We start from the raw sequence: 112638 nt of genomic DNA on the forward strand, positions 1-112638 counted from the left end.
CTTTTACAGGTGCCGCCTGATCGATGGCAATGCTTCACAATTGGGGGCGGCGGGGGGGGGGGGGGGTCAGATTTCAACATCACAGCAGCTGATGGAGATACGTGTGTGAGATTGTCAGGCCACACTGCTGTGATCTCAGTAGAGCAAAGGATCCCATTGCATTGCATCTTCTATCCTCGAGCAGCTGTTAGTTACCTGTGGGAAAGATTAAGCTTTGTCACAGGTGGAAGCAATCTTGGCGGGCTTTACCCTTGGGGCACCCCATGAATACCTTGTGACAGACTGTTTGGAGCCTTCCTGGGCTTGGAATTCAGGAAGCCTACCTGGGAACCCCACCGTGGCTATTGTTCTCCTAATTGACCCTCGAAGGGAGAAGGAGACCGCCCTTTGCATGTGACTGGGAGGTGGGGGGAAGACAAAACAACAGGTTGAGGCGAGGAGAGCATGAGGAGAGAGCAACCGGACCAGACCAGCTCGCGGGACAGAGAGACACCTAAGGACCCATCCGGTGAAACGGATACCGGAAGGTTCACTCTTCTGTCCCTTTAACCTTTCTTTCCTTCTTGTGTGTGCTAGTTGGGTTGTATAATAAAGTTTAATTGTTAAGAAACAGAGCCAAGAGTTACCTGTAGAGAGCAAAGGAGAATGCCTTCCGTGGTGAAGGAAGCTTCACAGCAAATGAGTTCTGGAGAGCAGACCACTGCTCCCAGACCTCTGACTGCTTGCACGTACCTTCCAAGGTCTCCCGCTCTATGCAATGGCTGCCTTCTCGGGCACTTCTGCTCACTGCCCCTGCGGTACCTATATTCATTGCATGCATCACGTAACACCCTGCATACAGATCTCTTTTATATGTTTTCAGTGATTAAACACAGTTTCTACCCTACAAGGAAATCTAACTTCTTCTATGGCAACCGAGGGAAACCAGTGATGTTGTTTGCTTCTCCAGAGACATGGTCTTACTCCATAGGCCCGGCTGCCAATGAATCCTCGTACCTCAGACTCCTGAGTGCTTGATTTCCTTGTATGAGCCACCAGGGATAGATTGGGGGTGTCTTTCTTAAAGTTCTAAGGACACTAGTTTGAAAGTAACCCCATTACATGAAGGCCAGTGTATAAACAAACAGCACTGAAACCTCATCATAGTGATCTCGTAGTTGGCTCCTTTAGTGTTCCCTTCCAAGGGGCCTCCTACCACTCTCCCTGTTAGAGTCCAAGATGGCTCTCTTCATTGACTGACCACCCAACGTCCTAATGGTCCATACCATACACCTAGAGATGGTGTTCAATGTTCCAGATGTTTCCCACATGACACACAATCTGCCTCACTTTCCCCTTTTCCCTCCATCCTCTTGGTCTCCCACACTGACCTTCCATCTTCTGCCAGGCTGTGTCTCCCCACTATAGGCCATGGCTTCATCACATCACGGGGACAGAAGGAGAACCCCCGAGCTTTCTTACTGAGGTCCAGCAAGCTTCTGGCCTGCAGATTCACTCCACCACACAGTGGCTTCGGCATGAACTCGGGGCCTCCATGACCCAACTGTCCCCGGTAACAAAGCCTTTTCCCTGGGGGATGACATACACTTAGCAAACTTCAGTGTGTGCATTTAAATCAAGCTCCTGTGTGCATCCGTGAAGGCAACTCAGAGCAGGAAAGAACAGAAATCTGAAAAGGAAAATGAGCTGACAGCTAAGAAATACAAATCAAAGCAAAGAGGCCTTGGCAATCTGTCCTACCTCCTTGAAGATTAAATAGTCCCAGGACTCAGAAAAAGGAAAGGAAAGGAAAATGGACTCTGTTGTCGGCCATAATGTAGATTTTTCTAGCCTCCTTCTGAAAATATCTCAGTGGACCCAGGCCATAGAGGAATAAGATTTGGAGCAAACTCACTGAAGTCAAGAACCCCAAAGGACCTAATGGTGCCAGAGCCCAAAAAGCTTGCTGGGTGGTTATAAACCAGTAGCCACCTTGCTTGTCCCTGCTATAGACACCCTTGGCTCTGTGACACAGCTTTCTGGTGGCCTCGATGATCCTGCCACCAAACATGCAGCCCAACCCACTTGATCTGAGCCCAGAAATGCCTCAAGAAAAACAAACCTCCGCCCCAGAAAGTAACCACATAGCTTTGCACTCATCCTTGCGCTATTGAACTGCTAGCCAAGACCACTTTAATAGAGCCACAGACAGTGTCACCAGGAAGCCTTTGCTCTTGAGGCCAGAGTCATATACCCCAACCCTGCAATGCCTAGGGAGAGACTGGCTAGAAGAATTCCCTGTGTGGCTACTCCAAACCATATACAGGCACTGTAAGAAGTGTCTCTAGAGCCGGGCATGGTGGCGCATGCCTGTAATCCCAGCACTCGAGAGGCAGAGGCAGGCGGATCGCTGTGAGTTCAAGGCCAGCCTGGTCTACAGAGTGAGTCCAGGACAGCCAAGGCTAACACAGAGAGACCTTGTCTCAAAAAACAAAAAAAAAAACAAAAACAAAAACAAACAAACAAACAAAAAAGAAGTGTCTCTAGGAACGGTTTGCTCAGTACTCCAAAATGTGCTTTTCCTGGGTCTTATCTATAAGTACCATGCAGGTGTGGGAGAGATTCCTGGAATTAAAAGACTAGTTTGAACCTGTTCTTCCAGATCTGTGGAGTTTTAAGGCAGCATTTATCTTCCCTATTCCCAGCACTTGGACAGATCCAAGCCCGTTTTCGCAGCCCCTCCATGGCCTTCTATGGCTAAGTGAAAAAGACAAATCTGTCCATCCAGCTTTCAAAAATCACATTCATGTCTAAAGCCATGGCCAGAAGCTCTTCAGGACTTCGAAGTAACACACACAGCAAGGAAAAGCCCTGCCTAAACGGTTGCTGTTGTTCTTCCCTCGGTCAGCCGTATACACTACTGGTATTATATAAAGCAGGGCTTTCAGTCCCAAATGTATCAAATGAGGGCACAACTGCTCCAAGGCATGGCTGAGGGGAAGATTTTTATTGTAGATGTGAGGGAGAACACAGCCAGAGGCAGCTGAAAGGCTCCAGAGCAGGGAGAGAAAATGGTAGACTAAACATAGCCAGTACACTGAACAGGACCGTGAGAGGACAGAGGGTGAGAGAGGAGAACCAAGAGAAAGGGGCAAGAAATAGGGACAAGGGCGGGGAGGAGGGGGGAACCAAGAGGACCTGGCTAAAATGGCAGGACTATAAAGGAACCCAAAGCCAGGGGAAGGGAAGCCCATGAACTACAGAAATTTAGGGGAGGGGGAGGGGCAAGGAGAGCTGAGAGAGCTGCTGGTACTGAGTGAGCCTGAAAGCCGATGGCACCACACTTAGCCATCTGTCCCAAGTTTCCTTTGGGCCTGACAGGCATCTGGGAAGTTCAAGTCTCCCTGCGCTGGTTAGTTTTCTGTCAACTTGACACAAGCTAGCGTCATCTCGGAAGAGGAAATCCCAACCAGAAAAAAAAAAAAAATACCTCCATAAGATTTCTAGTAGGATATTTCTTAATTATATAAGAAATTAATTCCTTTGTTTGTTTTTCAAGACAGTGTTTCTCTGTGTAGCCTTGGCTGTCCTGGACTCACCTTGTAGACCAGGCTGGCCTCGAACTCATAGCCCGTTCACTCCGGGCCAGGTGGTCCTGGGTGGTATAAGAAGGCAAGTTAAGCAAGCCAGCAAGCAGCTCACTCCACGGCTTCTGCCTCGGTTCCCATCTCAAGTTCCTGCCCTGTTCTTCATGACAAACCCTTTTCTTCCCCAAGTTGCTTTTGGTCACAGTGTTTACCACAGCAATAAAAAACAAACTAGGACCCTCCCTTTGCTCCATCCATAATTTCCATGAAGAACTTATGCTGGTCTCATTAGGAAAAGCTTTGGAGACATTACCCTTGCAGAAAGGTTAAAATCAAGGTTTCTAAAACCAGCAATATGATATGTTGCTAGGCAGCAGGGGCTGCGTGCAGGCTGGCCATTTGTCTGCAGAGACCTTGGCTGGGGTCATCTGTGGATCCGTTATTGTTAGGAAGTCCGTGAATCAAAGGGAGGGCTTTCTAAGAGCAATAGCAGACCCAGTACCTCCTAACTGGAAATGTGTGACATGCCTGGGTCTGGTCTCCCCTGATTTCCCTCTTGCCAACCCTCTAAAATGAGAGCTTGGATATGGGGGAGCTCAGGGTGCTGAGCATTGTAATAGAAAAAGACCAAGCTAGCTACAGTGAGGGAACTTGACATCAGTGAACCCAGGCAGAGCCATAAGAACTTAAAATAGAAACCATCTCTCCAAGCCAAAGAAACCTCCTCATCAGGACCACCCCGCCTTCCCAGGAGCGAGTGTGAATATTAAAAAGCATGAATTTAAACACCACATCTGGGGTAGGGGGAGCATGGAGGCTGGGAAGACTTCATGCAGACACACTTTCCTTTTCCCTAGAGGGAAGCTGAGATTCAGCTGTGAACCCGCCTGCAAGGTGGAACTGGTGCCCAGGTCTGTTTCCCTTGACCCTGGGACTCAAAGCCCATAAATACCTTGTTCAGGGCTACACAAGAACCCCAGGATCATTCGGTTAAGGGCAAAAGCCTATGGCCTTCGAGAACTGCAACCAACTGAAGTTTTTCCCAGTAACTCATGAACAGTGCCTGGAGCTCGAACCATCATTTCTCCTTTGGTTGTTGAATTGTAAACATGTTTGGCTTTATTCTGTCTCTTCCTACCCACTGGATATGGCTCCTCTGTCAGAAAGGCATTCAATCAATCCTCACCGTATAAAAAGAATAAATCCAGGTTTCCACGTCTCTACCCACCCCATTCACAGCCATTTGCTTGATGCTGCAACTCTTTGCAAAGGGGAACAGAGAGACCATTGCACTTTTTGTTTGTTTCTGTTGTTGCTTTTGTCTTGTTTTTTGTTGTTGTTGTTGTTTTGTTTTGTTTTTCCCAAGACAGGGTTTCTCTGTGTAGCCCTGGCTACCCTAGACTTGCTTTGTAGACTAGGCTGGCCTCAAACTCACAGAGATCTGCCTGCCTCTGCCTCCTGAGAGCTTGGACAAAAGGTATGTGCTACCACCACCCACCACTGCGCATTTGTAAACATTTATTTATTATACGTTATTCATATTACATGCCAATTGTTATCCCCTCACTTGCATCTTCCCATTCCCACCTTCCTCCCTCCCCTGCCCTATGCCCCTCCCCTGCCCTATGCCCCTCCCCTAGCCCTATGCCCCTCCCCTAGCCCTATGCCCCTCCCCCAGCCCTCTGACAGGGAGAACCCTCTTCCCCCACCTCCCACCACTGCGCATGTTTAATCTTCTTTATTCTCACCATCGCTGAAGCCACCTTTCAAGGCAGTCACGGATTTGGCTACTCTTCCTTCTTCCTGGCCTTCTGTTGTTCTACTGGCCACAACTTCCCTGAACTGTCTTCTCTCTGTTTCCTACAGCCTCCATTTTTTTTTCCTGATTTATCTGTACTGCTCCGGTTCATTCTGCTTTGTGGCCTGTGCATCACACTGGTCTCTCACTTAAAATCTATCCTCTCCTGGACCAAAGGCATCACCACAGTACCCATCCCTCAGATGGATGAAGGAAACTTCCACACCTATTTCTGGGCCTCCCTCTCCGTATTCATTTTACAAAGTTTTACAAATTCTGCCTGAGAAGAAGAAGAAGAAGCTGAGGCAGGAGAATTGCTGTGAATTCAAGATCAGCCTGGAACACATAGTGAATTCTATGCTGCTGAATAATGAATTCTAGGCCCTGCTCTTAAAAATCCAAAAATAGCCAGGGGGTGGTGCATGCCTGTAATCCCAGCACTTAGGAGGCAGAGGCAGGCAGCTCTCTGTGAGTTCGAGGCCAGCCTGGTCTACAGAGCCAGGTCCAGGACAGTCGAGGTTACACAGAGGAAGCCTATCTTGAGAAATCAAAAAGTAAATAAAATAAAACTGCCAATATAGCCATGTTAAGACAAAAGTAAAACATGTAAGTCATCCTGGGAAGGTGGTTTCAGGGCTCCTCCTGGGACACCATCATCCTCTGGTGCTTATTTCTTATATAAAATGATATTCCCATATAACACGCACATACCCTCCTGTATTATTTAAACCATCTCTAGATTATTGTGATGATTTATGTGGAACTCAACACAGGCCAGAGTTGCTGAGGAGACAAGCCTCTGGGCATGTAGGTGAGAGTTTCTAAATAAGGTTAGTTGAGGTGGGAACACCCTCCCTCAAGGCGCACAGCCTGTGACCCCAGGCTGCATACCACGCAGGAAGCTAGCCGAGCAGCAGTGTTCATCTCTCTCTCTCTGCTTTCTGATGGCAGATGTAATATGACAAGCTGCCTCAAGCGCCTACCACGTGAAGGACTGTCCCCTCAAACTGAGACCAAGTAAACCCCCGCTCCTTTACTTTGCTTTTGACACAGATTCTGTCACAGCAACAGAGAGGTTACAACATAAACTTTGTGAGAGCAGTTGTTATACTGTGTTGCTTAGAGAAAATGGCAAGGAGGAAAAAAATCTACCCGTCCCGTACAGATACAAACGTCACAGGCTTTGACTCCACGGCACTGTCCACTATCAGTTGAGGGGATGCACAGACTACAGGCATGGAGGGCCAACTGCAGGCCCGACTGGCTGTGAATTTAGGCCTGAACTTCCTGGGTTAGGTTCAAGCCTCTTTAGAAAGGAAATATGCTGCTTCCAACTTCTAAGGGCACTTTAGGCCCATGCAGTGGCCTGGCACCCCACTTCACCCCCACTGTCTTTGCTCTTTAACTCTGTTTCATGAGAGTCATAGAGAAGTTATCTAAACTTCGCGGTCAAATATCCCCTCTAGCCAGGTGTCTCAGTGCCACCGGCACCTTCCTCTCTGACCAACCACTGGTCTTAGCTTGGAATGTCAGGGGCTGATAATGTGTGCACATGTGTGCGGAGGCCACAAGACAACCTTGGTGCTCTCTGCCTTGGTTTTTTTTTTTTTTTTGGTTGGTTGTTTGTTTGTTTGTTTTGGGACAGGGTCTCTCACTGGCCAAGCAGGCTCAGCTAGCTGGCAAGCAAGCCCCAGGGCTCCTCCTGCCTGTCTCTGCGTCTCCAGTGGTGGGATTACAAACACACACACACACATCAACATACCTGGCAATTTTACATGGGTTCTGAGGATCCATCACAAACCTGCGAGCTCTCTGTTGACAGGGCTGTCTCCTCAGCTACAGTCTTTGTTTTTCTAGCATGGTAACCGATACCCCATACGAGCTCCACAAAAGGTAATGACGAACACGGAAATAACGTTTGGGTTAGTGAGTGTAAATTGCTGTTTCTAGGACTTTCTGGAAGGAAAGAAGGTGAGAAATGGGAGGAGGCTCAAGCAGAGAAGATGATAAGATTCTTAGATTAGGGAATCGTGCACTGAGTTTAAGTGACAGGATCTGGCAAAACACTGGCTTGATGTGGCCGTCTGCCTTGGGTGTTCCAGAGAGGTTAGAAATTATAGCAGGCAAACCACAGAGCCTGTGACAACCTCTACTTCTAAACTAAAAGGTAACAGATGATTGATCAAAACAACAACCACTTCAGGCCCTTTGCCAAGTAACAGTTTCACGGAGTTGATGGATTTAGGGTTGTGAGGAAAGGAGCAAAAATCCCTGAAGATGAGAAAGCTTTTTCCATGTCAGATTCATCAGTGTGCTGAGAGCGCCATCTAGTGGCAGTATACAGCATGAGCAAGGACTCTAATGACTGTCACCCCAGCCTCCTTCCAAAGCAACAAGAGCAAAAATAACAACAACAACAACAACAACAACAACAACAACAACAACAACCCCTTCCCAAAAGAAAACCCGAAACAACCCTGAGTAATAAAAAATACTAAGGGGGATTTTACTCTCCGCAATTTCAAGTTGTACTACCAAGCTATAGTAATAAAAACAGCGTTGTAAGGACACAAAAGCAGACATGCTGATCCATGGGATCAAATTTAAGACCCAAACATAAATCCACACATCTCCACATGGGGAAAAAAAACCCCACAGCATCTTTAGCAAACGGTGCTGGCCACACTTTATGACTGCATGTAGAAGAATGCAAATAGATTCATACTTTTCACCTTGCGCAAAACTCAACTTCAAATGAATCAAAGACCTCAACATACAGCCAGATACACTGGACCTGTCAGGAGAAGAAGTAGAGGATAGCCTTGAACTCCTTGGATAAATAAACTGTGATACATGATGGCGCTTAGCTGTTTTTAAAAAAAAAAAAACATGAAATTTTCAGGTAAGTGGATGCACAACCCCATCCCAAACCCAGAAGCTATCTCTAATTTATGACCACTTACAAATAAAAATAAAAACTTAGTTTCCTCCAAGGGAGACTCACTGGCAAAATAAACCTCTCTTAAGGGTAGGCTATGTGGCTGGCAGTAGACAGATGATACAAAGCAACTCAAAGGCACCTTTGGGTATTCCTTGTCCCATTATGTTCTGCTTAGGGCTTTTCCTCTTTTTTGTTTTTGTTTTTGCTTTTTATTTTATCTTAGTTTAGTTTATTCTCTCTCTCTCTCTCTCTCTCTCTCTCTCTCTCTCTCTCTCTCTCTCCTTTGCATACATATTATGTCTTCCTGATTAATGGAATTTGTTGTTGTTGTTTTGTTTTAAGACAGGGTTTCTGTGTGCAGCTCTGGCTGGCCTGGAACTCATGTAGACCAGGCTGGCCTCGAACTCAGAGATCCGCTTGTCTTTGCCTCCCCAGTGCTGGGATTAACGGCTTTTGCCACCACAGCTGGCCAGTTTAGTGCGTTTATGAGACTCCTGAGTGTGCAAACAAGTAGTGGATCTGTTTCTTGTTCCATTTCTTGGGCTCTTTTCCTTTTATTTGTTTGTCCTGTCCTATTCTGATGCATTAGTTTTTGTTTTATCTTATTATATTTTATTATTATCCCTTAAAAGCCTCATTGTTTTCTAATGAGCAACAGAAAGGGAGTAGATCCAGCTGGGACTGGAAGGAATAGAGGCAGAGAAAGCCATAACCAGGACATAATATGTGGGAAAATAATCTATAAAATAATCAATAAAAGGAAAATAATCAACAAAAGAGAAAAAGAATAAAATAATTAATTAAGACAAAAAGTAAAATGTTATACTTCTCTGATATTTCTTAAGCTTTTATCCTCTACATGTGTGTGTGCATGTATGTGTGCATGTGTGTGTGTGTGTTTCTTTTTCTGTTGCTACTATAATAAATTCTACAAACTTAATGTTTGTGTGTGTGTGTATATATATATATATTAAGATTCAAAATAAATGTCACTGGGCTAAAATCCAAGAGACAGCAGGAGGCAAATGAGAGTTCTGGGGAATCTGTGTCGGTACTTTTTCCAGTTCCCTGAGACCTCCGCGCTCCACAGCTCACAGCCCCTGCCACCTTCAGAATCCTTCTGAGCTTTCTCTGGCCATACTTCAGACGCTCACTTCAGCAGGGATAGGCTGTCTTCTGTCAAAGATTTCATTGATTAGATAGAATCCATCCCAAAAAATCCGCAGCAATAGTCCCATGCCAAGGCTCACAATCACATCTGCAAAATCTCCTTAACCACAAAAAAAAAAAAAAAAAAAAAAAAAAAAAAAAAAGTCTCAGGCTCCAGGGGTTTTGATCTTGTTGAGACTCAGGCAAAGATACCACGGGATGATGCTTTGATACACTGTCAGGCCTGAGAAGTTGCTCAGAATCCAGGTTCCTCTGGCCTTGTCCGGTTTCTCCCCTGAGCACAGGGACAGACTCACTCAGGCAATCACTTATCGGGGACCAAGAGAAGCGCAACGGTCTTAAAACCCCTCCCAGCAAACCTCATCAGATAACCAGGGAAACTTAACTACTGGGCTAAGAGGCTAGCATCTCCACGCCTCCTGCCCAGACAGCTTTTCCAGTGTTCCGGCTGGCAGCACGTGACACACTGCCCCACTGAGCTGCTCCTGCGGGCTCCCCACCCCCTTGACTTTCCATCTGTTCTTCCGAGGGCAACCTCTGGAGATTGCTTAAGAGCTTTTATCTACCCACCCCCGCCAACCTTTGTTCCTCTGCGCATTCCTTTCCCAACAGCTTACTGACTACACCCTCCAGGGGATTCCAAGCGTCTTCCTACCCAGGTCTCCTTTCTTCTCTATAGCAGGGGAGTCAGGGAAGCCGCCACCACCAGAGACTTGAGGGGAGACCAATCCTTTGTTCTGGTTTTGCCCAATATGTACAGTCCCTTACCTGCTCCTTGCAGAAACTCTGGGTAGCCTGCGTAGGGTTGACCACGAAAAGGCATCTGCTTGGCCTCTTCCAGGACAGAGGGCCTGGTTCCTAGTCCCCAGCTCATTATGTGTATCTTCATCATCTCCTAAAAGGAATGTGCCAGAAACAATCGCTTTGTTACCCAGAGAAGTGACCCCACCCTGAGAACAGGCTCTCTGAAAGCCCAAAGGCAGGTTAACTCAAAACACCTGGATCCACCATGGTCATCCAGTGGTCACCAAACAACCTATGACTTCATTATAATTTAATTTCCATACTAAGTGACATCCAGCGGACGTCTGTTTGAAGAGAACAGACAATGTTTGCTGTTATTATTTCCTACTTTACTATGTTTCTCTTAAAAATTCTTTAGATATGTCAGGGGGGTGGTGGCACGTGCCTTTAAGGCAGAGGCAGGCCAGCCTGGTCTACAGAGTGAGTTTTCAGGACAGCCAAAGCTACACAAAGAAACCCTCTGACCATCATGAGCCAGTTGTACACCAAGAGCTATGGCTGTCAAATACCCAGGCACATCATTTTGAGAATTGTCCTAGGGTGAAGACAGAATCTGTGGAAATCAAAATCCCCGCCTCCCCACATTTGCTTTGACAGCTGGGAGGAGGGCAGGGACTGTTGGCCCTGGCTTCAGCAGAAAGAAAGGTCTGGACAAGGTAGGGGCAAAGGATGCTTACAGGAAATTTAGCTCTAAAGCAGGGATCTGGCTTCTGGCTCTAATCCCAGCATTCAGGAACAGAAGTAAGAAGTCTGAAACTTTGAGGCTGTCCTGGGCTACACAGAGAGCTCCAGACCAGCCTGATCTACATGACAAACTATCACCATGACCCCCAAAATTACTTTTCACTTAAAACTTATAAGTATACAACAATTTAGCAGGTGTAAACGCCCCAGTAATTAATAAGTAATAAACCTTCCTTAAAAGAGCTACATCAAGTTTACCTGGAGGATTTGCTTGGCTTCCTTACTGGATGCCTCTTTAATTTAATGTGGAGTCTGCTGCCCTCTTCTGGACAGAATAGAAATGCAACCTTACCTGTGGTTGTGCACATGGACATCTGAGGCCAGTGTGAAAGGGAGATAGAATGGTCAGGCGGCTCCAGAGGAAGGAGAAACAGGATGCAGACAGAGAAACGTTGCAGCTCTGTGGCTTATTCCTCAAAGTATGAAGAACAGTTTCTTTTTTTTTCTTTTTGACTTTGTTTTTTTTTTCATAATGAGTGAGTTCACCAAGAAGCAAAGAGTCAAATGGTATATACTCACTTATATCGAGACACTAGTCCAAGGGGTACGTCCCCATGAAAAACGTTACCTACCAGGAAAGTAGGTCAGAGGGGAGGACATCCTATCGAGACTTTAAGTGTGAGAAGCCTGGGAGAATGAGGAAATAGAAGGATCCAGAGGGTCCAGGAAAACTACAGGCGGGTCTGGGCCCTGAGGTCCTCCTCAAAACTATGGCACCAGCCAAGGAAAATATAGGCAGTAAACTTCGAACCCCTACCCAGTCTAGCCGATGGACAGGACATTCTCCACCGTTAAGTGGAGAAGGAGATCTGACTTTCACACAAACTCTGGTGCCCCATATTGGACCATGTCTCTTGGATGGGGAGGCCTGGTGGCACTCAGAGAAAGGATAATAGGTCACCAAGAAGAGACTCGATACCCTATGAGCATATACAGGGGGAGGAGGTCCCCTCAGTCACAGACATAGGGGAAGGGAGTAGGGGAGTAAGCGGGAGGGAGGGAGGAATGGGAGGATACAAGGGATGGGCTAACAATTGAGATGTAATATGAATACATTAATAAAAAAATTTTTAATTTAAAAAAATTAAAAAAAAATTTATTAATTTATTCAGGCTACAACTCAAATTGCCATCCCATCACTTGTATCCTCGCATTCCTCCCTCCCTCCCATTTTCACCCTATTCTCCTCCCCTAGGTCTATGACCTCCTCCCCCACTATCAAGTCTCATCTTGGTAGCCTGCTTATTCTTTCTCTGAGTGCCATCAGGCCTCCCCACTAAGGGGAGGTGGTCAAATATGGGGCACCAGAGTTCACATCAGAGTCAGTCCCCGCTCTCCATATAACTGTGGAGAATGTCCTGTCCATTGGGTAGATCAGAGTAGGGGTTCGATGTTTACTATTGTATTGTCCTTGGTTAGTGCAATAGTTTGAGCCGAGCCCCCCTGGGCCCCGATCCACCCATCATGATGTTCTTCTTGTAAGTTTCTAGGACCCTCTGGGTCTTTCTATTTCCCCATCTCCTATATTTCTTGAAGAACAGTTTCTATGGCCCATTTAAACTTGCATAACAAGTCATTTAAAATATGGAAGTGGGTGATGACTTGGTCCATAAAGTGCTAGATGTACAAGCACGAGGACCCAAGTCCAGATGTCCAGATCCCACACAAAAGCTGGTGTGGCTGCATGCCTCTCATCACTATGCTGGGCAGGCACAAGCAGATGGACTCCTAGGGTTGCTGGCCAGGGAGTCCACCCAATCAGTGTGCTCCAGGTTCAGCGCCTCCAAAAATAAGGTGGTGAGCAATCAAAAGAGGGGCACCTAAGTGTGAACTTCCAGCCTCCACATACACGTGCACACACAGGCACAAGAAACTTTACATATGTACATATGAAAAAAACTCTACTGGACATTATTCACGAGCAGACAGCGTTTACAAGGATGCTGGCTTCACAGGAAAGGTGTTCAGACTTGGGAGCCGTGTTGGCCTGAGTCCGTGCAGTCCCTGACTGTCTGAAGTCAAACTGATCATGGAACATCTCAGACTCAGTCTCTCATCTGCAAAATGGTACCATTGTGCCAAAACCAGTGGGGTAAAGTGAGAGGCCCTTTAAGGGTTCCACATATCATAAATTTCCTTTTGAGGAATATGGTTAAGGAAAAAAATGTAAAGCCCCCAGGGGGAAAGAATGAAAAGTTGAGAAATGCATAAAAGTAAGCACAGCTAATTGGTGGAGACAGAATTAAGATATTAAGATGCTCATAGGAGTGGGTAACTGGAAAGAAACGTGAGGAAACTGTCGCTTAGATGTGTGTCTTTTCATTCTTCAGAATGTGTGTGTGAGAGTGTGTGTGTGTGTGTGTGTGTGTGTGTGTGTGTGTGTGTGTGTGTTCTCCAAATTTATCAAGTACAGATTTAAAATTTATGCATGTTGGATGTGTCACATTCCAGTTAAAAACGAGTGGGAAGAGGACATGAGAGGGAGAAAAGAAAAAAAAAGGAAAACACTTAGGAAACTGGGGTGGGGTGGAGTGAGGAACGCTTGGCTGAGTATCAAGCCAATGATCTCAGCTATTTAACCCCGCCCCGCCACACCCTTTCTAGGTGTCCTTGCATCACCTGTGGGTTCTGGAGCCTAAGGGAGAGAGAGCCTCCTGCAGAAGCTGTGAGGACATTTCTGCTGGTGCAGACATGAGCAGGCAGAGTGAAAGCAGACGAGCCTGTGGCTTGACCCAGAGAAAGGTAAAGTTGGTGAAAATGCATGGAGCCCCTTAAAGAAACAGAGAAGTTTCAGAGAAACAAAATATGATAGGAAAAAAAATGGAATCAGATCCCAGCCCCAGTTTAGCAGTGGGCACTAATCATACAGTTAAGTATCATTATTTTAGAAAGACATGAGAAAACTATATTTGGAAGTTGAAGAGCAGGGAAAGAAACCCAGATGAATAATGTCCATCTACCATTAAAGAGAGACAGTAGATTATATCAAATTGTTGTCAAGACAAATCAGGCAACTTGTAGAATATTATAATTCTTCAGTAATATTAAAACAATGGTAATAATAATAGTAGAAAATGTGAAAATTGAGGATGGGATCCACTAGCCATAAAGAGTGGCTCAAAAACAGTTGAATTTCTGATATATTTTTAAATTTTTTATTTATGTATATGCATGCGCATCTATATATGCTACAGGTGTTCCTGCAGGTGTCCATGGAGGTTGGAAGCAGGTGCTAGATCTCCTGAAAGTGAAGTTGCTGACGGCAGGTTGTGAGCTGCCCGTCATAGGCTCTGGGAACGGAACCTGGGTCCTTTGGAAGAGCAGCAAGCACTCTGTAAATGCTGAGCTATGTCTCCAGCCCCAAACTGTTGCAACGCAAGTTTACTACGTGCCTATTGGTGGAATCGTGGCACATCTGTTCCAGGGGGAACTGCTCTCTCCTTGAGTTTGAGGCCTGCTCCACAAGACAGAGTCCATGTCTGGCATTGTAAACTCAGTCAAAAGCCAATGACTGAAGAGGTCTTAGACCCTAAGTGAGAACCTACTACCACGGCATAGTGAAACTGACACAGCATCAAACTGCCTTCTAGATATGTTTATATTATAAACAATGGGAATTCTCAGCCTTAATCAAAGAAAACTTCTCTCTGCAGTAAGCAGAGATGAACATGGAGACCCATGGGTTCCACAAGATGCTACGACCAATAGGCCGTTGAGGTCCCAGCCCTAAACAACACATCTATACCACCTTCTTAAAGCTTAGTGGTCATTGTGGAAGAGGAAGCAGAAAGAATCTAAGATCTGAAAGGCAGAGAGAAGAGCTATGAAATGTCATCTTCTAAGTATGACATGGCCGTGGCAATCATGAATGCACAGCAGCCATATGTACAGGCCCCAGGCCTACACAAGACTGTCCTGGCCAACAGTCAGCTACGGATGGGGGAAGGCCTCTTGGCATTATGCCATTTACTGTTAAACTACAGGTGACTAACAGGTTCTAGAGGGTGGAGGGGGAGACATAATATCTAACGTCATACCAACTGGTGAGCCCACCAGCATTCAAGCCCACGGTCACACAGATGGCCATAGTTACATTCAGTCACAAACAAAACAAAACAAAGCCAAAACACATGGATAGAACAGTGAGATTTGTAAGAAAGTGGCATTTGCAGGTGTGGCAGTGAGATAAGAGAATGTGCGGGGAAGTGAACAGAATATACTATATAGCATATTTGAAATTGTCAAGAAACAAGTTATTAATACAAATCTGTTGCATTTTTCATATAGGAGGCACAGTCTTAACCACGGCAATGCATTATTTAAGAATTACAGTCTATCAATCCATTAGGAAGAAAGGGCCTGTGGAGAGCCACAGATAGCAGCGCCCCCTGCTGATTCCCCGGCGCAATGCGCCCCTTTTTGCGCATGCGCAGTGTGCCCCCTTTGTGCATGCGCAGTGAATAAACCTTATGCACATGCGCAGTGAGCAAGCCCCTTATGCGCATGCCTGAAGGCATGGCGTGAGGTGGCATGATTCAAACAAGGCATAGCATGAGGTGGCGTGATCTGAACAAGGCATAGCGTGAGGTGGCGTGATCTGAACGCACCAACCAAGAGCGACAACGTGGCAGTCTCTGATAGGACCAGGCACACTATAAAGGTTCTGTGGGAGCTTTTCCCGGGGTCACTCCAGTAGTCCAGGATCCTGAATAAAACTGCGGCAAGAAGAGTTCCCAGTGCTGGTGTCTTTCCTGCTGGTCGGGGGCGGCATCGACAAGGGCCATTAGCCATTTTCCTGGCTATGTGAGCATGGGCTCAGATAGAGCCTAGCCTGGTGGTACAGGCCTGTCACCCTAGCTACACACGACAGAAGCAGGAGGATCATAAGTTCAAGGGGTGTGTGGGATACAGAATAAGTTCAAGACCATCCGGGGCAACTGGAACAAACAAAAAGTAAAAAGCAATGGCTCAGGGTACAGCTGAGTACAACAGCACTGCCCGGCTTACAAATCCTGGCGGTGGGAGCCAGCAGCTGCCTAGGTTACATGGCACAGCCTTCTCTGTTCCCACGCCACAAGCCCGCAGAGCTCATTTCTGTGACTGAATACTAGAGTCAAGCATAGAGTGATTCAGGTAACTCCAAAAGGGGTTAAGCATTTGAGTATCTAAATATATCCAAAAGAAAAGGTACAATGACAGCACTTATGAAAACCGCAATGGCACACCTATATGGGGCGCTTCCCTTCCTGGAGCCCACAGGACTAGAAGCTTCCCTGGAGTCAGGGACTGGGTGGGGCAGGAACGCAGAAGATGTCACCCTTCACTGCTTACGACTTTATGAGCACTGCACACGTGGGCCGTGCTACATTTATTCTAAAATTATTTTTAATAATATACAAATTTTGGCTACTCTAACATTTTTATTTTTTAAAAGCTTCTAATTTTTCAAGTTGTTTGTTTGTCTGTTTTTATAATTATGTCAAATAATACTTGGCTGAAAAAGAAATGCATTATACAATAGTACAAAAAATTTTTTTTTCTCCGTGAACATAGTCATGCATGGAGGATTGCTGTGAGTTCAAGATAAGGCTAGGATACCATAACATGCATCAAACAAACAAAAATAAGTGCACTAAAATGTTTTGTCTTTATACATTATGTAAACTTGTTGCTATTTTAATTTTAATTTTTAAACTTTATAAAATTAAAAATTAGCCAGGCCTGTACAAGGTCAGGATTATTGTCCTCTCCCTTTTTCTCACTGGAATGTCCCTGGAGGTAAAAGCTTGTGTGGAGCTGTCGTCACCCCTACAATAACAATGCCTGGATTCTTCTGAACTCATCCTAAAGGACCTACCTAGAGCTGTTTTCAATATATTAAGTAGGGTCTGCAGATGGAATTCAACTGTTAGAGTACCTGCCTGGCATGTGCAAAGCTAGCGGTCCCATACCCAGCACCAGCACACGCAGAGTATGATGGCACGTGCCTGTAACGCCAGCACTCACTCTGCAGACGAGGGGGATCAGAAATGCAAGGGCATCCTCTATTATATAGTAGGTTCAAGGCCAGCCTGGCTACATGAGACCCTGCCTCAAACGTGTGTGTGTGTGTGTGTGTGTGTGTGTGTGTGTGTGTGTGTGTGTGTCTGTGTGTGTGTCTGTGTCTGTGTGTGTGTGTCTGTGTCTGTGTGTGTGTGTGGTTGTGTGTGGTTGTGTGTGTCTGTGTGTGTGTGGTTGTGTGTGTCTGTGTGTGTGTGTGGTTGTGTGTGTGTGTCTGCGTGTGTGTGTGTGTGTGTATGTGCGTGTGGTTGTGTGTGTGTGTGGTTGTGTGTGTGTGTATGTGTCTGTGTGTGTGTGTGTGGTTGTGTCTGTGTGTGTCTGTGTCTGTGTGTATATGTGTGTGTGTGTCTGTGTGTGTGTCTGTGTGTATGTGTGTGTGTGTCTGTGTGTGTGTATGTGTGTGTGTGTGTGATGTGTCTGTGTGTGTGTGTGTGTGTGTGTGGTTGTGTGTCTGTGTAAGCATTATGAAAAGTATATCACAGGGGCTGGAGAGGTGGCTCAGTGTTTAGGAGCCACTCACAGGACCTGAGTTCTATTCTCAGCAGCTACAAGATGGTTCTTCAACCTTCCGGAACTCCAGTTTCAGGGGATCTGATGTCCACTTCTGACCTCCCAGGCCATCACACGCGCGCGCACACACACACACACACACACACACACACACACACACACAGTACACAGACATACATGCAGGCAAAACATGCATACACAAAAAATTTAATAAATCTTTTAAAGTTGAATGTGGTAGGTACATAAGTCTACAAACATGGCATTGTTGTCATCATTAAGTATCACGCGCATACTTGTGGTTGGCTATGCCATGACTGGCACGCAGGTTTATGTGCAGTAGTATCTTCCCAGAGAAGTTAGGGTTGGGTTATGATCTGGCATCAAGACAGATAAATATCACCGGGAGATGGAAATATTTGAGTTCAATTATAATCTCATGGGGACCACCATCATATATTCAATCCATTATTTAGTATAACATCTTTTTGTTTGTTTTTGTTTTTGTTTTTGTTTTTGAGTGAGGGTTTCTATATGTGTAGCCTTAGCTGTCCTTGACTGACTTTGTAAGCCAGGCTAGGCTCACAGAGATCCACCTGCCTCTGCTTCCCAAGTGCTATGATTAAAGGTGAGCACCACTGTGCCTGGCTGACTGTAACATCTTTATGCAGGAAACTATACAGTGACTCAGTCTGGAGGGCAAATCTAAACAGACCTTGCTCATTCTCCTGCCTCTGCTACCCCTGTGGTTTTTATTCTCTAGAAGAATAAAAGGAGAAGGAAAGCAGGCAGAACCAAAGAGAAGGAGGGCAGGGAAGAGGAGAGGGGGAAGGAAAAGGAGACGTACAGAGGAAGGAGGGGAGAGAGGGAAACAGGCAGAGGGAAGTCACACTTGTGTTTCTGAGGTCCTGGCGCAAGGCTTGCTGCCTCTCAGCTTTGCTAAAGGCTTTTCACTGCAGGCCTGTGCCTGGTTCTCTGAAAGCTACACCAAAATATCATGCAAGCAGAGGAGCCACAGAAAGCCATGTCTGCAGAAGCTGGTGCTGTGGCCCAGGTGTGAACAGACGTGTGCAGGTCAGGCAGGACAGGAAGCTGTGTGTGAGTTAGTCAGCTTCTTCACCAACTGTGACCAATGCCTGCAAGGGCAGAGGAAGGCTCCTGGTTTTAGAGGGCTCCAGCCCGTGCCTAGTGGCCCTACATATCTGGGCAGAATGTCAGGATGGCCTACAGCAGAGGTCCTCACTCATCTAATGGTGGGCATGAGGCAGAGGATCAGTGAGGAGCCACTACAAGGCTGTCCCTTAAAAAGACCCCCAGCCCTGAGCTGAGACGCACTTCTTCCAACCAGGCCTTACCTTGCAGTTTTCAGAACCTCCTAAAATTAACACCGTGAATTGGGGACCAAGCGTTCAGTACACAAGCCTCAAAGAGATATTTCATATTCAAGCCTAACACTTGCTTACTTCTACCCCAGTTACCTGTGGCCACTCCTCTCTTAAGGCCCTCCCAGGAGAACCGGAGAGCTGTGTGGATGTACTCCTCCCATGATCCAGACTGTTTGTCTAACACCCAAGGCTGTAAGGTGAACTCAGGAGGCCCAGGTTGTATAATCTACATGGGTCCTGGTGACAGCCCATAGGTAAAAGTGCTAAAGATCCGTACAATTTCCTGCTGCATGCCATCCGTGGGCATCTGAAGTGCCTTGGGGACAAGTCACATTGCCCTTTCTTCATGTCAACTTAAGAGGACCTGCACATGAGAGGGTGGCAGAATGCAATCTTTTTCTGACAGCTACTTCTTCAGCTCAGGCCTGGTCTTGGAGGACTGCATCCCATAAGACAGCACACTGGGAGAGAATATTCTTCAAGTCACTCCAGTCTCTGCTCACTGATGTGGGGAGACTGCGCTACTGTGGGAGCATCCTGAGGCTCTGAGGCCACCATAACAAGATCTTTCTAGAAGGTGTAAACCGTGATAATCCTAGCTTCCTGGACTTGGGTTCCTCCCTGATATGAATTTTCCTGTCTCTTCCACACCACTTTCCTTGCCATCATCTTATATTTCTGCTCGGTATTTGTGGTGTTTTGAATAGGAATAGCTCCTATAGACTTATGTATTTGAATTCTCGGCCCATAAGGAGTGGCATTATTAGGAGGTGTAGCCTTGTTGGAGTAGGTGTGGCCTTGTTGAGGTAAGTGTGGCCTTGCAGTGGGCGTGGCCTTGTTGGGGTAGGTGTGGCCTTGTTGGGTAGGTGTGGCCTTGTTGGGGTGGGTGGGGTCTTGTTGGGGGTAGGTGGGGCCTTGTTGGAGTAGGTGTGGCTTTGTTGGGGTAGGTGGGGACTTGTTGGAGGAATGTGTCATAGACTCCCTCTGCTGTCTGTGGACCAAGAATGTAGAATTCTCAGCTCCATGTCTTCCTGCATGCTGCCATGCTTCCTGTCATGATGATAATGGACTAAACCTCTCAAATGGTAAGCCAGACTGAATTAAATGTTTTCCTTTATAAGAGTTGCCATGGTCATGGTGTCTCTTCACAGCAACAGAAACCTTAACTAAAGCAGTATTTCTCCAACTCCTCCTGTACCGTCGGCCTGGCAATGGGATGTGTAAGTGCCACACTTCCGTACTGGGGAAATGAAGCCTTTTGGTTGTCTCCACCCCTGAGAATGCCCATCATTTTCCTGGCATTCTGAAGTTCTGCATTCTTTGCTCGACCATCATTGGGAGATCTTTCACTGCCTCTCTTATGAGGGGATAACAGCATCTCAGTTGCTTCCTGGGTAGATCATCTGCTGCTTTTACAGAAAAATCTTGGAGTCTCGCTCTCACTGGATTGACATTTTTCATTTGTTGCAGGTAGTCATGGCCTGTCGAATGTTTGATACTTACCATGCATTCTTTGCATGTTGCTTACAAAGCCACTAATAAAGACTAAATTTATACTTTATAACTTTTGTTAAATTCTTCCTTTGTTTTGAAATACACATTAATGGTTTCTGTAAACAGCTCAACTTTTATCGCAAACCCCACCCACATGGGTGTGTTCCCTCTCTTCCCCACTTTAAAGCTCTGGTGGCCTGCAGTCAGATTCTCTCTCCCCCTCCCTCTGTTCCTCCCTCCCTCCCTCCCTCCCTCCCCTTCCCTCCTTCATTTGGGAGCTATGGCTAGGACATTAAGGTAAGTCATTTGCTAATTTTACCTTTATGCTTCTTTAAAATGCGAGAAACATGTCATTAGCACTAAATGATACAAGTCTATCTAGTTCTGAAAAATAAGGAAGTCTAGTTTAAAGCCAAAGTCTCCACCTCAAAGCACACGCACACGCACATACACACACACACACACACACACACACACACACACACACACACATCCACTAATCAGATGTTCACTGTCCAAGTACACAGAGTCATTGAGCACCAGCCAAAATGTATTCTGGTGAGTCAGTCTTTGTCCTGAACCTATCCAACTCCCAGGGAAGAGTAATCCGGGAGTCACTTCAGGTCAAGACTGAACACCCCTGTCTGATATCGGGGTACCCTCACAGCACCCTCTCTCCACCTCCATCTCTGCTATTCTCCCCCAACTTGACCTGAGCATTCATGTGTCCATGTACACAAACAGCATATCCTAACTTGGGTAGTTTTTGGTTTTTTTGTTTCTTTGTTGTTGTCATTGTTGTTTTGGGGTTTTGTTTTGTTTTGTTTTGTTTTGTTTACATTTTACTCTGCTCAAACAAATGAGAAGCTACTTAAAAAGGGTGCCATGTCTCCCTTTTCTTTGAGACTCCGTCACCCAATAACCACTTCAAACATGCATCCAAATGTCATGTGATTTACAACATCCATTGTGTTTTCCCACACATGCTCTCCTGCCACAAAGCGGTATCTGGTTTAGCATGTCTGCAATGAATAATAACTTACTCACTGACAAGTGTAAGCAGTGAACGCCTTATTCTACTCTTAGTATTAGGAAACACGAGTTGGGAGAAATTACAGGAGTTTCTTTTCGCTTCATGCAGAGAATTCTTGAGTCTAATGCAATGTTGCTGGTTTGGGGGTTTGTTGTTTTCTGTCCTTCAACCACTTTTATTTGTAAGCGTTTAAGAGGTTTGGGAAACATATGAAAAGTTACAGTAACAGACCTGACTCAAGCCTAAGAAAGCTGCCTATTTCCTTTCAACTGGGTGGTGAAGAAAGTAGGAAGGCTCCATTTAATAAAAGTAAAGTAATTTTAGCACATACACCTACACATAAAGACACATTTTTAAAGAAATAAGCAAAACGCTATATATATATCGAAGCTCAACCGAAAAAAATAAGGAAAGCGTATCATAGGACAGAAATCAAATCTTACGACCAGCTGGGAATACGTCAGAGAAAATCAGAGAACAAAGCAAGGCCTGCCATTTGTCCCTCCAGTTTCCCCAGGCGCTGCCTGCACGAAGTGAGTCACCCCTTGCAGAACCTGTCGCAACTGAACTTTCATCAGCCTCACTTTGGTACGGCAGGAAGTAGCACCCACAGAAAGTGGGCCACCTGTGGCGTCAAAGCACAGGCAGAGAGAGGTGGGTTGCACAGGTGAGTTAGGGCAAGCCATCAATGCGAAGGGAGGAAGGGGGACACCAGAGGAAAGGAGAGTGGGCCCTGGGGAGCACGCGGTCACCGAAACCCAAGCCTGGTGGAGTCACTTGCGCAGGGACTCCGGCGTCGTCACCCTCTGTGGCTACTCCTCACTGTCAGGGTCATCGCTGCTCTCCCCCAAGGGAAACTCCTTCGTGGGCTTCTGGGCTGCATACATCTGCGTTTCCATGGCGCATTCCCGGCTCAGAATTGCCTATAGCAAGAGGCAAGTATAGATAGACATCACTGAGTATCTTTTTTTGTTTTTGTTTTGTTTGTTTGTTTTCGAGACAGGGTTTATCTGTATAATAGCCCTGGCTGTCCTGGAACTCCTTTCTAGACCAGGCTGGCCTTGAACTAACAGAGATTAGCTTTGCCTCTGTTTCCCAAGTGCTGGGATTTTAGGCGTGTACCACCACGTCTAGCTTACTGCGTATCTTTGACCATCCTGTTTCTTGTCCACACTAGCATATCCAAGCTTAGTGTTACTTAAAAAAAAAAAAACAAAAAACTCAAGATGTAAGTATAGCATCCTCTTTCTGCCTCGTGTATAAGCCCAGGCCTTCTAAGGTACCCAGGCAAATGAAGCCCAGTCAGGGAAAACATCCAATATGCTGGTGCTTGAATCGTAGCATCAATTGGTACAGGGCATAGCAAGAAGCTGGTTGAAGCAGGCACTCCGCTCTATAATCCTTCCTGCCTACTTCGTTCCTTTGAGCAGCTTCTGTATCCATCCTGGTGAGGCACCTAGCGCTGCTGGGATGTTTATGCTTCAAGAAGAGCAGAGTATCATATTAACTAAAGCACATAATGCAGAGAATCTTTTACCTGGAGACTTTTTTTTTTTAAACTTTAAAAGACATGGCCTGAGCTGAAATGGCTGGGTAGGTATAAACACTTACCCTGTAAGCATAAGGACGGAGCTGAACCCCCAGCACCTATATAAAACACTGCTCCTGGTCATATGCCTGTAATCCTACACTGGTGGGTAGAAACGACCAGCCCAGACCAAGGGGCAAGCCTCTAGTACACTGAGAGACGCTGCCTCAAGGCAGTGAGGCAAAGAATAATAAAAGAAGACAGCATTCTCCTCTTATGCACTAACTTGTATGCACCACACAACGACAAAAATAAATAAAATGAAACACATTTTTAAAAAGACAGCACCTGATACGGATAATGAAGCACTCAAATGAATGAGCTTTTGAGTGAACGGAGAACGTACCCAATGGAATATTGTTATTTACAAAAGAGAGAGCTTAGTAAACTGAGTCCTGCTATTGGCTATAGTAGCCACAGGATAGGATGCCTTTTACAGGCAATGCCCCTAACTCTCAGGAAGAGCCTCGTGTTTTCTTTTTTCCGTCTTAGTTTTGTTTGAATGTTTTGTGTGAGTAGGGTCTTATGATGGCCAGGCTGACCTTTTTAATTCGACACGTAGCTGAGGATTACCTTGAGCTTCTATACTATGCCCCCCAAATGCTGGGATTTCAGATGCATGTCACCATGCCTGCTCCCCAATTTCCTCCTTTACTTAACATCTAGATAATAGAGGAACCTGTTTGCTTAGAGAGAGAATGGGAAGTCAAGGGTACGAGGGAAGGATGAGTGTGTCAGGAAGAACAGGAAATGCTACCCAGCAGAGAGATGAGCAGCAGAGGAAATGAGCTCAAGGTGAAAGGTCAGGGGACCCTCAGGAGGAAACAGACACGGATTTCAGTCCGTGCTCAGGGTGGCCTTACAAGCTTCTCTTCCTTAGCTGGGGGGTTCTGCAGGAAGAAGCAGAGAGGGGCATAGACGATGTTGATGACGCCAATGATGACCATGAGCCAAGGGAAGCCAATGACCTGTACAACAGCACCCCCAGTAGATGGACCTGTGGGGAAAAAAATAAATAAATGAAATTCCAAGTGTTCGCTGAGTCGGTCGCCTTTGAAACACCACCGCTGGGGACAGTGAGTAACCAGAGAGGCTGTGGCAGATTCCACTGTCTCCAGATCTCTAAGAGAATAAAGCCACTGGCTCCACATCCAGGTAAGCTGCAATGGACAGGGGAGACTGGGGTCACTTGAGCCTGGGAGCTCCCATCTGCTCCACGCCCCCGCCCGCGCAACCAACCTACCAATAGCAAAGCCCATGCAAAAAGCCACATCGGCGATGGCATAGACACTCCCATACACGGAGGTGTGGCGTAAGTCCACCAGGTATCCCATGATGGGCATCAGAGAGGAATCCACCATGCCTGTGGCCAGAACAAGCAGGACGCGGTCAGTCAGCTTGCCCATAGCGGCGCCCTCCACGCTGCCTCCGTTTAGTCTACTCCCTTGGCCTGCTACGCACCGACACAGATCTAGGTAGAAGCCATGAGCCCCCTCGGCACATCTGCAGCTTCTCTCCCATCCCTGCTTTCCCACCCTCCTCTCCTGACGGGGAAATGGGAAGGGAAGGGACCTGGCCCAAAGGAAGTTTTCAAAGGCTTCTTTTTTTTTACTTTGAGGGCACTACTTACCTATGGCAAAGCCAAGGCCTGCATTGGGGCCAATGAGGCCAAAAATATTGTGAGCCAGGGGTACCTGGAACGGAAGGGAAGAAGAGATCTTCAGAGTGCCGCGGGGCTAGGAGGGGGAAGGTGCAGAGTCTTCACATGACCATGTATTTGTGACATGGGCCACATGCGTTACCTCTGATTTCTCACGCGTTCTTTTGGAGAATAATCTTCCTCTCCGCCTGGACCACATGAAAACTGCACTGGTACCACCCAAAGGTATGAAGCCAGTAAGCAGCAAGACCAAGTCTGAACCTCAGACTCAGCTCCAGCGCATCACAGCAAGGGTCCTTTTCTGTTTGTGAGCGATTCTTCCTCATCACCCGCCACTCTCTACACAACACACTGCTGTTCCCGTTCATCCCTGTACGTGGCCTTCATTGGCACCATCGAATCTGCTTGTTACTTATTTTACATTATGGCGGACTGAACCTAGGGCCCTGTGAAGACTAGGCAAATGCCTGCGCCTCTTTCTTTTATTTCGTTTTGTTATGAAGCCTCACTAAGTTTCTCGAACTAGACTTGAACTTACTTGGTAGCCCAGGCAAGCCCCGGACTTCTGATCCTCCGATCTTAGCCTCCTGGGGTAGCTGGAATTGAAGCCCCAAGGGTTTTATTTGAAACCTCAACTTGATAAGCATTGGCCGAAAGCAAAAAGGGCCAAAAGAAGAAAAAGAAAAGAGCCCAACAGTTAACAGCTCAATCAATAACTGGGGAGACCGGTGGCATCATTCGGGTGCCACAAGAGCAAGCAATGACATGCAGTCACCCCCTACTGAACTCCTGTCTTTCCCTTTTATGCAGTGTCCCTGCCCTTTCCTTGGAACTTGTCACCCAGCCCTACTACCTCATCACACAGCCCTAAATGGTTTATCATGCCATTTAGCATTAGCAGCTCCTTATAATTACAGGGCAACACCCCAAGTGGCGCTTGTAAGTATCAATGACAGGGCTGACTTACTGAGGGCGTTTCATGTGCCCTCTCCATTCTGAAGTCAAACACTCGTGAGATGCAAGGGGAATCCTTGAGTGACAACACTGAGCAGGCCCTCACAAATGGCATGGGCAAATCTGGAACAGAGCCCTGAGCTCCTGCCCACCACCAGGGGCTCTAGCTCATCCTGAGTGCAGTGCTCAGAGCTTTACAGCTCTGTTTTCTATCCTTTTAGCCTGGAGCCAAATGGACTGATGGTCTCCACTGAGGATGGGAGACAGTAACGGCATGGGGGTACAAAGGGCTCTTACAGGTGGAAATCCCTGTTTTCTTTCTTCTACCAAATTTCCTGGTTCTAGAGACAGAGCCACGTATGGATGGTACCTACTCTGATGGTTTATAGGAATTGTCACAGTAGACTGAGTAAATGCATTCATAAAACACCGTTGGCTGGCTAGCTCCAGTAATACATACCAACATGTTTCACTTCACACGCCTGTGTGCACAGCCTCACACCTCTGGTCCCTCCCACCCACTCTCCTATTCCTCTCCGTTTCCCCCTCCTTTTGTTGGCACGCCATTTCCGTTGACAGCATCTCCTTCAGAGCCAATTTATGACCATGTAGAAACAAATTTTCTAGAAACTCCTATCAAGCCAGCCCACTGCTCATTTGAAGGAAAGTGATCTTAAAATGTCTAGCGTTCTTCCTTTCCCAACTGGGTCTTGTACTTACACAGAGCAAGCTGATACCTACTGCCACCATTCCAACAAGGGAGCACAGCCACCTGGAAGGAAAGAGCCATTGTCATTGTCACACACTGTCTGCACAGAGCTGGCTACCACTTGTTACCTTGTATAATCCTGCACACCCTAATTCAAGTAACTCCATAGATTCTGGGAAGGAACTGTATCTCTACAGGACCAGGTTGAACCCCTTTCTGTCCCTGTCCTTTCCTGGACAACCTCTCCACGCTGAGCTCATAGCTCTTCTCAATCCGTGTTGGGAGTAGCACAGTGGGACGTATGCTTGTCTCCCTGAGAACTCAACTCTGTTGGTTCCAAAAGGACTCGGCTCTTGGGAGATGTTCTTGGACTTGATTATTGGTATTTGCCAATTTGGGTTGCTTCTTTTTTTTTATAGTTTCTATTAATTATTAGTGTGTGTGAGAAAAGGGAGTGTTGGGGCAGGTGATGTGAGAAGTGACACACCAGAGCATGCAAGTGGAGGTGAGAGGGCAACTTTGTGGAGTCAGGTCGCTCCTTCTGCCTCTACGTGGCTTCTAGGAACTGAACTCGAATCACTGGGCTTTTGTGGCAAGAACATTTACCCACTGAGCCATCTCTCCAGCCCAGTCCAAACTCTATCTACTCATAACATATATGGTCTTACAAATCCATCTCAAAAAAAACCACACACATGAAAATATGAAACTCTACCTACTCATAACATATATGGTCTTACAAATCCATCTCAAAAAAAACCCACACACATGAAAATATGAAACTCTACCTACTCATAACATATATGGTCTTACAAATCCATCTAAAAAAAACATGAAAATATGCAATTCCTCCTTGTCCCTAATCTCCTACAAACAATGATTTTCAAATGCATTTTTAAAAATCCTTCTGCTGAGCTACAATAATAAAATGAAAACGAAAGCCACTCCATCACGGTAGTAGGAGAAGAGAATATAGATTCATGCTCTTGCCCCTTCAAACTCAGATCCCTTGTGCACTTCTGATGCCTGGAATCCCCTAGGGTCTCATGGAATAGAGTTTGGCAACCGCTGCCCCCAGATACACACTACTTCTGTCGGCTGGAATGGATGACATTACCTCGTTAGCTGGAAAGGAAGGGCTACTACTGCTACATAAGCACTGTCTCTTCCACAGCAGCCAGCTCAGGATGATCCGTTCTTTATACTGTCCTTACCACCTACCCACCAGCCTCCTGCGTGGCAATTTCTATCACTGTGTTCCACACTATCCCAAGTACAGGGACGGGCTCAAAGGTCACTGTTAGGTGACAGTCGTTCTGCCAGTTTCCGGGCTACATACCGACCCATCTTGTTGGCCAACACGCCAAAAAGGTTCGTGCCAATGAGGTAGGCCACACTGGCAGGCAAGAAAGCCAGACCTGTGGAAGGACACAGAAACTTACTTTAGGACACGCTCAGCTTAATCTAAAGCATCTTATTATCTCCTACAGTTCAGCCAAGTACCCATGAGACGTCCAGGTCCCCAAACCACTTTGTTGTATGTTTTAGAGATCTCTATGCAACTCATGAGCAGATGTGTCAGGACCCCACATCCCTGCTTTCCTCAGGAACAAGGTTTTCTTTAGCTCCTGCTTGGACTTTCCATCAAGTGACTCGGTAAGCCAAGCAGAGAGCTCTCGGATTAAAGGTGTGTGCTAAGGGGTTTTCCAGTAAATAACACCATCTCGGGGCTCACAGTGTGATCAGATATCCTGCAGCACTCCCTGGCAAGACAGAGTAACAGCTCTGTTCTGGCCACATGTGGGAGCCAAGGCTCAGAAAGGCTAGCTACCATCTAGGACCGTGAAAAAAGCAACAAGAGGATGGATCACAAGCAAGTCAGGAATTTGAGTTGCCCGGAAGCTCATACTCCTGTGAGGATAACCATTGAGTTGCCAGGAAGCTCATACTCCTGTGAGGATAACCAAGTGACTGTTATACATGCCAATGGCTGACTAGTGAGATGATCTGTAACACTGATTTTGGATCATATAATTTAGGGTTCAGTATGTGGCTTGGCCACTTGTGAACAGCATGACCTAGACCTTTCTACCTGTTATTGCTGAGTTCTTCTTTCCTCCTAGTCCCATCTCTCTCCTCCTTTTCTTGCTTTCTCTCTGATGAGCCTTACCATATGCCAGGTATTCTTAAGGCCAGAAATTGAGCAGTAAATAAGATAAACACAAAAAAGGGCTAGAGAGATGTCTCAGTGGTAAGAGCACCGGCCGCTCTTCCGGAGGACCCAGGTTTGATTCCCAGCCCCAACATGGTGGCTCATAACTGTGTGTAACTCCAGTGTCTGGGGCACTGGGCATGCATGTGATGCATAAAACATACATACAGGCAAAACACACCATACACATAAAATATAAAGTAAAATATTTCCTACAAGATAAACAAAGAAGCAAATACAGTGCAAGTCTGTAATCCCAGTACTAGAGAGGCTATGGGAAACACAAGGAAAATGTACTGTCTTCTCTAGCAGAGCATTTAACTGCATAAGGAAGCACAGGCATAAGATTGTTATGTAATTTAAATGGTGATTTCTGTATCCACCATATCTGGTTACAGTCCTTGTCCTAAGAATCTCCTGTCTCAATGGTGTGCAAACACTGCTCCCCAACTGTCCCCTAATATGACAATAAAGCAATTTACAGCCAATCACTGAACAAGGGAGAATAGGCCTGGACTTCCTGCCAGCCTGGGGAGGAGGAGTTAGAGGAGGAAGTGGGGGACTGAGCCATGGGAGAGGCCCAGAAGACATCATGAGAGCTGGAATAGAAAAAGCTACAAAGTGCAAGTGTCTCTAGGATGTAAACGGGGAGGAAGCCAGATTAGATTAGAAGATTAAGAGTAAAGCCGGGCGGTGGTGATGCGCACGCCTTTAATCCCAGCACTTGGGAGGCAGAGGCAGGTGGATCTTTGTGAGTTTGCAGCCAGCCTGGTCTACAAATCAAGTTCAAGGACAGCCAGAGCTATTACACAGAGAAACTCTGTCTCAAAATACCAAATAGGGGGTTGGGGGGGGAAGAGTAATAAGTGCTCAGTTCTTGTGCTGTGGCCTGGTAGTGCACACCTTTAATCTCAGAACTCAGGAGGCAGAGGCAGGTGGATCTCTGTGAGTTCCAGGCCAGCCTGGTCTAAAGGAGAGTTCCAGAACAGCCAGGTCTATTACACAAAGAAACCCTGTCTCAAAAAAATAAAATAAAATAATAGAGTCTCAATTATTTGTGTGATAGCGGGGTTAAGAAAGAAACAAACATAGTTTTATAAAAAATAATCTTAACAAGGAAGAACAATTTTAATAGAAAATGCTTAAAAGAGAAATAGAAAAGCTGCAAAAATTGACGGTTTTCCCCAAAATCAAAATATATGCTCAAATGTTTTATTGGACTTATCAACTACGCCAGTGCTGACTGGTAAGCATGTGAAACCAAGTTCTAACCACTCAGAGTGAGGCACAGGACCCCTGTTAGAGGTGCTGGCTTTGTTTAGCATAGTTAGCAGATAGGCATCCTTCTACCTTTTTACCTTTGAACTGTGAGGCCATGTTATTAGACGCCCCAACGGCTTTTCTGCTAGGCTGAGTGGAGAGGATTATAAATTCAAGGCCAACATACCAAGGCACTGTCTTAAAACCGGTACTAGCAAATAAACACAAAAGATGAGCATCACTCAAAGGGAGCTCACATTCAAGGACAGACAGATAACAAAAATAAATGCTAAGACAACTAAGCGAAGAAAATAAATCTGAGAGCTGTGGAACCTCATGTATCCAAATGTCGGAGTGACTGGAAGAAAGACCAGTGTGCATTTGGGAAGCCAAGGAAATGCTGAAGGGGGGCGGGGGCTGGAAGCTGGGGGGCGGGGGCTGGAAGCTGGGGGGCGGGGGCTGGAAGCTGGGGGGCGGGGGCTGGAAGCTGGGGGGCGGGGGCTGGAAGCTGGGGAGAGGGGGGCAGGAGGGGGTAAGCTGAGACCTTGTTTACAAAAAAAAAAAGGGAAGAGAAAGAAACGCTTGGAGCACCTAACACAGGCTGACAGGCTAAAGAAGAAGCCTAAGTGTGGTGCAGGAGCAGGAAGGACGCCTGGGTGCCTAAAACCTGTGAGCAGAGAGGACCTGCGATGCTTCGGAGAGGAACAATACCGCCCAGCATGTGTTTTCCAAGGTCTCTTAGAGGGATGGGTTCACAGGATAAGAGTAAAGCCAGACACTGTTGTAAGCCCAGGAGAGTCTCAGCTTGGAAACCATAACAGACAGGGGTGACCAAAATGGAGACCTTTTTTAAGGTGGAGTTGTAGAACTTTCTGCCTTGCCAAGAACAGACACGACGGGAGCGAGAAGGGAGAGATAACAAGAACTAAAGGCTTTTTGCTTCAATCAGCTCGGTGATGAAGGCGGGGAAGATTGACTGGGTTGGGGCATGAAGGGCTTGGTACAACCGTGTGCAGAGGCCGGGCAAACACACAAGGGCCGAGCTCTAAGGAGAGATCGTAAGCACAAAAGCTCGGGACTTACTGCTTTATGCTTGGTTTTTAAAGTCACGGAAATGAGGGTTTAAGTGATAGCTCAGTGGCTGGGAGAGCTTACTGCTCTTGCAAAGCATCGAAGCTCTGTTCCTAACAACCAGGTTGAGTGGCTCACAACTGCCAATAGCTCCATCTCCAGGGGGACCTGACACCTCTGGCCTCTGCAAGTACCTGCACTCACGAGTATATACCCCCTGTCACACACAAATATTCATAATTATAAAGAGCACAATGCTCTTTTTGTTCTAATCTCAGATGTGGGTGGGGTTACCTGCAAAAACTCAGATAAAGAATCGATATTCCTAGGTTGCATACCTAGGATTCTTTTTTTTTTTTTTTTTAATAACTCTGACTGTCTTGGAAATCACTATTTGGACAAGACTGGATCTGAATTCACAGATATCCTCCTGCCTCTGTCTCCTGAGTACCAGGATCAAAGGTGTGTGCCACCACACACAGATTAAACTTTTTATTTATTTTTAGTTATTCATATCAGTGTGTGCCTGCTTGTCCATTTATCATGTCCATGAAGTATCAACAGAGGCCATGAGACAGTACCAGGCCCCCTGGGACTGGAGTTACACATGACTGTGAGACACTGTGTGTGCTGGTGATGGAGCCTTGGTCCTCTAGAAGAACAGAAAGTGCTCTTAACCACTGAGCCATCTTTCCAGCCCAACGGGGGATTCTTATCTCTGAAAAGTAGCCAAGTAAGAGAGGGGAGGAAAAGCTGATAAAGTGTAGGACACAGCTAGGAAAGCCACTGGGACCTTTCAACCATCCTCCGAGAGCACAGCAGCTAAGAGCCGAGGCACAGGGAAGCAGACAAATGGTGGCAGGAACGTAGAACCCCCTTGCCCTCCCTTCTAGGAAAAGAATGGTGAAGGTGAAGATATGGGGTCCACAGGAAGTTTGTCTGGAGAAATATAGTAGCAAAACATTCATTTTTGAAATGAAAGGGAATACACAAGTAGCAGTATATAAAAAGGCCATTAGCAAAAAAAAAAACATACTTTAGGTTTGTGGCTGTAAATATGAGGGGAGGGCTGGGCATCGTGGCATATGCTTGTAATCCCAGCTACTCAGAAAGCAGAAGCAAGAAGATCTGCAAGTTCAAAGCCAGCTTGGGAAAGTTAGTGTGGCAAATAAATGTCATATAAAAGGCTGAAAATGTATCACAGTGACAGGGTGTTTATCTAGCATATGTTAGATCTTAGATTTCTACTACTGCAAAAAACAAAGAAAATAGAGCTTGGTCTCAGTGGTAGAGCATTCGCCTAGCACTCATCAGGCCCTGAGCTTAATTCCCAGTGCTGCAAAAAATAAAACAAATTTTATTAATAAAGAGCCTGGTTGTGTGCTGCTCTACTTGATGTTCCTGCTCGGGCCTAGTACTTTGCCAGAAGATACTCTGAGAAGCAAAGCCGACTTTCAGAAGAAGAGGCATCAGTGCTAGACTCTAGAAGCCAAGCTCAGGTTTATTTTTTAAAGGGAAGGCAGGAAATGAAGAGAGATGGAGAAAGAAAAAGACCCGAGGCCGCTGGACGGCTGATCTAAGTGAGCAAAGAATGTGGGAGGTGCCAACTAGCTTGCCTGAAACTGAGAGTCCAGACGTGACAGGGTTAGTCATGATGTTAGTAGCAAGGACACACATAGGTTTGATTAAACTGAGAAGAATCAATGCATGAGAGCACACTGAGAAAGTTGGGGGCGGGGCGGCTTCGGTGTTGGCAGCCTCTTCTACTTGACAGTAACATGACTAACTCAGGAGAAAAATAGCACTGGAAACAACAAGTGAGATGATTTTCTTTTCTTTTTTCTTTTTTCTTTCTTTCTTTCTTTCTTTTTTTTTTTTTTTTTTTTTTTTTTTTTTTTTTTTTTTTTGAGACAGCAGGTAACAAAGAGGTCACTGGACGGCCGAAGAGATGCAGCAGTAAACTCTAATTGGATGGACTTCAAAGGGCTCAAGGATCTTTGAAGATGAAGAGAGAAGAAATTGTCAGGAAGAACGGAAAGAGAGCAACGCCTGTAGTTGCAGGCTGTCAACAGAGATACAGAAAAATGGCTCTCTTGGAACTGGCGCTCTTGGACGTATCCAGTTTTTCATCAAGGGCGAGATGTGCAGCGAAGAGGAAGACGGCATGTGGATGCTTGCCAAGGTCAGAGCATCCCACAGAGGCCAGGATTTGCAAGGGCCACGGCTAATTGGATCAGGCTTTAAAAATAAAGGTTCTAAATAAAGGTTTGTAAATGATTTGGCTGTGACCCCAAACTCCCAGAGACTCATGTGTTGGTCCCTAGCATGATGCTGTGGGTGGAGAAGAGACCTGTAAGAGAAAGGCCTATGACACAGACCCACAAGAGGCCCTGAGCTCTCTCCTCAGGCTGTGTAATCTGGGCGTGGCCACACATGCCGTAATTCCAGCATTCTGGAGGCAGAGGGAGCACGATCAGAAGTTCACTCTTAACCTCAGCTACATAGTGAGTTTGGAGGCAGCCTGGGCTATGTGAGACCCTGCTGAAGGTGGGGGCAGGTCCTTTGGTCCCCACAGGGAGTTGCGGAGGGACAGATTCAGGTGGCTCCCGTGGGCCCCTAGAGCTCTTCTGAGAATGCGTTGCTATAAGGTTGAGGTTGAACTCTGAATTCTATGTGCTGCCACCATCCTCCAGAGCTCCTCGTTAGAACCAGCTCTACGTTATTTGGACCCTTCACCACCAAAACTGCCTCTAAGTTTATAAAGTCAGCCCACCTTGGGTAGTTTGTTATTAAAAAAATAAAATAAAATCAACTAACACAGGGACAGGGTGGTTGTGAGTCACCAAGAAAATACCACAGAGGCTCCTCAGCCCTCATTTAAAAAAAACAAAAAAAACCCTTCATTTGCAGCAGATGGAAGCTATTACAAAGAACTGCAGCTGGTCAAAATACAGAGAATAAACCACTTTGACGTGCCCATCTCCAAATGGACAGAGTAACACAACCATACACCCAAAGCTCAGGGAACATTGTGGAAGACTGTAAGAGCCTAAAGACAAGGAGACGCGCTAAGGTGTGTTCCGGATGTGACGGGAAGTTGCACCCATGAAATCTCAATAACATGGTTGTCTGCATAAGACCACACCAGTCAGCATTCCAATGGACAGGGGGGAGTGGCTCGTAGGCTCCACCCCTAGTTGAAGAGCTACAGGCATCAGAAGGGGGGAAAAATCTGTTTTCTTCAGGAGTGAGGGAGGCCCTCTGAAAATTCTCTGTCATCAAGTAGTCAGCCCCTATACCTGTGAGCATGTGGGCAATAAAATTGGATTCAGTAGGAAGACACACATACACACACACACACACACACACACACACACACACACACACACACGCAGTAATAATTAAAGGCAAGGCCATCGATTTAAAGAGAGGATAGAGCAACATAGGAAGAGTCGGAGAGGGAAGGGAGATGGCTATAATAAAAATACATTGTTACTTTTAGGATTATTAAAATAAAAAATGTTTATAGAAAACAAACAAATAATAAAACATAAAAAATAAGAACACCGTGTATATTGAGCATTTTACACTGGCTGGGCACAGAGGAAGTGCCCTGTGAACACTCACCTTAATTATTTTCACGACCCAGGCACCTCACTACAAAGCCAGGTATTTCCCCTACCCAAGCCTGCCAGAGGGACCTGTGCCTGGCTCTGCCCTGACAGCCTGCTTGGCGCTAACAGTGTGAGTCTCTTTGGCTCTCCCTAGCCCTTCCATCTACTTCGGACCTCAAGAAAACAATGTAACCCAATAAAAAGTATTATTACTCGGATCCTAAGCCCAAAGCAAACAGCTGGCCAGGGCCTGGCCAGTGGCTTGTTTGCTTTTAATATTGTCTTCTTTGCAGCAGAAGTGAAGCACGCTCTCCTGTGTTTGCCTGCGTTATCTGCGCCGGGTGGCTATCTGCTTCAAACTGTACCTGTTCATTTGTGGCTAACTGCTTTTGAAAGCTTAGAGGTCATAACTACTGAATGGCTTGGCTGATACATAGAAAGAGGAAGTTTACTGGCCTAGCTACCTGTCTCTTCAACATCCTTGTAAATTGTGTGAAACGTCCTCAAACACACTCATGTTCCATAGCACCTGGCCCTGGCTGGTATTTCAGCAGGACTTTCTGTTCTAGGCTAATCAACTCCCACATACTGTTCACAGCCTGCCTTCAAGGGTGGATCTCATGCTGCCTTAACTGCCAAGACAAATTAATTATCAGGCTAGTAAATCCTATAGTCTGCGCACTACGCTAGCCTCCCCGAAATACAAAGACAGAAAACAACTCTGAAAGATACTTTTACAAATGTAAGAGGAAAGCCAGGCGGGGTGGTGGTGGTGCACGCCTTTAATCCCAGCACTTGGGAGGCAGACAGATTGCTGTGAGTTCGAGGCCAGCCTGGTCTACAAAATGAGTCCAGGACAGCCAAGGCTACACAGAGAAACCCTGTGTCAAAAAGAAAGAAAGAAAGAAGGAAGGAAGGAAGGAAGGAAGGAAGGAAGGAAGGAAGGAAAAAGAACAACTCCGGCCAGGTGACAGTGATGCACGCCTTTAATCCCAGCACTGAGGGAGTTGAGACAAAAGGATTGGTAAATCAAGACCAGTCTAAACTGTGCAATGAGAGCTTGTCTAAACAAATAAACATAAGAAAAAAAAGAAGTAGGGCTCTCCAACATGATAATCGGTAAATGACTGGGCATAACTTCAAAGCAGGATGTACCTGTTTCCAAAACCAGTGCTGTCTTCTGCCCTTGGTAGCGGTACCCTAGTCCAATTCAGACCATACATCAGTCTCAACGGCTTGGTTCCATTTGGTTTTTGGTTGGTTGGTTTTGTTTTGTTTTTTTGTTTTTTGACCTGTGCTCCTTCCTGCAACCTGGAGGAGTGTTCCTTACGGGCAGTGTTTTTCTAAGGGTGATTGATGACAGGTGTGAGGTATACCCTTGTGCCCTGGAAACTCAGTAGAAACATTCCTTGTCCCATGGGGTGTGTGGGCCCCATGCCTGGAAGCCTAAGGTCCTAGCACTTGGGAGACAAAAGAAAAACCATGAGGAGTTCAAGGCTAGGCTTATCTACATATCCAGGCCAAGGCCAGACCAGGCTATGTCGACCCAGTTTCAAAACAAAAACAAGATTAAAAAAAGAGAAAACCATGTACCCCAGGCTGGCCTTGGACTGGTGATCCTCCTGCCTCTGCCTCTTTCAGCAAAGCCTAACAGCATGTGCCACCAAAACCAGGAGTGGGGGTGCCTTTGACTCTCTTGTCTCCTCTTGGGACCCTTTTCTTCCTAGTGGGTTGCTTGGTCCTGCTTTGATATAAGAATTTGTCATATTGTGACTTGTTATGTGGTGCTCAGAGGATATCCCTGGGAGGCCTGCTCTTTTCTGAAGGGTTAATGGAGGAGGAGCGGATCTGGGGGAGAGGCAACTGGGAAGAGTGCAGGGTGGGGGGGGGCAGGGACGGATGGTGGGAGGGAGAATAGGAGGGAGAGGTGCAGGGAAGGAGCGAGGGTGGGAGAGAGGGAGGGAGGGAGGGAGGGAGGGAGGGAGGGAGGAGAAACTGCACTTTGGATGTATTGAACACAAACAAAAAAAGATAAATTCAAAGATGGGGGAGAGGAGGAGAGGGAACAAGGAAAAGAGGAAGGAGCAAGGTGGTGGATTTGAGCTGTTTTCGCCAACTCACTGCTGAAGCCCCAGCACCACGCATTCTCCAGACAGTGCGCCAGCATTGTCGGAGAATTACATTAGCATGTGTAGAGTTTATAGGTGCAACAGCACTCAGGAAAGTGGTATAAGATGCTGGGACGTGGTAGCCAAGTGACTTGTAACATGTGAGTGAGGCTGCCTACTGGATTGCTGGGGAAGGGCTGCTCTAGGCTAAAGCGCAGTCACTGGTCCTAGGAGCCAGCGTGGCCAGAAGCTCCTCGGAAGAGATGTTATCTGCACTGAGCACTGCCTAACTCGATTAATTGTCTTGGTCAGAGGCAGTTACAGCCCAAGCAATTCAATTTGAAGTGAAGTGTACAGCTGGGGCTTTGCTTAGAATTGGTCCCTTAAAATTAGATTTTCTCTCTCTCTCTCTCTCTCTTTTTTTTTTAATGGTACATTGAGCTATATCCGGTTCTTATCAGCTTCCCCTCTGGCACCACTATCCTCTCCTGCCTGTAGTGACTGAGCTGTTTGCACGTAGCCTCTTCTGCCCCTTGCCCTCAGGTTTCCTGGAAGAGGTCCAGGCACTCTCTCTTAGCTCACTCAAAGTCACTCATGGAGGCCCCCCAGCCCCCATGGAGAAGAGGAGGGGGGGGCTCAATTCTGGATGGAGGCTGAGCATCCGCTATAAAGTATATAAAAGACAGCAAAAAGAGGTGTGGTGACAGCATGGTTGGCTCTTATCCTGCACAGGATATGGGCACAGAACACACCTTAGGCCATTCGTCCCTGCCATGGCTCTTCAAAGTGGGTACCACCTCCATGTTCACTTTAGACACCAGTCAAGTGGCACTCCACTGTGAAACCAAGCTATATAAAATAATGTGGGGCAAAGTCATAGGGAAACTGGCCTAGGCACTGAGCTTCGGTCAGGTTTATATCGCAGGTCTTACTAAATAAGACAGCAAGGCTGACGCTGTAGCTCAGGGGTAGAATGTTTGTATGAGACCCCTGGGCTTTATCCTCAGAAATCATCGGAAATAAATAAAGAGCAAGCAGCACATGCATGGTTGCCTGTAAATGGAGCGGATACCCTCAGACTCATCTCTCTCGCTAGCTGGATGAACAAAACAAAAAATGTTACGTCATCATTATATGAATAAGAGGCTACCAGTCTTTCAAAACGATGCCTAGAAAGTACGGTGCTTCATCTTAGCAATTATTGTATCTAGACTCACTCAGGAGACACACCCGTGGGCTGTCTGTGAGGGCGTGTGACGAGACGCTTAAATGGAAAGGGAAGACCCACCCCGAATGTGGCCAGCACCCTCCCTGGGCTGGGACCTCGGACAGAGAAAAGAAGGAACTTAAAAAGAGAAGGTAGGATGAATGGGGAGCATTCCCTGCTCTCTGCTTCCTGGGCTTTCCAGAACTGAGGCAGTCCAGCAGTGCTCTGCTCTGAGAGTCTTCCCCATCAAGATAGACTCCATCCTCTCAAACCAAGAGCTGAAAGAAATCCTTCCTTTGTTATGCTGCTTTTGTTGCGTATTTTTGTCAGAACAATGAGAAAAGTAATACAGAAAGCTTAGCTTGTTTGCAGAAACTTAGATTGCCAGTGAATGCTATGGAAACAAACAAACAAGCCAACAAACAGAAAGGGCCTTTGGCTGGCAATACTGAATGATTTTACAGTAGTGCTAGGCCCGGATCTCTCTCCGTTGCCAACCATCTTTCACAGGATGATTTTCCATCCACGCATCGCAGGTGGACTCAGTTCCTGGGTGTGTGCATGGGGCTGAGTCTGTGATGAGCCTACAGAGGGAGTGTATTGTCCTTCTGAGCTGCCGAGGGCTGGACTTGATGGTTGTTGATTACCATCAAAAAGGTCCCAGCACCTGCCTGGCACCTAAGCTTTGGTGGGGACCCAGGTCACTTACCTAGTTGCCACTCAGGGGAGCACATGGTCTGCATCATCCAGATGGGCAGTGTGGGCTCTAGTATGGCGACTCCCATGTTGGCCAGGCAGATGGAACCTGAGAGAAAGTTCTGTGAGCCAGTGTGGCTGCCTAAAGCCTGAGTCATCCCACGGAGAGGGAGCTCACGGCCAGCTTACCTGCTGCTACCAGGATGTAAGGGTCTCTGAGAAGTGTTAAGAGTGGAGTCCCCATGGCACTCTGAGGAAACAAAGAACGTGAACCTTCCATTTCTACAGAGTTTACAACCCTCCTGTTTTTATAAGATCTGAGATAAGACCTTAGCCAACATTGGCTCCGGTCTAGGGAAAGGAAAGGATCTGTCTGGTGTCACAGCTGGGGACAGAGCCCATCTTGTGTACAAGTCCTGAGGCAATCAGAGCACCATTCCATGTATTGGATCTGATTCCTACCTCCAGCGACTGGAAGCAAGGCCAGGGATGTCAACAGGTGTCCAGGCCTTGCCAGGGCATTTCTCTGGAAAAATCATTTGTCCCACAGGGAACATCTGCCAACAGGCAGAGCGCTTAAACCTCAAGGAGAGCGTGTAAGTGCAATGGAAGAAAGCTCCCTGCGCTGACTTCTTCCTTCCAAACTACACTGTGCAGCTGAGGCACGTGAGCACCCGTGCTAAAATGCTGGTCCTAGTGACCAGTCTCGATAGCCCGCTCGCACGGCATTACCCTTATGCCAGCGACACCTGGATACCCTGCCTTCCTTTTGTTACCTTTACCCGACTTAGCATTCTTCTCATCTCCAGAGTTCTCCGTCTTACCTGTTCTTCAGGCTCAAGTTCAAATTCCACCTTTCCCACAGCGCTTCTGGACTCAGTAGTTGGAACGAAAGAGTATTTCCTGATCTTTGGTGTGCAGTCTACTCTATCACATATGAGATCTAATAGTCCAGATATGATAACTACAATCGATACAGATGTGTCCAAACCAAACTTATAACACTCATGTATGTATGCATGTATGTAGGTATGTATGTAGGTATGTATGTATGTATACATAGACACATAGATATCAAAGTAAAAAATGGATATAAACCATAAACATATACCCAAAGAAGTATGTAAGCATCACAGTTAAATATATGGACTGATTACCACTAGAGCTAGAGGAATAGCTCAGTGGTTGGAGTGCTTGACTAGGCTGTGCGAGGTTCTGTTTTGTTTGTTTGTTTGTTGTTTTGTTTGGGTTTTTTATTGTTTTTGTTTTGTTTGGGGGGGGTTGGTGTTTTTTTGTTTTTGTTTTGTTTTTTGTTTTGTTTTTGGAGACAGGGTTTCTCTGTGTAGCCTTGACTGATCTGGACTTGCTTTGTAGACCAGGCTAGCCTTGAACTCACAGCTATCCGCCTGCCTCTGCCTCTCGAGTGCTGGGATTGAAGGCGTGCGCCACCACACCTGGCTTTGATCCCTACTGTGATACTGCCAGAGGCAGGGAGAGAGGGCCAGAGGTAGATGGAGAAGAGAATGTTACCCCCAACATTATAAAACGCGTGTTCATGCAGTTCATGCAGTTCTTAGTTCAAGTACTATTTACTTGTGAGGGCAACATACTAAAAACCACCTAAATGCACAGACAGGATACAGAATGACACACGTTCTGCCCATAATGTGGATCATATAACTGTTGTGGAAGTTTTGGCTTATATGTAAACATGTTTTTATTTTAATCCCAGGTGTGGGGTGTGTGGTGGGGGCAGGAGGCGCTGATCCAGTTTGTCCACAGCTGATAACTGCCTCCTGAGACGGTGAGTGACACTTGTCAGCTGTGAACTACCTCATGTGGGAATGTGATCTTTGTCAGTGAGGATAAAAGCCAGCCCCAAAGAGAGACTGGGGGGCTCCGAGAAAGAAAAAGGCTGCTGGTGTTTCTCCCCTGCTGCTCCTGGTTGTTGTTAATACAGTGAAAAGAAGTCAGAGATCTCCTGAAATGAAGATTGGACTTGCCCCAAGGAACCCAACGACCAATTGTATCACAGAACCTAATTCTTTCAGGAGTTCTCTGTATCTGTGAAATGAGGCTAAAAATATCCATTTCCTGGAATTTGTAAGACAAACCACAGATTGTATTCTGGATAAAGTTCCTGATACATAAAAATCCCAGCACTTTTATACATGATTATAATACTTTTCAAACACTTTGATCTACTAAAGTAAGGTCTTTGACTCAAACTTTCCCACCTTACACATCCTCATTTTTCCTTCTGTTTGCTGCATTATTTCTTCATAATGTTTTCTTTAACAAAGTATGATGATTTTTATTTCTATCACTCTACCTCCTTCATTCTTGTAATTTTTATTTGGGTAATTCACTTTTATTTATACCACATAGATACTGTCACATGATCATGTGTGCATGCATGGATGGCTTTCTTCTCCCTCACATTTTGAAAGTCTTCCTGTATTTGCTAATGCATTTCATAATTAGTATTTAAACGGACTATCATAGCCCTGAGGCTGGTATAATAACAACTGCTTCACTGTTTTGCCTATGGGCACAAAAATTTTTTTTTATCAGCATCTTATCCCTCAGTATAAGATTGTGATAAACACCTTAGTTTTGTCAGGAAGTTTCACTGTGTAGCCCAGACTGACCTCAAACCCATGATCCTCTTGCCCCAGCCTCCTTAGTGTTGAGATTACAAGTGTGAACTATCACACTCATTCAGTTACTAGGATGTAAGTCTCCACTATCATTTGGAAAGAGGGTCGTGAAATACACTTGGTTCTGACCCTAGCACTGTTTTCTGACCCCTGGCATTGGTTTTGGTTGTTTTAGGGGAGTTGTTCTTGTTTTTGTCCATACATTTCTTAAATTTTAGCCTTTTAATTTTTCATTAATTCCAGATTTCACATTTTTCATCTTCAGGGGACATCTTTGTTTTGAGTCCTTCTTTGCCCTTTGAGTTAAAGAGGAAATTTTCAGAATCAGGCATTGTGGTGGCCCCTGTGATCCTAGAGCTCAGAAAGTGGAGGGCCAGGACTCAAGCTCATCCCCTGCTGCATAGTGAGTTAAGGGCCAGCCTGGGCTACATGAGACTGGGTCTCCAGCTCTGGTCAGTTGCCCAGTCCTTGCTTTGCTGATCATTCTTGGAGTCTGTTAGTGGAGTAAAGACACTCCCTGGATGTCTTGCCTCGCTCCTTTAGCTTTGCTGTCTACCATTTTCTTCTTACAGTCAAGGAAAACTTCTTTGTACCCTTCCCCCTGGCGCTCGGCCCCAGGACCATCATCGGCAGTGTGCTCTGACTGTCAAACATAGCAGAGGTCTCACCCCCTTGCTCTTCATATCTAGACTTTTCTCCAGCTCAAACAGATCCTTGCCCTCCCAGGGGTGTCCAGCCCTTCTCTGCTTCTGTTGTTCTAGTCCCTTCTCCTTTGACTTCAGGCAGTTCACTGAAGGGACCTGGCCCAGGAATGGTGGGCATATGCATTCCTTCTCCAACTGACACCACTGCCTCTGTCCCTGGAAAAATGCTTGCACCTCAAGTCCTTCCTTGATCGGTGCTCCCACCCTGGGCAACTCCTCACTTGATGCTGCATCCATGCCCCTACTAACACAGCTTGATCGGGATTTCTCAGAGCCATCATTGCCTTGGAGTTAGACAAGCACCAACTCTGGTCTTTCTTTCTTTCTTTCTTTCTTTCTTTCTTTCTTTCTTTTTTAAGGTTTACTTATTTATTATGTAGACAGTGTTTCACCTGAACACCAGAAGAGGGCACCAGATCTCAGTATAGATGGTTGTGAGCCACCATGTGGTTGCTGGGAATTGAACTCAGGACCTTTGGAAGAGCAGACAGTGCTCTTAACCTCTGAGCCATCTCTCCAGCAACTCTGGTATTTCTTCACTATGACTATGATGATCAACTGGGGATGCTCCTGGAGAAGGTTGTCTGGAGGTCTCTGTCACCTTCTTCACTTCTTAGAAAACATTTGATCCTTTCCACAGCCCCGCTTCCATCTTTGTCCAACACCAAGCCAGACTCCTTTGCTACCCTAAGTGTAGGCCTGCCTTTAATCCAAATCTAGGGTTCACTTTTCCTGACTCCCCGTTTCTCCTATGCCCAGCCATGCTATTTATGCCACAGTCATGGAGTTTCATGTCCACTTACCTCAGGAGTCACTTTGGAAGGCCACAGAATGCAAAGCTGGAGAGCTGAGGGGGGGAAAGGGGGACACAGGAGCATAGCGCTGTTTATTCACTGATTACCTGAGGCTCTAATGGACACATAGCTACCACCTTGACTCCCTCAGTTTCTTCCCTTTTTCCTTAAATGGGGAAGCCCTTGGCCCATCCAAAGATGTCAAGACAGACACCATGGCATAATGCACTTCCAATCTAAGCTGAGCTCTTGGAGCTATCTGGGGGCATCAACATTGACCTACCTCCATCCAGAAGTGCCAGGAAGGCCAAGATGAGGAAGGGCGAGGACTTGCCCACAAATTCATACATCACACTTCCGAAAGGCGCTCCCACTGAAAGGAAAGGCAGCACAGACCCCTGCAGTGAGATTCTTCCACACCACCTGCTCAGCCTTTACCGAAAGCCTTGAGGTGCTGAGCTCCACTGAGGCAGGGGTTCAGAGGTGGTGAAGATTTGGTCTCTGCCCTCATGAAATTCCTTTCTAGTAGGTGAAATTTAGCAGGGTAGGGGCTGGGAGGCAATTGGATAAGCAATTGAAGTGTGGCAAAAAAAAAAAAAACAGTAAATGGTCTTATGCACAAAATACTGTGTAAGTCTAGTGACATGAGTCAGAAAGACCAATGGTCACAAATGCTTTGCCAAGTCTGTTGCACTTAGGGTGACAAGTAGGAGTGACACTGAATTGTCTAATAGAGGGCACAAGTAGAGGTGGAGGTGGGTGGTAATGCAACATGAGGCTTTTGAGGGGAAGTGTGAAGATGAAAATGGATGGGGAAAGATTAATCAGGAGCTCCAGATACCAAAATGAGGCATCTCCTGGGCCTTCTTGGTTATTGAGAAACATGATAGTTTTTGGCAAAAAAGAAACAGCGCCAGTTGTAGGCCCCCAAAAGATTCCCTAGTAGTATGTACCATGAATGAAGGAGGGGGTGTGAAAGAGAACCAGTAGGAGGCTAGTGCCATATTCCAACCAATAAAGAGAGAGAAGCTGACCTTGAAGGGGCGCTAAGAGGCGTGGCATGCTCATTCTTCTGATAGTGACTGTGATGAGGGGTCTAATACAACCCACGATCTAAGGCTGGGTATCTATATGGCTACTAACAAAGAACAAGGCTTTCTTCCCTCTCTTCTCAACCATGGTGGCTGGCAGGACATAGGCCAGGGAAGAAAGAGACCTGGGCCTTCCACCTCAGAAACCTTGTAAACTCCCTGAGAGTAGAACATTGTTTCAAGCCTATAATTTCTATGGCATCTGTGCCAGCATTGTGCTTGGTGTGGACAGAGTACTCAGGCAAAGGAAGCATCTTGTTGAATTAGTCAATGTGAAGTCTAAACATCAAGGACAACATAAACATGCTGTTTGGAACTGGGGCTTCTGAGTCTAGAAAATCCGAATCCTTGTTCCTGGCCTTGGCATTACTTTGGAAACTACTAAGTCATCCTTATTCTTATCTCTACCCTGGGGACAACCATTCATCCTTCACAAGTTGGTGATGAAGACTAAAGGAGATTAATTCTATGAAATCAGCAGAGACTCTGGCAAACGATTGGCTGTCCTGTGGAAAGCACCAGCTTTGTGTGAAAGCAGAGTTGAGGGAGGCAGTGGCCACTAATGTGGGGACATTCACTCCCTCTGACAGGTTGGCCTTCAGGATTTTCCCAGACCCTCATGCATTTTGCAGCTTCTCAAGGAGAAAGAAATGTCACTTTCTCCTGGTGATCTTTCTGAAAGGGTCAACGTCATTGGGCCATGGACGCAAGGAAAATACTTACTTGTCTTCTACGACAGGAAGTACCTGCCTCCTGGAGCCATCTTTGCGGAGTTTACAGCCACCCCATCTCTTGAACTAAGGTCTCTGTCTAGGTGTTACTTACCCAGAAGCCCCAAAGCCAGGCCCCCCAAAGCAATTCCCATGGCTCTCCCTCTCTCATGGTTGTCAGTATAGACACTGGCCAGCATCCCAAGCCCTGGATAGAAAATGACAGTTAGAGTTGGCACATGGGAAGTTCCTGATTGCTTCTTTCAGCCCGGGATCCCAGCCCTATATTATCTTGAGGGAAGGTCTTTGCTGGCTATTCCGTTTGAGGTGTTTTATAAAACAACTCACAATATATTGCAAGTACTGTACTCCACAGTTGCCCCTCCCTCCTTCCCTACACGTAGTTTATTATTTTGGTGACAATATTGTTAATAGTGTTAAAAATGAGAAGCCTTAGAGGAAGAGTATATAATAATACTGTTGTCTAAATCAGTTCATGTTTCAGAGAGTTTTATCATTTCCTAACACACTGCCCTGCATGAGGAGGTCACAGAAGAGGAGGGCAGGGAAAGAAGCTCTATGAATTGACTATTGTATTCAGTATGGTGCTCAAGGAGGAACGTGAAAATACTAAGCACCTGGAAGAGAGCATGGACTGGCAACATCCTGCAAGTGGGCCATCAGGCCATATAGTTGTGTGAGTAGCATAACACAGCAGCCTCATGGAATACTGTGACATCTTTGTTTATCAATACTTTGAACACTACAATGACATTACTGAAAATAACAGATCCTACTAAATGAAAGCAATGCAAAGGAAGGGCCATGAGATGTCAGTAGATAAAAGCCTGACCTTAGGCTGATTCTTACTTGAGTTAGCTGCACCTGCATGACACTGGAAGTTAATCTAGGCCAGAAATCTATGGGTCCTGCCCACAAGTCTACAATCAGTTTATTCCTGCATCACAATTGCTATCTCCCTGGATGACATTTTGTGGTAAGTGGTGTGTGTGTGTGTGTGTGTGTGTGTGTGTGTGTGTGTGTGTGTGTGTTGCAGCGTTACCTGCAACAGATGAAAATGAAGATCCAATGCCTTGGAGGGTTCGGGCCACAAATAGCAGGGCATAGGTGCCAGAGAAAGCGAACACTGGGGAGTAAAAAGAGTCAGGGTGATCCAGGTTGCGGGAGGAGAAACATTTTCCTCAGTAAGCTGCTCATCCTCCTGTAAATCACCCCTCATCCCAATTAACCAGGAGTAATTAAGTAGCCCTAATTAAACTTGGGAAGAGGAAGAGCATCAGTGATGGGGGTGGGGGGGGAAGAGGGTGACTGGGGAGGGGAATGGACATGATCAAAAATACATAATATAATGCATGAAACTCTTAACAAAACCCATGATAAGATATTGGATTACTTAGGTTGTCACAGTTAGATTTGGCAATCAACTTGACATAGCCCAGAGTCAACTGGGAAGAGGTAACCTCAGTTGAGGAATTGCCTAGATCAGATTGGCCTGTGGCCATGTCTATGAGGCATTTTCCTAATTACTAATTGAAACAGGAGAGCCCTGCCCAACATGGATGGTCCTGGGTTGTATAAGAAAGGTAGCTAAGCAGCTATTAGAAGCAAGCTGGAAAGCATCTATTTTTTCTTTTTCATGATCTGTGGATCAGGTTCAGCCTCTGGGATTCCTGTGTTGGCTTTTCCCAACCAGGGACTATACTGTGTAAACCAAATAATCCTTTTTTTTTTTTTTTTACCAAGTTGTTTTTGGTAAAAACATCTTATCACAACAAGGGAAACCAAAATAGGACATGAAGAAAGCAACATTTTGTTGTAAAGAATGAGTTTTAGACCAGGGAGATAGCTCAGTGGTAACGGTGCTTTTTGCCAAGCCTGAAACGTGAGTTCAACCCCTGGAACCACATGATAGGAGAGAAGCAACTCCTGAAGGTTTCCTCTGACCTTAGGGCACCCTATGTGTAATAAGGTAAAAAAAAAAAAAAAAAAAAAAAAAAAAAGAAAGAAAGAAAGAAAGAAAGAATGCTCCATTAGCAAGCTGACTCAGACTCCATAGAGGATGTCTGGGCACACAGCAGAGAAGAGTCACCATGATATAGATCTTAAGCATGCATGATGATAGGAGACCCGTTATTTCATAGAATTAACATATTTAGGGCCTTGAGAGATGGCTCAGTGGTTAAGAGCACTGGCTGCTCTTTCCAGAGGACCAGGGTTCAATTTCCAGCACCCACATGGCAGCTCACAACTGTCTATAACCAGTTCCAGGGCATCTGGCACCTTCACATAGAAACACAAGTAAGTAAAATGCCAACGCACATAATTAAAGAATGAATTAATCTTAATTTTTTATTAAAGAGAATTAACATTTAGATAAATAAAGTTGGGATTTACTAAACGCTACTGAGTGTGCTGCCCTGCTGTACTAGGTGCAGGTGTGAAAAAGAAAAAGCAGAGCACACCCAGCTCCTGCCCTTGCAGTGGAACCATCGACCAGAACCGAGCACAAATGAAGCTGAACAGCCATCCGGAGAGTGCCGTCTCAAACTAAATTATAGGTTGTGGAGGCTGTGTTGGTAGACCCAGACGTGGCTCATCTCTGACTCCCAAACAATATCCCTAAAGAAAAAAAGGCATCCCTCCCAAGATGTCTGAGCCAGACAAACCTTAATCCTCCTGACCACTCAGAGGTGTCTTTGCTTGTCTCTTATGATCTTTAGTTACAGCCCAGCCCAGCCCAGCCATCTACTTAATGTGTCTCCAAAGCACACACTCTTGGTCCCTTCTTTTTCAGCCTCTAATTCTCTATCTGGTACGCTCAGATTCCACGATTTTTATATCCTTTAAAAATGGAGTGGCTAATTTGTCTTGCGTTACCCGAAACCCTTTTCATTTTCAGAACTGAAAGTCACATTATGGAAAACCTCAGTTCCAGGAAAATTACGATGGCTGGTCACGCTATTGATAAAGAGCGACCGTTTTCTGTTTCCTTTTTCTAAATTGCTATGCTCCATTACTTCTCTCCAGGTTACCTTAAAGATTCCCAGACGGGGGCTCCTGAAAGGAGCAATGGTCATCAGCGACTTCTTAGTAATTTTTTTTTTTTTTTTTTTTTTGGAGAGAGAGAGCGACTCGCTGTAGCTAAAAAAGCCTCTGGCCTTCTAAGCCTCCTACCTCTAGCTCCCAAACTCTAGGATTACAGGCCTGTGCCCGCACACCCAGTTCTTGCTTACTATTTTACTCAAACAAAGCAAGTCCAGGACAGCCAAGGCTAACACAGAGAGACCCCGTCTGGAAAACCCAAAAAGCAAGCAAACAAACAAACAAACAAAAAACTATTTTATTCAAACTCTAAGTAAGGCTTACATAGGCTATCCTAACAGCCAAACATATTTGCTTTTGTATAGAATTAGGCTAACTCAGGGGAGCGATGCTAGTGACTTCATGGAAACCATAATTGTTATTTGGCACTTACAGTTTGGTAAATGGAAAAAGCTTTTAGTTTACTACTTTATGGAGGAGCGGGTAAGCATTTTATGCTAACTAGTTTTCAGTCAGAGATATACATTGTGGGCTTATTTTGCAGGGTATGGTCATGGTTGCCAAGGCAACCACCATACCCTCTTCTACATACCTAGAACATATTTTATTCCTTATATGTGTTCCAGAAAAAATGTTAATGGACTTCTAAGCCACACTGGATGACCTTATTCCTTAAGTTGCTCTCTAAGCCCACCTGAACTTATTGAAGACTCATGAACCCTGATAATTTGAACTTCCTACTTTTCTTTTCCTATTAGTAAATTTTGTTCTTTTGCAATTTCATACTTGTAAACTCTGGTTCCCCAACCCAGCACACTCTCCTAATTTCCCTCCCAGTCCAACCAGCCCTCTACCGCCCCCCCCCATAAATCTCTTGCTTTCATGAACTGGCTTTGGTTTTGTCTAGTGTCCCAGAGAGTTGGATGAGGGCCTTCTCCGTGACCCCGGAGTTTAGAACTAAGCAGCCCAGCCTGGTGGCCTCACTCTCTCTCATCCAGTTATAATTGTGCAAGAGTGTTTCCAGCTCTCAGCAAGAGGGCGCCATCTCAGGCTCTTGCACTTCAAAGCCTTCCTTCCATCCCTAAATGCAGCTAATTCTTGATGAACTTTGCCTTGGGTTAGTTCTTACTCTGGAAGGGAAGAAAAGTTGAAAATGAGGAATGCAGAAAGAGGGTGTGTGGGGTAGAACTCTAAGGGAAAACTACAGAGAGGAAAGCTGTGTAACTTGGAGCAGGGGTCAGCAGGGGCAGGAGGAGACAACGGTGGGTCCCCTGGGGCCTTCCCTGCACTGCTCCCTCAAAAGTGGGCACACGCACCCTCATGCTTGCTCCCTTTCCTAATCCACCTCTATTTTACTAGTAACGTTAAGCTGACACTGGATGGCATTTGCCATTTACTTTCTTGTGTCTTTAGCAAATCTACTTTCCTAGGTATATATAACCTTTAGTGCCCTTAGCTGGGAAACACTAGGCCTTTGGAACTTTTCTAACTACTATGATCCAGCATCCTTTTTTGTTGCTGTTGTTAGTCACCCTCTACCATAACACACCAACATAACACTATCTCTTTTAAAAGATGAGAGGCTTGCAGTAAACATGTTTAAGAGGTTAGTTACACACACACACACACACACACACACACACACACACACACACACACACCTGAACAAGTAAATGTACATACACAGTACATATATATTATAGCATGTACATTCAGACGGCTCTCATGATTTTTACTGAAGTAAATTACATGCCTATTCTCCTGTAGGAGATGAGAATGATTCTAATTGGAGGAGGTGGTTACTAACAGTATCCCAGCCTCTGGTCCAACGACTGCAAAACATTTCAGTCAATGTCCCAGTTGACTTATTCAGGTGTCCCATTTTTCTCCCAGTAACTCAATTGTGCTCTCTTACACTACATTTGCATGATGGACTCAAAGCTACTTCATGAAGAGAAGCAATGACTTACTTAGTGTGGAGAGAAACATGATCATAAAGCCAGCAAACATGGGGATGTGATAGCCAATCCTAAAATGGAAGTGAACAAAGACAGATAGCATTGTGGCAGGCATTCGTATACTTGGATGGTATTTTTTAATAGAGACGGGGTTAATTTGAGAGCATATTTTTAATATGTGAATGCATCCACATAAATGAACAAACATGCAAATCTACCCACAGACAAGGCCCAAATTTCCCTTTCTAGGAAAGGTATCTCTCACAACCTCAGTGTCATCCTACATGAAATTTCTGGGGAGCCAGAGCTTCAGTCAGACCATGTTCAGACTGTCCTGTTCTCTCCTGCCTTCCACTCAAGCCACACTCACCAACTGCCAGCGGCTCGCTGCTTCTGTTCTCAGCATTCAGCATTCACATCACTAAGAAACTGTGACGCCTGTAACATTGCACAGATAGCCTGTCATCCCAAAGTGCAGGCTGCCCTGGAGGCCAGAGCATTCCTTCTTTTTTCCTGCTAACTACCTATATCAGCCATTATCAATCTGTGGGTCACGAACCATTTGGGTGTCAAAGAGCCCTTCACAGGGGTCACATATCAGCTATCCTGCATGTTAGATATTTACATTACGATTCATAACTGTAGCAAAAATTACAGTTATGAAGTGGCAGTGGAAATAATTCAATGTCACCACAACATGAGGAACCATAGGAAAGGGTTATAGCATTAGGAACGTTGAGAACCACTGACCTACATAAAAACCCAGGCCTCTGTGCTAAGCCTGAGTCCGTGATTTGTGGATGGGACTCTGTGGTGTTTGAATAAGAATGCCCCTCCCCCCCCCCAGAGGCTCATATATTTGAACACTTAGTCACCAGAGAGTGGCATTTTGAAAGGGTTAAAAAGATTAAGAAGAGTGGCCTTGTTGGAGCAAGTATGTCACTAGGGGCAACTCTTCTCCCCACCCCCCTGCTTATGGATGAGAACGCAGCTCATAGTGCGATGCTTCCTGCCATGATGATAATGGACTAAACTTCTGAAGCTGGAAGCCAGCCCCAAATTTAAGTGTTTTCTTTTACAACAGTTGCCTTGGTGATTCTTCACAGCAACAGGTCAGCGGCTAAGACAGACACCGCGGCCATCGGATTACCTGTTGGTAAGAGGTCCTACAAACGGGTTGACCAGAAGTTGCATCAAAGCCTTTGAGGCAAAGAGCATCCCAACCCGGATGTTTTCTTCTTCCAAGAACTCGATCCCTTGCAAGCAGTTGTTCTTTGGTACAGGGCCAGCTTCAGTGGCTGGAGGAGGAGTGGTGCCATTTGTCCACGCTACGTGGAAGGGTACGTGCTCCTCTACAGCCATGGTGGTGTTGTCAAAGAAGGATAATATGGTAGAGAAGGTGGCAGAGGCAAGAGCTTTCTGGGAGCTTCTGGAAGAACCCTCACGCAAAGAAGAGTTGATGTCTTTGAACTCTGTCGCATACAGGAAGCTGGGCACAATGGGCACTGAAAATCAATGAGGATGCGTGAGGAGAGTCAAGGACAAAGATACATTTACCACTGCTAAGTTCAGATGCATTGCTACAAGGTCCAGTTTTATGCAGAAGGAAGACACCTAAGTGGCATTATTGAAAGCCTACTAAAGTTCACGCCTGCACAAGTCATCCTTAGCCAAGGGACCAAATTCTAACCATCATGCAAGTAGTCTTCATGGGCTTTTGGCATACTTACTGGTCAGTTCACCTACTTGTAAAGCATCATGCATAACCTCAGAATCAATAGTTGATGCTAATCTATAATGATTTTTCACAGATGGATATAAAACGGGGGAAATAGAGTCACCCAATACGCATACTCAGTGAGGTATAGAACACAGCTGGTTCTGCCCTTTTGTGTCAGCTACTGGATAGGGTTGGAAAGGTTAAGGACACGGGCAGTGTGGTGTAAGACACTCTGACTAGGAGGAAGTTCACAGGGGTTGGATTCTAGCCCCAGCATTGGCTAGAGGGGATCCTGGACGTGTCATTTAACATCTTTGAGCCTAATTTTGTTTTTGCAAAAGAAACAGACCCTACCACGATGCACTGATGTCAAGATTTAATCATCTCTATAGTTGAGTGCAATGTGTGCATGTGTATGTCCCTTTGATGCAAAGATTCCATATGTGCTCTGTTAGTGTTTGCGAGAGTTTTATGCCTATAACTCTAACTATAGAAACACAAGAAATGAGTATTGACCTTATTGGATTACCTACTTGTCATAAGAAGCCTCTTCCTTAAAGCATAGTTTTCACCCAGGAGGGACAACATGCTAGAACTTAGTCGTACACTTTTGTAATGTCATGTAAAATTAATTAAGTACCAGCCAGAAAATGCAGGACTGTGAAACTGCAAACAAGGCAGGGCTTGGTAAGGACAGCAATGCCCTATATTTGTAAAGAAGAGGCTGGGAAAGCGTCACAGGAAAACATCACTCACTGCCCCAGGTGACCTGAGAGTCATCAGCGACCACGGGAAGACATAATGGTGAAAAGGCGACATCCTGGCTTAGGACTTCTTTTCCTGCCAGGCACTTCTGAACTTGCTTTTGTTTGGACCTCTGGGGCCATTAGTCCTAAGTCTGACAGTCTTCAGACCCTGCTCCCCTGTTCCCTCCACCCTCCACAACCGCCATGTCTTGTCCCAGGGTGTGTGCTACCTGCTGTGACCCAAAGCAGACTACACCCTCCGCACGAAAGGCCCCCAACATACCCACCACAGTGAGAAGCGTGTTGTCCAGGAGCAGGGCCACAAACACCACCATCAGCACCAGCTGACGGGACTGTCTCCCTTCCCTCAGCAACCGCCGAGGCGTGTCCAGAACAACCTGGAACATGGCGAGGGCTGCAGGAGGCTGGGCTGGGTAGGGAGTGGGAGAGAGGAGGCCTACTCCAGGTGCTTAGGAAGGTCCCTTGACAGACGTGGGTCTTCTGTCACCTTTACACAAGAAAGGGAAGTCTGCCTGGTCCTCTCACTGTTCGAATGAAAAGTGTGAAGGATTTGCAAGTAGCAAAAGTTTGAATTTTCCATGCATGTTCGTTCATTTCTTATATAATCTCAATAATTCCACATTTCCCACAACACCTTCCAGAGAAGTATTGCTTACGAGATTTATATCTGCAATCGCACATCCTGCATTTAGCAGACTGGACAGATGACCAGCCTCCTTGTCTCTCAACTGCCAGACATCAGACTCTCATCTGAACGGTGTAGGCATCACCTGAGCCATTGCTCTCTTTTCTTGTGATTTTTTTTTAAGATTTAACTTTTAAATATGGTTTTTAATGGCAATGTAATGAGTCAGGCATGGGGGTGCACACCTGTAATCCCAGCTCTAAGGAGTGGGGGGCCAGGAGGTTAATAAGTTCGGGGCCAGCCTAGACTACCTAGAGATCCAGGTCACAGCTACACTGAAAGACCTTGTCTGAAAAATAAAATAAATAGAAATAAAAACAAGTTTAATGCAAAAAAAAAGAACCTCTTAACTTTATCACCACTCAAAAATTATAGTGTAGGAGACTGTATGTAAAATGCAAAAACGTGTGTCACCAGGCTAACTGACCACTGATAAGCATTAACCATAAGCAAAACAGTTTTTAAAAAATCAAAGACAAGGGAGAGGTTTGTCCTGGGTCACACAACTGATGTCAAACAGAGCTAAAATCCCGAGTGTCTTAACTTGTCTATTTGCATTCTGCCTTCTTCTGTGGCTATTCAATGTCACAAGTGCGCATATTTTTGTATTTAAGCTTCAGGACCCTGTTCAGAAAGGTGTGTTGCCGTGTAAATAACATACTGACTCTCACGATGGGTTTCCTAAGTGATTTCCGCATCAGCAGTTTCCTGTATCCTATGTGACCCTCATGTCACAGTCATTTATCTAACCTCAGGGAATCACAATTTCTGAGAGGATTTCATTTGCTTTTTATGAGGGCTTCTGTTACAGTGCCAACAATACCAATTCATGTACCACTTTTAAATCGATTACTGTTGTAATACGCATGATGCGGATATGACACTGTATTCATAGCTTGGCATGTCTGTAAAAAAGATGTGCGTATTTTTTTTTTAAGACTAGAAAGATGTACATTCAAGTGCTGGTTACTTATAATCAGAAACTGACTTTCACTTGTTTATCAATTTAAAAGAATTGTACAAGAACCAGTTTCATAATACAAGCAGTAAATAATTTTAAGTGGTTATATCTAGGATTAAACGTCAGCCTCAAATGTTACAAGTACCCCAGGCACTGAGCTAGTGTCTTTTAAGCCCGGGCTACAAGAGTATCTGCCATGCGGAAGGTCAAGAAACAGGCTTCCCCCGTAAAACAAATTTCCAGATAACTCTGAACCAGGAACCACACACAGTGGCCGAGAACCCTTCATTTATTTGTATAATGAGAAATTTCAAGCTATAAACTAACTTAAGACACATAAGAAAGAAAAGGTTAAGAGAAAGCAACAAAAACTAAAAACTGTTAAACAAAGTAAAGGAGGAGGCGAGAGATTAAACATACAGCAAAACCGCAACCAAAACAGAACAAGAAATCTGTCAACCCATCAACAGTAAACAGTCAAAGCCCTCTAACAGGAAACAGAAATTTTAAGGAAGAATTGAACTTGTTCAGAAAGGAGGGGGAAAAAAAAACCCTTACCTCACAGTTCATCTTGGTGTGAGGAGCTCAGGGAGAGACTGGCAGCTGTTGGCAAGACAGCAGAGACTCTGTGCTCTGAAAGGGCATACGCTGATAGATTTATTGCTGCTTGCTATCTGAGGATACTGTGTGTGTGTGTGTACACAAAGGCTTAATTGGAACCTCCAACAGGTTTCCTCTAGATCCTTAGCTCCCTGCGTCAAAGGCACATAGGGCCAGGGCTGGAGAACCCAGCGGGAGTGGATTTTTCCTTGGCAAAGAGGCTCTGGGCTGTGCTGGTCTTCATCTGTGCTTATCTATCATATGACTCTTTTGACTCGTGGCTGGGTCTGGATGCGAAGTAGGACGCAAGATAGAAGCAGGGAGCATCTCCCGCCCTTGGCCACTTAAAGATGATCTTGTGGTTCAATTTGTTCCTTGAAAGTAATAAACCTTGAAACATTTATATGAAGAAAAGAATAAGTGCTTGCTGTTCTCTGGCCATATAATCTAACATTAGGGACCAAGATGATTCAACTAATAAAAAGGTTTAGCACATACATATAAAGACCAGAGTTTGATTCCTAGAACTCACATTAAAAAAAGAAAAAAGATGTGACAGTGCATGTCTGTAACTGCAGCACCGAGGACATAGAAACAGGATCGCCAGGCCTTTCTGGCCAGGCAAGATATCTGAAACGGTTTCAGTAAGAGACTGTCTCAAAATATATGAAGACAGGGGCCTGGAGAGATGGCTCAGAGGTTAAGAGCACTGGCTGCTCTTCCAGAGGTCCTGAGTTCAATTCCCAGCAACCACATGGTGGCTCACAACCATCTATAATGTGATATGATGCCCTCTTCTGGTGTGCAGATGTACATGCAGGCAGAACATTGTATAATTAATTAATTAATTAATTAATTAATTAATTAAAAATATATGGAGACAAATTGAGGAAGAACCCAGCCTTGACTTCTGGTCTCTACACATATGTGTACACGCAGGTATTTGCACCTGTACCCACACTTGCACACGCACATGAACATCTACAAACACACAAATCAAACATCTACCATCTATGTATAGGCACAGATTTTTCACTGTGTCCTCACGTCACAATCCTACCTCAGGTCTGGTCACATAGTAGCTTCCAGCAAGTCTTTATTATGGGGTGACGGGATAGGTGGCTACAGGACAAACAGCAACTCATTGAGAGGTATTCAGAGGCACCATGGGTCTGTAATATTCTACCGTGAGGCATCTTCAACGGGGCATTGAACGTAAAGTTTACAAAGGGCCAACTAGGACAGATAACCAAGAGCAACAGAGGTCTCCTCTACTGTGAGCCATCCTAATCCAGTGAATAACTTGGAGGCTTGATTTAGGGCTAAAAAAGAAAGAAGGAAAGAGCTTTAAAATGTAAACCCAGAAAGAGAGAGAGAGAGAGAGAGAGAGAGAGAGAGAGAGAGAGAGAGAGAGAACAAGATTATTAGGGAGAGGTCATTCCTGTGGGTGCTGTGAATCTAGCAGCAGAAAAAGCACACATCTGCTTTTGTACACTTCTGGAGGTCAGAGGTCCACACGGCTGAGCCTGCGTTACAATGGAGGTATCTCGGGGCTTTGTTCCTTCCGGGGATCTGGGGCCCGTCCAGTTCTTTCAGCTCTGAGAGGCCACCCACAGACCTTGGCTCCTGGCGTTCACCTTCAAAGCGAGCAGTTCCTGTCTAACCCTCAGCCTCCTTCACTTACCAGAACTTACACGTGGTTGTGCTGAACACACCCAAATATTTCAAGACTGTCCTCCCGTCCCCAGGGCCTTAAAACAACCACACCCGCAACACCTGTACCTTTTAGCACACATTTAAGCAGTCACAGGCTTGTGACTAGGATTCCAGCCTCTGTAGGTGCCATTGCCCTGTTATCACGGTGATGGTGAGCACATGGGTTCCCCAACATCCCCCGATGCCCGCATCTCTAAGGAAAGAAGGGTTATAACCAAAAGTTAGAGGAGATGTATCAGCAAATATATTTTCTAGCTCTGGGCAAGAGAAAAAGGTCTTTTTGGCACTTCTGCCACCACGTTCCCTGCCAGCTGCTATTTAGGTTCTCTGAGAGTTTAGGCATCTCCAGCACAGTGCAACAGTCTAGTAGCGAACAGTCACACGAGGCTGGGGCAGGGAAAGAAAACGCAGAGATGCCGCCCAAAAGCAGAGTTTCCCCAAAAACGAAAATGGTGATGTGGGGACCTGAGGGTTTAGAGAGCAGGCATGGCTAAAGAATGACCACACTTTGTTTGTTTGGTTGTTTTTTGGTTTTTGGGTTTTTTTTTGTTTTTTGAGACAGGGTTTCTCTGTGTAGCCTTGGCCATCCTGGACTCACTTTGTAGACCAGGCTGGCTTCGAACTTACAGCGATCCACCTGCCTCTGCCTCCCGAGTGCTGGGATCACAGGTGTGCACCACCACGCCCGGTACTTTTCTTTTTTTTAAGACAGGGTTTCCCTGTGTAGCCTTGGCTGTCCTGGACTTGCTTTGTAGAATAGGCTGTCTTCAAACTCACAGAGATCTGCCTGCCTCTGCCTCCCTGAGTGCTGGGATTAAAGGTGTGCGCCACCCCCCCATCCCCCCACCCCCGACTGAATTATTGCACTTTACACTAACAGAAATAATAGCAACAATGACAACCACTGTGAACTACCTATTGCATTGTCAGCATATTGCTAATGTGTAGATATGATATGTGTGTGTGTGTTATATTTGACATAGGTATAGGCATTTTTCAGTTCTGCCGTGCTTGTGTTCATGGGCAGGACAAGTGAGTCTTCACAGATGCTGGTGATCATCACAGGAACAAGTACTCATTTTCCTCCAGTTAATCTTTTTCATTTGCGTGTGTATGTGTGTGTGTGTGCACACACACGAACATGCACGCACGCGTGGGTACATGTGTGCCATGAAACAGGCGTGGAGTCAGTAGACTTACCTTGGATGTCAGGCATTACCTTCTCCTTTGTTGAGACCAAGTCTCTGGTTTGTCACTGCACTCACCAGGCTGGCTACTCAAAGAGTAGGCCCAAGGAATCCAACCCAAGGCATCAGGCATGGTGGCCAGTGCCCTGACCACTAAGCCATCTAACGTGCTCTGAAATAGAAGTTTGTGCCCACATTTTCAGGCATGCGCACACTTTTCAAAAGCTGAAAGCCACCCAGACGCCTCCCCTGAAGGACAAATAAATAAGCAAATATAAGAAATCCAATGAGATCTTATCCATCGTGGATTCATTTTTGTGGGTATTATGCTAGAAGTATGCCATTCACAGGAAAAAGCTGCCTGCGATTTCATCTACATGAGGTTCCAAGAATAGTAGAATGCAAGCTGGGCGGTGATGGCGCACGCCTTTAATCCCAGCACTCGGGAGGCAGAGGCAGGTGGATCGCTGTGAGTTTGAGGCCAGCCTGGTCTACAAAGTGAGTCCAGGACAGCCAAACAGCCAAGGCTAACACAGAGAAACCCCATCTCGAAAAACCAAAATAAATAAGTAAATTTAATAATAATCATAATCATAATCATAGTAAAACACAAAGCAACAAAAACTACATGTTTGCTAGGGTCTGGAGGAATGGGAAGTGGGAAGTGGCTCTTCAGTGAGTATAACGTTTCAATTTCACAAGATGAAAGCCTTCTAGAGATTAGTTGGTGGAACCAATGCCAATGTACTTATTACTGAAATATATATTTTAAAATGGTTAGTACTTAAATAGGTCTTACGTCTCTTTTGATATAACTAAGCTTTTTATAAATTTATGCACATGATTGTATATTATATATTGAGATTTTATATGTGCGCGCGCGCGCGCGTGTGTGTGTGTGTGTGTGTGTGTGTGTGTGTGTGTGTGTGTGTGTGTGTTCTCAATAAGGCATAATGTCTCGCATCTACAATCTCAGCACTCTGGAAGCTGAGGCTGGAGGATATCCATAAGTTCAAAGCAGCCTGCACTACACAGTGAGTTCTAAGACAATCTAGGCTACAGAGTGAGCCCATGTTTCAACAAACACACGAGATGGAGGCTACATAGCACAGCTGGTCTCGAATTCACAGTCCTGCCCTGGCCTCCCAAGTACACAGTTATACATACATCCTAACTTTACATGTCTTCCACACAATAGTGAAAAACTTAAAAACTAAAGAGTGACCAGTAAAAAGCAATAGTTCAATCTAGGTGCAGATGTGCCAGTGGCCTCTAAGTCCTTGCAAAGAACAGTTTCTGATTAGAATAAAAGGGAACTGTGAGGCTCTCTGACTGTGGTTCTGTCCTTTCCAGTTTAACTGGCTGGCAGTTGGGACCTTCAGACAGACGGGTTTTTCTCTAGGCAAACACTCACATAAAACAATAACTGGGGGGCTGGAGAGATGGCTCAGAGCTTAGGCGTACTGACTGCTCATCCAAAGGTCTTGAGTTCAATTCCCAGCAACCACATGGTAGCTCACAACCATCTATAATGTGATCTGATGCCCTGTTCTGGACTGCAGGTGTATGTGCAGGCAGAGCATTGCATACATAATAAATAAATAAATATTAAAAAATAAAATAATAAAATAAAAAATAACTGGAGCCGAGGCTGACACGGCCTGCCACAACGGGTGTCCTGTGACTCAGATCTGGAGGGTGTTTTTGCTTCCCATCACTTCCTGTTTCCCTTAGCTGTTTAAATATTTAACAGTCACATCACGATTCCTCATATTTAGCAGATATCAGGGTTGCAGGTTCAGACTGCAGAGGCCTAGTTCCAAATATATGACTTTGGTTCAGAAGCTATATGCATGCACGTTTCTCAAAAAGAGCAGGGATGTTTAGGGGTAGGGGCTGTAACATTCTGTGGCCATGATCTTCATGACATTGAGGAGCCTATGGAATAGAGACGTGACCAAAGGATAAGGAGTCACTACATGCGAGAGAAAATAAGTGTGGGATTCAGGTCCAGGGGAACAAGGCTCTTTAAAATGCAATAAATCAAAGCCAGGCATGGCAGCCATGCACCCGTCATCTCAGCACTTGGGGAGACAAGGCAGTTCCAGGGGATCCAACAATCTCATGGATTCTGAGGGCACCAGGCACATGCATGGTACATAACATCAATGCAGGCAAGGCACTCGTAAATAAAAGGAATAAAAACAAAATAAAACCTCATATGCATAAATACAAATAAATAGATACAAAATAAAGCATAACCAAGGGTCAGGAACATAGCTCAGTAGTTATGACCAGCATGTGCAAAGATACACACACACACACACCAAATTAAAATAACCTGGGACTTCACATAATCTCTCCATTTCGAGACACCACCAGTGGCAAATTCAGTAATATATAAGTAGACCAAAGAGCTTCATGCCCAATCCTCTTGAAGAGGCAGGAAAGTTTAAAGCTAAGGAAAACGTACCTGTCATGCCAGTGAAACTAACAATTCCTCACCTGTGCCGAGTCCTTTCAGACTCAGTCTGGATGTCCTTCAGTTGGGGCACAAGTGTCTTATAATAGTGTAGCATCCCAAAGCAGACTGCTGTGGTAGGATTTGAATTTGAGGACTTTTCTGGCTGTTGTCTCTCACCTGAGACATCATCCATGGCCTTTACCTTTGTTGTTAGAGACCTAAGCCCCATGCGCATACTACTGCACATACTACTGCTCGCTTTAAGCTTTCTCCTTGTTGTCAACCACCCTTTAGCTCTTTGTGCGTGGTGGACCCCCCCCTTCTTCTATGGGCTCCCTGTTTCTCATCATGCACTTGAAAGACCCCCTTTTACTTCAAGCACCAGATTTCTTTCAATTGAAATTTGTATTTATTTGTGTGTGCATTTGTGAGTATTTATGCCCATGGAAAGAGGACATATGCAATGTGCCCAAATGTGGAATCCAGAAAAGGGCACCGGGTCTTCTGGAGCTCGAGTTACAGGCGGTTATGAGGTAATCCTATTCCTTTAAGGTATAGCCTCTCCCAGAACCTGAAGCTCCTGTTTCCTCAGATAGGCTCTAGCCTCTCTGGTCTCCTCCAAGCCCATCTGAGAAAGCGACTGATGCCATGACGGAAGTACTCTTCAGGCCTTGGAAGCCGTCATGTCGGCAACAACACCCACAAAGGACCACCGAAGTCCATAACTCTGGACCAGTCCCTTGCTTTTTGGCTTCTGTGGTTCTGTTTCTGGCTAACTGTTCTTGCTAACTGAGGTGTGTCGACCCCAGGACGAGTTTTTGTTGTTTGGTTTTCATTTTGTGTGTTTGTCCGTTTCTCCTTAGCGCTTGGGTCCTGAGCACCCAGTGTGGTAGATGGTGGCCTAATAAAGACTTTCTATTGGCTTGAAGCCGTGTGTGAATGTTCTCTCGTCGATCCCTCACAGCCCCGGGACATAGTAGGTCTACAGGCCTATGTCTCAAGACCTTAATTATCAGAAAAACGTGAAGACGTGGATTCTGCTCTGCAGAGCTCCTCTGTTTGTGGGGATAATTTCCAAACACAAAGCTCCCTAAGTAAATTCCCCTTTGAAGTGCATGATCTACCCTGACCACTTCAGAGCTGTTACTTCTTGCTCACCACAGGAATTTGCAGATTGCTCAAGACTTAACGAGAAACACCCAAGCACTGCTCTTCACCCCTACATCTTTTCCAAATTGTTTTTTTGTTTGTTTGTTTGTTTGTGTTGTGCTTTGCAGTGCTGGGGACAGAACTCAGGGTCTTATACATGCTAAGCACGGGATCTACCACTGATCTCGCCTGCTCCATCTAGCTCAGTGCAATGTATTCATGGCTCAGAGCAAGAATGTGTCCACACCCTTGAGATTCTCCAGTGACCACACTACGTTGAGTTCGCTGGCAGCTAGGCCCTTGCTTGCAGAAGGTGTCACTCGAGTGCTGTTGATTCTCTGAGTGCATTACAAAGACGAAGGACTTTGATGGCTCTGAGATTCTGACTTGGAGACGATGCAGGGCGAGGCCATGAGGAAAGAAAGGCAGAGATGAGCCATGTTAGGGTGTGTCTGGAGCTCCGCCTGGAAACCCAAGATGCTGGGATACAGTATATCTCTGGTCCGCTTTTTTTATATCGCTTTACTTTCCCAGAATTCTGTTTCATCTCCTGTAAAATGGAAAGAAACATCTGCTCTCTCTCCATCCTAGAATCTAATGATTGTAAACTAGTCCTACAGAAAGGACAGTCACATAAGGAAGCCCATTATTTCACATGTGAGTAGCATTTTCCAGCAAATAAAGAAAGACTCACATTATATGGGGAAAATTAAGTCACCGGCGTGAGCTCTTCTTGCCTTTCCTTCCTTATTCTTCTTCCTCAATAAATATTTGCAATAAAATACAATTTCCTGCCAGAGTTGCGAAGTACTACTAGCCTAATATTAAACGCTTAGGGAAACCAGGCTTAGAGGACCATGTTCATAATAGCAGCTTCAAGACATGGAGACGGGAGGATAAGGAGCTCAAGGCCGTGCTCGTGACATAGCTCCACAGCAAGGGTGAGGCCAGCTGGGTCTACAGGAAACTGCCCCCCTCCAAAAAAACCCTAACTAAATAAACACTTAACAGATACATATAACATAAAATATTCCCTGCTCACACATGGCAAGTGAGAGACAGAAGGAACTGAGGGTTGTTCCAAAGTCACAGTATTCAGAGAGACAGTCAACACTGAAGCCAGGCTTGCTGACTCCAAGTCTCGTGCTCTGACCACATTCTCTATGGCTGGGCCAGCTACCTTTGCATTCTTTGGGAGTAAAGGAAGGCACCTTGAAAACATTCCATGTAGAAGTACAAAGACATGACACATTTCATTCATCTGATAGATGTGTATTAAATACTGGCTGCAAATTAACTCTTTAGGTGCTTCAGATAAAAGACACAAGGACATTTCTGCTTAATATGAGTTGGTTAGAGTGACATGTCATTTAGCGCTCTCTCTCTCTTTCTCTCTCTCTCTCTCTCTCTCTTCGGTTTTTCAAGACAGGTGTAGCCCTGGCTATCCTGACACTCACTCTGTAGACAAGCAAGGCTGGCCTCAAACTCAGAAATTCTGAGTTCTGTCTCTGCCTCCCGAGTGCTGGAACTAAAGGTGTGCGCCACCATCACCCGGCTGTCACTTAGCTCTTAAAAAAGAATCGAACACAGTGATTCTCAACCTGTGGGTCATTACATCAGATATTTGCATATCAGATATTTGCATTACTATTTATAATAGTAGCAGTGAAGTAATTTTATGGTTGGAGGTCACCACAAACGAGAACCTGTACTAAAGGGTCTCAGCATTAGGAAAGCAACATATAGTAATTAATGTGTAAATGCTTATCAATCAATAAAAGTATATGAGTAATCTCAAACAAGCAATATATATAGACTTGCATGCATAAGGCTTGCGTGACATCAAGCTAGCCAAAATCCCAGCACAGATGAGGCAATGTCTCCTGATGACTTACCCTATCTGTAGGAGCTATTGGCAACAGATGGCTGCTGAGGAGAAGGGAGAGTCAGTTTTGTTTAGAAATATGGTCCTTGAGAGGCAAGCCATGTAGATGGTCCTATACCCATGCACATACAGGCAGCACAAAGTTGACTCGATATACTTAAAAACAAAACCAAAACCACATGAACGTGGGACGGATACAATGGCAGAAGACAGGGTAAGAATTGAAGGAGAGAGACTTGGGGGGTAGAGTCAATCAAGATGTGTTATACATATGCATGGAAGTCTCAAATAATAAAAAAATAAAAGAAATAAATAGAATTTACTGTTTGCATTCTTTACCTCTTTTAATACTTCCATCAATTTTATAGAGGACTGAAGGATCATTATATATGGAAATGAGGTGCACTCAAAGTAGACGTTAAGTAACCCAAGAGCATTTACTTCATTTGTAGCACCAATTGAGAGACTCTTAGCTGAAATGCTTGAGACTGGGAGTGCTTTAAATCTCTAAATTTCTTTTTTTTATTTGGGAATATTTGCCTTTACATAATGGTATCTCTTGCATATAGGCTCTAAATCTAGAGATATGTCATTTATAGTCCATACATACCTCATCTATGGAGCCCAGAGAGAATTTTATAAACGTAAAGTAATTTTGTGAATGAGGCTGTGTTCCAGGCTATGGAATTTTCCATCTGTGGCATCACGTTGGCACTCAGAGGTTTGGATTTTCTAGCATTTTGGAGTTTGGATTTTCAGGTTAAGAATGACTAACCTGCTCACCACCATGGCTAAAACAAGAAAGAGAGGGAAATTTCATCATCAAGCTCCTCTTTTTAATTATCTGAGACAGGATCTCAGGTAGTACAGAACTTCTCAAACTCCTGTATCACTGAAGATGAGCAGGAATTGGCTTAAATTGCTGGCTCTCCTGCCTCTACCTCCCAAGTGCTGGGGTCACTGCCGTGTCTCACTGTGTTCCCCTTCATAAGCGGTCCTAGTTTTTTTGAGACAGGGTTTCTCTGTGTAGCCTTGGCTGTCCTGGACTCACTTTGTAGACCAGGCTGGCCTCGAACTCACCGCGATTCACCTGCCCCTGCCTCCCGAGCCTCTTCTGCTCTTACATTATAAACACAGCCACAATCAGTTCACTGGGCTGTCTGCTTCCCGCAGCCAGCTGGTTCTTCTGTTTGTTTTGTTTATTTCCTTGTTTCAAAACATCATCTCACTATGTAGCCCAGGATGCCTCAGAAACTCAGAGACACCTTCCTGCCTCTGCTTCCTAAGAGCTGAGATTAAAGGCTTGTGCCACCACCACGCTAGGCTAATTTTATCACAGCAACAGAAAACAAACTGGAACTCCCTGTGTGAGTTCCACCCCCTGCACTGGTTTTCAAGCCTGCACACGAATATGCAAGGCGAGTCTGTTGAATAAGCTGCGTAGAGGATAAACTGAAATAAACTATGCCACAAAGCACGCCGCATTAGCAACCACGGGAATAGGTTTTTCTGTCTTCTGCTTTTCAGGGTGGTTTCCACAGTTTGACAGTGGACATCGGTTGTGTTTTCTTATGCATGTTTTTTTTTTTTCTCCCACCTCCTCTTTCCCTGCATTGCAATGAATGTCTTTTTCTTTTTCTTCTCTTTTCTCTATCTTTCCTTTCTAGCCTCCTTCTCTTGTCCAGCTCCCAGCACTCTGGTCAGCTCCCCGTAGCTCGCCTGCGCGCGCGCGCGCGCACACCCTGCGCCGCCCCCGCAGAGCTCCAGTCACGAGGCTGGAGGCGGGGCGCCGCCGAGAGGGCGGGGCCTCTGCCGCAGCTTCGCAGCGCGCATGGGCGGAGCCCGCCGCACGGGCCTCCCTGCTATATCTGCGCCTGCGCCGCGCTGCTGCGGGGCCAGTCGGGACGGAGGAGACAAGATGGCGTTGCGAGCGATGCGGGGAATCGTGAACGGGGCCGCGCCCGAGCTGCCAGTGCCCACCGGTGGGCCGATGGCCGGAGCTCGGGAGCAGGCGCTGGCAGTGAGCCGGAACTACCTCTCCCAGCCTCGTCTCAGTGAGTACGGCAAAGTGAGCGTGTCCGCCTTGGCTTGCGCTCACCTGTCCAGCCAGCCGGTCGGGAACCGGGATTCATTACCCTCATCGCGCAGTTCACGAGCACCCATCTAGTATTGCGGGAGCATTTCCCTGACTTAGGTGGGCCGAGGGCGGGAGCACCGACTGGAACCTTCCCCTGGGCTGAGTGGGCTCCTGACAATTGCCCCACCCTCTCCGAGGTCCCCGGCGTGGAGGATTCTCAGGCACTTGTCTGTCTCTGCGGGCCACTTCTTGTCACCTGGCTCGTCCTCTGCTCCTGGCCTCATTTAAAGGGCTCCCGGTCACGGGAACGCCCCCTCCCGTCCCCTCTCCCGAGGACCTCTGGGCAGGTGGACTGAGCAGAAGGTGGAGTGTCATCGCTGACGTGGGCAGGCCCGCAGCTGGAGGGAGATGTGGCTTATTCTGTAGGGACCGCTTCACCGGAGGACACCTAAGATACCGGAGAACCTTAGAGCTGAAAAGTACCCTTAGTCGTGCAGTCCCACCCTCGCATTTTACAAGCGAGACGCCCGAGGTTCTGGAAAGGAGAGGCCATGCCAGGCTTCAGCCATCTGGCTACTGGCAATGGAGGAACCGAAAATCGAGGTTTCTTAATACTTGCTTGGTCCTCTGTCGCTTCTTGCGTTTACTGACCAGCTAGCCAAGCTCGGTTGAATGGAAAGTTGCTTTGCAAAGCCCAGAAGCTTTTCCCCATCTCTAGTGTTATGTGCATTGGCTTAAGTGTGTAGTGATTATAAAAGACGTCGGGTTTAAGTAGACAAGTCAGTCATTCCCAAAGAAATTGGCTGTTTCAGTTGTAGAGCATCGAACCTTCACAGATCCCTTGAAACCAGGGAGAGAGCTTTGCAAAGAGTCTTTTTTTTTTTAAGATGTGTTGTTTTCCAGGTAACAAAATTGCATTTGCACTGGTTAATTGCCAGCCTGTCTCTGCGGGTGGCTCATTGGTTTAAAAGAATTTAAGATGAAGGGTTTCAGCTAGGCGCACTCCAGCCTGGCTAATCCTGTCCTGAGCTGTCAGTGGGTCATGTGGTAACACTGCCTAGGGAAGGAGGAAAACACGTTGGAGGCTAGATTGCTGAAACGGCGCCTTTTAGGCATTTTTTAAAGAGTATTTGCTAGAATTAGAGAATGCCTGTTAGGGGCTCGTGTGAGCTGAACGAAACGTTGAGAAAACTGACAGATTTATACCTGAGAATTACACATTCTCAGGAATTGCGTTTATTATGTTTGCTTTGCTCTGGGCAAAACACATCGACACTGTTGTAGCTTCTAGGGGAAAAAAATGTTAAAAGGTTGCAGTAGTCTGTTTCCATAAAATAAATCATTCAGTGTCAATAAGAGAATGTAGAAAAGCCCTTCAGGGATATAAGTAGTGTTTCCCCACCTTACATGTGCTTGGCCAGAGGGTGAAAAGTTTGTCCATTGGAAAGTTCTGCTGAATAAACTAGCTGAAGGTGCTTAACTTGTCCTCTTTGCATCCTCAAGCTCAGTGTCTGCCCCAGGACGTGCTCTGTAAATTCTGTAACTTGCAGTTCAACTTGTCCTAGTAGTTTAGTGTGTCAATTTTTAATATAGAAGGAATTTGCGGGAGTTGGAATAAAGTACTTAATCGAACAACAAACTACATTTAAATATCATCTTTTACTGGGTTTGTTTTGTTTTTGGTGTTTTTGTTTTTTGTTTTTTGGCTACATTTTTATTTCAGTCAATTTTAAATGCTTCTAGGTAAATATTAACATCTCAATTTTATTATTAAGGTTTGATGATACTATCTAAAATGGTAAATTATTATAGTTAATTGATATACATCCTTTGAATGAAGGAGTAGAGTGATTTTTTGGCAGTTGCCCTGTGAAAAATTAGATCCTGCTTTAAAGCAACTTCAGGCTCATAGGACTGTTTAAAAAAAATGGAAAGTAAAATATCCAGGCTTGAAATGAGTAAGCTTGAACAGAACACATCCTTTGGCTTTCTGACAGTACAAGGTAAGAAAACTTTGCCCTTCCTTTAAACCTTAAGAAAGATCAGCAGTGTCCACAGAGCCATTAGAGCAAAATATGTTGAGCTTGGCTGGTTCCACTTCTCTAGGACCATGTGTGAGCCAACCTTAAGTCTCTTTATCACAACGCAGAGCTCCCGTAAAGATACAAAAAGCCCGCAGTAAGGAACTCTGCTTGCTTTTCTTCTAGAACCTCCCTTTCAGGTGTTGGTTGCTCAGGTTAGTTCTCCGCTCTTGCACAATGGAAGGGATGGCTTCCTGAGTTTTTGTTTTGCTATGAAGGTGGTGCCTGAGGAGCTGAGGCTTATTGTGCAATGGTTTTTACTTTATGTCACAATCCTTAAGGATGTTAGCAGTGCTGAACAACCGCTCTCCCTGCAGGAGGAAAAGCCAGTCATATGACAGAGTCTGTGCTTTCCCCCTACCCCCTCCCCCTCTCCAAGACCGGGTTTCTCTGTGTAGCCTTGGCTGTCCTGGAATTCACTCTGTAGAGCATTCTGGCCTCTAACTCAGAGATGTGCCTGCCTCTGCCTCCCAAATGCTGGCATTAAAAGCATGCGCCACCACTGCCTAGTGCTCTTTAAAATCTTTGTGGTTCATCAAATTTTGTTTCTTATTGGTTGGCTGGAGAGCAAGTTGTTTTATATGTTTGAGAAAAGCTGTGTAGTCCTGGAAGTCACTATGTAGACCAGGCTGGCTTTGAACTCAATAGATCTGTCTGCCTCTGCCTCCCAAGTACTGGGTTTAAAGCTCTTTGTAGTTTCTGCTTACAGGTGCTTGCAGTGTCAGTGACTTTGCTGTGTGACTTCTTGGATGCCATACTTTGAACTGGTATCTGTTTCCAGCTACTTAATGGTTATCATGAGGAAGGCTGGATGGATAGTGTTGAGGGGTAAACGATGGTACCTGATGTTTTTCCTGCTCGTTTTTCTTTTTGAATATTTTCACTGGCATGGAAAAGGGGAAGGGGTCCGAGACCAGGTCTCTCTGTGTACCCTTGGCTGTTCAAGACTCGCTCTGTAGACCAGGCTGGCCTCGAACTCAGTGATCCGCCTGTCTGCCTCCCAAGTGCTGGGATTAAAGGCCTGCGCCACCATGCCCAGCAGGGCTGGCTTTCTTAGGTAATTGTCTTTTTGCATCAGTTTCCAGTACAAGTACTAGGAACTGTGTGATCTCCATGTTTTAAGTTATACTATTACCAGTTAGAAACATTTCAGGACTATACAGTAGCAATTATGTCATTAAAGGAACGCAGTACCAAACTTTTGGTAAGATAAACCAAAGATATTCCATTTGGTAACATTTCTCAGGGCTTTGGTGTCTGAAAGTTAGTAATAAGATTATACCCGCCTTCCTTACCTTACAGTTATTTTGTAAAGATAAAAACCAAATAATCTGAAAATGCTCGGTAAAATGTGCCCCACTCTCCACACAGGTTTGGAGGTATTTTCACTTAGTTCAGGCTATGAGATCCATTGGCTTGGTCCCTGTGTGCCTCCTCCGTACACACCAGGTCCTGTGCTCTTCAGACTGCCAGTAAGGGAAACTGCATCTTGGCTTGCTCAGCTTGTATCTGCTTGATCTGTACGACACTACAATGGGTTCAGTAGCCACCCACACTGAGTTTGGGGCCACTATTCTAGCAGCCGAAAGTGCTGGAAAAGGGCAGCCTTGCTGCAGTGACAGTGTAGTCACCAGGGAAACTGCCTGGCCCAGCACACTGTAAACATCTTGCTCTTTTCATAGGTGAAAGTGGGTAGTGTTGCTTCGTAATTCATTTTTTGAGACGGCCTCATAGTGTAGCTTTGGCTGGCTTTGAGTTCACAGGCTAAGTGCTAAGACCAGGGGAATGTGCTGTCATGCCCAGCCTCAGCATGTGGCTCTTAGAACCAGGGAATGTGCTGTCATGCCCAGTCTCAGCGTGTGGCTCTTAGAACCAGGGAATGTGCTGTCATGCCCAGCCTCAGTGTGTGGCTCTTAGAACCAGGGAATGTGCTGTCGTGCCCAGCCTCAGCGTGTGGCTCTTAGAACCAGGGAATGTGCTGTCGTGCCCAGCCTCAGCGTGTGGCTCTTAGAACCAGGGAATGTGCTGTCGTGCCCAGTCTCAGCGTGTGGCTCTTAGAACCAGGGAATGTGCTGTCGTGCCCAGCCTCAGCGTGTGGCTCTTAGAACCAGGGAATGTGCTGTCGTGCCCAGTCTCAGCGTGTGGCTCTTAGAACCAGGGAATGTGCTGTCGTGGCCAGTCTCAGTGTGTGGCTCTTAGAACCAGGGAATGTGCTGTCGTGCCCAGTCTCAGTGTGTGGTTCTTAGAACCAGAGGGTGCTGCTCTACAAAAGCTAGTTCAGTCGTAAAATTTGCCTCAAGTGGCTGGAGACAGGCTTAGGGCACAGGTGCATGGAATGAGTTTTCTCTTCTGAAACCAGGAACAGTGGAGCTGTTACTGGTAATTAGTAAATTTGTAGTGGTTGCTTAATTAGTTTTCCAAAGGCTATGTATTCATTGTTGCAAATTTGGAATTCTTTTTAAATTTTGTGTATTTATTTATTTTTGCCTGTTTGCTGTTCCTGGTATTAGACTCAGGATCTCTGAACCTTGTCTCCTGTAATGGATGGCAATTCTGCTGTTTGCAGGAAAAGCTGTGACTAATGCTTCTTTTTTGGTCATGTGCTTTGCTTGTGACTGGCAACTTCATAGTGTGTAATGAGTTTGATTTTTAACCATGAGACTCTGAGGCATGGTTGTCAGTAGTAGAAATTCAAAGAAAGTGCTGTCTTTTTAAAAGTAGAGAATTTTAAGTATTGGAAGCATTTTAATGAAGTGTTTCTCGACAGAGTTTCTTATCAGTCCAAATAATCCCCTCCCCTTTGCCTTAGGCTTAGGGAAAGTTTTGAAAAAGTCAGATTTCCATACTTTTTTAGAAGTCGGTAATGTAGCTCTTTTTTTTTTTTTTTTAACTGGCCTCTTTAATCTGATAGTAATATTTAACTCTTTTGTTTCTTTTTGAGATAAGGCAGCTGTGTAGCCTAGGTTATCTTAGCCTTCCTGGTTTGTAGGCAGGGGGTGCTGTGCCCTGCTGACTTTTAAATATGTTTTATGGTATATATCTTAGTTGTTAATGTTTCTTGGCTGGTGGTCACTTACACCTGCAATCCCCAGCACTTGAGAAGCTGAGGCAGGGTAGTTGCTGCAAATTCAAGACCAGCCTGGGCTGTAGAGTGAGAGTGTACGTCAAAAACAAGAAAAGAATACTTTATTTTACTGGATGAGATGGTACACACCTTTAATCCCAGCACTCAGCGGAAGGAAGACTCTCTGTGTGAGTTCAAGGCCAGCCCAAGATACATAGTGTGAGACCCTGTTTAAAAAGTAACAAAAATATATACCTTATTTGACCCCTACTAGTTTTCCGGGGAGGCCTCTCTGCAAGGATGCTGCCAGGAGGCCTCTCTGCAAGGATGCTGCCGGGAGGCCTCTCTGCAAGGATGCTGCCGGGAGGCCTCTCTGCAAGGATGCTGCCGGGAGGCCTCTCTGCAAGGATGTTGCCGGGAGGCCTCTGCAAGGATGCTGCCGGGAGGCCTCCTCTGCAAGGATGCTGCCGGGAGGCCTCTGCACAGCTACATTACATTGCCACATTGCCGTTCTTCTGCCCCACACGAAAACTGAGCTTTTAAAGAGAAGCAGTCTCAGTGCTTACGTTGCGTCCTGGGTCCTGAGAATGGTGGCTTACTTAGAGTAAGCTCCAAATGTCTTTGAAGATGGCTATTGAAAAGTTACACAAGAGCAGTCGTATTTTAAATTGCATTGAAAATGTGTGTAGCTTTTTGACTGTCCATGTTCTCATAGGGAGATGAAGGGGAGGGTGTTTTTGTTAAAAGCAGAGAGACATGTTAACTCACGCTGTTTCACTAAACAATACTCTTTCTTTCCAGCCTACAAGACTGTCTCTGGAGTGAATGGTCCGCTAGTAATCTTAGATCATGTGAAGGTAATGCCACATCCATGTGGTCTGACTGTTGTTGTACCTTGGGTGTCACCAACACTTCTAAAATTTGTGTTATGCATTTTTAAACTGTTCTTCAGTATGACTGTAAGTACTATTTGTAGGAAAGGAAGACCTAAAGTCAGAAAACCACATTCCAGTACTGAGTTTAATATATATTTCTGTTTATGATCTCAAAGTCCCTTGTCTTCCAATTTGGGGGAAAGAGCTTACTTAATATGTCCATAGAAGGGAGAACAGCAGTAGTGAGTGTGTCTCATAACCTGAAGGATACTGTCCAGAGATGCAGCATCTTGCGACCATTGTGTTATACATCTTTTTAAAGTATTTTTTCTCTCTACCAAATGTTAAACTCTTGAGTAAGTAAACATACTTTATCTTTGAGAGGCTGACATGGACATGCAATCCCAAACAGAGTGGTGTGTCTTAAATTAGTTGTAAGGGTCTTTAGTGAACGTCTTGTTCTTCTGTCTGTGTCTACTACTAACTTACTGTTCATTTTAGAAAACGAGGCTTGGACTCTGGTTTCTAAGTGGTTACTCAGACCTGATTTACAATCAAAATATCATCAGGGAAAAATAAACAGTACAAACAAAAATATTTTAACAAGACAAAAGGAAAATGATTCAGAGAAAGTAATTAAAATAGTGTGCTTCGTAGAGTTCTCTTAGTGGCTGTTGGGGCCGGGCTGAGGGACACAGTTATTAGTTTGTTGACAGATGTTAATGATGATCATTTTTTTGTTTTGTTTTGTTTTGTTTTGTTTGCGGGGGAAGGGGGTTGGTTTTTCAAGACAGGGTTTCTCTGTGTAGCCTTGGCTGTTCTAGACTCTCTTTGTAGACCAGGCTGGCCTCGAACTCACAGCGATCTGCCTGCCTCTGCCTCCGGAGTGCTGGGATTAAAGGTGTGCGCCACCAAACCCGGCTGATATTTTTAACATGTGACCCTCTGGAAGCAGAAAATAGAGAAACATTTTTTAAAGGGCAAAGTGCATATTCCCTTTAATTTTATCAACAATAATGTTTTGATTTATGATAAGGGGTTTTGTTTGTTTTTCAAGACAGGGTTTCTCTGGGTAGCCATGGCTATCTTGGAACTCACTTAACTCACAGAAATTTGCCCGCCTCTGCCTCCCAAGCTGGGATTAAAGGTGTGTGACACCAGGGACAGGCTATGACAAGGGATTCTTACAAAGTAATCTTGAGAGTAAGCCTAGCATACTTGCCCCTGGCTCAGAAGGAGGCTTAGGGTGTCCTCTACCACTCTCTGTTCAGTCCTCTGATGCAGGGTCTTTCCCAGAACTAACAGTGTGCTTCTAGCCTGGAAGCCCTTAAGCCCAGCCATCCTCCTGCCTCCACTCCCCTTTGTCTACCAGGAACACATCAGCCAGTCAGCATACTTAGGAGTCCCTAGTACACGGGTTCTCAGCCTGTGGGTTGTGACCCCTTTAAGGATGGTATGACCCTTTCACAAGGGCCACATATCAAATATCCTACATATCATGTGTTCACATTATGATTCACAATATTAGCAAGATTAGTTAGGAAGTAACAACAAAAACATTTTATGGTTGAGGGTCACCAAAACATGAGGAACTCTGTTGAAGTGTTGCAGCATTAGGAAGGTTGAGAACCACTGCCTTAGTCACATTCTTTTTTGTTTTGTTTTGTTTTTTGGATTTTTCAAGACAGGGTTTCTCTATGTAGCCACATTCTTTTTTCAAACTAGTGAAAGCTACTCGGTTTCCTCTTGGCTTCTGCTCTCAGAACTTCTACACCAGGTGGACAGGTTCTCCCTCCACAACAATTGAGTCGAGTTTTTTAGTAGACCTGAAATTGGACTCATTTCTTACACACTCCATTGATTTTTTCACATACGTACACGGTATCTGCCTCACTCATACATGGTGGGTATCTAGGTAGGCACAGCTTTGTCCAACATGGCTATAAATCAAAGGGTCTCTTCGTTTTCCTTAATTCCCTAGAATAGCTCGTCCAAGTAGAAACACAGTTACTTTACCATTACTGACTTACTTTAAAAGGCATACTGAAAAGTATAAGTGAACAACCACGCAAGCAAATATATAGAGCCCCAAGGAGTCCTGAGTACAAGACTTATGCTTCTGCCCTGAGGAGCTGGGTGTGCTGTCTGTCTGCATGTCGCTAATTCTTTGCAGACAATAAAATTCCCAGCTCCTCAGTCAGGATTTTTAAAAAAAGATTTATTTATTTTTATTCTGCCTGCATGTACATCTGCATGCCAGAAGCGGGCAACAGATCTCACTATAGATGGTTATGAGCCACCACATGGTCGCTGGGAATTTTAAGTCATGACCTTTGAAAGAACAGCCAGTGCTCTTAACCTCTGAGCTATCTTTCCCTTCAGTCAGGATTTTGTGTGTGTGTGTGTGTGTGAGAGAGAGAGAGAGAGAGAGAGAGAGAGAGAGAGAGAGGGAGAGAGAGAGAGAGAGAGGAGAGAGAGAGAGAGAGAGAGAGAGAGAGAGAGAGAGAGAGAGAGAGAGACAGGGATTCTCGAGACAGATTCTCTTGCAGTCCTAGCTGCCCTAGACAACTCAGTCTAGTTCAGGCTGGGCTCTAACCCACAGAGATCCACCTGCCTCTACCTCCTGATTGCTGGGATTAAAGGCAGCAGCTCCAGTCAGGATCTCTGTGCAGCTTTCATCATGGGACTGTTGTCGGTCACATTAGCGGCCAGTCTTGACTAAGTCCATCTTAGTCTCTCTGCCCTCCTCAAAGATCAGGGGATAGGATCTTTGAAACACCTAGCCTTCTGTTTCTGTTCTCGGTTCCCCTGGACAGTGGACACCCTGCCTGATGGCCACCCTCGAAAAGTCACTAATTAAGGTACAAGAGTGATTGAAAGGACTTGCTATGAATAATGAAAGACTTCCTTTCACCTTGATTGTTCTAGATATCTAGGAAAGGCCAAGAGTTTTAGGAGCTCTGACCACGAACTGAACTAAATGACCACTAGGGTGAGAATGCTCACCACCATGGCTGTCCATCCTTGTGGTTGGCATCGGCAAGCGGGGAACAGAGTGAGCGTGTAAAAAGATGGGAGAGACAGCAGCTGTCACTGTTCTGCGAAACCCCGCGTCACCAGGACTGTTAGGGGCAGCAGGGTAGAAAAGGGCCTCACGACGCAGGGTCAGTTCACAGAAGCCATCATGGTCCCTGCTAGGTGTGGCCTGCAGGGAGGAAACTGCAGGGCTTACCGAAATACATGGAAATGCCGCTGGTTTTCAGTGATTCCACTGAACTTTGAGTGAATAGATTGAAACTTGTAAAGGAAAAAAAAATGTTTATGAGCAGCTAGTACAGTCAGGATGGGGCAAGGAAGCACGGGCTTTAGTGCAGCCATGTAGCAAGGCTATGGGGCGCAGACAGCTCTGAGCATGAACGCTCTTCCGTTGTCTGTCTTTCTTTCATGAGACACTGTCTCATACATATTTTGGGTTTTGGCTTTTTGTTTTGTTTTTTCCAAGACAGGGTTTCTCTGTATCCCTGGCTGTTCTGAAACTCACTCTTTAGACCAGGCTGGCCTCGAACTCAAGAGATCCACCTTCCTCCTGAGTGCTGGGATTCAAAGGCCAAGACACCGTGCCCAAGACATAATCTTGTTATGTATAGCCACTCTGGCCTGGAATTTGCAATTCTCCTGTCTCGGCCCTCTGAGTGCAGGGATTATATCTGGCACACATGAATTTTTGGCATGGTGAATTGGCCATTGGGAGGCCATGGGAAACTTTTTGTGCTCATCAGTTGTTGCTAGAGCATTCATTTCCCAAATAAAAATGAAAAAAATCAAAGCAGGAAGTTAAATCCATGTAAGTGAAACATCAGCCTATTAGAAGCCTATTAGAAAACACCGAAAAACTGTTTATGACTTTCAGGCCGAAGCTTTTTCTAGATAAAAGATAAAACCATAAAGAATGACAATACCTTTATTCCATAAAACCTTATATATCTCTGTGGGATAGAAAATGCCATAAACAAAATTAAAAGATAACAGTGCTTATAAGAGCACTAATGTCAGTCCACATTCTATAAAACTACAAATGAGTAAGACACTAAAAGATTTGCCAAAAAAAACAGAGGAGGGTTTTTGTTTGGTTGGTTTGTAGTTGGGGTTTGGGGGGCTTGGTTTTTTTGTTTGTTTGTTTGTTTGTTTTTGGTTGTTTGGTTGAGGTTTTGTTGTTGGTTGGTTTTATGTACTCGTAGGAGACAGTGAGTTCATCTGTTGCCTTTGCAGAATGATTGGGTAGAAAATGGTACAGTATACCCTTCATGTGCACACACATTCACCACTTGTAAGTGGTTTGCTAACTTTTGTGAAAAGTTGCATGCAAAATGAGGGTTTATTATATCATTACTGTGGAAGTGTGACGTGAGACAGCTCTGCGTTTCATCAGGTTAAGAGCTAAATTACTATGATATGGTCGTTGGGTGATTTTTGGTTGTTTTTTTGTTTTTTTGTTTTTTTGAGACAGGGTCTCACTGTGTACCTTGGTTGGCCTATTAACTGTGTATCCCAGGCATGCCTCTGCTTCCTGAGTGCTGATATTCAAAGCGGGTGCTACCGCACCCAGCTAGGTTATTAGGCTTTAACTGTGTCAGTTGTGTAAACATTAATTTTGAATTCCTTACTTATTAATATTCTAATGTCTCCAAAATGCAAAGGTCTTAGAAGCCCTAATTACAGTAATTTGATTGAAGGGAATTTCTCCCTCAAATCACAAAGAATGATACATCTTTTAATAGGCCATGTTGGTAGATTATGATTAATAACCTGACAGTGTATTATGTTAAATATGGGTTTTTACAGAAAAGGAAGTTGCCCAATAATACATCAGAAACTTTGTCAGTTAAGAACATAAAACGGCAACTTAGCTGGGTATGGCAGCTCGGGAGCTTGTAATCCTAGCCCAGGGGGTTTACAGACAGGAGGCTTGGGAGTTTGAGAGTTTGAGGTCATCCTCAGTTTTTAATACACAAACACACACACACACAAACACACACACACACACAAACACACAATCATATATATGCGCATGTGCGCGCACACACAGTGAGTTTGGGACCAGCTTGGGTTACATTACATCGTGTCTCAAAAATAAACAGCAAAAGGCTAGATGGGGATGTGAGGTAGGAGGGAATCTTGTGGAGATACACATTCTTACATAGAAAGCCTTATTATCTGTTTAGACTAGATTGAGGGAGACTTTGCAAATTCTCTTAGTCTGATAATTACATTCCATAGTAATGTTTTATCCTCTGTCTCTGCTGTGAGGCCTAGGAGAATATAGGTACACATATCCCAGAATGTGAGCATCACTCTAAGTGGTGGAGACAGTGTTGTTGGTAATTTTATATCCTCTATAGCCTCAAAACCTTAAGGTATACACACACAGGAAAAATTTAAATGCATGTGCTGTTTTGGCGGGATAATCCCCTCTCTCTGTGCCTTGCATTAGTTTGCCACGTCGTATGCCACTGACTTAAGTTACAGGGATCCCTGTTCCACTCCGTGCATTTGTGAAGGTGGGGAAGTGCGTAGACAGCAAGGCCGCACGGTAGACGTGTGTGGAGTAGGTTGGGTAGCTTTTGGAGTATTGATTATTAATCCTTCTCTGTTTTCCTACTTAGTTTCCCAGATACGCTGAGATTGTCCATTTGACATTACCGGATGGTACAAAAAGAAGTGGGCAAGTTCTAGAAGTTAGTGGCTCCAAAGCAGTGGTTCAGGTGAGCATCACTCAGAACTGTTAGCCATTTCCTAACCAAAACTACATAGTGAGTCCATGCAGGTGGTGCTGGAAAGCCACATGTGCTGACGGTTGGAGGCGATCACAGTGATGCCCAGCGCAGATCTGTTGAGCTTCCTCCTTATGACTCATGGTTTTTACTGTTATATTTTTACAGGGAAAGAGAAGTTTCTCAATATGAACCCTATAAAATAGTCTAGAGCAGGGATAGGCAAAATTTCTAAGTAGCCTTTTTTTTTGTCTAGTTTTGTTAAGATTTATAAGATGACCAAAAGTTCTTCAATTTTCTTTCTTTTTCATTGTTCTTTCTTTCAACCATCCGCTTTACACGTAAATGACATCCTCAGCTCCTTGTGATATTTGACCCTGCAAGCAGGACCCTTGGTCTAGTTTGTGTCCCTGACCTCTTACCCTCCTGATTGACTCTCTTTCTTGGTAGGTATTTGAAGGGACGTCAGGTATAGATGCCAAGAAAACATCCTGTGAGTTTACTGGGGATATTCTCCGGACACCGGTGTCCGAGGACATGCTTGGTGAGTGGCCGTCACTTTCCATTCTGCACACAGATGTGTTTCCTTGTCAACATATTTATATAAAATCGAGAAGAATGCAAACACAGATTTGGCAGCCTGGCTCTACTCTGTTTTGTCTTGTTGCTGTTGTATAGGTCGTGTATTCAATGGATCAGGAAAACCCATTGACCGAGGTCCTGTGGTGCTGGCTGAAGACTTCCTTGACATCATGGGTAGGAGCAGCAGATGGGTTTCATTGTTGGGGAAAGTAACCCTGTCTACTGGGAGCCTTGCCAGATAGAGAATAATTACGGTAGCATTTAAAGTAGATAATTTAAGTACAGAGAAATTCTCTGTGTAGTTCTTACCTTTTAATTATTTCTACTTCTAACCATGAGCAGTGTGCAGACATACTAACCTTTTCCCTCTCTGGAACACATACATCAGGTCAGCCGATCAACCCTCAGTGTCGGATCTACCCAGAGGAGATGATTCAGACGGGCATTTCTGCCATCGACGGCATGAACAGTATTGCTAGGGGTCAGAAAATCCCCATCTTTTCTGCTGCTGGGCTACCACACAACGAGGTGAGAGCTAGGGTCCCTGCTGCGGCATGCCATGGGAGAGTCTCTAAAACTTACCCAGCCTGTAGTTGGTGTCTTCTGCTCACCTGACTCAGGCATGTGCGTCTTCTCTCCTGATTCTACTTCTGTATCACGGTGAAAATCACAGTGTTGTCAGCTGAGTTTAGTAATTAAAGTATTTAAGGGTTAAGAATAAGTTATTTTGTGTCAGAATATGATTTTTAGTTTACAGCTTCCTTCTTTTCATCCTCAACAGATTGCAGCTCAGATCTGTCGCCAGGCTGGCTTGGTAAAGAAATCCAAAGATGTAGTGGACTACAGTGAGGAAAATTTTGCCATTGTGTTTGCTGCTATGGGGGTAAGAATGTTCTTCTGTTGGGAATAACATAAAATTAACTGTTATTAAAAAGTGATATGTTGTGCGTGGTGGCACACTCCTGTAATCCCTGCACTGTGGAAGGCAGAGGCAGGTAGATCTCTGTAAGTTCGAGGCCAGCCTGGTCTACAAGGTGAGTCCAGGACAGCCAAGGTTACACAGAGAAACCCTGTCTTGAAAAAAAAACAAAAACAAAAAAGAAGAAAGAGGTGATAAACTACACATACATAGTTCACTTTGTTCCTTGATAGAAATATCGCATCTTAGCATTTTAGCAAAACCAAGGAGCCAGATTTACTACGTAGCTACAACCTAACAATCCTCTGCATGCCCAGAGTGCTTTACTCTGACCTACATTTAAAAAGAAAAAAAATAAGGCCGGGCGTGGTGGCGCACGCCTTTATTCCCAGCACTCGGGAGGCAGAGGCAGGCGGATCGCTGTGAGTTCAAGGCCAGCCTGGTCTACAAAGTGAGTCCAGGGCAGCCAAGGCTACACAGAGAGACCTTGTCTCGAAAAAAAAAAAAAAGAAAGAAAAAAAAAAAAGAAAAAAGAAAAAAATAGATGTTTAGATTTTTAAAAGATAAAACAGTTGAGATTCATAGCTTGGCCTTCATTAAAGATAGATGTTGAGAATTTTCTTTCTCCTGGCATCTAATGAAGATATTGATATTTAGGTAAACATGGAAACAGCCCGGTTCTTCAAATCTGACTTTGAAGAAAATGGCTCAATGGACAACGTCTGCCTTTTTTTGAACTTGGCTAATGACCCAACGTAAGTAAATAAGATCACTTCTTTCTGTTTGAGAAGACTGGGGGTCAGAGGTGTCCAAGAAGGTAAATATTGCAGTGGTGTAGCCTGTATTTAAATTCTGCTCTGCTTCTTGCAAGCTGTTTGGCTTTGTGCAAATTCATAGTCACGCAGACACGGAAGATCCTAAAATTGACCAGTAATACTTGACTAGATTGCTGCACGTGGTAAACAGCAACATACACAACAGCTATTGGGACATAATACATCACCGGTAAATAAAATTTTCTCCTTACCTGGGAAATGCATAACCCATTTCCTTCCTGCGCGTTTTCTCACCACCTCTCTCAGCTTTGAGAAACAGTAGCTCTGAGAAATGACAGGCATCTGTAACATAATTCAGCCTGTGGCAGTAACAGTGCTGTAATTGCCTATAGAGGCCTCTTCAAAGTCATAAGAATGTCAGAAGGAAATCGCTGTTGTTTTCAGAACTGTTTAGGTTCTGGCTTGTGTGTGACCTGGGACTTGTGCTTCCTTTCAGCATCGAGAGGATCATCACCCCCCGCCTGGCTCTGACCACAGCTGAGTTTCTAGCTTACCAGTGTGAGAAGCATGTCCTGGTCATCCTGACAGACATGAGCTCGTACGCTGAAGCGCTGCGAGAGGTAACTTCTCCTTCCTTCCTTTATTTTGTTCCCTCAAACAAAATAGGTCAATTTGTAGGCCTAGCTGGACCCTCTGTAAGTTTCTGTTTGAGCTTGTTGCTGGCTAGTGCGTAGGTTATCATCATCAAGAAAGATAGAACTAGTTTCTTTTTTCCTTTCTGGCAGTTCGAAAATTTTAGAGGAGGACATTAAAATTAATAGCCTGCTGTCACTCTTGAAGTAAGACAGTGAGTCTCAGCAGTTAAGAGCAGTGGCTGCTCTTCCAGAGGACCTGAGTTCAATTCCCGGCATCCACATGGAAGCTCACAAATGTCTTTAACTACAGTTCCAGGGCACCCAATACCCTAATACATACATGCAGGCAAAATACCAATGCACATGAAACAAAAATACATTTTTTTTTAAAAAGTAAGAAAGCACCACAAGCTAGTGATAGTGGTATGCTCCCAGGAATTCCTGTCCACAGTGTGTGTGCGCACACGTGAGTGTGTGTTTGTGTGTGTTTTAACCCTTTTCAGATTCCTAATTTTTAAGAAAATTTATGTGTATGTTTACATGTGTCTGCATGCATGTATGCACTCACAGAAGCCAGAAGATAGCATCTGATCCCTGGAAGTGGAGTTACAGAGAGATGGTTGTGAGCTTCCCAGTGGCAACTGAACCGAGGACTTCAGCAAATGATCTTACCTGCTGAGCCATCCTGCCAGCTTCTTGGGTCTCTATTTTTAATGAATAAGTGTGTGTGTGTGTGTGTGTGTGTGTGTGTGTGTGTGTGTGTGTGTTCATTCATTTGTTCTGTTTTGTTTTGTTTGTTTGTTTTTTTAAGACAGGGTTTCTCTGTGTAGCCCTGGCTGTCCTGGACTGGCTTTGTAGACCAGGTTGGCCTCGAACTTAGAGATCTGCCTGCCTCTGCCTCCTGAGTGCTAGGATAAAAGGTGTGTGCCATCACTGCCCAGGGTTTATAGTATTTTATTTTAACTATTTTTTAACATTTTTTTTTTTAGACTTATGTGTTTACTATGTATAGTGTTCTGTCTGCACATACACTTGCAGGCCAGAAGAGTTCGTCAGATCACATTATAGATAGTTACAAGCCACCATATGATTGCTGGGAATTGAACTCAGGACCTTTGGGAGAGCAGCCAGTGCTCTTAACCTCTGAGCCATCTCTCAGGCCCATTTATAATATTTTAATAAGTGGTCTGGTAACAATTGTCTTTGGAATTTTTTTCTTCAGAAAACCAAATGTTTGTTTAATAACAGTTGTAACATTATCCTCAGCAAGAAGTGTTTGGGTGTTTTAAGACAAATTCCTGGTATTTTTAATAAGCTAACTCTTGAGTGCGTGAAAAGACTTATGAGGAAATTTGATCTCTAAGACCTAGATTTTTTTTTTATAGTTTATTCACATTATATCCGGATTTTTTTTTTTTAAGATTTGTTTATTATTATGTATATAGTGCTTGCCTAAATGTACACCTAGAAACCAGAAGAGGGGGCATTAGATCACATTATAGATGGTTGTGAGCCACCATGTGGTAGCTGAGAATTGAACCCGGTTCCTCTGGAAGAGCAGACAGTGCTCTTAACTGCTGAGCCATCTCCTCAGCCCAGCATCCCGATTGTTACCCCTTGCTTATATCTTCCCATTCATTCCCGCTGTCCCTCCCTCTTCACCACCTTCCCCTCCCCTAGTCCTCTGACAGGGGCCCTCTTCCCCCATCCAACCACAGCCTATTAGGTCTCATCAGTACAGCCTGTATTCCCTTCCAAGGGGAAGTGATCAGATCGCAGGCACCAGAGTTCATGTTAGAGGCAGTGCCTGTACCACCTGCCACATGAAAAATGAGCTGTTCGTCAGCTGTATCTGAACAGGGCAGGGAGGGGGGCCCTGGGTTCTCTGCATGCACTGTCCTTGGTTGGTGCATCAGTTTGTGCAGGCTCCCCTCCCCCCCCCCCCCCCCCCCGTCCAGATCTGCCAGGCTTGCCGGTCTCCTTGTGGAGCTCCTGATCCCTCCGGGTTCTTCCATCTGTCCCCCTCTCCTATATGACTATCGGGGCTTCATCTAGTCCCAGCATCTGTCCGATCCCCCTCTGGGTAGAGTAAGACCTAGATTTTAAAATCCCCAAGATCAGGGCTGGAGAGATGGCTCAGCTGTTAAAAGCACAGCTGCTCTTCCAGAGGAACCAGGTTGAATTCCTAGCAACCACATGGCAGCTCACAACTGTAACCCCAAGATCTGACACCCTCACACAGACACAAACATAAGCAAACCCACCAATGCACATAAAATAAAGATATAAATAAAATCCCCAAGATCATGACCACATTGTCAGTGTTCACATTGACTCCTTGATGGAATAAGAATCTTCAGTCATAAAAACACATCAGTACTTTTGTTAAGGAAAACAAAAATGAGCTATGAAAAAAGATCATTTTTTAAAGATAAACAATTTATGAACCTAGGTTTACTTCACATTAGATCTAATAAGCATCAAAGTATTCTGCCAGATTGTCATGGCAGCTTTATTCTGCATTGATGACCACAGGTCTGTACATCACACTTTGAGTAACATTGCAAGAACCCTGCATTGCTAATCCTCTGAGGTTCTTGAGATAGTAAGAGTTTTGCAAGTACCTATATTACCATATGTGTGTCCCTGAGGAAATCTGTAATTGTTTTTGTGTGTGGAGGGATAGACCCCTGGCTCTGACCAAGGCCATGCGTAGCTCAGTCTGTCGTTGAAAGCTTACTACGGAGCTGAGATTGACCTTCAGCTTCCATCTTCCTCCCTCTCCAAAGTGTTAGCATTCTAGACATAGGCTGCTACGCAGGGCTCTGGGTTTTGATCTTCAGAAGCTTCTCTGAGCCTCAGTTCTGTCTGTAAGTCTGAGATAAGCTTTCTTGTTTGGCTGGGGTAAAGATTTGACTGACTAATGTGTGATTGTAACATGTGTTTGGTTCTTGGTGTGTGTTCCTTCTTTTAACCTTAGTGGAGACTATTTTATATAAAAATGGATTGTTCTACAACAGGACATGGTGAATGACTTGAAAATTTAGGCTTTAGAATGAATTGTGCTTGACTTACAGGATTATAGCCAGAGTTTTTTCTAGTAAACATTGTTGCAGTAAAATTTTAGCAGGAAATGTAATTGTTTTATTTTCTTATTTCATGTTTTTGCCTTTGAGACAGGGTCTCAGTGTGGTCCCGGCTGTCTTTGCACTTAAGAGACCTCCTGCCTTAGCCTCCCCAGTGCTGGAATCACAGGTGTACCCAACTAAATTTCTTTCATAGAATTTATTTATGTACACAGTATTTACTATTGGCACTCACTATTTTTAAGCATGTAAGTGAAGCCCTATGTAAGGAGCCCTAATGAAAACCCCAAACTCCAAAGATTACCATCCATTCAGAGTGGAGAAAAGTATAGTCACTAGCAATACAGGAAATGACTACACGGAGTAAAGCTGAAGGTAGCATCGCCCTTCAGCCCCAACAGAATTTCTGGTTCATTTTAATTTTCAACAATCTTGCTTTACAACCACGTAAATTAATATTTTGTTGCGCATATTCAAGCAGACATTCTTTTTTAAAATAATTTATAATTTTTTTATGTGCATTGGTGTTTTCCCTGCATGTATGTCTGTGTGAAGGTGTCAGATCCCCTAGAACAGGACTTACAGACCGTTGGGTGCTGGGAATTGAACCCAGGTCCGCTGGAAGAGCAATCTGTGGTCTTACCACTGAGACATCTCTCCAGCCCTTCAAGCAGACATTCTAGCCAGAATTTTTTTTCCTCACCCTGATGTGACTTTCGTACTCTGATGTGTCTTTTCCTTACTCTGACATTCTTCCTTGATTTGCTATTAGGTTTCAGCAGCCAGGGAAGAGGTTCCTGGTCGGCGAGGCTTCCCAGGCTACATGTACACTGATTTAGCGACCATCTATGAACGTGCTGGCCGAGTGGAAGGTAGAAATGGCTCCATTACCCAAATCCCTATTCTCACCATGCCCAATGATGGTAAGTTTACGTCTTTGATTGTACTAGACTTAATCACTGGTGTGTGTGTGTGTGTGTGAGAGAGAGAGACAGACAGACAGACAGACAGACAGACACAGAGACAGACAGAGATTTGGGGTGGGGGCATGCTTTCTATAGTGTGCTTGTAGAGGTCAGGGGACAGCTTGGCCAGAGTTATTTCTCCCCTACTACATAGGTGCTGGGGACTCAGTTAGTCAGGTTTGGCGCTAAGTGCTTTACCTGTGAGGCAGCTCAATAGCCCTGAACAGTCAACAATCTGCTTTTTTGAGTTGAAATTCTTCTGAGAGCTTGACCTTAGAGATTACTTACAGCTAAACGTCATTTTCAGTGAAGATTATTTCTAATTATCTTTATCACTCTGTGAGAAAAGTTATCTTCTTTGTAATTAGAATTTTAAATGTTCATTTATGATGTCATTATTGAATGCCTGCTGCTTTCAGAGCACTGTTTTAGCTATGCAGAATTTCTCTACTTAAAGTAAGCTGCTTGGGTTTTCTTGTGAGCCAGTCATTTAAACAGTTAAACTTGCAGTGAGAGCCTAAGATACTCTGTCAGCTGGCTCAGTGTTGGAGTGCTCTGTGAGTCAGCGCGGAGGAAGCAGCGTGGTTTGTTGGGTTAGGGGGCGGTAGTTCTACAGCCCACAGTCTGGATGCAGAGCCCACAACAGCAGCTGGGCTACACTGCTTCTGACATACCATGACCTGTTCCAGAGGTGCAGACACACAGTGGCCGTCCTCTGTCCGCAGGTTAGAAGCACACCACTGGTCATGGCCTTTGAGCATCATTGCCACGCCTGTGTGTCCTACACTTGCGTAGAGCCTTGTGCTTATGATGGCACTTTGTGTTTTAATTAGAAAGCGTGTGACTAGGAGGAGTGTAGCCAGTTTGCTTCACAGTGTGCAGCGTGTGCTGAAGCTATTGTCACTGAACAATGAAATGGCTATTGAATATGGTAACTGCTGGGCACATTGCCCCATAATTAAACTGAAGTTGATTAAAGTGAAGTTTGAAATCAAGCCCGTCAGTTTCATCAGCCTCACTCAGGTGCCCAGTAGCCATACTTGGCAGATGCCTCTCTGTCCTGCTCCCATGTCTGTTGCTGTGATACAGCACTGATACAAAGCATCTTAGGGAGGAGGGGGTGTGCTTCCATTATAATTCCAGTTACATTCTGTTACTGTAGGAGAGTCAAGGCAGGAACTTACAACAGGACTCACTTCATGCCCACGGTTAAGAGCAGAGAAACGTGAATGCTCGGCATCCCCGCTCCTTCACACAGTTCAGGGCGCCCGCCTAGGGAGTGCTGCCGTCCGTGGTGGGCTGTCTTCTCATATCAGTGATTAGGGTACTTCCCCACAGACACGCCCACAGACTGACCCACCAGGGCTCCCTTCCCAGGTTACATGCAGTTGATATTTAAGCTAACCGTCATGCTGACAGCTAGACAGTGCCAGTGCAACCTCACAGAAGAGGGTTCTCCGCAGCTCTCACAGGCAGTGCTGGAGGCCGTAGCCGTGTGCCTAACACCTGTGTCTTCCTCTGGCAGACATCACTCACCCCATCCCTGACTTGACTGGCTACATTACTGAGGGCCAGATCTACGTGGACAGACAGCTGCACAACAGACAGGTACTGACACTTGAACAGTGCTGTGGGGCGTGAGGCCACTCACTCACTCTGTCCTGCCTTCATTTGCTCTTTGGGACGATTTTGCTTAGGAATATCAGTGTGAGTTGTTTTTAATATGGCTAAAACTGTCATTTCTATAAGCTAAAATCTTGCAGTGGGCAGAGTGCCAGAATTAAGAATTACCGTTTTTATTTATTGTGCCTTTGAATGGGGTCAGTGGTCTTAAGGAAATTTTTTTGCCAGGAATTCTGTGCTAAAAATATTATATGACATGATCTGCCAGTCATATTACTTAGAAAACAGAATTTTTACTTGTTTTATAACAGATTTCCCAAATCAGCTTTGAGGGGGAAATTATTATAATCTTTTTATTTTGCTTATAACATTTTGAGTCCATGCAGAAAATTGTTTAGATGGACACTAGGGTAACCTAGGCAGTTGAAACTTTAGGCTGTCTCTCCTGGATGAGGAGGCCTGGTGGCACTCAGAGGAAGGATAGCAGGCTACCAAGAAGAGACTTGATACCCTATGAGTATATACAGGGGGAAGAGGTCCCCCTCAGTCACAGTCATAGGGGAGGGGAGTAAGGGGAAAATGGGAGGGGGGAGGAATGGGAGGATACAAGGATGGGATAACCATTGAGATGTAATATGAATAAATTATTAAAATATATTTTAAAAGAAAGGGGAAAAAGAAACTCTAGGCTGTCAAAACAGTATTGTGCTCTCTTTGTATTTCACTTTCTTGGATCTGATTCTCGGTGCTGTGTGCCGAGTGTTTGTCACTACCGTTTCCGCCCTAGAAGAGACTAGACCTCATCTAGGAAAAACATGCCAGAGGATTTACGTGCTGTGAGGGACACCCATGATTTTTAAAACTTGAATTTTACATGCAGTTACCTTTTCCTTCCTGTTCTACCCTAGATTTACCCACCTATTAATGTGCTGCCCTCACTCTCTCGGTTAATGAAGTCAGCTATTGGAGAAGGCATGACCAGAAAGGACCATGCTGATGTTTCTAACCAGCTGGTATGTGCGCCTCTCTAAGGATGTGGTTTGAAGAACTGCCTTTCTCCTGTGCCTTGTCACATCATAACTCTTCTGTCACTTCTTTCTTTCCCATCAAGTAGGATTTCAGTGTTGGTTTGATACAGAATAACAACTCACTGGAACACAGCAGCCTGTTTTCATAAGAACAAATGATGCCAGTCAGTGTTAAAATACCAAACCTGGGGGCTGAAGAGATGGCCCTGTGGATAGAGCATTTGTTCTTGCAGAAGGACCCACAAGAGCCGAGTTCACAGCCATCTGTAACTTCAGGTCTAGGGGAACTGATAGCTTCTTCTGACCTCTGAGGGGTCCAGACATATCTGTGGTACACATAAATATGTGCAGAACATTCATGCATGTAAGATAAAATCTTTGAAAAATAAAACCAAACCAAACAACCTACCAAGTTTCAGCAAGTCACGCTGCCATACCTGTGTCCCGGTATTGAGGAGGCTAAGGCAGAAGAGCTGCACATTGGAAGCCAGCCTGCGCGTCACAGTGACACTGCCTGAAAAAGGAGCAATAGCAACAGGAGAATGCCAAGCTCCTCACTCCGTTCTCATGCTATATATAGTTTAAAATTTTTATTTTATTGGCTATTCTGTCCCTATGGATTCACCTATTCATTTATTTTTATGTCTATTAGTGTTCTACCTGCATGAATATTTGTGCCCTACATGCATGCAGTGCGGAAGGTGGCTTGGGTTCCCTGGACTTGGAGCTCCAGAGGCTGATTAGTGCTGTGTGGGTACTAGGAATCAAACCTGGATCCTGAGTCCTCTAGAAGAACAGTGTTCTTAACCACTGAGCCATCTTTCCAATCCAGAATTTTTAAACTAAAAAGGAAAAAAAAAGGCGGCAACAGGGTAAAGGCACTTGCCACCAACACCAAGTCTAACAGTTAAATCCCAGGGACCCTCATAGTGGAAGAAGAGAACCAACTCTTCCAAACTGTCCTCTGATTCTTAATACACATACCATGGCACATGCGTGCCCACAGATACAAAGTATTTAGTGTGCATTCCTGTGTACACTAAATACATAAGTGTAATACAATTTTAAGCATGAAAAATAAAAGCAAAAATCAATGTATTCTTTTAAATGCTAGAATATTTCTGCATGAATGCCATCACATATTTGTCGCTTAACATGTTAAACAGCCAGCAGAACACTGAGGGTACACTTGTATATATTCTATGAAGTCCTTAATGTTTATAGATTGTACATCAGACATAAAGAAAAGTATCTGACCCTACAGTAGAAATGTCAAGCCTGAGAAATCACAGGCATTTGAGTGACACCTGCAGAGACTTCTCTTTGGCTTTTGTAGCTTGTTTTCTACCCATCATAAACTCATTGGCACAGTGAGGAAGTATGTTTTTGCAGTGTTCATAATGTCTGTGCATTGCATGCCAAAGGCCTCTTTCTGGGGGAGACTATAATAAATGCTTGCATACTTTCCTGGGAGCTTTCCGTAGTTGCAGTCTGGCGGTGAGACAGCTGCAGGAGGACAGAGCTGTTCCAGGCTCTTGACATGTGCTCTCTCCCCTTCAGTATGCATGCTATGCTATCGGGAAGGATGTGCAGGCCATGAAAGCTGTGGTGGGGGAAGAAGCCCTGACCTCAGATGACCTTCTGTACTTGGAATTCCTGCAGAAGTTTGAGCGGAGCTTCATTACTCAGGGTAAGATGGCTCCCTTCAGCAAGCCCTCCTCACAAAGCCGAGGCCTCACGTTAGCCTCTGTGCAGTCTCTCCTCTAATGAGTCACTCTCCAAGTTCTGCTGTCTGTGTCTTTACATCTGACTCCCCTCCCTGTGCCTTCTGAACCCCGTCTCCCAAGCTGCCCCATCTCTGCCTATTACAGGCCTCTTTGTATGGTACTGTTTCTAAGGACCCAGGGACCAGAGTGAGACTCTTCCCAGCTGAGTTCCCTTCTGTCCGCCAATATTCTGGTCTGTGTGCTCTCTGTGTCTGGTAGGGTCATTTTTCCAGCTAACCTATTTCAGTTGCTGGACAGCATTTGGGTTTTTGTTTTGTTTAAATTTTATTTTAATTTTTCTGAGAATCTCATGCATGTATACAATGAAATAAGACTGCACATATCTACTACCTCAATTCTCCTCCAACTCCTTAACCTGACCCACTGTCTATATGTATGTGTGTGAGAGAGAGAGACACTGAGAGGTAGCTCACTAGTCCCTTGGACTGGGGCAGCATTTTTTTTCTTTTTTTTTAAAGATTTATTTATTATTTATACAATATCCTGCCTGCATGTACACCTGCACACCAGAAGAGGGCACTAGATCTCATTATAGATGGTTGTGAGCCACCATGTGGTTGCTGGGAATTGTACTGAGGACCTTTGGAAGATCAGCCAGTGCTCTTAACCTCTGAGCCATCTCTCCAGCCCCTGGGGCAGCATTTTTAACCTTCCTTATTCTCTGGTGATCAGACAGGTACTCATTTGTAGTGTTCTTTTTCTTTTTTTGGTTTTTCGAGGCAAGATTTCTCTGTGTCTTCCTTGGCTGTCCTGGAACTCACTCTATAGACCAGGCTGGCCTCGAACTCACAGCGATCCACCTGCCTCTGCCTCCCGAGTGCTGGGATTAGTATGCACCACCACGCCCAGCTGTAGTATTCTTACTCTATTATTGTTGTATTTTCACTATAACATTTTTGTCCAACAGTTCTCAAACTTTGGTTTGCTTTCAAATCAGCCAAGCATCTTAAACATGCTGATTCTGACGTAATATTATATGGGTGACACTGGAGATTGGGGGTTTCTAGGTGACAGTAAATCTCAGGTTTGTAACCAGGTGTGAGGTTTAAGGCCCTCACCCGTGGCCACGGGGCCAGTTTCACTCTCACACCTCAGGGGCAGCTATTAGTAACTGTGTTGGCTGGCTCTCCTCTAAGAAGCCTCCAGTACGTTTCCTTGCACAGCACATGTCTCAGGCTGCTTTGTCACTCCTAGAAATACTCCGTCCTTGCCTTCAGTGGTAGTTACAGCAGGGGTGCGTGCGACGTTGGAATGACACTCAAGCGATGCACACGGTTCTTCCACTCTTTGACTTGCGTTTACTTGCATTCATTATTCATCTGAAAGTATCTCAACCACAGATGGCTTACTTGTTTGAGGGTTATGGGTGGAAGCGACACGTGCTCGGCAAGTTCCTCACCACTGAACTTCACCATTGAGCTGGTTGGGTTTAGTTGCTCCTCTGTCTGTCTGTCTGTTTTTTAAAATGCAAAAGCTAAAAAGTTTGGTAAATTTGTCTAGAGAAAGGAACCCATAACTCTAACCACTCTTCATCTTTTGGTATAAGGTTTTTGGGGGGAGGAAGGAGTTAATTCTGCTATATTAAATATAACAATTTGGTTGGCCTGTAATTTCAGCAATTAAGAGGTGGAGTTTGAGGCTAGCCTGGGCCACTCAATGAGACCCTGTCTCACTAAGTTTTTAAAACTGCTGGCCTGTTAATATACTCTGCTCTCTGGCCTTTAAGGCTTTCTCAGCGTCTCTGTAGATTCCTGCAAGCCTAGCTTTTTCTCCTGGGCCCAGTCTTAAGTCTGCTTTTTGCTGCCCTTTGAACAAAACGCTGGGCCTGGTGTGTGTTGTTTAAAGCTCTTGTCTCTGTGTCCACCTCAGTCAACCCTTACACCAACACTCACACCCCCCAGTGGACCTCCCCTCACCTCTGACCTCTGTCCTCTGACCTCTGACCTCTGTGGTACTTTGTGCCCTCATTCTACATTCAGCCTCGAGTCCTAACTCATATTTTCTTTCATTCTTGTATTTAATACCTGCCCTGCTTGCTGGGCCACAGACACAATACTGAGCAACACGGGCCAATTAGAAGCTCTTTGATGTTAATTCAGTATCAATATTTTAGGTCCCTATGAAAACCGAACTGTCTATGAGACTTTGGACATTGGCTGGCAGTTGCTTCGAATCTTCCCCAAAGAAATGCTGAAGAGAATCCCTCAGAGCACCCTGAGCGAATTTTACCCTCGAGACTCTGCAAAGCACTAGCTGCTGCTGCTCGTGTGGCGTGACCCTCTTGTGAAGTACTGGTTCTGTTTCCTGATTCCTTTTGCACTCCTCCACCCCCACCTGTGTGTGGGAGTTTACCTGTTACCCTGTAATTAAAAACAACGGCTAGGTAACTGTTGTGCCACTGTTGCAGCGTTGACACTGCTAACAGAGGGAAAGATCTCTGCCCGGAAGACCTCGCCTTCAGTGCTTTCTAAAAGCAGCTGCGGGCGGGTGAAGTTGGCTTAGTAATGTATGTGTTTGTACATAGTGGAGAGCTAGTTGCTAATAATGTCATGTTTGGGTCTCCCAAGCCTACCTCTCACCTCCCTTAAAAGCATCACTGTTTTGAAGTTAAAAATGCTTCAGTCTCAAATTTAGGGGCAAGATGGAGACAGGAAGAGAACCAGGAGGCTCCTGGCCGAGCCTTTCTTCTGACGGGCCGGCGTGCCTGTGGGCCTGTCCTCCGCTCTACTGTCCGTGTGCGCCTTTCTTAGGAAATGAGTTTATTGATGCCAGTGCTGAGAGTTGGGAATTCCCGTGTGGCATCTCTCTCTCAGAGGCTCACACAGAATCATGCAACATTGCACAGCTGGCATACTCCTGGCAGTGGTGACATGTCTTGTGCTGCTGATACCCACGAGGCTTCAGTCATTGGAGACTTGACTTGGGAAAAGCTGGGGTACAATTAAGGAAAAACCCTACATTCCATCCTCGTCCTGATGTGCTATGGTGGTTTAGGTTTCTACATTGCCCCCCAGATCCTGAGGTGGGGTGTGAAGATGACTTGCCTTCGGTTTGTGGATGTTTTAAACTCCGTTCAATCCCCAAACTTCTTGACCCAGCTCTGCCTTCCCCGGGTGATCTTGTGGCACATGTGGCAATGTCCTTTCATTCCTGCTTCTTCCTGGCTTGAGCCCTTAGCTATATTCTGTGCGCCTCTGCCATGTCTGCTGTTGGGTCTCTGTGCTATGTATTCTCAGGTGCAGCAGTAACTTCCCCACTCTATGCATTCCATCTTCCAGTTGTTTTTCTCTGGGGGGATGGGGGAATCAGCATGATTATATTTTAATGTAGAAAATGTGACATCTCGTTATAAATGAAAATAAATGTTAAATTAAATGGAAGTTACCTGAAATGACTCTGTGTCTTCTCATCAGAAGAGGAACAGCAGCAAGCAAGTGGTTAACTTGAGTCTTCATGATTGTGATGTTCCTGAGTGTGGTCTGTGTTGGTGTGTAAGAAATGTGAGTATCCTTCATATTCCTGAGGGCTTGAAGAGGCATCTGTGTGTTTAACTGTAGAGTCTGGTTCATAGCAGCACCCAGGCTGCATTTATTAACCTTTATCAAGACAGATTAGCCAGGTGCTGGAGAGATGGCTCAGAAGTTAAAAGCCCTGGCTGCTCTTCCAGAGGTCCTGAGTTCAATCCCCGGCACCCACATGGTGGCTCACAACCATCTGAATGGATCTTGACTCCCTCTTCTGTTGTGCATGAAGACAGTGCACTCATATACATAAAATACATGAATAAATACATCTTAAAAAAAAAAAAAAAAAGACCGATGGACTCTTCTGCAGGAGTCAGCACTCTCTGTTAGTCTGTTACTTAAGTGTTTAGTGAAACCATTGGCTTAGGAACCCTTCTATTAAAAGAAAACTTAGATGACAAATATCTTCAAACAGTGGAAATTTTCCTGAGAATGAAAGACCATTTGTAGATTATTATCACCAGTACCTCTAACACTCTGCTTTTCTGTGAGATGGGTGGGCTGAAGTGTCAGGTCCTCGGAGCAGTCTGCTTTGGAAGTCTTCTGTGGCTGGATTTAGGGCAGGTGAGCTGGGTTCAGCCCACTAGGGTCCAATAAGAAGATGATCAAGGAGCCAAGCGAGGTGGCGCACACGTTTAATCCCAGCACTCGGGAGGCAGAGGTAGGCGGATCGCTGTGAGTTCGAGGCCAGCCTGGTCTACAAAGAGAGTCCAGGACAGCCAAGGCTACACAGGGAAACCCTGTCTTGAAAACCCAAAAAAGAAAAAAGAAGAAGAAGATGATGATGATGATGATGATCAAGAACAGTATAGTAGGTGGTTTCTGAAGCCCTGGCAGGCAAGGAGAATCAGGAATCCACGGTCATATTCAAATACATGAGTTCAAGACTAATGTAGAGGCTATACTGTCTCAAAAAAAAAAAGGAAAAGATACTGCTTGGGAAATTTTTTATGGGAAAGAATATAAGTATAAAGAAATGGTCTTATTTGCTGATGTTTTTCTTTTTCATTTCTTTAAAATAAAAATGGCATCCCATTTTGTAGCCAAAGTGGTTTTATACCAAACTGTTTTCCAGTTCAAGCTTGAACATCTGTCTCCTGATCAGGGAGCCACTGTGCCTCTTCCATGGCAGCGAGTACCCTTGGGACTCAGTTCGGGAAGAATGAGACATGTCCTCCAGGCAGTCACTCCTCACAGCTCTGTCCGTACCAGGAGTTGTTTACACATTCAGGATCTACCAGGAATTGTTGAGTCCTCCTGATCAGTCAGTCAGCCATGCTTCCTGTTTCGGAGAAAGCAAACATCTGACCAGCTACCACTAAGCCCGCAGGCCCAGGTGATCAAGACTGGGGCTGGCTGGCCTGGAGTCTGAGGGTCACCAGCATGGTTTGGAATGTGCATGCCTCTGGGTTCAGTGAGTCATAATAAGCAACATACGTGTCACACCACCTTTTTTCCAAAAAGATTTTATCTTCCAACTGCCAAAAAAAGCATTTTAAAAATTTGAGTAAATCTGTTGGGTTTCAAGTAGCAATGGTCTTGTTCCACACCAACAAATTTGCTTTTTCTTTAGACTCATTGTCATACAGAGAATTGCAGAACAGCTGTTGGAGGCTAGCCTTTCAACTTAATCCACGGTTCTTCCTGGAGTTCTGTGTCTCCTGCTCTTCTAAAGGTCCTGAGTTCAGTTCCCAGCAACCATATGGTGGCTCACAACCATCTCTAATAGGATCTGGTGCCCTCTTCTGTTATCTAAGCATACATGGCAAATAGGGAGCTGTATATATAATAATAAATCTTAAAAAAAAAAAAAAAAGAAAGAAAGAAAGAAAGAACCTCAAAATGCATATCCTTGCTCACGGCTATGTTCACCACAGGGTAACCCAGGCTACACGCTGAGCTCTGGAGAGGCCAGGCCCAGCTCGGACTGTCCTTGGCTAGGTGGTCAGTGGCTCACAGGACCAGATGGTTCCTTCTGTGGAGCTCCAAGTCAACTGAAGGCTCTAAGCAACATATTCCATAACTTTAAAAAACAAAAATGTTTTTTAAAGCCAGGCAGGATGGGAAGACAGTTCAGTGGGTAGGTCCTATGCTTAGGCTTGAGTTCAAGCCCCAGACCCACAAAGTAGCAGAAAAGAGCAACTGCTAAGAGTATGCTTCTGGTGCGTGTGTGTCCTGGCACACACTTGCCTGCGGACAGTCCCTCATTTCATGGGTAAAGGAATCTTTCCCCTCTTCCATCACTGAGCTGAGTGTGAACCCAGATCTTTCCTTTCATAGGGATCTGTTCTACTTGTATATTCTCTGGGAAGCAAGGGCCATGCAGAGACTCAGCCCCTGGGCATCCAAGCCTTGCCTGTGTGTGTGGCCAGAAGTAGCACAAGTGCTTACTGGACATAGCCTTGGGACTGAGCCAGTGCTCCACGTTGAAACGACTGGAAACCTCACTGTGCTTTGAGCTAGGACATACTGTTCCCTACTTCTGTTGTGCTTTTCCCAGGACCTACTCTCAGCAGCACTCAGGCGTAGCCCGAGCACTAGACTAATTTCGTTAATGGTTTACTTATCACATACACATTGTGCAGACAGAACTTGAAAAGTCCCAAGTGAGCGCAAAGAATTCTATCTGTAACTCAGTGGAAACTGCACTTTATCATATAGGGTAGCTTAGCAACCATGACTGCTTTCCGTCGTGGTGAGCTAAAGCCAGCGGCATTCATTTCTGCCATTCCCTCCTCTCATGGAGTCGTATCCAAAAGAGATTCCCCAGTGTGGTGGCACATGGCTTTAATCTGAGCACTTGAGAGGCAGCTCTGTGAGTTCCAGGCCAGCCTGGTCTGTATAGCTAGTTCTTGGAGGGCCAGGGCTTGTGATAAATGCATATACTTAGAAATCAGTGTCCTGTGGTTCAGATGGTGGCATAATTAGGCAACAGCTTATCTAATCAGACTGAACATCTCTAAAAACAGTTCTTGTGGCTAAGGAAACATGTCAGTGCTAGAGAACTCGACTACTTGGTATGACTGAGACAGGATCCAACGTCAAAGCCACAGCAAAGAAGAGCTTCTTTTGGTTTTTAAGCTCATAAACAACTGCGAGCTGAGCATGTTCTAAACGTCTGCTTTTCTAGCACCCAGGAGGCTTAAAGGCCCATAGAGGAGAAGAAAAGCGGGGTAGGAGAAAACAAGGTCCCTACCCATAATAGTGGTGTCCGCTATTGAATGCAGGGCTCTAACTGCCACCGGGCCACTCGTCCCGCACCGTCGACTAACTGTAATGGCCGCCGCCTCCTGTGGGTCTGCTTCTCTGCCTCCCCTTTTGGTTCATTCAAGCCTCAGTAGGTTCAGCAAACACTGTTCTTCAAATGTGTTCTCTGCCCTTTCAGTCCTTGCCCCATCTTGGGCACTTGCCTCAAGTGACAGAATCCGATGGGAGGACGGGAGTAGCATGAGAAAAGCAGCGTCTGGTCCCAAAGGGACTGACTAGGTGTGAGGTGCAGCCCCTGCAGTGAAGCTGAAGACATAGAGGAGACTCTCGACAGCAGTTCCCCTTCAGGTCCCTCTCATCAAAGTACTGGCTTCTGTCTCGCAGCGGCCAGCCTCGAGCGGCAGTGTCCTGAGTTCACGTAGAGGCAGCTCATTCCTCAGCGCTGACCGCTTCAGTAAGAGGTTTGGGTCCAGGATAGCATTTGCATGCAGAGGGCAGGCTTGCAGATGGTGTGTTGTTGTTGTTGTTTTAACTCCAGGCCCTGGGTCCTCCTTTACATGGCGTTACTACAGACACTCAAAGCAGGTATGACTCTGGGAAGCCCTTTCCACTGTTAGAGGCTGTCCTCATGGGTCGTTTAAATTTTAAGTGCCTCCAGCACCTTGTGAAATATACCAGAGCTACCAGTTCATTTTGTTGTGAGTTCGGAACTGTGAAATGCATGTTTTAAGCCGTGAATGGTTTAATTAAGGTGCAGCCCTGTGTACTTACTGGAAGACTTGTAGTACAGACTGTGTCCTCAACCACGGAAGAAGGCGCAGGGGGTGAACTCCACGTGCTGTACAGTCCGCCTGTCTGCACGCCATGCAGTAGTCATTAGCGCTGTCTTAGATGCTCATGTCCATGCGCCCCATGCAGCACCACAAGCCGTTCCGTGTCCCACCACCACTGCCTGTCCCAGGCAACGGCCGCTGACCTTCCTGCGTGGATTTGCCTGTTCTGTCTGCTTTTGTAATCGTAGTATGTGTTTTTTGTGACTGCCTTATTCCACTAAGCCTCGCTTCATTCATTTTCATTTCTGAGCAATACCCGTTACATAGATAAATAATGATGTATATATCTAGTCATTGATTGGTAGGCATTTGAGTTGTTTACATGTTGGGATCACCGTGAATACGGTTTGCATAGGTGAGCTTTTGTGTGGATGTAAAGAACAGAATTTACTTCCCCCCTTAAGGATTAATCCAGCATGGCAGGTCAGGGACCGTGACTGGGAATCCTAGGAAGACAAGTTCCTCTGATTACACTCCTTTCCTTCCCAGACACAATGCCCACCCCAGTGCAGCCCCTCGGAGCCACAGAAGGTTCATCCTCCTGGAGAAGAACTGTCCTTTCTTACCTCTGACCTTTTCTTTTATGCACTGGCCAGAGCCTAGGCATGCTGTTGCAGTCCCTAGCTGCTGCCCTGGACCCTCACTCTTTTTAACACTCTCCTCCTGCCCAGCTGCTGCCTTGGACCCCCTCAGTCTTTCTAATGCTCTCCTGACCTGCTTGCTGCCCTGGACCCCTCACTCTTTCTCACGCTCTCCTGCCCCACTGTCAGGTGGCTGCAGGTGCTGCTTTCCTGGGCTTTTCTTCAAACTTTTGAGTCCATTTCTTGTCTTCAAGCTTTCATTTGTATCTATTCTTAAGTTCTTTTATTAATGAGACTCAGAGCCCCAAGAATGGACCGGGATTTCCTAGGTGTCATGTGATGGCTCTGCTACGACTCCCCAAGATTGCTGAGTCACATGGAAACTATGTTTAATATTGAAGAACTACCAAACCATTTCCTAAAGGTCCTGCTGGCCTTGTGTAGGACGGAATGAATGTTTGCTGCTTTAATGCCAGAGAATATGTTATGTTTGGGAACCCAGAAATTTGTGGAGCTTTTTCTGGTTTTTGTTTGTTTTGTTTTTTGTTTTTTGAGACAGGGTTTCTCTGTTTGGCATTGGCTGTCCTTGCCAACTCATTTTGTAGGCCAGGCTGGCCTTGAACTCACAGCGATCTGCCTGCCTCAGCCTCCCAAGTGCTGGGATTAAAGGCATGCACTACCATGCCCTGTTTTGTTTTTTTGTTTTGTTTTGGTTTTGGGTTGTTGTTTTTTCTTGTTTTGTTTTGTGGTTTTGTTTGTTTGGGTTTGGGCGGTTGTTTTGTTTTTTTGTTTTTGTTTTTGTTTTTGTTTTTCAAGACAGGGTTTCTCAGTAGCCCTGGCTGCCCTGGACTTGCTTTGTAGACCAGGTTGTCCTCAAACTTACAGAGATCCGCCTGCCTCTACCTCCAACTCCTGGGACTAAAGGTGTGCGCCACCACATCCGCCTCTATTCTCGGTTTTTAAAAGATGGGCTTAATGTCATTTAAAGAAAGAAACAAACAAACAAACAAAAACCAGCAGATAGAGACCAAGCAGTGCTGGAAGAACCTAGAGCTGCTTGTCTGGGCCTGAAGTACATCGTTCCGGCCTTTTGTTGACAATAAATAGATAAGGGGTGAAGAAATCAATTGTCTTTAGCTTCTTCCTGCCTGCTGGAGTTGCTGTCCAGGGTCCGAGAACATCTGTGGCAAGGTGGGCCAATGCAGGTCCAGCTGGCGCGATCTGTGAGGTTAGACTGGAGCACATGTGGTAGCTGCTGGGATTAAAGGCGTGCGCCACCACTGCCCGGCTAAAAGAATTTTTAAGATTATGTATGGGTGCTTTTTTGCCCGCGTGCATGTCTGTTCACCACATGCATGCCCAATGCCCAAGGAGGTCAGAAGAGGGCATCAGATCTGCTGACGGAACTCAAATTACAGACGTTGTGAACCACCGTGCGGGTGCTAGACATGAACATGGCTGCCATACCCTGCCCTCTGCCTTGAATTCCCAGGGCAGAGCTTTTCCTTCCCTTCACCATGTAATCCAGACCTTCTGTTGCTCTTGCTTTCTCTTTCCTTTTACATGGCAGCCAACAACTGCCTCCAATGAACCTGCATTTATATACTTTAGCTTATCTTGTGTGAAAAGCAATCCAGCGTCCTAATTTTTTTAACTATAGGAAAAGGGACAAATGTTGGCCTAGAAACAGCCTGCCCCTAGTTTGTTTAGTGACCTCTGGTGTCATTACCGGCCATGGCCACCAGGGGCACAGGATAAAAAGGACAAACCTGCCTGTCACTCTTAACTGTCTCTCTCTTTCTCTCTGTCCCCCTGGGCCACCTCCTTCCCTTCCTTCTCTTCCTATGCTTCCACAATAAATTTTATACCATGTTTAGAAAGAAAGAGAAAGAAAAAGAAAGAAAGAAAGAAAGAAAGAAAACTTCAATTTTAAGCTGGGTGTGGTTGCACATGCCCTTAATCACAGCACTTGAGAGGCAGTGGCAGGCAGTTGAAGGCTAACCTGGTCAATAGAGCAAGTTCTGGGACAGCCAGGGCTACAAAAAGAAACCTTAGTTTGAAAAACAAAAGGGAGCATTTCAATTTTAAGGAAAAAAATTCTATTACATGTGTAGCAGCAGCCGGGTGGTGGTGGTGCACGTCTTTAATCCCAGCTCTTGGGAGGCAGAGGCAGGTGCATCTCTAAGAGTTCGAGGCCAGCCTGGTCTACAAAGCTAGTTCAGGACCGCTATGGCTGTTACACAGAGAAACTCTGCCTTTAAAAAAAAAAAAAAGTAGCCGGGCATGGTGCACTCGGGAAGCAGAGGCAGGCGGATCGCTGTGAGTTTGAGGACAACCTAGTTTACAAAGTGATTGCAGGACAGTCAAGGCTACACACAAAAACCCTGTCTCAAAAAAACCAAAAGAAAAGAAAGCTGCTCACAAAGAAGAGACTGTTGATAAGATAGCTTGGTGAATTTTCACAATGAATCCCTCTAACAGACATTGCACAGTAAACAAGATACTTCGGGCATTTCAGAACTCCCCACTCTGCCCACTCCGCGTGTGGCACATCATCCTGCTTCCTCAGGGAATCTAGTACCCCTGACATCAAAAGTCATACAGAAAAATGACCAAAGCCCAGAGAAGCAACTCCCAAAAATTGTCTCTGACTGCCACCTGCGTGCTGTGGTACCCACACTCACAGAAAAATTTTTTTAAATTAAAGTCATAAATCACAGTAAACCAGCTCACTTCAGGCTCCCTTAGTTTTCAGTTACTCATGCTTGAGGCATGTGCTTTGCAAAGGTATGTCTGTTTATTCTGGTGTCCCCTAGTTGAGTTGGAGAAATCTGGAGCCCACGTGATTTTTTTTTAATCCCAGGATTTCAGTTCAGGTCTGGTCAGTACACCATCCTTTTGTCCGGTATCCCCTCTTTGGAAACCAGCAAGAGATCTTTTACCAACTTGTTCCTGTCCCCAGTACGTGGTCAGACCTGGCTTGAGAGGGCGCTATGCCGAGACGCTATACGGCAGCCACAGTGCTAACCCAAAGCAGGAGCATCACTAGACCCAGAGCTCCGACTCCTGACTGTTGTGTGGTGGTGAGTACCCTCTCCACCACAGCCTAGCAAGAAAGAAGTGCTCAACTCTGGGAAAGCAATCTCAGAAGAGACCCTAGATGGTCCCCCAGCTCGCTCCCTCTTGGATCAAGGGTCCTGATCTTGCCGTTATGTGGATCCTCAAAATGCACAGGATAAGTGACTGCATCTGGGCTCTTGGGGCAGGCATTTCGTTCTCTGGCCATTGTGTGAAATTGGGCAGGATTTTTCCATAGGATCCCATGGGAGATTCTGAGAGCGTTGGTGTTCTCAGCACTAACTGGTAAGTTCACCTCAACCCAGGACATATTCTGCTCTTCACAGCCACCCTGCGGTAGGGCAGGGTGACCGTCACCATCCTCTGCCTGAGGCTCAGGGAGGTTGAATAACTGACTGACTCAGATTTGGTGGCAGGTTAACTCCAATGCCCTTTCTCTCATTTTATGTCCCTGCTAGGGGTGCAAGCTCCCTGATTGTGACAGCCCCATTCAGAAACCACCTTGGATCTGGTTTCAGTCTCTCTTTTTTAAAAAAAGATATTTATTATGTATATGAGTATGCTGTCTTCATGTACACCAGAAGAGGGCATCGGACCATAATACAGATGTTTGTGAGCTGCCATGTGGGTGCTGGGAATTGAACTCAGGATCTCTGGAAGAGCATCTGGTGCCCTTAACCACCGAGCCATCTCTCCAGCCCTGGTTTCAGTCTTAGTGAGTCTGCATACATAAGTCAGGACAACTCTATAGGTTTAACTGTGAAACACCCAGGAGGGTGCCTGTTCCACTTTCTCACCCACCATGAGGAATGTTATGTAGTCATAGACTTTTTATTTCAACAGCTTTAAATGAAAAGCTTTTTCATCACAACGGTGAAATGGATTCATAGCTATTGGGAAATCAACCCCCACATCTGTGACCAAGGTTGGTAACCTTCCCTCTTTGCCCTGAGCAAGGATCAGGCTCACACTGTCAGGTTTACAGAAATCTAAGGCAGATGAAATTGACTCAGAAGACCCCATGCTCCAAGGTGCCCTATAGCCACTGCGTCTTTGTGCCTGATTGTATTTTGCTTGTATTTTGCTAATGCTGACACTGAAGCCAGACGGTGTAGCTTGATTGCGTTTACTCCCAGAGACCATGGGTTCTTAGGATGACCAGGACCTTGAGCTTCTCAAAGACACGTCTAAACTACAAATGTCACCCATGGGGTGGCTAATCTCAAGCCTTCCAGACTTGTTTTCTTCAACAATACTGGGCGACACCAGCTTAAGACTGACATTTCATAAGAACAAACTACAATGGCAAACTCTCGTGAGTTTGCGTGAGCTGCTTTTCAGGGCTTGCCGCCATGGCTCCCAGCCAGGTCAGAAGAGAGCAGCAGAGCCGGAGCAAGGGTGGTTATCATGGCCTGGGGAGGTACAGTGCACCCACAAGAGGACCTTTCCTTTCTTCTGCTTGATGCCCTCGGAGGGACTGACCTTGAGGGTATGTGGTAGTCGTGACTAGGGGGCTCTTGTAGCCTCGGGGGAAAAAATAGGATTCTGTGGCTCCTGGGGGCACAAGACAGCACAAGGAGCCACTCCCGGCCTTGGGAAGCCTTTATTTGTGGGCCCCATTGCAATGTTTCCTCTGAGAAAGGGTCCCCTTTCCAAGAAAAGCCCATAGCACAGTAGCCGTGGCATCACACCAGGTATCAGGTGGGTATGCCCAAGAGAGGAGCCATTCTCCTAAGCTCTGCTTGTATGTTCAGACCCCAAGGTCTACTCATTACTACTTAAATGTTTGGTCAAGGTGATGTCAAGGCGATTCATCACCACATTGGTCCTGAGCTTGGAAGTATTCTCAACAGTGGACAAGTGATTCCTAATTTCTAGATAGATGATTGACATGTCATAGCATCTCTGCAAGTACTGCTTGGTTCATGGAGTCTTCTTGCTCCTGTCATTGCTGGAGCCTGCTCTGTTGTTCACCTGGCCTTGTGCAGGGAGAAGAGGCCTCAGCAGTTGCACAGCTTGAAGTCCTTGAAAGTATGAAGTATTGTCTTAGTCAGCAGGATGTTTGGCGACCCTCAGTATGTACTGGTGACTGAGGTGCCAATGTTTTTTTAAGTATTTGAAATATGCATACTTTCATATAGTATGTTTTGATCAAACCCACGTCTGATGCTCTCCTCACCAGTAGTACTTCGTCTATGCTCTCACACTTTCTCTTCCCCTTTAATGCTACCTGTGTGTGCATGGATGTGGGACAATGGGTCGCCTCCCAAGCTAGCCAGATCTGAAGAAAACTGAGTCCCCTTTCACAGGGGCCATTAATTGCCAATAAGTTCTCAGGTGTGTCAGTATTTGTTGTTTTGTTTTGTTTGTCTTTTGAGACAGGGTTTCTCTGTGTAGCCTTGGCTGTCCTGGACTCAATTTGTAGACCAGACTGGCCTCGAACTCAGAGCGATCTGCCTGCCTCTGCCTCTTGAGTGCTGGGATTAAAGGCGTGTGCCACCATGCCCGCTGCGTGTCAGTATTTTTAACCTCCATTATGAGTGCAATTAGGTTTTTTTGTTGTTGTTGTTTTTGTTTTTCCAAGACAGGATTTCTCGACAATTGGCTTTTAAAGAGTGTAACGCTTTCTTCATTTCCATGTTTCGCCACAAGGTGTCAACAGAGAGCGCAGAAGAGCAGTTGAATTTTTTGACCAGCAGAGGGCCTCTGGTATTCCTCCTGGAGGCCCTAGAATGTTACACTTTCAGTATTAAATATATTTTGCACACTTTTCTACAACCCGAACCAAAAATTAAAAAATAAACTCATAACAGAATTAGAACTAAAAAAAATAATAGCCAGCGTTGCATCCTCTCTCACAGCTGTGTCCATCACCTGCAGTCAGTTCTTCCTCGGCCCCTTATATTTGGGGAATGTATATTTTGGCATTGATATTTCTGATTCTCATTCTTTATATCTCATTATTCTGTACCTACATGCACTCTTGTTCACATGTGCAAATATATTATTGTCTGGATTCCACATACGAAAATGAACCTGTGGCTGTTTTCTTTCTGTAATGCTATAACCTCTGGCAATATACATTCTAAGTCCATTTGTTTTGTTGTTGGGTTTTGGTTTTGTTTTGGAGCTGAGTAGTATTCCATTTTATGTATATCCCAAATGTTCAATATCCAAATGGCCAATTACTCTAGAAATAACTGTTTCAAGCAGTATTCGGTATCCCTAGGCATCAGGAAAATGCAAATTAAAACTGGGATATCACCTTACCTCGGTCACAGTGGCTGTCATAAACAAATACGACAACAGATGCTGGGGAGGAATATGGAGAGAAAAGAACTGTTACTGGGGGGCGGCAAATAAATACAGACATTGTGAGACACTGTTGTTCAGAGATTCCGCTGGGCATGATGGTGCACACCTTTAATCCCAGCACTAGGGAGGCAGAGGCAGGTGGATCTCTGAGTTTGAGGCCAGCCTGGTCTACCTCTTGAGTCAAGGACAGCCAGTGTCACACAGAGAAACCCTGTCTAAAAAAAAAACAAAAAAACAAACAAAAAAAAAAAAACAAGAAAGAAAGAAAGAAAAGAAAAGAAAGAAAAGAAAAGAAAAAAGACACAAACAAACAAACAAAAACAGTTTGGAGATTTCTCAAAAGGATAAAACCAGAACTACCTACCATAGAGCGATTTCACTCCCAGGCATATCCCCAGAGGACTCCATACCCTGTCACAGTGATATTTGCACACACACCCCCATGTTTATTGCTTCTCTAGTCACTGTAGTAAGGAAATAGAGCCAACGCATTATCAAATGATTAGATAATTAGATAGAGACAGATAATCATATATAATCAGATATGTATTATATATGAATACTAAATGTTTTCTTAGGGTAAACTATTCAGCAGACAATTACTATTTTATAGATGGAAAAATGGTTAATCTGAAAACTTTGGAAGCCTTTCTTATTCCCAAGCTCTGGCTTTTGGAAGAGAGCTCTCCAGTATGAGCCTTCTTGTTGAAAAAGGTAATAATAACAACAACAACAATAACAAAAATAATGATGATAAGGAGGAGGAGGGGGGAGATAAAACCCCTGGATTTTGAGGTGGGACTTAAGGTGAGCTAGAGTAGCCAGTTTGGACAAGATGATGTTGTGAGCCAAACCTGCACTTCCTCATCACCAAGTCACTCTTGATGAATCCCATCTGCCCCCCTCATCCCCCACCCCTTCCTGTGACCTGCCCAGATGCCCCAGGGCTCTTGTCAGAAGAAGGCTACAATTAAACAAAGGGCCAAGCTCTCTCCCAAAGCCCAGGCAAAGCAGCAGGGACCGCCACCGCGGGACAGCAGGTTTCTAAGCAGATGCAAAAATGGGCCCGCAGCTGCCACTGAGCACACTAGCACACTCTGTTTTCTAATTCCCTCTTCCAGCTAAGTGCTGATTACCCAGCTCTGCCTGGGGCCTCCATCCTTCCAACCACCTGACTTTAGCCAGTGGGGCACTCAGAGAACACAGCAGCTGGCAGGGCGCACTTCCGGCGAGGACCTAGCGGGGCAGCAGATGCGAAGCACTGATTATTCTGAGGGCGGGCTGCACTAGGGACCTGCATTTGCACTTCAAAGAGGTCTGGCCCCAGTGCCCCACTCTAGGGACCCAGCCTTATTCTGGGGAAAATCAAGTTGCTTTGAGTGAGTCACCCACCCCCTTGCTAACAGGGGGGCGGGTTTAAACAACCTCTAGAAGTTAATGCCCACTGGCTAGGCATCCCCAGGGACCTTCCCCTGTCTAGCAGCTCTCCTCTTTACAGTCTGTTTCCATCTGGACACCCTCAGGGCCACAGCAAACATAGCTCTTTTTAAGGCTGCCTGTTAGTTTTCTTTGTAAAAATCATTCTCGCTGTGTAGCCCAGGCTTTCCTGACAATCACAGATCCTTCTGTATCCACCTCTCAAGTGCTATAATCAAAGGTGAGAACCACCAGCCTGCCTCTGTCTTGGTCCTTTCAGCATCCTTTGTTGGGCTTTGGACTGTGTGTGTGTGTGTGTGTGTGTGTGTGTGTGTGTGTGTGTGTGTCCCCATAAGACATGCTGATGTGACCTTAATTGCCAATATGGTCATTTTGGATGAGACTGGTCTCTTCGTGAGACCACAGCTACATGAAACCAGGGCAGAGTTTGGAGAGTTTGTAGCCACAAGGCAAGAGACACCCAGCGAGTTTGTGGTATGTACGGTGGCCTGGGGGGAAAAAGAGATCCCTGAAAAGTAAGGAAGTACTCGGCTTATTTCATCGGAGAGGAGGATCAGGGTGGGGCTGCATGGACCCCCTGCCCTCAGAAAGCTAGGGCTTGGCTCACATACCACATTTCTAGGCAATTTCTCTTACCTCACTATAAATATAAAGCCCCTACCAGGGTGCTGTCTTTTTTTTCAGTTGGAATGACCAGCCCTGGTCATTCGCGCCCCCCCATCTGTCCCCCCCCACACACGCACCCTGAAGCCTATAGTAATTAAGGTTGACCAGGGCCCCCGAAGCCATGTAGTGAAATGGGAAGGTGCTGGGGCTAGAGCCAGCTCCCCTCCTCCACTCTCGTCCTGGAGCTTCCCTCCCACCTTCTGTCAGAGCCCAGGGGAGTGAGGGGTGGGAGGTGTTAATAATTACACGTATTTGTGTCTCTTTAGCCAGACAGCAAACTCCCTAGGACAGAATCCCGGAACCCATCCCCCCCCCCACCTCACCTCAGCAAATACCACTTTAATTTGGGAGCCTCTTGTATTGGCTTAGTGTTTGGAAATTCAAAAGGAATCGGCACAAAAGAAATTAGCTATGTACAGCCTGCAGGCAGGAGAGCTGTGTTCTTCCAACAGCAGGCACCTGGCCCATAGGCACAGAGCCCGCTGCCAGTTTGGTCTCCACTTCAGAGAACATAACACTTTTTCCAGGCTTCTTTCACATAGGTTCCCCTTATCCCTGTGCCTCCGCTGGGGAGATCTTACAATGCATGAAGGCTTTTGGGGACCCAAGGGTAGTTTAATGTCCCCAGCTCCCCTCCAGGCCCTCAGCTCCTCCAACTTCCTAAGACACCCTTTCACAGATGCTGGTCCTTGCAAGGACCGAACACAAATTTTAGATAGTCCTAAATCCTGACCTGACCCTCTGGCAACATGCCTGGTGCTGTACCAGAGGCTTTAAGGCACAATCCTGATCCCTGGCATGCCAAGGGAAGAGAAAGGCAATATTGAAAAGGAAAGGAGAGGGGCTGGAGAGATGGCTCAGAGGTTAAGAGCACTGACTGCTCATCCAGACATCCTGAGTTTAATTTTCAGCAACCACATAGTGGCTCACAACCATCCATTATATAACTTGATGCCCTCTTCTGGCCTGCAGATGTACATGTAGGCCACTGTATAAAAAAATAAATCTTTTTTTTTTTTTTTTAAAGAAAAAGGAAAGGAAATTTATTCAATAGGGTCATACTGGGAAGAACAAACTAAGGGGGTCAGTGACCTCCAACTCTGCCTTTTGGTTTACACTGTGAGATTCAGATTGAAATAAAATGCAAGGGCTGGAGAAATGGCTTAGCAGTTGGGAGCACTGACTGTTCTTCCAGAGGACCCAGGTTCAATTCCCAGCACCCCCATGGCAGCTCACACCTGTGTGAAACTTTCAGTTCCAACTGAAATCCTCACAAAGACATACACACAGGCAAAACACTGATGCACATAAAAAAAATAAATAAATTTTTAAAAAAAGAAGTAAAATGCAAGACGTATGCATAATTAAGGACTCTTGGCCAGGGTGACCAAGTCCTCAGTCAGCAACCCAGGGAGGTCCTTTTCAGACACTCCACTTAGATGAGAGTGTCTCTTGGCTTTGCTGTAGAACGTCAGGACGGACCAGTGTGAAGCTGGTTTCCAGTTGATCGAGTGCATTTTACCATACAGTGGAAGCACAGGGGTGTATAGAAACAGAGTGCTGGAATAAAGAATAAGATCAGCTGGGCGTGGTGGCACACACCTTTAATCCCAGCACGCGGGAGGCAGAGGCAGGTGGATCGCTGTGAGTTTGAGGCCAGCCTGGTCTACAAAGCAGGTCCAGGACAGCCAAGGCTACAGAGAGAAACCCTGTCTCAAAAAACAAACAAACAAACAAACAAAAAACCAAAAAAAACAAACAAACAGACAAACAACAACAACAACAAAGAATAAGATCAACCCAAGCATGTGTGTGGGTTTCTCAGAGAAGAGGCCACTGTAAGGATCCTAGTGATGACAGGACACAGGGTTTTGGAAGCTTCTGAGATGTCGTTGTTCTCTGGGCTCCCGAGTGAGCCTTCCTTCTTTTATTCTTCCTTCTCACACTTGAGATTACGTACAAGGTGATTCCCAGCATGTCCAGGATTGAACTATAACCTGATGAAACTAGGAGCCATGGGGCTTGCACAAAGGCGTCTGAGCATGTCCTGTCTCAGTTAAGGGGGTTTCTGATGCAGTCTAGAAAACCGCAAGTTCACAGAGGGGACCGGAGTAGGGTCTTAAGCAAATGTGGATTCTGTTTGAATTGTTTCTCAGCTGTCAGGAGGCTTCAGCTAGATTCTGGGTTTTTCTTTTTCTGTCCCGAATCCTCATCTTCCCCATCTTCCTGTTCTGCTCGCCACCTGTATCAGTTTCTTCTCTATTGCTCTGATAAGCACCACAACTAAAAGCAACGAGGGACAGACAGGGTTTATTTAAGCTTGTACTTCCAGCTCCTAATCCATCACTGGGGGAAGTTAGGGCAGGAACTCAAGGCAGGGACAGAAGCAGGAACCACGAGAAAAGCCGCTTACTAGCTCACTGGCTCACACCCACCCAGCTTTCTTACCCAGCCAGGCCCACCTGGCTAGGAGATCAGTGTGGATGCGTACATGTGTGTAGTCTGGACGTGTATATATGTTATGCACGTGTGTGGGTGCAGCTGTATACCTGAGTGAGTGTAGACACAGAGGTCTGGAGGGTGTTTCCACATGTGACACACCTGCATTCAAGAGGACTCCGGTGTGCTCCACCATGCGGTGATGATGCTGACCTAGCATGTGCTCCACCATGGCCACCAGGATCTCTGCATTCAGACAGAATGTGCTAGGAAACAGAAGCCAGGCTGCCCATGGGGCTCTATTATCAGCCCTGTCAACAGTCTTTGACAGAACCCTGTGACAATTAAGGATCCAGTTCCTTATGTACCAGGTCACAGTGATCTGGAAAGTTCTTGCCAAAGAAGGCAGAGGAAGGGATGTTTCTAAGCTATTGTACTCTTCAGAGCATCCTCAAAAAGACCCGAGAGATACATCCACATGTATATACACACATAAAATCACACATCCATACCCACAGTCATATATAATATGACTCTATATATACATATATACATACATAATATTCCTCCATGAACATATGTATACATCCACATGGACACACATGTATATCCACATGAATATATACACATACAGATCTACACACATATGTATTCCCACTTATCCATATCTATAGCCACATGCATATATACATATATTCATTAACACACTTCTAGGCTTTCATACACGAACATAAGCGCATACATAAACAGCCACACACAATAGCTACATCCATTCCCATTCTCACGCGCATTCCTAGCTACATCTGTACACGTATGTACTGTGGTGGCTTGAATGACATGTGCGTTCAGTTGCCAGTTGGTGGAGCTGTTTGGGGCAGCTTAGGAGGCGTCATCTTTGCTGAAGGAAGCTTATCACTGGGGATTGGACGTGAGAGTTTAAAGACTTGTGCCACTTCTGTCTCTCTGCTTTGTATTTGTGGGTCAGAATGTGAGCTCTCGGCTTGCTTCTCCAGACACCGTGGCTACCCCTGCTATCAAAGACCTTAACCCTCTGCAACCCTAAGTCCAAATAAACTTTCTCATAAGTCGCTGAGGTCATGGTGTTTTATCACAGCCAACAGAAAAGTAACTAATGCACATAGCCACACACGCTCACAAACCCACATCCATGTACCCACACTCAACACATACACACCCTACACACATTAAAATACGCACTACCTCCTCTTCTACTCCAGCTTCCAACGTTAACTTAGGACACCTAGCATGAACCCTATTTACTTTCATCACGTGTGCACATATGTGTGTACGTGGTATCAGTGTGCAAGGAGTGATTTGAAAACAGGCTTTCTCTTTCCCTTACGTTGCTCTGCCCTTGGCGTTCTATAAGAAGGAAAGCCCTTGCCAAGCGAGGACACAGCAGAGCTGTCCTGTGGAACGGTGCCCAAGACTCCATTTTCTTGGTGACCAGATGGTAGAGGACAGACGCAGGGCATGGGGTTGGGGACCTGACTTGGTTTTCTCTATAGCTTGTGTGTCTCTCTGTGATGACAGAGCTGGCCAGGTGGCATGGATGTGGGCCCCTTCTGCTTGCTAAGTTGGTCTTTGGGGCCCAGCCAGGTGGGAGGGCACCCGAGCCAACATTTCCCTGGAAAGCATTTGCCTCCACAGAGTAGGGCTGGGCCCTGTCTGACGACGCTGTTGAGGTTGCTAATGTGTGAGGTGCTCCTTGCACAATGAGCCTGGCCTTCACTGGCTACAGAGTAGGGGCTTAGACAGGTATCGTTGGGTGGGGAGGTTCCTTCTTATGGTAGCTTGGGCCTCCTCCAGGATGGTGGCAATAAAAGCCATAGAGAGCAGGTCAAGACCCTAGCCCCAGTGTGGTGTTTTTTAAGCACTCAGAAGATCATGGCGACTCAGGAACAATTCAGACCAGTCTGATGAGTATGAGGTGCCCCTCCCCCACCCCCGCGGAGGAACGATTAAGTAACCTTGAGCATTGTTGGCCATTGCCTTACATTGTGCTTCCTGCCCTCACATGCCCTACTGGCCAGCAAGGCAGCAAGGCTCAGCCACAGGACTAGATCAACAAGGTCACCAGACCTCTCTTTACATGGAAAATGGACAGAGGGCCCAAAAGCAAGAAGCTTGGGCCAGTGCCCCCCAGCCTCAGCCAGGCAACATTTATCATCTCTTTGAGCGAATGCTAGCAGTGGCCCCCAACCTGAAGCAAAGGGATACTTAGATTAGCAATTCCTGGCTGTGTATCCCACTTTGTGTGACCCCCGCCCCCCAAGCCCAAGAAGGTGCCATCAGTGTGATAAGCCATGCAGGCACGTCGCCTTGTTGTTTTTGGAATGAGGAATTTGACTTGTCTCGCTTGCTACTGATTATAAATTCTGTCATGATGCTAGGCATGGTGGCACACGCCTTTCATTCCAGCTCTTGGGAGGCAGAGGCAGGCAGATCTCTATGAGTTCGAGGCCAGCCTGGTCTACAAAGTGAGTCCAGGACAGCCAGAGCTACACAGAGAAAACTTGTCTCAAAAAAAAAAAAAAAAGTCATGACAACCCTACCCCTATCCAGCCCCCCCCCTTAAATAACAACAGCCTAGACAGATAGCCACCAAAGAAAACTCTTTAAAAAATTGTAACAAGGATTCTGAAGTACAGCTCTCCACCCTGATGGCTTCTCATTGGGCAAGGGTGGGGAAGGACAGTTTTCTTTAAGGGGCTTGCCACAGGGAGTTTGACCATGCTCCAGTGAGTATATGAATGAGCAACACAACTGGACTTTTAAAAAATATATATACATATATTTATTCTATTACACATGAATAAAACTACATACAGCAGGGAGAACCATGAGGCAATCATGAGTTACATTCATAGTGGTTTGGTTATTTGTATTTGTCAAACTTGAAATCAACATCTTTCCTATCTTGTTGGGTCTAAATTTCTGAATGAAATTCAATATCTATCATATCTTATCTCTGTTAACTTAAATCCTTTATCTTGATCTAAAAAGATGCTATCCCCTAACCAACTAAACTTGATTGTAAGACTAAACTATCTGGTTTTCAACCCTCCTCAGAGACTTGAGAAGGAATAAAAAAGATTTATTTACTTATTATATATACTGTATTTTGCCCGCATGTGTGCCTGAACACCAGAAAAGGGCACCAAATCTCATTGTAGATGGTTGTGAGCCACCATGTGGTTGCTGGGAATTGAACTCAGGACCTCTGGAAGAGCAGCAGAGGTTAAGATGGCTCTTAACCTCTGAGCCATCTCTCCAGCCCTGGACTTTTTACTATTACTATTTTGGGGGATGTGTCATAAGGGTGAAGGGGCAGACCTGATAGGACTGGGAAGTCTGTGTGCTTGGAGGTTCATGATATGAAATTCCCAAATAATCAATACAAATATTATACAAACCAACTAAACAGGTTCTGTCATGAGCCTTCTTAGCTCTCAGCTGCTCCTGAGGAAACTGGAGAGCATGCATTTGTGTGTGTGCATGTGGGCTTGCTCAGGCTGGCTGTGTGTGTGTGTGTGTGTGTGTGTGTGTGTGTGTGTGTGTGTGTGTGTACATGTGGGCTTGCTCAGGTTGGCTCTGTGTGTGTGTGTGCATGTGGGCTTGCTCAGGCTGGCTGTGTGTGTGTGTGCATGTGGGCCTGCTCAGGCTGGCTGTGTGTGTGTGTGTGTGTGTGTGTGTGTGTGTGTGTGTGTGTGTGCATGTGGGCCTGCTCAGCCTGGCTCTGTGTGTGTGTGTGCATGTAGGCTTGCTCAGGCTGGCTCTGTGTGTGTGTGCATGTGGGCCTGCTCAGGCTGGCTGTGTGTGTGTGTGCATGTGGGCCTGCTCAGTGTGTGTGTGCATGTGGGCCTGCTCAGGCTGGCTGTGTGTGTGTGTGCATGTGGGCCTGCTCAGGCTGGCTGTGTGTGTGTGTGTGCATGTGGGCCTGCTCAGGCTGGCTCTGTGTGTGTGTGTGTGCATGTGGGCCTGCTCAGGCTGGCTCTGTGTGTGTGTGTGCATGTGGGCTTGCTCAGGCTGGCTATGTGTGTATGTGCATGTGGGCCTGCTCAGGCTGGCTCTGTGTGTGTGTGTGCATGTGGGCCTGCTCAGGCTGGCTGTGTGTGTGTGTGCATGTGGGCCTGCTCAGGCTGGCTGTGTGTGTGTGTGTGCATGTGGGCCTGCTCAGGCTGGCTCTGTGTGTGTGTGTGTGCATGTGGGCCTGCTCAGGCTGGCTCTGTGTGTGTGTGTGCATGTGGGCTTGCTCAGGCTGGCTATGTGTGTATGTGCATGTGGGCCTGCTCAGGCTGGCTCTGTGTGTGTGTGTGCATGTGGGCTTGCTCAGGCTGGCTGTGTGTGTGTGTGTGCATGTGGGCCTGCTCAGGCTGGCTCTGTGTGTGTGTGTGCATGTGGGCCTGCTCAGGCTGGCTGTGTGTGTGTGTGTGTGTGTGTGTGTGTGTGTGTGTGTGCATGTGGGTCTGTTGAGGCTGGCTCTGTGTGTGTGTGTGTGCATGTAGGCCTGCTCAGGCTGGCTCTGTGTGTGTGCGTGCATGTGGACTTGCTCAGGCTGGCTCTGTGTGTGTGTGTGCATGTGGGCCTGTTGAGGTTGGCTGTGTGTGTGTGTGTGCATGTGGGCCTGCTCAGGCTGGCTCTGTGTGTGTGTGTGTGTGTGTGTGTGTGTGTGTGTGTGTGTGTGTGTGCATGTGGGTCTGTTGAGGCTGGCTCTGTGTGTGTGTGTGTGCATGTGGGCCTGCTCAGGCTGGCTCTGTGTGTGTGCGTGCATGTGGACTTGCTCAGGCTGGCTCTGTGTGTGTGTGTGCATGTGGGCCTGTTGAGGCTGGCTGTGTGTGTGTGTGTGCATGTGGGCCTGCTCAGGCTGGCTCTGTGTGTGTGTGTGTGTGTGTGTGTGTGTGTGTGCGTGCATGTAGGCCTGCTCAGGCTGGCTCTGTGTGTGTGTGTGCATGTGGGCCTGTTGAGGCTGGCTGTGTGTGTGTCTGTGTGCATGTGGGCCTGCTCAGGCTGGCTGTGTGTGTGTGTGCATGTGGGCCTGCTCAGGCTGGCTGTGTGTGTGTGTGCATGTGGGCCTGCTCAGGCTGGCTGTGTGTGTGTGTGCATGTGGGCCTGCTCAGGCTGGCTGTGTGTGTGTGTGCATGTGGGCCTGCTCAGGCTGGCTGTGTGTGTGTGTGTGCATGTGGGCCTGCTCAGGCTGGCTGTGTGTGTGTGTGTGCATGTGGGTCTGCTCAGGCTGGCTGTGTGTGTGTGTGTGCATGTGGGCCTGCTCAGGCTGGCTCTGTGTGATAGAGCTAAAAGATCAGAGCAGGTGGGAGCTGTGCTCAGGGTGGTAGTGAGTAAGGGTTTGGACTGTCTCCTTTTTGGTACGCAGGGTCACAGGATGCTCCACTAACACTCACCCCCCAACACACACACACACACACACACACACATAAAGCAAATACCTCTTTGTTCTTTTCTTCTTCCACCTGTGCCCTCTCACTCAGAGCTTTGCCCCCAGCAAGCCAGTCTTCTAGAATTGAGAGCACAGAGAGTGGGAGAGGCAGAGGGAGAGAGCTTGCCAAGACAGC

At 45.7% G+C, this 112638-nt stretch overlaps 2 protein-coding genes and 1 long non-coding RNA gene across 3 annotated transcripts; 1 reads left to right on the forward strand and 2 right to left on the reverse strand.

The window, feature by feature from the left end:
- Positions 1-22147: 22147 nt before the first annotated feature.
- Positions 22148-52434, reverse strand: SLC18A1 (solute carrier family 18 member A1; the record flags this gene model as incomplete). Its single annotated transcript, XM_084760387.1, has 15 exons — positions 22148-22425; positions 23954-24087; positions 24334-24453; positions 24721-24784; positions 26425-26476; positions 27753-27831; positions 38595-38690; positions 38771-38831; positions 42749-42792; positions 43023-43112; positions 44656-44748; positions 45604-45687; positions 49574-49632; positions 50712-51066; positions 52311-52434. 15 exons carry the CDS (start codon positions 52432-52434, stop codon positions 22315-22317), a joined length of 1566 nt encoding a protein of 521 aa, XP_084616513.1. The 3' UTR covers positions 22148-22314.
- A 7661-nt stretch (positions 52435-60095) lies between these two features.
- Positions 60096-70257, reverse strand: LOC311585211. Its single transcript, XR_014775141.1, has 4 exons — positions 64794-70257; positions 63306-63486; positions 62706-62851; positions 60096-61196 (listed from the first exon to the last, which is right to left on the reverse strand). It is a non-coding gene; the product is annotated as an uncharacterized lncRNA (long non-coding RNA).
- ATP6V1B2 (ATPase H+ transporting V1 subunit B2) lies at positions 64568-91344 on the forward strand. The gene is made up of 14 exons (XM_084760156.1): positions 64568-64749; positions 70719-70774; positions 76456-76554; positions 77014-77107; positions 77242-77319; positions 77534-77673; positions 77927-78028; positions 78722-78819; positions 79337-79460; positions 83334-83484; positions 85052-85134; positions 86058-86162; positions 87738-87867; positions 90078-91344. The coding sequence occupies exons 1-14, from the start codon at positions 64614-64616 to the stop codon at positions 90215-90217; spliced, it is 1536 nt and encodes a 511-aa protein (XP_084616282.1). The 5' UTR covers positions 64568-64613; the 3' UTR covers positions 90218-91344.
- Positions 91345-112638: the final 21294 nt, after the last annotated feature.

This window comes from Acomys minous (assembly GCF_964271855.1).
Source record: "Acomys minous genome assembly, chromosome: 15".
Classification (NCBI taxonomy): domain Eukaryota; kingdom Metazoa; phylum Chordata; class Mammalia; order Rodentia; family Muridae; genus Acomys; species Acomys minous.

Coding starts and splice junctions, on each gene's coding strand:
- ATP6V1B2 (XM_084760156.1), top strand. CDS start 64,614: ATGGCGTTGCGAGCGATGCGGGGAATCGTGAACGGGGCCGCGCCCGAG. Junction 64,750..70,718: donor CCTCTCCCAGCCTCGTCTCA/GTGAGTACGGCA, acceptor CTTTCTTTCCAG/CCTACAAGACTGTCTCTGGA. Junction 87,868..90,077: donor GCGGAGCTTCATTACTCAGG/GTAAGATGGCTC, acceptor TCAATATTTTAG/GTCCCTATGAAAACCGAACT.